Genomic DNA, 143522 nt, shown 5'->3' on the forward strand with positions numbered 1-143522 from the left:
TCTGAGACGCTCACAAGGAGGGAAAAGGACACATGGGCCTATGACACCCCACAATCTCAGATCCCGTATGATGCACGAAAAAAAGATCCTTAGGGAACACAGTATACATGTGCGGAGCATGTGTTGGTTGTAGAAAGTAGGTAGCCAACATTTAGCGACAAAGGTTGTGTACTTAGGTACAACTTTGAGGTCCTTGTACTTGAGTATTGAGTATATATTGAGTTTTTCAATCTTCTTACCTCCACACCACTACGTTCAAGAGAGAGATATTCCAGGCCAGTTTTTAACCCCACAACTATTTATCCAATCGCTGTTCTACTAGTTACTTTTTAGACTATTCCTTTACCAGAAACTGAAACTCCTTGTCATGTTTCAGATGCCTACAAGTTCCAACTAAAAGTGAGTATACTCTGTCACGCTTTTAGATGGTTTTCTTTAAATATTCTTTAAATGTAATCCGATGGATTAACTACACAACAGCATATAAAGTAGTTCCACCTCCACCCGATGTTTACAACAGACGTTTACAACAGTAACACTGCAGATGCACATGCATCCTGTGATAATCCAACACTGAAATAGCATAAAATAAGTCACCCCTGTGCTTTAGATAATTAAAAAAAGACATATTTCCTTTTCCTTTTGAGTATAGGACTTGGGGACCGCTTTGATCCGTGGTCCTCTTATCCCCAGATCACCAGTATAGAAGGTATGTTTTTCATTTTGGACCACTGTCTTCCTCAAATGGCCACTACTAATCATGCTCCAAATCAAGAGGGGATCTCAGACCCCTTGCCATCACTCCTGAAGTGCTCTCATCACCACCATCTTTTAATTTATGGGTCTAATTAGTGATTTTTCCCTTTTTTTGTCCTCTTGGTTTTTCCTCTATCCATCACATGCTAATGAAGGCATTTTCTGCCATCAGACAATAACGGTCATCTCTCTCTCGAATAGGCTGGTAATGATACGCCGATTTTTTTTACTCAGCCCAGATAGCTGTGCTGATTAGCAGGCCGAGGAAAGACATCCACAAAAACGTATGGCTGATGAAATTAGTGCAGACTGAGACTCACCTATAAGTCTATACGTTTTATGGACGCGTGCATAATAATAGGATTTTTGCCTTCATTCTGCAAGCCAAGTGGACATTCGTATATGCACACCAAGCTAAACACGGTTGTCATCATTCCATTCTTTCTGAGAGCCACATTAGAATAAACAATAAAGGAAAGGGGGGCGGGGCATCTGAACAATTAGGTGAACTGTGGTCGGGCGAAGAAGAGTTAACGAGCAGCCGGAGCCACGTGCACCGAGAGGAGCACTGAGGGCCTGCGTGGCGCTCGGGCTGTGCGATGCATGGCATCAGAATAGGCCGCTAATGCCGCGCCACATTCTCCCCCCTCATTTTCATTAGGCGCTGATGACTGCGTAATTGATGCGGCCCGCGAGTTATCAAGAGCCACTAATTTCACATTAACGGCCATTGACTGCGGTTGCTTGATTCGAGGGGGTTCCTGACAATATTCACAATCAGGACTGGAGCCCGGATCGTTTATACACCTTGACTCCGTGATTATTCTCGCACAGTGGCTCAATTGCCCGGCGGTGTCCAAGCCCCCCGCAAATAATGAGGAGACCAGGAGGAGGAGGAGCGGACCCATCTCTTCCTATAACGTGCGCACACGTGCACACAAACCGTGGGCAGTGACTTAAACGCCAGCATGTAAATAGCATCAACTCTCCCTTGTCTTTTGTAATAAACTTTTTTTCATAGATGGATAATAATATGCATAGATAGAAAGATAGAAAGATAGATAGACAGACAGATAGATAGATAGATAGATAGATAGACAGACAGATAGATTGATAGAAAGTTATGGGTCAGTAGATAAGTTAAAGTTATTTTGGATCAAAATGGGTGATTCGAATTTTTGTGTATTTTCCTGTTTTAAATCCAATAAAAAAATAATGAAAATAATTCAAAAGCAGCATATAGACAATTGGAATCATAAAGTAGTAAAGTGTAAATTTGTTTTTACACAATTCATTCAGGATTTTAATTGCCATCATTTCTTTGTGGTTTGTGGACCAATGAAATCAAATCTGATTTAGATGAACCCCATCACCATGATGATGGTACTGATGATGGTGATGATTTTAAAATGCTGTGTTCTTGATGACGGTGCCTTTTAGGCGGTGTAGGCTTACAATCAAAATGAATGGAGAGATAACACAAATATAGGCTTCTTAAGTTTAAGTTAGTGATAAAAGTGTATCTAAAGTACTGTGTTATCAAATCTATATACTTGTTTATACAAAGTAAAGTATCAAACAAGTAAAAACATCAAAAGCTATAGTCCTGCATGTTAAGTGGATGTCATAGTCCTGTAAGTTGTCCTGACTTCCATGGTTCTGACCGCTGATCACGTGAAGCGGTGAGATCTCGCGAGATTTCACGCGGTCACATGATCACGCCGGGACACAACCAGGAAATCGTCGATTGTTTTGGGTGAAAGAAGAGGAAGAGGAGCAGATGAGCTAACTCCCGTTTTCAGCCATGTCTCTCTACCAGAGCTGCTCGTTTTGTGTTTTGCTGGTGACGCACTTGTATCCGCTCGTCGCCACGGACCCGGCGGCGGACGGAGTGAAGAGCGGCTCGCCTGTCTTCGTGGCCGCGGCGGGCCCCTCGTCCTCCGTCCGTCTGCTGTCGTCGTTCCCCGACGACCTGGAGATCAGCGACTACTGCAACGAGCTGCTGCACGTCTTCGGGCAGCGGTACGTGGCCTACGTGAACTGCCTGGTGCCCGCCGCCCGGCCCGTCAGGGTGTGTCAGAACTGCTTCTCCAGCTACGGAAGCCTCGTGGACACCTACACCAACATCTCGTCGGACCAGGTTCGTGATTGGTGAACACGCGAAGGTCACGACGGGCCTCGCTAATGCGCCTCAGGAGTCACGAGTCGCGGGATGTGTGTGACTGACGGGCGGTGGGGACTTTGAGGAAACTCCACTTCCCCTCTCCCGTCTCTCTTCGTGGTCTGACAGACTTCCTGTAAATGGAGCATTGACTGAGAAGTTAGTCAAGTCACCTTTTGTAGACGCAGGTGGACCCTTCTTGGCATTTTCACAAATATTATAAAGTTTCACAAATCTGAAACTATGTTCTTAAAGAGTCTCTGGCCTCTCTGTGACAATCTGGTCCAGATTTGACACGTGGTTTTCTATCTGGACCTGGTCGTTGTAAGTTACGTTGCCCTTAACTTCCCCCTTGACTGTCGAATAGGAAGCTCACTTCGGTGTCTTCCGCCTCAGGGCAAAACTTAGTTGGCTCATGATGTGAAAAGAAGTATGTGGCAAACCGGTATTAAAGTTTTGCCTTTCTTCCAAATTTTAAAAACTTTTTCTTTTAAGAACCTTAAAAGGATCACATCTTAGTGATGTCCAGACCTGAGGGGACTGAGGGCCTTTAAGTAGGACTAACTTATTGATTTCAGTTAGTAGCCCTTGGTGGACTTTTGAAGATCTGCTTTGGGCTTTTTTTTTACCCGTTTCACTTTCTCGGCTGACTGTGTGACTTTTCAGTCAGAATTTGTGGATGATTTGTAGGGATGCACCCGATACCAGTATCGGGTCCGATACCAGTATTTGGTCCGATCCTGCGCTCATGTACTCGTACTTGTACTCATAAAACTACTCAGATACTACAGCAACAGATACCAGTACGGCAACATGGCGTCCTCCAGACAGTTGAGCAATGTCAGCGGTTCATTGCAAGAACAAAAAAGCTCATAAGATCATAATCTTTCATGCTACCAAGTTATACAGCACATGAAAGTCATGACTCCACAAATTCCAATGTTTTTTTTCTTATTTTCAAGCGGAGGCAGAAGTACTCATATTGGCACTTGGTATCAGCAAGTAGCTTAATGTATGTACTTGTACTTGGTCTGTAAAATAGTGGTATCGGTGCATCCCTAATATTTTGTGTATCTAGTCGTGCTTTGCATTCTCTCCCCTTTATCTGTGCAATGTTTTCTGTGCCACCAGTTTTGTGTGCACAATCATTGCTCAGTTGTTTTCTATCTTTTTAAGTTCATCGAATTGCCTTCATGTGGCGTGTCCAGGATGGGGCCAAACGTCTGCGTACAACCGTAGAAGGTAATTGAGTGTGTGACGTGTGGTTGTGTGTCCCGTCCTCAGATGGGCCCCGGCAACGTGAGCTGCAGAGACAGTCTTCTGCGCAGCGATCGGCTGATGCTGGTTTTTCTGCTGTACAGCAACCTGAAAGGCCTGTGGGACAAATCGGGCTGTGACCGTGAGTCTACCCTCTTTTGATTTATGTCTTTGTATTCTTTTTTGTGCTACTCGCACACATATTGGGTAGGTATTTGACCACAGAGGTCAGAGTGCAGGGTCAAGTAGAGGCAGCATTCAGGGAAGGTTTGATCAGAGTGGGCAGTGGACACGCCAGGTGTTGCTGAGACAAAACGTCTGCAGCAGTTTGAGACGCTGGTATATAGTTTTATCAAATCTCTCTTTATACAGTTTTCTGCTAAAGGCAGAATGTGAGAGAATCATTTTTTGTCATGCAACTGTGTTCGGTTTGTTTTTAGGGCTACAAGTAAAGAATTCTAACTTTTTATTATTAACTTGGTGAATGTTTTTTTTTCGTGATTTATTGTTAATTAGTTAAGTCTAAAAATGAAATATGCCCATTAAAACTTATTTTAGTGCACAGTGATGCCACCAAGTAGCTTATTTTCTCTCACCAACACGCCCAAAATATTCTGAATGTATTGTTTAACCTAAATGACTGAAACTTAAATCTTGGATAAAATAGGGGTGAGTCGTTGATCTTACCGAGATGAAATCTTCACAAGATGCAATCATGGATCTGATTTCATTTGCCCACATCAATGGAACGAATAGACTGAACTGATGATTGATTTGATTTCCTGTTGTTTCCTAGACTGTATCACTCAAGGGTTTCTGAGCCTGACCAACGACACGCAGTACTTCATGACAACTCTCAACCAAACTCTCACTTGCTTTGAGAAGTATCAGCTGGTACGTTCTACACATTAGGCGACGATGCCGGTCTTGTCCATCACGAGTTCATGTTCAGAAATTAACCACAAGGGGCTGCTGTACTTTATTCTCAATGTTTCTTCACAGGGGAATCACACGGAGCTCTGCAAAAACTGTAAGGGCACATACTTAGGCCTGAGCGAGCTGTACGGCCGGATGGAGAAGAATCTGACTCTGTGCATTGACATCGAGGATGCGGTACGTAGCAGAGGTTTCCTCCTTCAGATGGTAAGAGAGGAAGCTGCACCACCTAGAGGAATCTGCAACAACTAAAGGGAAATTAGTCAGAGGGGTCTTTATCCACTTTTAGCAGCTGGCAGCACGATGTGATGTTTTTGCAAGTAAGCTGGAACTTAATGGATAATAAGTCTGACAGAAGTGGATATTTTAGCCTTGATTATGAAGCTGGACATTCATTTTCTTGATTTAGTTTGGTTCAACACTTGTCTAAACTGTTTTATGTTGAGTATCAGAGAGTACAGATGAGGAAAGAAAATGATAACGTGTGAAAAAGAGGAAAGATCTTTGATCATTTAATTCAGAAATGTGATCAGTCCTGAAAAAACTAAAAGGAACCTGGTCAGCAAGAGCTGCAGGTTATAAAAAGCCCTGAACACAGTTAACATTGCAGAGCAGAGACCCGAGAGTGTTGAATTAATAGTAACACTGTCCTGTAATTGCAGTCACCGGAGATGATGTGTATGTTGCGTTTGGCACTCTGCCTCGTTTCAGATGAATGCGACGCGCAAACTGTGGAGTAAGAATTTCAATTGTTCCATGCCCCGCGAGGAGACGGTGCCGGTCATCGCCGTGTCCAGCTTCATGCTCTTTCTGCCCATCATCTTCTACTTGAGCAGCTTCCTTCACTCGGAACAAAAGAAACGCAAGCTCATACACCGTGAGTAAACCAGCTTAATTCGCCCATTGTTGCACACGCAGGGATTTTTTGATGGGGTTTTGAAGAGTTTGAGGTCTTTTCCAGTGGGGCGGGGGGGGGGGGGGGGGTTGACTAACTGTGATACTGGAGTTTGGATGAAGGAAGTGGGGTTGTTCTAAAGAACAGTCCTGCTAAACCTCTGGGTGTTCTGAGCTGGTGGACGCCTCGGAGAAGTACACATTGAGCCTCATGCAAGAAACCAACTCGTACGAATAGATTTGTTCTCAAATAGCGAGTGATTTAAGATAATATGTCACATTTTTCATTTTCATTCGAATTTCCCCTGTGGCATGAACAAAATTTACAAACGGCATGTTGAGGCATGTTCACAGAGTTTTCACTAGAGCTGCAACTGTGAATCGGTTCAAGTAATTTTTATGAAAAAAACTATCAAAATTCTCTGATTTCAGCTTCTTAAATATGAATATTTTCTGGTTCCTTTGCTCGACAATGACAGTAAGCTGAATATCTTTGTGTGTGGACAAAACAAAACATCATCTTGGAGTTTTGGGAAACACAAACCTAACTACTAATCAATAAATCAAGAAAATAATCGACAGAATGATCGAAAATAAAGAGAATACAAGAAACGTAACCCAGAATCAATATTACGTTTACCACATTATCATCATCATAACAATATCGGTAACATTTTTTCTGTCAACACTATAGTACCTAGAATATCTCAAAACAAGACGGCCGGAAAATAACTAAACCCTTTTGATCATGTATACTAATATACTAAATTCTTTCTTTGCAGCCAAGCGAGCAAAGTCGTACACCAGCTTGATGAACATTCAGGACAAACTGAGTTCAGCAGCAGAGACGTGATCGGGAAAATAGAGGACAACAAAGTTACAACCTGGGAGTAGATTTGACTTCTCACTGTCTAGTGCCTGAGGCCCGACCGACCTCGACAGCAGCTCTGCTGGTGGTTTTCAGGTGATACCGATCAGTATTCAAGGACTTCAAGGATCTAATTAAATAAAAGTGAAATGCACTGGATTATTTTTATTGCACAAAAAAAACGGACTTTGGTTCACATTAAACATCAGATTTCTTATCATGACGACCGTATTCTGAAAATATAGTAATATAGAACAAAAACAAATAAATTGAGAAATTGTCCGTATACTGATTTATAGTCTGCCTCTTAATGCCGGAATTAAAGATCAGCTTTGTTTGTTTTTTTAAAAAATATGTCAGACTTAGTAAGTACTATTTTGGATTTTCTATGAGATGGGATTTGTGCAGGCAGCATTGTCGCTGTTGCTGCGTGCGTGCGTGCGTGCGTGTGTGCGCACGCGCGCGTTTGTGCAAGTGAGCTAATGTGTGTATGTGCTCTATTTATGGGTTTGGTTGAGAAAAAGGTTTTCAGTCTCTAATATATGTCCAGAAGAGAGAGAGCTGCAAAAAAAAAGGAAGCACTTGATGTCCATTAGTGGTGACATGTATCTGCTGTAAGAAGAGGGGGCGCACATCAGGAAGGGTGGGTTGGGGGGTGGGCAGGTAGATAAAGACATAACACATAATGTAAGAGCACTCTAACATTGTGATATTACCTGTTTTCCAGGCAGCGTGTCTTTCTTGTGGTCTCATAAAGCTTTTAATGTGCTCTGTTGTCATTTCCCTGCTGATGTTTAACTTAATTTGTGAAGGGGGTTTCTGATCGCTCTGGACGGCCCCGAGCCTCCTCCGACAGATATGTTGAGATGTGAGTGTCAAATTTGATGTATATTCCTATTAATTTGCTGTGAAGATGCGTTGATCCCTAATTTCCACATTAGGTCAAAATAAATATTTTTGATGTCACGAACATGAACGAACACGTGATGATGTAATTCAAGCACGAACCAGTTATGTGCGGATTTTACCTTCGAGTGGAAAGTAACTAAGTAAATTTACTCGAGGACCTTGCCTCAGATATGATAAAATAATGCTTTATTAGACCCACTATTGGGAAATCTGCGGTGTTACAGCAGCAGAGGGCTTTGTAAAAATGGAAACGTCAGTAAAAAAAGTAATAAACAAGCAAACATACCTAATATAAACACCAGGAAATATACAAAAATAGACATACTATATTGACTGTAAACTGAAAAAGCACAATATTACATTAGAATTTCCATTTTTTACAACTTTATACTTGAAGCTACTGGTGGAATATCAGATAAAACATGTTCATCCAGAATGTCTGTTGTTTGTTGAGCGACGTGGACTTGGCTCCACATTGACCGGCAATAATTTTAAGATGCTGCTTACGTGAAATTTCCAAGAACCTAGAACCTCACTCAACAAAACATCAATAAACTCCAGCTCATTCAAAATGACCTCACAACCAGGCCAAACAGGACGGAACACACCTCATCGGTTTTGAAAAACCCTTTATTGGCTCCCAGGCCGTATAAGAATAGATTTAATAATTTTTTTAATGATTACTTTTAAGGCTCGTAGCTGACCTCCTGACTCTCTTCTGATCCTGTAATCAACCCGATCCTCGACCTCACCTTAAACTAAAAGGTGAGCAGGCCTTCTCTGTTCAGGGCCCCTCGGGTATGGAATGACCTGCGATCAGAGAAGCAAACACACTGTTGTTCTTTCAAGTCACTTTTAAAACCCGACTATTTAAAACCTGCTTACAGTTTATTTTTTAACTTGTTTTATTGACTGATTTATTTTACCGGTTGTTTTTGTCTTTGTTGCTTCTCTTCGTTTTATGTAGAGCGTTACAAAGGTATCATCATCCTTATTACATGTTATTGCATTTGTCATAATGCTGTGGTATCATATTGCAGTGTGTTTTACTGAGCATCTACTTTTTGATGTTTAAGGATCATTTTGCTGACACCTCTCTTTTATGACAGAATCTTATATTTTTGTAGTGATGGGATCACAAAAGGGCCGGAACTCTTCCTCCATCCCAGACAAACGCTCCCCTTCTCCAGCACCAACACGGGCCCAGCAGCAGTAGATACTGTGGCTGCCGCGGTTACATGGAGACTAATGAGTCCATGTTGCACAGTTTGTTCACACAGGCTCGGCCCTTGTTCTCAAGGTTACGTGGCCTTGTGTTTCTTGCAACGAGGCTTTTTTTTTTCCTCTCTTTTCTTCCCTCCCTCCTCCGTCATTAGCAGCTAATCTAAATGTGGGATAAAGATACTTGGCCGAATAATCGCAGCAACACATCCGTTAAACTCCTTTTGGCTTTTTGGTCTTATGGAGCTCGGCCACCGCTGCAGCCATCAGCAGGTCTAAAGAGCATTTGCGGATATGCCGGGTCATATGATCCGGTTGCGGCCAGCGGAGCGGCTAAAAACACGGGCTTTAGTGTTTAGTCGTTGCGCTCCCCGCACGGTGGTGTGTGTGTGTGTGTGTGTGTGTGTGTGTGTGTGTGTGTGTGTGTGTGTGTGTGTGTGTGTGTGTGTGTGTGTGTGTGTGTGTGTGTGTGTGTGTGTGTGTGTGTGTGTGTGTGTGTGTGTGTGTGTGTGTGTGTGTGTGTGTGTGTGTGTGTGTGTGTGTGTGTGTTGGGGCGGCTCGTGTGCGGCCAGGCCCCGGAGCTCAAGAGTGACAGCTCTGATTCCTGCTAAGCCTCCGTCGCTTTTCTGAGGCACACTGGGTCTTTAAGCGGGGGTGAAAGTCAAGAAGGAAAACAAAAAAAAACCTCCGGCAAAAAAGTGGACTGGAGGCCGCCACGTGACAGAGGAGGCCGGTGGGAAAAAGCTGCGTGCTTCTTATGCTGGATAATTCAGTTAATAATTGAAGATGGATTCAGATCTTGAACTGAGCCACAAATAGTGACGCCACAACCATTTTGAGAAGTAATATTTTGAATATCTTCAAACACCTTTAACTGCTAGGGCACTGTTGGATGGTTTATTCTACAGCATCATGTTTTATGAGTTCAATATATGTTTTATGAGTGCAATATTTTTCTTGTAGACTTGCACTACAAACTGCAATCAGCCACAAAATAAATAAAGTAAAATGTCCTTTCCACCACTGCGTCTGGTCAAGGATCCTCTCACAACTATGGAAGCCCATTTCTGGCACTTTAAAAAGAAAGTTGATGAGTCAAAATTGTGAGATAAATATTCATATTAAAGAGATAAAAAGTCAAAAATAGTGTGGTATTCTTATTACCGCACAACACCGGCAAGGTGTTGGAGAAGAGACTTCAGTACTGCTGTACATGTATTATCTTATTATGTCATAATTGTGACCTTTTTACTCATAATTACGACACTTTATCGCATAATTTTGACTAAGCATTCATCTTTTATTGTCTTTTACTGCCGGCGAATAGGCTTCCACACATAACATTAATGCACATGGCTCACATAAGTGACTTGCAACCATGACATCATTTGAATAAATGCTTTCATATCTCTGAAATGGGAAGGTAGTGTTTTTAGAAATGTGCATGCAGATGGATTTTGATTTAATGCAATGCTGGACACATTATACCACTCGGATGAAAATCTCTAGCACGGAGGCTGCAAAGTGGACTGTGCAGTAAAACTCTGTAGTCTGGAGAAGAAATTGCACTGGGAATTTTAGTGTATGACCTTAAGTTGTTGACCCCACAACTGTAAAAGAAAATAAAATTCCTTCATGCTTCATCTGGGCAAACAGTGGTGGTTATCAGGCTGTGTTGGAGTCTATATTCATAGAAATACTGTACGATAAAAGTATGTCTTAAAAAATGACTTAAAAGGAATCTCTGAGTCAGTCAGGGAGCAGGCCTCTGCATGGCCGAGCATCTCAAGGTACACGAGCTGGTGAGTTGGGTACTAACAGGGTCAGATATACTGTATTAGACGGCGAGAAGCCTTGAAGAGCCGTGAAAGTCCTCCATAAAATCTTAAAAATCAATTCCAAAACATACCGGGAGCCAGTGTGAAGAGGCTAAAACAAGAGTGACGTGATCACGTCTCTTGGTGCTTGTTGAAAGCCTGACAGCTGAGTTTCATACAGTTGTTTTCATTTTTAACAGTTTGCCGAGTGTGCACACTTGAGCCACGGAGCTAAATGTAATCGTATGCGGGCTACATCACAGCCGGCGTGTGTGTTTTGTCACATCAGTTTATGATAAACTGCAGTGATGGAGGCTGATTTTCCTTCTCACTGAACCGACTGCACTGACGCGAAAAATACAATCCACCAGTAATCGTGGCCTAATGCCACGCAAAATTATTGTACACCTAATCCATTTAGAAAGAGCTTTGATTTAAAAAAAAAAAAAAAAAAGGCCTTGAGTTATAAATCTACAGTGACTGTGACAGTTTATGTGGAAGTAATTAATATGATTTTGTAAACAGATCTTGACACGCTTGCTCTAGTTCTCTGCTGGATTAAAGGGATGAAGGAATCCTGACGCCAAAAGACAGAAAAATACCACGAGAATGGACAGTTTATCAACACTAATCATACAAATGATGTTGTTCCTTAATAGTTTACAGTGATAATGGTCAGAAATGTCTCTCCAATTTAGATTCTACAGCACAGAAGTGTCTTAGTTTTTATGTGAAAGTACTCGGGGAACTTTTAACACCAGCCAACTTGTATTAAAATGTTTACTTTTCAGTTTTAGTACAAAACTGGATTCCAGCAGGTTTAATGAATGAGACTTTTTATTCATTCATTTCTAGAAAGAAAGCCGAGTGATTAACAAATTGCCCATCATCTGAAAAACCTCTCACATTCGACCAGATGGATAAAATCCATCAAAAATCAAATAATATCCCTGAATGGACATTTCAAAAATGAATTCAGACCTGAAAATGGTGCAACCATTCATTCCCCTCTCTCTTTGCGCTCTCAGCCTCCATGAAGTGTGAACTTGTTAGTTGACTTCTTTAAAGCTCAGGAGGGAATAAGGCAGGAATGTTGGAGCCTGGCGGCTGAAGCTCGACCGGGGGCTTGTTGATATTCGAGTGGCTTACTGATGACACAAACCTGCCCCTCAGACCTTGTGTGATGGGAAATGGAAGACTTTAAAGACACCGGCAAGTGGCCTCCACTGCACAGACCTTCATCATTTCATGTGCTGCAGTGTTTATCCAGGCAACATATGAAAAGAGCTTTTCTCCCCTCCTGTAGTGAACCTTTGTCCCTCTACATATCTGCATCTGTGTTTGCAGCGCCCCTCATTCTCTCTTGATAGTTAAAGCTACGAAAGAAAAAAATGTGCAGCAGAATATTCAGAGGAACAGGGTTATGGTAGAAAAAAAAACAACTGCTCGTTTCGCAATAGAATCTCCGGCAGATGACGAGAACTCACTTTTATCTGCACAAGTTACCTTGAGTTCAGTACATTTCATATTTGATAGAATAGTCGCTCATCATGTTGTTTCTGAATCCCGCCTTCCGATTCCATTTATCACTCATGTTAAATGGCTGTTTGGCTGTTCTTTGACAAGGTCACGGCCGTCTCCAGGCTGGATGCCTTTGAAATTCACCGCTGTCCTCTACAATCACCCTCCTACCACCGGTGTTCCTCACCGTGCATCCCGTGTTGCACCAAGTAGCTAACATCTCTTCCGTTATGGCAACATTAAGAAACTGTTAGTTCGGACTTAAGTCGTTACGCAACCCCTTTCCCCTTCCAACACCACAGAGACTCTAAGCTGTCAGTTAGTTAACTGGCTGAAGGTCAGGCTTAGATTATGCACCTCTCAACCCCTGAGCAATGAATGTGACGCTTTGTTGAATGAGGAGTAAACATATGCCCCTGGGGGTAGGAATTAGTGAGCACACACACCACGCACACATGCACACACACACACACACACACACACACACACACACACACACACACACACACAAGCGCACACACAAGCGCACACACAAGCACGCACGCACCCTCTTGCATAGAGCATATGCAGAGTGAATGGGGCTTATTATACACCTGTGAGTGGGGTCAAAGTCTGTCAATCCCTAGCTTATGGTATTATAATAGATTATAGAATCACTCTCAAATGGCAGTCATTCAGTTTGTAATCTCGGCAGCTCGATGCGAAAGCACTCAGCGTTCCAGCTATGGGTCTGTTGAAAAATAAGGCCTTCTCCTCATTCACCCCCCCCCCCCCCCCCCCCCCCCCCCCCCCTTCACAAAGGTCTTATGACAAGTCAGCTGTTGGTGACATCACAGATGCCGGATCATATGTCAGGAACCTTCGCTGCCTGACTTACATCCCTCGCAGCTCAACCGCAACCGAGGCCACTTGAGGCCAAAAGAGCGGCGAGGTGCCCTCGGGGGGGTGACAGCCAGCGTCAGGGCAGTAAAGGTGGGGGGGCACTCTTCAGGGCAGGAACATCTGACCCATGTGTCGGGTTTGTTTTATGTCCCCCGTCTTTCCATCAGCTTGAGGAGACATTTATCATTTGTGTGGAGGGCGTGCTTTGAATGAGAAAGTGCAGATTTCTTTGCACTTGCGTCAATAGAATTCAGGGTTTTTTTTACGATCAGCACATTTAAATCACATAAATCCGCGCGTGTTGAAAACATGCACACTTGTCAGATAATGGTGGGTTTCATGAATATTGGTATAGGGACGGGTTTTGATAACAAGGCGGTAGTGCCACCTAAAGTCGGCGTCTGAAAATGACACTAGACACACAGTTCAGACACGACACCATATTTTGGCTCTAAAATACGATGGCCTGATTGTTTAAAGTGAACATTAGGGCCCCTAAATATTGCCATGGTAACTGCTTCATGAGATTTTTTTTTCCTCTAATAAAAAATATTTTTAAAAAAGAAACTAGAATTCAAACTACCCTCTTTGTCCACACGTTTGTTAATAGAATTTATTGCAATTGTAAAATCGGAAAAAAACCCCAAATCAAAACATTCCATCATGATGCAAATGTGATGTCATGCCCGTCGACTCAATGATCAAAGGCTCACAGGCGCACACACACTCGCACACACACTCCTGCGATATGTGATGTCATACAACAGGTAGTGAATCCTCTCAGAAATCCCATTTGAATTATAGCAGACACAAGAGGCGAGACACTGAGTTACTTGACCCACATTTGAAAAAGCATACCGAAACCACCCGCCCAGAAAGAAGAGGTATGTCTGAGGCCGACAACGCGGTGCAGACAACACGGTAAGAAAGGAGCTCGTCCATTGGTTCACCGCTTGCACATGCGCGTTGTCTCGTCTCCTGGATTTCGAAAGATGGAGGTCATCAACGTAAAACCTCATGTATTAAACGTTGATTTGACACTTTTAGGCTTAGGGTAAGAGTCAGGAAAGGTTTGATCGTTGTTGCACACTAAATTTAACATCAAACAAAAACTTTTATCGAACCTATCAAAATGAACAATATATCAGTTTTAAAAACAAATAATCACCTCAATCAAACAAATAATCCCTACATCCACCTCTCTTCCTATATGGATGAGACTTAATAATTAAGTTTATAGTAGAAAGACAGATATATTTACATTACCTTGTCATAATGCTGGCTTTGTCAGACACAAGCACTGGAGCAATGGAGTTCTGATAAAGGCCTTTTGTTATGTATTGTTATTACGAGTATTTAGGATTATCTGACAACTAGCTTATAGCTGGTTACTACCTACTACCTAGAATGCAGTAGTTGGTTGGCACTGTAGTCCTGTAGTGACAGAAGTGTAGGTCTGTTTGCTTTGAGCCACACTGTATGAAAGAGCATAAAAATCTATACGTTTTGAGATAAGAAGGATGTACGAATAGTGAAAAATGTGAGGATGGCAACAAAAAAAATAACCAGACTGAAATGTTTTATAGAATAACATGTTGTGAATACTTCCAGCAAAAGTGTAGATCCTTCTCCTGTAACAGCTACCCAGAGGTTTGGAGGCGCCAAGTGTGTCCACCAGATGGAAGCACCGAGCTATGTAAAATATACTGTCAGTGCCAGAAAAGATGGCAAATAGATAATTCCTCTTAGGTGGAATCAACCCGCATTTGTTCATGCAGAAACATTGTACAAGAAACAAAACAATACCTTGTGCTTCTTGCAGCTACAGATGTTGAATTGTCATTTACATATTAGAATATTCTTCTTCTTATATAAACATTTTAAAAAGGGAGTAGCCTGTGGTGACCTATGTTGTTTGCAAAAAGTGAAAATGACAATGCCCCAGAAAACTGAAAATATGTAGCCACTGATTTTTTTTAATTGTTTTTTTTATTATCACTTTTCATAGCATGTAATTGAATAGATGGGTTGGAGATGAAGAACATAACATGACAAGTGTATTTATATTGGTCCTTTATTTTAGTTTTAAAAACATTTTTTACACGACAAGTCGTGTGGTTTACCGCGATGACGATTGGAATTGCTCGCTTTACGAGCGGTACTTGAAGGCAGCACTCACCACTCCCGGCGGTGGTTGTGTCGCCATAGCAACGTTGAAAGGAAACAAACGGCGGCGTCACAGCGGCACCGCTTTTCTGAAAATCTTCATCACCACAGTATTTAACATTATTATTTTCTGTCGGTATCTTTTTACACAACTTACTCTGAATATGGAAGAAGTTGATAAGGATCCAGAGGAGGGGGCTGAAGCCTCTGTGTTGTCCGAAAACCAGGAAGCGAAGAACGGGTAACTCGGCTAGCGCTAGCGCTAGCTAGCTAGCTAGCTTAACGTCACTGTAGCTAAATATTGAAAAAATATAAGTTGTTAATAGTTTTATTTTCTTGAAGATGTAATATATTATCTCATGTTACCGGCTGAATGAGTTAGCAAAAACAAAAAAAAATACACTGCAGTTTTTATGTTTTTTTTAAATAATAATAATTATAATAATATAATTATAAATAATCATTTTATTTATATAGCACCTTTCAGAAGTAGCTTCATAAAGTGCTTTCACAAAAACATACAAATCACAAACAATTGAATTCAGCAAGTGACTTTAAAGAATGGTACAGTACTTATTTTTAAATGAATAAAACTTTAAATTTAGGGTCTCCACACAAGAGGCTGACGTGGGCCCCGGGGCGGAGCTCAGTGAGGGGGCCATGGGCGGAGAACAAGAAGAGGTTTGTGTAATTCAAAACACGTCCCTGTACATTTCAGTCATTCATCTTATCATTTAGATATTATATGAAGCATTTCGTCATCATTAAAATTATTTGTTTATTATTCGTGAGCCTCTGTTTCAAGTGCAGTTTTATTGATGTGGAGCAGCACTCACACTCATATGGAGTCAGCGGTGCCACAGCTTGTTGAATAGAAACCGTTTTTCTTTTAGCAGGTCCCTCACAGGATAAGCAGCCTGCAGAGGTATCTGACAACACCAGTGACCAACATCCAAACTGCTGCTGATGCCAGAGAGTCGATGCGAAGGAAGGAGCTGGAGCAAGCTCGCAAAGTCAGGTAATTTCTCGCAAAGAAAATGACACCTTCAAAAAATAAATGAAAATCTCTGTCTACCCCTATCCCTTTATATTTACCCCATTCTGTTTGCCACTGTGTTTTGTTCTTCCTGGCCCAGACTGGAGTGGCTGGAAAACGATGTGAGGTCCAGCCAGGAAAAATTCGAGGAGATCACCAAGGGGTGGTCGATGGCCAAGGACAAGGTGACCCCCCGGGAGCTGCAGGAGGCTCTGAGCGGCCAGCAGCAGCTGTGTGCTCTGCTGGTGGAGAACAAGAAGAAACTCATCAATGACCTGCAACAGGTGACTTGTTCACGTGGCTTTACATCTGGTCTTTTGCCTTTGTCCACTGTTGTCTAAAATCTGATCACTTCCCATATTTTGCCTGAAACAGGAACTGAAGGTCGGAGACGATCGCTACGTGAAGGACCTGAGGAAGCAGGTGGAGGAGCTGGACCTGATGATGGAGAGGATGGAGGACCAGGTCAAAACCTTGACCAAAGCCTACAGGGAGGAGCTGGCGCAGCTTGAGGTGGGACCAGTTCTGGCTCTGGTCATCCCCTGAATTTTCCTCCAGCACCACCCAGAAAGTTGACATTTGTAGTTTTTAGAAAAAATTCTCAGCAAGTATTACTGCATTGCCATGAAAGATGGTTCAGGCGTTCAAGTTCCACGTTCCAAGTTTCACTCGCGCACATCAGCTCAAATTGTATTTAATGCTAAAATGCAAATGTTAGTAGACTGACACATTAAAGACTAAGGTCGTGAACATGGTAGAAATTACACATTTAGCTTTTTTAGCCTCACAGAGCTGCTAGCGTTACTTTATACGCGTAGTCTTGTTTAATCCATTGTTGTCATTCTTACTTACTAATGGTTGAGATTTTGTATTGGTTGCAGAGAGTTTATCAGCAGGAAAATAAAGTCTTGCTCATAACAGACAAGAAAGAACGGCACCAACTCTTGAAGAAACTCTGGGACGAAGAGGTCAGGATAAATGAAATAACACACACACACACACACACGCAGAGCCCGCTTTCAATTTTATTCATGTTTTTTATTTAAAACATTTCAACTGTGTATCTAATGATTATCTATATCTATCTCCAGCTGGAGAGGCTGGCTCAGAGGAAGAAGAAAGTAGAGGAGTACGAAGCGAAAATCCACAGTCTGATGTTGGAGACCATCGACAAGCAGAGCGTCATCAAGACTGAAGAGACTTCAAATTTTCAGGTTTGTAGAAACAGCAAATATGCAGCGTATCCGCTGAGGCAAGCGTGGGCTCCAGATGAGCCCGGCACTTTAACTTTAATGCCGATTTAAAATTTTAAATGCCTGACGCTGTCTCAGAAACCAGTAATATAGTCGGTACTGGTGGCGATGTCTCTCCGGCCGACCAGCTCAGTGTTGAGAGGCCACTTGAGTCCTATTCTTGGCTCCGCAGGTGCTGGAGAGAGAACAGCAACAGATGCAGGGCACCAACATGATCATGAGGCTGAAACAAATAAAGGAAAGGGACGATGTAGAAACACACAAGTTCAACCTGGCCAATATGAAGAGCAGGATCATCAGGTAGAAGGGATTTTCTCTCACACATACACGTTATTGAAATAAATCAAATGTAAATTTGATTCACTACAGTGACGGATGGCTTTGTGTTTCAGTCTGCAAGCCGAGAAGAAGAACCTGGTCACCAACTACATGAGTCAGGTGAAGCAGTTCAGGACTAAGAGCCGACATTTGTCCAAAGATCACAAACGTAACATCCAGCAGTATGAACGTATACAGAAGACGAAGAAGTGAGTCATCACTAATTATCCATATCCCAGTTTAAAGTAGCGTGGAAATATCGTGTGATTGTTTGCTTCTTACACCTGAATCCTTTTTTCGTTTCAAAAACTACCTCCAAGGCACTTTGCGGTCGCGGACGCTCGGAGATTTGACGAGATGTGGCTGACGCTCGAAGAGGAGGTGAGGCAGCTGGTTGAGAGGGCTTTAGTGATCGATCAGCGGATTTGCGAGCGGCACCTCGGCTTAGCCTGGGAGCGACCCGCGCTGCCCTCCAGCCCCTTCCAGCCCAAGAAGCCGGCCCGCACGCCGGACCCCCAGCCTGTCTCCCAGCTGATCCACACTGAACAGTCGTCACAGTGCAGCCAGGGGACGACGACGGACGCCTCGGGCGGGCCGGGCTCGCAGGCCGAGGGCGTAGATGCAGACGCGTGCGGGGAGCAGACGGCGGCGCAAAGCGAGAGCGATGCTTGGGAGTCGGAGGAAGCGAGGCTGTCGACTGAGATGAAAGTGATGGAGCTGCTGTGTGACGAAACGGTGAGAAACAAAAGGCCATGCTCATGTTTATGACAGTTAAGGTTTGTTGAGCATTTTTCTTTTTTGAACAGAAAAATTGTAATGTGATGTAAACAATCACAAATATATCTCTTTCTCTGTATGCACACATTGTGCTGAAGGAACAGTTTGACATTTTGGGAAATACACTAATCGACTTTCTTTCTTTTGAGTTAACTGAGAAGATCAGTGATACTCACATGTACTCTGGGGTCCTCTCTGGTTGCCTAGTAACCTCATTATGACAATGAGTGAACTTTAGATGAGTAGACAGACTAATCTTTTTCTATCTCCTGGCTATAGCTTCACACTTAGTTTATGTTCCATAATGTTGAACTATCCCCTCCTTCCTCTCTACGATTTGAGGGTAGTGTGTGTCCAGAGTCAATGTATGGGGGAGTCATTTCGGTTAATCTGTGTATTAAAGTTCCTCTCAAGTCAAAACGGTAGTTTCAAAGTAATTTAAAAAGTTTCCCTCCCTTCTGTCAGGGCTTCCTGATGGAGGATCAGCTGCTAAAGATGCTGGCTCCCCTGGAGAAGCAAGGACCGACATCTGTGAAGCTGGGCTCTCTTCTGAGTGTGAGTTCATGTCCACTTATTTTTATTTAAACACGCCACAGCCATAAGAACACACTGTGGTTTCGCAGCAGCTGTTTCACGTGGACCACCAGCCAGTGAATTGTTGGACAACATGGGGGAAAAATCCTGAACAACCTGACTTGTTGTTTTCTCTTCCAGTCCCTCGGCGTGGAAGAGGAGGATCTGCCCAAGTTGGCTGATTTCCTCTTAACGTACCAGCAGCAGCAGACAAAGGTGAGCAGTGCGGCAGAGAGAGTTTCCATTCGGACGTCCACTTTTGACCAGGCAGCAGCGGTGGAAACCAACTCTGACCTCATCCATCCTAACCATGTCCTGCCTGCTCTGAAAAGTTTCCTCAAGCAGCACATGAAGTCCAGGTTAGATGACCCCTCATTATGTTTGCATCTCCATGTAATCTGGGCTGTGTGTGTGTGTGATTTATAGTGAAGTGAGCCTTTCTTTATCAATATGTGACGCTCATGTGTTTTGCTTGCATTTCCCAAGGGAGAGCTCAGGCCCCCAACAGTCCAGTGTTCCACCAACAGAGGCCCGGGACAGTTCAACGGACGGAGCCTACTGGGAACGTATGGGCAATGTCATCCCTGAGGAAAAAGTCAAACTGTGGGAGGCGGCACGAAACTTGCTAGAGCAGCACCTGTGAGTAACAACTACACACGCACACACACCCAAAAGACAAACCTCGATCAAATTATGTTTTCGTTCCACCAGTGAGGTCCTCCAAGAGATCTCCGAGCTCGTCCCTGAGACTGACCGTCTGGAGCAGCAGAACGCAGAGCTGCGGATGTTGCTGCAACAATCTCTCAACCAATAAGTACGTGTGTGTGTTTGTGTTTTTCAGATATTCAATAATAAATAAATAGCCAGTCTAAAATCTAACGGAAGAAATGAATGTGCCTCTTCTTAAAAATCACCCATCTGACTTTTTATTCTCTTTTAGGTCAGAAGTGGAGATGCAACAATCTAAACAGAATCAGCAGAACAGGAACATGTATGGGCATGATCATGAAGTCATTATTTTGTATTTGTTAAATCATGTTGTGGTAGCAGTAGTAGCATTTTTCAGCCCTTGATCCAAGAAAAACAAGAAATCCAGCACATGAATTGGTACAGAAAAAAATAAATGGCTCAATTTTCTTTGAAGAGAATTAGTGTGTGCACAAGTTGAAATAGTTTGAATGGAAGCACTGACAGAATTTGAAGAGAAAGTGCTGAGAGGACTTGAAAATCATGGATTGAGCCGAAATAAAAGCTAACGTGTTGTAAGTGAACTGTCATTTGAGGAGTCAAATGTGAAACAAACCCACATCCTCACACAATCAGGTTTCGCTAACAACGTCATCGCAGACACGTCGTCCTTGGAATTCCAGTTTATTTCAAATAGTCATGACAGGAAATAAATAAATAACTAAAGCACACATTTCAACAGATTTACCGTATGAAACACAAAAATTCATCGTAAAAACACAGGCAAGGTTTAGTGCAACCGGTAACTCCGTAAATCAGAAAAGAAACACAAATGAGGTCAAGCACAGGCAAAAATTTTGGAAAATGGAATAATGGACACTGCAAACAATGATGTTTTTATATGTGGACGGATCCGGGGTTTTCCAGGATCACTTTGATCATATTTCCATCTTTACATTATCTGTTATTTATGGACAGTAGAAGTTGGTGATTTGGTTTGTCGGGCTGGAAAGACGAGTCATGCCAAACACACGCGACCTCTGGTCAGTTATCACAATGACGCATGCATGTGGACGAACGGTGTGATTCTACATCGAGGTAGAAAACAGAAATAACCTCTAAGTGTTTGTTGCACTTGAGGACTGTTAAATCTGTCAATTGATATTTGCAAATAAATATTCGCTATGAGGCTCCTGTGAGGATTTTATTGTTGTGACACAGGAGAGAGAATTTACACAATTACACAAAAGACCGGCCAAGCAAAGGGCATTTTGGGAGAATAGGCTGAACTGTGTTTTTTGACCAAAGTCTAGCCTGGTTGCTCTGATTGCATTACAGTTCAACTCAACGACATGGAAAGCTTATTCATCATTTTATTATTTGTATAATTTTGAAGTCATCTTGTTCTTTGTCTCATTGAATTTTGATAGGAAAATAGATTAATATCTTTATTTTTTATTTCTTCATTATTATTCTCGAAGTGTGCAAAGACTGCAAGAGCTATAATAGTTTAAAAAAAAGTAGTAACACTTTGCTTCAAGCACCGATATTTATCATTTACAAGCAGATTATGAACGCGTGGGCGTTGGTGTTTAAAGAGATCATGAATGACAACATAGTAAAACAGGTAAAAATATGTCTTTACAGGGAAAGTGGACAAAATCTGTACATTTTTTTTAAACACTTATAAAACCCTTACATGCTTAAAACTACATTAAAGATGTGTTAAACAGTAACCGCTTTATTGAAGGTTCATATAATTCTTATAAAGGCTAAATACAGGGTGTTACAAAGCAAAGTGTTACCAAAGAAACATTTGTCCATGCAAACGTCTGACCACGAACCCTAATAACTCTCTTATTCAGTGAAGAAATAAAGAAATAAATAGATAAATTAAAAAGCTGTATAAACGGATAAAGAAAACATTCATTGTCACGCGACGTTGCTTGGAAACAGGACTTTTTTTTAGGTCAGGTTGGGGTTAAATTTTTTCAGTTCAAGGACGGAGTCTAGATACTGAGCTTTATATCGGTTAGGCGAGAGGATGAGAGTGTTAGTGTTTCTCACGACTCGGTGTGGGGGTGGTGTCCACCTCTCTCTTAACAACCGAGGTGGAAGGTGGCGAGCTGCACAGGAAGACCAGAATGGATGCAGCTGGCCACCCGCCGCCCCCTCCGCACCCCCACTGTCCTCCCCAGCAGCCCTTTTTTCAGGCCCCCAGCAGTTTCTTGACGAGGTAGCCCGGCATGCTGTAGAGGAAGAGGCCCAGCATGATGAGCAGCAGCAGGGCCAGCACGATCTTGATGATCAGCCACTTGTAGCGGTTGCACACCAGGTAGCGGATGGCTTTCAGCGGGCTCAGGAACCACAGGAAGGTGGTGTCTGGGCGGCTAGACGGTGAGGGATGTGGTGGGAGGCGTGCAGGTGGGTGGATGGAGGAAGAGGAGGAGAGAGAAATGGGATGAAAGATGGGAGAAGTAAGAGAGAGAGAGGGAGGAAGTGGACATTAGTGTTTAGCAAGGCATGTTGCATTTGTGAGAATCAATTTTTTAATACAGCATGCTCACGTTTCCATGGATGCACAGATCACATCAAGCTTTACACTGTGACGATGTGCACAACGGGAATGTTGATTGATAAATGGATGGATGATTTGACCAACAGCTCCAAACTGTTTTTTATGCCTTCAGAGAATACAACTTTTGATTGTTGATAATATAAACATATCTTAGTAACACTTTTATTTTATGGCTCTGTAAATTCTAGTTTATTTTCCTATGAAGTAAAACTTGGTGCTCACTGCGGGTAAGAATCTGAATTATCAGCTGGTACACTTGCGGAATATGGCCGGTGAGCTACACATGTAAAATGTCTCCAAACAACAAACATAATTCATCATGAATTAGGAAAAAAGTTTCAAATAATAAATCAATTAGCAGTAAATATTCACTTGGGTTCAAAACAAGTGATTTCTTTCATGGAAATTCACCTGGAAGTTTATAATATACTCCACAGTATACATTATACACTGTATAGCTGTTTCAGACATGAACTCTGGAAGGTCGGGTCTGGACATTTTGCCTTTCACACGTGACGAGAGCAGCAGGAGATTTTTTTAGATGGTCTTCTATAACACTTTTTAAAATATCACAGAGCATTTCGAATGATGTCTGGATATCAGTGAGGATCTCTTGTGTCAGGAAGGTCTGGAGAGTTGGTCACTTATCAGATGTGATGATGGCCCATTGTGGCAAAAGACACAAAAATACAAAAGAGAATATTCTTCTACTAAGACAGACAGACAAGAGGAGAAAAAGACAAATTAAATTGAGAAGAGGAGCAGCAACAGAGAAGAGAGGAGAACTCAGGAGGTGAAAGGGGGTTGAACAGAGAAGCAGAGAGGAAGCGAGGAGGGGGCGAAGGCTACCAGCAGCATCAGGCCCCCAGCATCTTCTTGACCAGGTAGCCGGGGACAGAGTAGAGGAAGAGGCCCAGCATGAGCAGCAGCAGTATCAGCCCCAGGGCCTTGAGGATCAGCCAGCGGTAGTTGTGCCAGATGAAGTAACGAATGGACTTCAGGGGACTCAGAAACCACATTAGACTGGTGTCCGGGCGACTTTTTCGCAACGGAGGGAGGAAAGGAACGCGGAGACGTTGGCGAAAAACAGGGAGAGGGCGAGGAGAAGGAGCCACATGTACAAGGGGACGGGGAAAGGGGACGAGAGACAGAGGGAGACAGTTGAAGAGATGGTTGGAGGACAACAGTGTGAAAGTGTAACAGTGGACTTTTGACAGTGCAGAAAGAAGTGCCACGGTCAAACAAGACCAAATCTCGACCGGGCTGTTTTTTTTTTTGATACGCTGCTTTTTGCACTGTGCGAATGATTTTTTGCCTGAACAGAAGATTCGAGGGGAAACTCGCTCATGTCTTATTCTGACCACCCACACGACCATCCACCACGTTTTTTTAATTTGTGGACGTTAACACATGCAGCTGTATGAGTGTTTGTGAGACATTGATTCTATAAGTGTCATAATGGAATACGACTCGTCAGCATCTTACTTTGGTTTCTCCAGCGGGTCCGGCTCGTTCCGTCCCAGGCCTACGGGACTTTTCTCCGCTTCTTCTGCAGTCACCAGGTGAAGCTCGGCCTCAACTTTGCCCTGGAATGATATCGATAACATTAATCAAAGGCATCTAACACTACTCACGACTCACATACTTATTAGGACTCTTATTCTGTGCACAAGGGATGTTTTCATCATCATCTGTATAGATGAATGCAGATGACTCACTGTGAGCTCCATCTCATCGTTCTCATCGCGGGCGACAAACGGCCACCAGCCTTTCACTCGCTTCTGTTTGAAGATGGAAATGGTGGGAAGCTCGTGCTCATTTCGGATCATGTTGAGGGAGCACTGCTTGGCCGTCTTGGCGCCGCGGGGGAACCGGTTCAGGTCCAGCTCAATCGCACCTGGGAGAGAAGCCGGAGTTGAAGCAGTCAAGACAGTGAAACATTCAAATCCAACCAGCAAATCTCTCCCCATCAGTCCTCTCACCCAGGAAGTCGTCGGCCGAGAAGTGGTCAGCGTCCCACACCTGCAGCGTGAGGCGAGGGGGGATCTTGTACTCGGTCTCGTCCCAGGAGAACATGGACTCTTTCTTAGAGATGACGATTTTCTCCTCGGCCATGAGGTAATCGAAGGGGTAGACGAAGCGCCAGTTGAAGTTGCCCTCGCCGGTCAGCGAGTGATAGTGCACGTCCGTGTCCTGCTTGTCCTCCTGCTGCCCTTTCAGCCACCTGCGGGGCCACAGAGATCAGAGGGTGACCAGTCGGATCGTGGTTTGTTGAACAGAGAGTGAACAGATCTCCGTGTTCGGTCATGCACTTATAAGTAGGAAATTGCACTGCTCTGTCAGTTGCTGTGTATTTATTAATTTGGGTTAATTTAACAAGGAGCATAGGGAATATACCAGTCTGCGAACAAGAGAGATGATGCTAAAAGGTCAAAAATCAAAACACGTCACGTGACTCTCCAATAGCAAATCAGATTGATACGTGTGTCTGCGATATTAAGATGAATGATTCTTGAGCAAAAAAAAAAATCTGATTTGATGCTGGAGCTTCACATGTTTTTCTTCAAAGCCATGCACACACAAAGCTTGCAGAAATGCCATTAGTGAAAATTGTTCAAAAAAACAAAGTTCATCTTTAGTGTCTGGATGCAGAGAGCAGAGGCTCAGCGCCCATGAGGGTAGTCTGTGTCTGCTGGAGCTCTTTCGGAGGCAGGAGGAAAAGCCGCACTCTCAGTTCTCAAAACATGAGAAAGCGTAAGCTGACAGAAAGATCATTTTCAGCCTGAAACATCTCAATAAATAAATACTGAAAAAAAAAGGCGAAATGATTTGGTAACTGAGATGCACTCGCACACACATTGGGCTGCGAGGGCACTGGCAAGTTTTAGTTTCGGCTGCAAAGGACACAATGTCACTCAAACATGCCCCGATCTCATCCGAACAAACGCGATCACCACGACTGTCTCGCTACACTGGATCCATCTGAAACAGCCCCGGTTGTTCTGCCTTAACGCGTCGCGGTGGGTCGTTTGGGATCAGCCACTACAATCTACGAAATCAGAGCAACGGTGGGCTTGATTTCTAAAAATACTTCATCATCCTCCAGGTGTTTAGGGTTGTTGGAAGATGGCACCCTGTTTGCTACAGTAAAGTCCCGAGGCGACACGTCCACGAGTGACACCACGTGAACTGAGGGAGTAGTGAGTTTCGGTTAAGAGGTGCAGGAGTGAAGAGGCTCCACAAAATATACCGACATCAACACCTTCGAGTAATAATCAAGTCACAGTGAAAAACAGTGGAGCTCCGTCTGTCATACAGGCATGCATATTGTTTGCATAAACAGTACACTTCCATCATGCAATACATTTATAATTATTAAAAAACATTTGAAAAAAAATCTTTATTTTAAGTATTGTCTAGTAGCAACTGCAGTAAAGGACCAAACCACAAGGATTATTAAATTGAATTTATTCCGGGTGCTGTGATATCTTTTTTAAATAGTTGTAATGAACCCACTGACTCAGATTCCATCACCTTCATCGAGCTTTGTAGATTTTTTTTTTAAACGAACAAAGCTTTACTGCTTTGTTTCACTCTCATCTCATCGTAATTGCTAAATAAATCTTTAAAAGAGCAAATATTTGCCGAAAGAGTTGAGAGTATATGAAGTAGTGTGAATGTTGGACTTAAATTCATTAGATGGTGACTGAAAATGAAAGCTATATTGCTTCGCAACTACTTGATATGTAGAGAAGCAATTGTTTGCTAACATTTTCACCTTAAACTATGTCAGCGTTGTGTCTAAAGCTTGGCGCCGACTCATAATATTGGCCATGTTGATGATGCCGCTAGATTGTGTCGGTGATATCAATCGATTGGACTTAGTCTAGTTCATGTGGTTTGGTCCTTATTGTATAAGTTTTCCATTCAGCATTAGTTCACAACGTGCTGACAGGAGAGTGTGAGTCAGGCGAGGTTGCGTGCTTACATGAAGAGATAAAACAAGAAGTGGGAAAGATGACAAAGAAATGATTGAAGGGGCTTCAGGGGAGGGAGGTAGTTGTACGAGCCATGCGATGGGATTGTGTGTTTACCCCCTGACATAGATGTCAGACATCTTCTCTCCTGTCATGAAAGCATCGTCCTCTAGAATTACGTCATCAGTGTTCCAAATAACAACACGAAGCTCAAAGCTGGACACCAGCAGAGCATTGACCAGAGAAGAGAGAGAGGACGACAGACAGACAGACAGACACACAGGAGACACACCACAAACACGCACACAGAAAAAAAAATGGAAACAAAAACAAAAAAAATAATGGTTAACGGCCAAAAAAAAAAAATCCACACACAGCTCACACCGGCGGGACGAGGCTTGCCTGCCGCGACCCGCTGTACCTACCCCCTCACAAATATGTCACTGGACTTTTCCCCAGTGAAGTAATCATCGTCCTCCAGTATTACTTCGTCTGTATTCCAAATAATCACCCTGAGCTCATATCTGGTAAGGGGGGGAGGAAGGAACACATACACACAGTTGGACTCGTGTTTGACAGTAAGTCGAGAGCTAACTAGTCAAACTGACTCACCGTAACTCAACCAGGGATAAAACTACAAAATTCTGTTGAAAAAAAACTACAGAAAATTCTCTATTAAAATGCACTGGACTTATGCATTATCAGAAAGCCTCACTGTGATTCATATCTTTTTAATTTCGCTCCAGCCATTTGCCTCAGGTGTACCTCTTTGGTTTCCGTGGTGATATGTCAATCGCAGGTCCGGGGGCGGGCATGTCCATCGGAAACATATCGACCCACATCTCAATACGGCCCTTTGGACGCAAAGAGAAAACGACATTGCGTTTTACGTATCGCTTTTAATCTGTTTCATGACACTGCACAAAGCGCGGCGCCCTCCTACCTGTTCGATGCCGGGCTTGTCGACGTTCAGCAGGGGTCTGGTCTCCACGTGCTCGGGGACAAGCTTGCAGCCGACTCTTGGGATCTCCTCCCAGTGGTTGAGCACATTCAGAGACAGGTGCTCCTCAGTCTGCTTCTTCAAACCTGGGGGCGATCGATAGAAATGGAGGAAGAGAAGGATGGGGAGCAGAAAATCACAATGACTAAACACTTGAATCAGAATAAAACCCTGTCAACAGGTTTATTTTAAAACATTTATAGCCCTTCTAAGACTACTGCCAATATGTGATGACTATTACACTGGCTGCAGGAAGAAGAATGTTAAATCAAAGATAATAACTGACTAAAATGTAATGTTTGCATTTACCAAAAAACAAAACCAGGACACTTTGTTTTTGGGGAATAGAGGCAGTGCAGGAGAATTACATCTCCTTCCTCTTGTAAACTTTTTATGGAAAATGTAATCATACCACACAATAGTGATATTTAAAGTCCTATTGTATATGTAGGACCTTCAAACGACCTCAGAGCCTTGGGAGACAAATGCAACTGTACCATTCTCGTCTTCTATCTCTGTTGGTCCCAGGAAGATTCGACTCGCCACCTTGACTTTGCCTCCAGGTCCGTAGTGAGGTCCATCGATCTTGCCGTCCTTGCAGAGCTTAGTCAGGATCTGGCTGGGCTTCAGCGGGTCCCGCCACACGTTGTATCCATGGCTGACATCAATAAATCAAACAAGGAGGTTACTGAGATTCTGTGGTCAATATGTGTGTTATCATCCAAGGACAATCTCACTAAGCCTTCCTTCCAAAAGACTCGTATAACTCTTCTGAATACCGTGTTGTTTAGTTGACTTTTTTCCCCATCATTTGTTAGAATTTTTGTATCTTTGCATTTGCTGTGTAATAACTTGAGATCTATAAAAGACAAAGACACACAGAGGCTCACACAGAGTAGTTGGATGAAATGCCACAGGTGGCTCTGTATTTGCTGTAGAATCGATTCTCCAGGTCAATTTTTGTCTCCCCGATCAGGTCGTCGGTGCCAACCAAGTCCCAGTCGTACACAGACACTGTGAGCATCGACTCCATGGGGAAAGTGGCCTCAATGTCAAATGATCTGAACACAGAGAAAATAGTGGAAGGAGTGTTGTAATAAACAGCATGATAGGAGAATATCAGGGTATGATGAAAGAACCAGATTCTGGTAACAAAATACTGCTGCACAAACAAAGCAAAAAAAGGGACAACATTTGGGGACAAGGATTAGCGTTCTCTCTCGACTCACTTGCCAAATACAGGATTGAGCTGTTTGGAGATGTAGTTCTCTTTGTCTTTGACCTCCGACTTGCCCAGTTTGATGACAACATATGGATCAGCCTTCCCATTGATATCAGCGGGATGAAGATCAGTAGCCTGAGGTGGATTAAAACAAAACACAACAGAGCAACAGAAAAGAACGAATATTTATCTGATTCTTCTTATTGTAATATGTTGTAAAAAATCCAACTGGTGTGTAGTGAATTCAAATGGTAAGACGGTGACTCACCCTGACCACATATACACGGACAAGGACGTTGATTGGATCGTTATGGGGAATGCTCTGGAACATGCCCATATTAGGATCAAATCCCGCCTCTCTGGTGATCTCCTCAGACAGAGGGAGCTTGTACATACACAGGGATCCCTGTGTGAGAGGAAATCAACAGAGTAAGGTTATAACTTCAGTCAGCTCTTTTTGGTAGGCATGTGATTGATCTGTGTGGGTAGGCATGTTTTTAAAATGTGGTTTCCCACCTTGAATCTACCAACAATCCGGTCGTCGTCCAGCGCGTGTTCGTCATCGTCTCCTGCTTTACCTCTGTACAAGTTGAAAGTGTGAAGCCAGTCTTCAAAGTTGGCATACTCACTCTCCAACTCCTTGTTGTACACCTGTACAGGACATCACACACGCAAAGTGTGTATACTGTAACTGTGTGTGTGTGCGTGTGTGTGTGTGCTGCTTAGATTTTTTCAAAGGTAAGAATGATACTCACCAACAGCTCGTCCACTCTCGCTTTAACCGGCCGTTTCTCCATCCCGTCCGAAGCATGACTCTTCTTCTTGTCCTTGGAGCTCTTCTTGTCTTTGCCCCTTTCTTTCGTCTTGGAGCCTTTCAGAAGAAGGTCATCGGGTTTGATGTCTGATCGGGTGGGTGGGTGGGTGAGTGGAGGTGGAGGTGGACAAAGTAGGGTTGGAGTCATGACGAGGGGCGGCAGGGTTGCACACAGAACCACACACACATCCCATAGCATGAAAGCGGACAGCTTTGTTAAACAGGGGTGTGTGTTTCCCCGGAGATCATGTTGGAAATGCAGGCAAATATTCTTGAACTGAACAAAGGTACCGGCAGAATTAAAAATATCTTTTGTGAAAATATTGTTTACGGTAGTTAGTAGAAACACCTAAAAATGTGAAATAGTATGTTATCAATTAATGATTACTGTATTTTGCAAAGATTTTTACTGAGAAGACCGACAGCCAATCCTGTGGAGTTTAAATCTTACAATGTTACAAACAAATCTCAACATTATTACCAATTTCTTAATTATAGTGAATATAAAAACATGTCAGTGCAGATTCCGATTAATTAAGTGATTCTGTATCAGCCAACTTTCATGTGCACTGCAGAGTCAGGAGGTGATGCTAATGTGAGAAATAGCCATGAATCTGATAATGTTTTGGTCCGTTCAAAGCATGAAAAAAAGGATGGATCGATGGGATGAGGGAGACAAAGAGCAGAAAGCACATACGAAGCCTCTGCATGCTCTGTGCTACAACTCGCATCTCACAAAGAGCCGTGTCCGAAACAATCCTAAGAAACTATGAGAGAATAGCCAGGAATGTGTGTTTACTTGCAGAATCCCAATTTATAAGCCAATGTTGGCAACATATCCCTTTAAAAGAAATCAAAGTAACCGACATAAAATATCTGGAAAATTAGGTCTGGACATTTTTTCTGAGTTTGCCTTTTTTCATATGAAGAACGCAGCAGGAGTTTGTCCGAGTCAGACGCGCTCACAACAGCGGGAACAATTTCTGGGACATTCAGGCGAGGGTTGGCGTCTGGGTGGAGCGACAAACGCTTCCAGATATTATATTGCTGTATTCTAACATGGGCTCACTCTGACATTTTCTGGAAAGAGGGCCGGAAGGAAAAAATTCCAGAAAATGTCCGGAGCAACATTTGTGTTCTTATTTTCCGGAATAAAGTCTTAAAACCAGCTAAAGAGGCACGCTGTCGGACAGCCCGTTTGATTCGGTGGAGTTCGATACCTGCCGCCTCTGCTGCTATCTCCATGTCCTCTCTCTCTTCCGCCTCTGCCTGAGCTGCCTCCTGGGCTCTGAGGGTCTGAAAAAGAGGTAAGCAAAACATTTGCCAGTCTGATAATATCTCACGAGTGAGGACGATCCCGTGAGATTAGAGGGGACCAGACAAACCTCTTTTAGTGTCTCAATTGAGGCAAAATATTTGGACCACCAGTCCAGCACGCTCTCGTCCGTCTCGTCTTCTTCCTCGACTCCTCCCTTCTTTTTCTTCTTCTTCTTCTTTTTCTCTTTATCGCTCTCCTCCTCGTTCTATAAAAAATAAAAAATAAAAGGCCCAGACGCTTAAGTGATTTCTCAGTAGTGTCAGGTCTTATCATACTGAGCCACCAGAAAACACAAATTTCTATAGGATACGATTACTCACCATGTCAACTTTTACAACAGCATCAGACATCTATGATAGGGGGGCGTCACATTAAACAACACAAGGGTTAATACACACTATGGACGCAGGTAGGAGCGGCACATAAAAAGAGGATGGTAAAAGAGACTGGACATAAAGCAGTGCAACTACTCCCACAATTTATATCTATAAACACACACAGTACTATAGAAAGGAGCAGGCAGTTCTTCACTAAACATGATCGAAAGGACAAGCTTACAGCGTCCAACTTGACAACTGTGTCCATCTTTCGGACCAGAGGCTCTGAGTCCATGTTGACGATGAGGTCACCTGCGGGGCGAGAGAAGGTGCGGGGGGAAAGGCTGGGTGAGGAGCGGGGCTGGGAGCCGCCATTTGTGAGGACCATGTAGCCATTCATTAGCTTAGCTGGAGTGAGGTCGGAGGGCAGAGACGGCAGCAGAGGGGGAAGGAGCGGAGAGCACAGCCGAGGACACGCGAGAAAAGGACAACAGATGGAGAGAGGGCAGAAGATGGGAAAAAAGTGGAAAAAGCAAGCAGAGAAATCAGCAAAGTTAATAAAGAATGAAAATCCATTCTTTAGTGAGCAGAGAGCTGGATCAGAGGTATTTAAATGTAATTCTTAAAAGTTTGTTTTAACCTTCCTTGACTTACACGTACAGTATCCTTTGACTGTCTGGTCCTTTCTGGAAGCCCCCTCCAGATGACATTTTGAAAAGGTTAAAACAAAATCTAAAAATTATTAGGCAAACTAATTTTACCCATGTTTGGTAAGAATCTACTAGACTTCTTGTGAATGACAGAAAACCTGAAGATTGCACCCTGCGTGTTTCAAAAAAAATTTGCGGGCCATTATTCACTGTCTGTATTTGTTTGTATTTTCAGATTTAAAAGTCTGACTGAAAAATAAAAGAAGACGATGAATTGCTTGGTGCGTTAGTCACTGTTCTAATATTTCGGCGTTGACCAATGATCAAGAATTCTACAACTCTTTGGTTGATAAAATAAAATACCCCCCAAAAAAGTAGAGGTGCTTTTGTTAAATTCTGTAAATACTGAGGTTTTCAATTTAGCTAGTTTTTCTATCTGGTAGCAAAAAACTAAGTGCTTCTCCAAACACAGTTAATACTTCAGGCAACTGTCATCAACTATTCAACATGTTTATTTCCCAAAAGCAAATTCAGGAAGGAGAAACTCGGGCAATGAGAAAAGAATCAGTATCAGCACCTGCAGTGGCCCAGTTGTTGGATGTCTTGTCTGGGGCGCTGTAGATGAATCGTCTCAGGCTGGTGACAGCGTGGGAGCCCACCAGGATGTAGCGGCCAAACGCTCTGCAGTCCACCACCCGGATGTTGAGAGGGGGATGCAGAAGCTCATTTTCCGGAAGGTCCTGAGGACAAAAGACAGTAACGGCTAAGATGTTAAGTCTTCTAAGTAAAGCAGTAAAGACAACCAATTTTTTTTTAATATTCTAAATATTTGGTTGTACCCACCACCTCGAACCATTTGACCAGCGTGCTGAAGTTGGGGTTTTTCTTGTAGTTTTGGATGAGGGCAGATTGAACACCTCTGCCTGCACACTCTATGTCGACACGGGGTCGATCCACCTGAGCCAAGTTAATCCTCTTCAGGTCCCTTAACCCCCAGAACAAAACCTGCACCAGAGACACGCAGCAGTTCAGCAAGTGAGGAAAGATGGTCAGTAGAGATGAAAACTTAAGAGTCGGTGGGTTAAAAATCTCACCTCAATGCGATAGCGGCTCAAGACGGGCCGGATCCCCAGCGGCACGGGTAAAATGGGCCCGTGCTCAGAGTCGGTTGGCCCCTCGAGGGGAGGAAGGTCAGCTCTGCCTCCTTGACCGATCTATACACAAGTAAGAGGGAAGGTTGCAACAGTTTCTGTATTGTGATATAGCATGTGCACCACCCCAGTTTTCTTTCCCCCCGTCCTGATAATTTGTATCAATTAATTCTTTGCTTAATGTGATCACTTTGAAGAAGTGAAGAGAAAGTACAGGTTGATGTCATGGTGGAAGAGATTAAAGACTGAGTTACTGTAGAGAATTGAGAAGGCAAAGAGTAATGGGATGAAAAGAGAGAATGAAAACAGCACCTTTATCTGAGGTACAGCAAAGTTATGGACGGCGATCAGAGCTCGCCTGATCTCCTCCACATCGAAAGGAATCTGTTGGCAGCAGGAGGAGGCACAGGAAGGAAGAAAAAAAGAAAAAGAAAATAGATATTTCAAAGAAGAAAGGAGGAAAAATGAGTATGTTAGTGGATGGAAGGGGATGATAAGAGGACACAAAGGTAAATGGTCATGGAAAAGGGCAAGTGGAAATGTGTCATCAGAATAAAGAACAAGTAAAGAGGAGTGTGTGATGATGCAGGTAGAGGAACAAAGAAAACTGGAAAAAAAAGGAGCAAGAATTGAGTTATAAATTAAGAGAAAAAAGATTTCAAGACAAAGAGAAAGGAGAGCCCTACTTCTGCTATTTGTTCCATTGCTCTTTTATGCATTCCTTACAATCAATCTCTTCAGAAGACAAGCCCTATTGAGTTGCATGTGTGAATGTGAACACATTCAATTATCTGTGTGTGTTCATTCATGTGTGTTCTTGCATCTTGTACCTGCAGCAGTTCAAAGGCAGCCAGCAGTTCCCCGGCGGTGCAGTTCCCTCTGTAGATCTGGTAGTACTCCAGCTGCGGTGGGAACCTCGGCGGGCCGTAGTGCTCTTCGCACATCTTGATGGTGGGCTTCGCAAATGTCCTGCCAATGAACTCTGCCTTGCCCTGAACACCACATTGTGACAGCGGGCGGTCAGGAAAGCGGGGGGGGGGACAAGGGAGGACAAGGGTGTGAGAGGTGCAGGTCACACGGTGACCACTTGGTGTCAGTGTTGGTCAAAGTGGTGGAGGATAAAAAAATGTGGAGTTTACAAAGGAGAAGTTTGTGAAAAAGAAAAATCTATTCTCACTAATAAACTAACAAATAAAGAACAAAAAAGAGGAGCGCTTCTCAAACAAAAAACGTTCGTAAGCATATTCTGTTCAACTTTCTACACCTTTGTTTTTTCAGGTTATGGAGGAAGTTTTCTCCCCTGCACCACTGTTATGACAACAGCTCTCCGTGCTACTGAGGAGACTACTGTTGTAGATGAAAAAGGAAAAGTGGAGAAGGTAAATGTAAATGTCTTTTCCAAAACTTTTCCAGAGCTCATTAGCAGCTATATGAACCGAACACTTCACGCTACAACAGCCACCAGCTTCTATTAGAGCTTCTAATTCACACAGGCTCTAAAATACTTAAAAGTGTCACACTCTATTTAGCCAGCAGGACGACATGAGCAAGGTCAGAGTTAATGTGAGGGACATGGCGGATGAGTGAGACAGAGGTGGACAGAACACGAGGGATGAAGAAAGCAAAGCACTTATTTAGTTTCATTAGCGCAAATCAGTTTCTCTTTGCTGAATCCATTCATTCATTCATTCATTCACGTGGCTGAGGATCCTACCACAGTGTCCTGGTCATAGAGTTCGACGACGATGATCGGTGGGTCGTCTCTCAGCTCACTGGCCTCTCCGAACAGCTCCACATCGTCAAACACCAGCAGCTGGTCCCACGTAGGACAAAGGGTCTCACTCAGGACCTGAAGAACACGCAGATCATCTCAGTTGACACAAAATCAATACACACACACACTGACTGTTTGTCATACATGTACACAAGATGTAAATATATATATAAACACACACACACTCTCATGTTCTTACCTCAGTAACCTGGCTGTGTGTGGAGAAGAAGACCCGAGCGAAGGGATCTGAAAGGCCACTGCTGTCAGCGGCAAACAGACTGCGGGCCTGGTACATGTGTGCTCGCAGCTGAAACACCTGCTTCACTGTTGGTAAGACACACACACGCATGCATCACATTAACTTACAATCAATCTCACATTGAAGTTAGAAAGAAAAGTGAACCACAAAGTAAAACCGATCAATAGAAGAGTGAGTGTTTGTGTTAAGCCTCTAATTGATCGTAGAGTTTAAAAAAGCAAAATAAAACCTAAAGAAAACAATGCCCAAAAATTAAGGTAAAAGTACATTTTATTGAGCAGGAAACAATGTTTCATCCATTGCACATTTAGCATCAGCGAATGGTAATGTTTGAGCCAGTCACAGATCCGATGTGACTCAGCGGCCCAGATGTGTCGAAAAGTGTCTCATTCAGTCATCTACGTCACTCACTGTTGTAGACGAGGCTGACAGGGGGGACAGAGTTGAGACCAGGGCCCATTTTATCAGCTTTAATCTCTTCAAAGCCATTGGGTAGACCGCTGAGGAAGTCCTTTCTCTGCTTGTTGAGGCCCAGCCACAGATACAGCTCCAGCTTAGCTTGAACGGTCCAGCCTGCATGACCGAAGCCCTTCTTACCGGGCAGCTGTGGACACACAAGAGGAATGGGCTGAGTAATCGTGAAAGAGTTTCTAGCAAAAGACGCAATATACAGTTGGAAAAACACTCACTGAGTCAATTGTACAGCATCACATCCTGTCTTTGGTTTTATTACCACAAGTCAATCCATATATACTAATATTGCCATTGATTTTCAACCTCCTCTGTTGCCAACTGTCATAGTTCTACAAGTTTATGAATATTACATTCTTGTCAATAGTCATATTAACCTTACATGTTTTCATTTTAAACTGGTAATGAGTCTAATGAGTCGTCTCTTTCGGGTGATATTGAAAAGAGTCTTTTAACGTGCAAAGGTTGAGAGAGAGCGGGAGAGAGCAGTAGGAAGAGTTGATGATACCTTGAGGAAGACGGCTTTGACTTTACCACAGTCTTTACCCGATTCCTCATCCACTATGGAGTACAGGATGTCTTTGGAGGGAATCCGGGCATAGGCGATGCGCTTGGTGTTGCTCATCATCCAGATGAAAATGTCTGGAATGCTGTGCTGAGGCTGGAGAAGATAAATATGCAGAGGAACTCTCATCTACCTTCAGAGTGTCATTCCCCAATTATAAGCTGCTTTACTGTAAAATGTTGTCTGGCAGGTTTAAGTTTTGAGCAAAACGTCGCACAGAATTAAATCTGTACCTCATCAGCAAGAAAACGAAGCTTCTGCAGGAAGTTCTGTGCCATCTTGAGTTTGTCTCTGACTGTGTTCTTCTTCACCTGAGTCCGGATCTGTTTGGCCTGCTGGGCCATGCTGTCCTGCAGGTGGGGACATGAAAATTGCTCTGGTTCAGAGCAAACCTTTTAAAACTACACAGAAAGTCATCGGCGCTCCAAACACCTTGCTTGTTTTCTAATCCCTACGCAATTGAGTCCTTAATCATCTGTGACTTTTCCCTCCAGTTCAGTGCAACCCTGTGGCAACCTTCTGAAACAACTTGTGCTTTGTGTTCTTCTGCAATACTTTTATTCTTGATTTCAATAGTTTACCTGCTACAGACATGTATGCAATATCGCTCTTTCTTTACTTTTTCTGTGCGCAAACAAACTTTTCAAGCATCAGTGATGCATTTACTGTACTAGTTAAAACATGGGATGTTTTTCATATCATAACCGTCTCTTTTTCAGTCACCAGCTCACAGTGCTATTTGAATTCTTAATTGAAATAGCATTGCAAATGTAATGCAATGACTTGTGAAAACATCTCCCTCCTGTCAACCCACTGCAAAAGTATTCAGGGACTCTTTTGCTCGCACTACGTCCTCTCTGCTCCGTGTGAGGAAAATAAATCCTACCATCTCTCTCATGCAGGACTTGAGTCGTTCTCGGTCCAGTTTGGTTCTGCCTGCCAGGTTCACATCCTTGTTAGCCAGAGTCACAAAACGACTGGAAATGACCAGAAAATAAAGAGCCTTAATAAAACGAACATCATACACACAGGCAGCAAAAAAAACCATTAAAAGCACATGAAGAGAGAGAGCGAGAGAGAGAGAGAAAAAAAACACAATGAGGACACTGCTGGTTTCTTTCACCATGACAACCAAAATGACTAGGTTTTAGAGATGCCTCAGTGCAGAAAGCTGCTTTCTTCAGTAGTTTCTGGGGGTTGATGAAGATTGCAGAGGGCAGCCCGCAGTCTTAATGTAAGACGTGTCCTTTTGAAAGCGTCCAGTGCATTGCTGGCTATTAAGCCACACTATCTTTGCAATATATCAGCTGTATCAGTATTGAGCACTAAGTCCCAACATTAGTACTGCTACAGGGACCATGACTATTGAATATTGTTATGTCGCTTGCCTGCAGCCAACGCTGAGCTCCTCCAGCACTCCCCGTAGTCGGCGCTCGGGAAAGGCTTTCTCTGTCTTAATGACCTCCTGGACATCATTCAAACCCTCCTCCTGCAGGGGTACAAAAAAATATTGGTGCTTAGTACAGAAGTTGTTGGTGCTCAAAAGATTTACGTCCAAAACATCTTTTACAAAGGCCAAATGTTGTCTGCACAAAGTACCAGTGGTGGGATACTCACATATTCTACAACATCTCGAGTTTATGTGCATATATTTAGATTAAATTACGCAACACTATATGAAGTAGTTAAGTAGTTTCAACTCCACCAGCTACAACATGAATATTGCGAATATATATTATGATATATGCTAATATTGTAATAACATCACAATAATATTCAAGAATATAATACATGGTAATATAACACTGACAATGGACACCCTCAATCATAATGATTAATTTAACTTGTGATACTTACATGGCTTTTACTTGTACTTTTACATTGAAGTACTGCTACTTACTTCAATTACTTCTTCCACCACTAGCACATACAAGTATCTACTATAGTATTCTGAAAGGATACTGACCAGCTTGTCAGCGATCTTATCCATCATGTTGGAGTTGTAGAGTCGTCGTCTTTGGTCCTGCCACCAGCTCTTGATGTAGACACATGGCTTCTTTGCAAAGTAGGGAAGATGGAAGTAATTTCTGTAGAGTACAAACAAAATTAGTTGGCACCACAGTTTTAAACCTGACTCTCTAAATGAATGCTAAGTCTACAACCGAATGCTTAGTTTTTGTAATTGTAAAGAACTTAACAAATCTCTTCAAAAGACTTAGTCTCGGGCTTTTTTTTTGTACTGAAAATAAATGAGCAATACTTTAGGTTCTAAGCACCCTTAATGTTGTTATTGCGACCCTTGACCCCTGACCTGTCGGTGATGACAGGCTTCATGACCGGAGTGGAGGAGACTGAGACCAGGTCCCTGTCCTCATCCGCCTCGTCCTCACTGGAGTTCTGGATGAGCTCGCTCTCCTCCTCTTCGTTCTCCGCATCTTTCTTCTTCTTCTTCGCCGACGAGGGCTTGCTGACACCATCTATCTGGTTTCCGTAGTTACCTGATACACGGCAGAGCATTCCAGGTGGTTTGGGTGTGTGCGTCCCATTTCTCTGGTATACTGTGAACTTGTAGAGTGCAGGTTAATAATAACAAGATGAGGAAAGAGCTTTATTTACCTAGTGTGATTTCAAAACTTATCGGTTTGTCTCCAATCTTCCTGTCGATCATGGTGGCCTCCAGGAAGGAGCCAAAGAGGAAGAACTCTTCTATTTTTCCTGTGGCGCTCTGATGGAGTGAGGAGAACAGCATTAAATAAAAACGTGGAACCTTTTATTGGAGCGAAGTGAATTTATTTTATTGTCTGTGTGTCCATGGAATGATGACTGCACTGTACAAAGAAAGCCCACCTGTCTTTTCTCTGAATTACTGAGCTAGTTATTTTATAGATAAAAGTTTTAGGTAGTGTTTTCCACCACATGTTTATATGGTTGTTATTATAATAAAGGATATTAATCATTACTCTTTTATAATTTAGTTCTATTTGCAGCAGTTTATCAGACAGCCTCCCTTGTGTCAAATTTGTTGAATTTAAGGGGGAGCACAGAATAGGTGAGTTAAAGAACCACACTTGATTTCCATTTGTCACAAATGGCTGAAACCAATGGGAAGATCATATTAAATCTGCATAAATGCGTGACCTTAATCTGTACTACAGTGTCTGAAGTCTGGCATTAACGAATCTGTCTTTGATCGTGGCACTGATTCTTCGCCCAAATTGGGATTTGTTTCCGGTAGTGTCCCAACGCAGGCTAAGTAATCTTACCACCTTTTTAAAGTATCATGTATAAGCATCCTCTCCTGCTTGTAAAAATTGGCACTACAAAATGCACTTTTTGGCACACACATTTCACTAATTAGTGAAACCAATCTCAAGTTAAATATTTATAGAAGAGAAACAATAAATGTGCCAATTTACCACATATCTTTGCTTGGCATTTTTTCAAATTAGTAAACTGTCTCTCCTCCAAAAAAAAATACTATACTTAACAACTGGCACACACTCATGCTGGCATTAATGACTGAGCTCCCAGGGGAGACATTTACACCCTAACAGCCAAGATGTAGCTGGCAGGCATGCCCAGGAGCACCACATGTAATGTTTCTGATTTCCCTGGTGAGCAATCAGCAATACAAGTGTCGATAGATTTTATATTGTTGGGTTAGAAGTCAGAAGAGGACAAAGAACTCTGTGTTCTAATGGATCACAGATCGAAAATTACAGCTATTCTTTGACTTTGCTGTAGTAATTCCAACTCATGAGACAATTACACGCACAAAGAAATGTTGGAAGTTTTTTTGCAGTCGGGTCCTCTCACCTCGGAGATGTTGGAAACACACTCGACCTGAACGTCAGTGGAGCTGATGATCTCGGGCGAAGTGGTGTCCAGGATCTCCACAGCGACGGAGAGCAGAAGGCGGGCTCTGAAGGACACGCCCTCTCCGAGTCCATCATTCAAGTCCTGGTGCTCGTCCATCAACGTGTACTGACGAGTGGAGCCATACATGTTGACCCAGGCTGGGCCCATAGTGGGCAGGAACCCTGGAGAATGCAAACAGAAAAGAAACGTTAAGAGGGGATGTGATATTCATTTTCCTTTTCTATATTTGACTATTCTCTTTGGCTTCACCAGTGTAAAAGTTTGACTTCTGATGAGAGGTAAAGAAGCAATTGTAACATAAATAAATTCCTCTCAATGTATCATGCATTTTATAAATGCTAATATATGCATTGATTAGTAGTCGATTTGAATGTCACCCAATAAATTCATACAGCCATTATCCGAGGGTCAGACAGGTCATGTGGCTTGATCACACAATCTAGCTCTGCTAATCACTACATTGAGTAAAATATTAACTACTTAGGTCTGACTAATTAATGTTCCTGACAACTAATAAATGCTAATAAGACAAACTGCCGACATCCTTCATGGTGTGTTTTCACCTACCTTTATCGCCATCATTCGATATCTTGCGCAGGTCAATAAAGTGGGTTCCTATGGCAACATCGTTGACCTTATCCGAGTCCCGTATCTGGACCTTCAGGCGCTTGCAGAGCGGAGGGAAGAGCTCAGTGAAGATGACCTGCTCGTTCCAGATCGGTTCATAGCTGCTCTTCTGGACTGAAGTCTTCCCCTTGAGACACATGGAGGAAAAACACTGTACTCCCAGTGCTGGAAAGCACAAATACACTAAGTTGGTCAGTTATATGTTTCTAGCCTTAATCCAATAGTTAAGGATACTGTTGCTTTAATAATATTAACAGTACAGAAGGCATTTTACTTCATATGACCTGCAGAAAATGGGGAAATTCAAGATTAAATGTGAATTGCTCAATGAATAAGATTACACCTGTTGTTTTTTTTAATTGGGGGAATTTGTTTGGAGCATTGTTTTGCCATGAATCAGTTAAACTAACAAGATTAGCTCTACTAAAACTTTGGGTACCTAATGTTCCTTAATTATTTAAAACAATGTAGTTTTTTTACTAGTTGAACCATTTGAGTACCGTTTAAGCTTGTAAATCTGCACTTAATCATTATCTCATACTCACACACACACACACACACACACACACACACACACACACACACACACACACACAGTTATCATCCCTAAAGGAGTAATAACAACTAGCAACGAAAAGCAGACAGCAGATTGTTGAGGGAGTTACTTTCTGCCCAGCAAACTGCACTTGAACGTAGGGGTCCACCAGGTCTCTGTTCTCGCCTATGAAGGCCTTTTTCACATTAGCCATGATGCTGGTGTTCATTTTAGGAAGTCCCTCAGCGCGGTAGATCTTCACATAAAACCTGGCCCACTGCCTCTCTGCTGGGATGCCCTCTGGGAGCAGGAGGTTCCTGGAAGACACACAGCAGCACAACCACGAATTATGAGACAGGATTGTCGAGTTATTGATTACGTTGAAGAAAAATACAGTCTCTGGGAAAGTTGCCAGGTGATTCAATTCAAAATATATGATTGAAGTTCTGGAGAATAATTTGAGAAACCAGGTTTCTGATTACACAGTATTAGAATTCAATATATATCATTATATACCACTGTATGCCTGTCAAATTGTAGCATTGTAGTATTTCTGTGCACAAAATAGATTCTCTATAAGAGTCATATTCTATTATTTATATAATTATTTTTTTTAAATCAATCCAATCCAATCATTAGTGGCTCATTACCCCTCCAGGTCGTCTTCATCTGTCTCGTTGGCCTTGTGCGGGGTCTTGATGTTGTCACCCTTTCCCACCACAGCAATGTCACACTTTATATATCCTTTGCATCCAGCCGTGATGTCATCAGGGTCGGACAGGCTGGCCCACTTGTGGTAGAACTGGTGTTCTTGGAGAAATGTCAATCAATCAATCAGTGAAACAGCCAATAATAGTTTTTTTTTAATTTAATCCATTGCCAGTTTAAAGCAAATTGACAGAAAATTTGAAATGGACTTTTACAAGGCAAATCAAAAACTACGCACACAATATTAGCAGCTATTATATTTTTTATCAGAGCCCTATCTTGTGGTTTACCAGGCTGAGAATAAACAGTCCCAACGTCCATTTTGAAGGTTCCCACCAAGGTCCCACTCCGAAGAAGGTTTTTAGAGTGAATGACCTAATTGGATAGAATTGGGAATCAAATATTAACATAAAGTACGAACTCACTGTGTTGAAACACATCATCATAAATCATTCATAAACCTGTGAGTGCTATGGGATGACAGATGGCTATTTACATAATAGTAAACAAGGGGCTGCATAATGTCTTCGACATAATATATTTAACACAAGTGACTCTCTGGGATCATTGTTTAACCTCATTAATGCAATAACCAGCAATATCTTTTTATGGCCTTACATCCCATGGCTGTAATATCTACTCTTCCCTGTACAGCAAAGTGGTCAAGTTAATTTGAAGTTTTCAGTTGTATTTTTTGCCGCAGCCGGCTCTAACATCTAACCTTCATCAACACTTCACTTACTGAAAGCTTGATGATCTTGTCAAACATGACATCAGGAGGGACGTGGAAGTCAAAGACGAAATACTGCAGAGCACAGAGAAAATTTTTGTCCATTAAGATGTCTTCACTTACTCCTTCAATAGAAAGCAGATTCCTCTTTTAGATTTGCTTTGGGAGTAAAACGTGCCAAAACAATCATTTCTAGATAACTTTGAGGTTCAGAAAACATAAATGCAGAGTCTCACTGAGGATCAGAGGCATTGAACAGAACATTTAAGACTCACAGGAGATCAGCTGCCTTTGTAGGGCAGTGAGAGTTTTGGTTGGATGATGGACAGAAAAAAGTCAACTCTGGGAGACCCACAGAGAAGTGAATCTTTAAAAAACACCTTTTTTTTACAGCTTTTAATTCTTCGGTGGCAAAGATTAGAGACTTGAAAGGGCATGGCTAATTAACAGGTCCGAATCAAAGTCTTTTCATTCCTTTGCAGTACGTAAAGCCATATAAAGCAGCTTTTTGTGCACCTTTTGTCAAGATCCAGTCTGGGACATGAATCCTACAAGAACTCTCTTTGGTGCCACAAGAAAAAAAAATGTGAACAACAGATACTGAGGACAGAGAGCTCGAAGGACTATATTGTCTCAATCACTGTGGTTTCCAGTCTTTTCCTGTCAACAGGGGACTTTCAGGCAAACGGAACAAATCGACAGCAGACAAAAAAATCACTTTGCTCCCTGCAGGACAGTCCTGAGGCTGAGTTCTGCCTGATTCTCACCACCACTGACTACCAAGAGGGACTCACTCTCCTGCTGTCCAGGAACTCTTCAGGAGAAGCCAAGAACTCTCTAGTAAAGAGTGTTATGGAAGGTAAATCATTGCTACAAACGGCCCATCAAAGAGAACATCTATGGCATCCATCCTGAATTTTTTACTTTGTGCATGTCATGGTTATATTTCCCAGAAATCTGACTGAATGATGTTGAGAATCATCTGCTGCCACTAACTCTGCCACTGGCATGAGATACATTTACTGTATGATGACACTGATCATCACTCAAGGTTATACAGTGATGACTGAAACAATGAGCTCACAGACACTAAAATGCTCCGTAGAACTGATCGATCAAGGGATAATTCTCTGGAGGGGACCCCTTCCACATATTAGTAGTCATACTGTTATTCAGCCATTCCAATAAGCAGTCAAATGTGTGATTATTTCACAGAGGATAAATAAAGGTGTATTCACCTTTCAGGATTTTTAGGACTGCAAAAAGCAGTAGCAGTAAATTTTATGCGCTGTGGAAAAGATTTTTTTTTCATTATTCTGAATGATCTAACTTCAACCTGCTTCAGCAACTAATCTCAGAAGAACATGAATGTTTGCCAGAATATGATTTAAGGCCATTTGTTTCACTTTAATACCACTATTAGAATATCATGTTGCAGGTGAAAATGGCATCAGCCTTGGAGACATAATGAAACAATATACTGTATTAAAATAACAAATACGAAAGGGGCATTTAGATGTAAAAATATTTTTTTAAAAAGAAGCTTATTATTTCATGTACTATGCATCCATTGTATTCTTGCAAAGTTAATTTTGAAAAGCTTAAAAAGTCTCACGTCGTTGTAGTACGGGCAGTTGGTGGACTCCTTCATGGATGTGTATTTCTTATCGTCTCCGATCTCCACACACACCACAGGGTCCATGTTGAGGCCGATCAGCTGCCGGGCCTCGATCACTGTGATGCTGATCTGATGGGAGACACTGACCCATTAGATTTGACTGAAAGCAAGAACAAGCTAACTTTCCTCCAATTGTGAGTCCAAACTGGCAGATTGTCATAACTAATAATGCAACTACAAACTTACTCTGTTCAGACAAGCAAATTCAAAGGCTAACATTCCAAACTGATCTTTCACGATCTCTAATGATGCTAATTCCAGGCAGCGAGGGCTTTTGCAAGATTACACTACATCAGCCTGTGAGTTTACTCTGACTCGGCGAAAAGGTTTCAGGTTTAACTCAAACTCCCACTGGTTTAATTAGTCTTTGGATGATGAAGAGGAACAGAGAGAAACAAAAAAGAGAGAAAGGAGAGGATGAGTGTGCAACTTACAATTACATCAAGACTGGACTTGGCTGGTGTATAAATATATTCATGCAGGTCATGTAAATAGGCCATGGGCTGGCTGGCACTGCAGGACAGTTACACTGTGTCCACAATTTTTCTATGACTTTTTTCCACTGATGTTGTGGTAAATAAATGTAGTGTGGTAGTCACTCACAGCCTTGATAATAAAGAAAGCAATAGTGCTTATGTGTGGATATATCAAAATGTGACACAACCCTACAACCAATTGTAGATTCAATATGTTAATAAGTGAATTATAGAGGTGCTGGGTGGTGGATTATTTAAACTTAAAAAAAAGAAAAAAGAGCCAGGCTAGCTGTTTCCTCCAGCTCCCAGTGTCTACAATAAGCTAAGTTAATCGCCTCCAGCACACGGCTTTAAACTGATAAATAAGAGCAGCATCCTTCTTCTCTCAGCAAAAAGGAGAATAAGAGAATTACACAAAATCCAAAGGCTATTTCTCTCTGGCCGTTCTTTAAGCATATTTTGCTCTTAAACAAAAGCTACAATTCACCTACTACTTTTTCCTTATATTATACCCGTTATGTATCCTTATGACACACAGCATATCATATTAAAAACATATATACAAACAATGTCACAGTATAATATCACACACACACACACACACACACACACACACCTGATAATCCACTGGTCGTCCAGAGCTCGGTTCCATCTTGATATCTGGCTTTGACCTGAAGAAATGCAAAAAGCACCATTCTAGGTTTGAAGCTTAAAATTGTGAATTCTCTAATCTTGACATCTATAAATGTCAAACCTTTTATTTGACACGTTGGTGGTGACGGCGGTGACGGAGGCCAGAGAGATGGTGTCTGGGTCAAATGTTCCAGCCAGACGCATCGCCTTCCTGTCCAGGTCCTCCATGTCCAGGACTGCTGGCTCATCTGGACAATTGACAATTTAGTTAATCAACTATTAAAACTAACACTTGGTACAGTCAGAGGCCCTGGATAGGATAGGCCCCTTTTTTGTTGTTGTAGCTTGTTTATATAATCATAGCAACTCGGGAAATACCTTTCAGCATATATTTACCCCAAATGCTCACTTGCACAATTTAAAAATTGTTAATTAACAAATCAATAATTTTAGGTTGATTGTGTTTTGTGTTGTTTGTTGTTTTACCTGCTCTCTTGTGATCGTCTTTAGAGCTCTTCATCTTGCCGAGCTTCATGGCGGAGAAAACTCCCTTCCCTGCTCTGGTGCAGGAGAGAGTGACGGAGGAGAGAAGAAGGGGGAACTGATATGATTAAGGTGAACTTGTGTGTCTGATTCACGGTCGATCATTACTCACATCAGACAACTACATATGCATGTAGCTGTCACATTGATTTCACTCTCCATCAATAAGCTCAGAACCCTCAGAGGAGGATCGAGAGATGAACTTGCCCCACTGCCCACTAGGACATAATCAACATGCAACTCAATACCACATATAACGTCCATAAATCATGGACATCTTTGTAACCTGGCTAGACATTTAATTCCAGAGGATTTAATCACCCCCCTGCCCCACCACCACCACCACCAATTCTCCAGACCCTCGCCCACAAGAGTATCCGGTGTCTCCACATTGATATTATCTGGATCACATATCACCACAACAACAAAGAGCTTGTGATGTCATCAGCAGAATGACAAATGAGGGGCCTTAATAATTAAAAATGAGTGCGACAGTCCAATTTGCTGCGGATAGGGATACATGTCAGGGAATTAATGAATAGGAGGGTTTTCCTTTTGTTTTCCTCCAGCATTCACAGTCGAGTGTACCAGAGTTCAGTTTCTGCTTTGATCTTTCCCCCATAATTTAGGCGGCAAACGTCAACTTAATTTCATGGAATATGGAGAAGAGGCTGAAGAAACGTTTGTCAACATCTCATTTGATAGGTTCACAGCAGAGTGCCAAGCATGATTTAAACATAAAAGGCCGTTGCCAATGGGTATAAAAGTTAAGAAAGACTGAAGGAATCACTCAACAGAATGAAGGTGAAAACGTTTCCATTCAAATCAAATCAAGGCCAGGAACAATTATAGATACAGTCTTTGGTTTTCCAGCCTCCATCATGTCATTAAAACTCAGTTGCACTTGTACGCTTACAGGATCTGTAAATACAACTTCTGTCGGTCATAGTGCTGAAAAAGTTAGTCCATCAATACATTTTTCAATTGAAAGCAAGTTGACAGAACAGGTGCACATGACAACTACTCAAATTAGAAGCTTTTTTTTTTTGCTTATTTCCAGGTTTATAGGATAGTAAATTGAATGATTTGACTTTGGATCGGAATTTGAAACCTTGGACTAAGAAAATGTGGAGAGCATTTTCCCAATTTTCTTTTAGTACATGAAAAATTGTATAACTGAAAAAATAATGAATCAACGCTAAAAATAAGTGTGAGTTGCAACCCTATGCAACCTCAAATTGAGATGGTCCAATAATGGAACTCATTTCCTTGTCTCATTAAAATCTAACAACAAGGTCCCAAAATAAAGTTGTTGTTTTTCATACATACCACATAAAAGACCCCCCTGATCCTTCTCAATTCCACAGAGATGTCACCATAAAATCTTCTTCCCTATTTTGAACTATATCCACATTCTTTCCCCGTCAGAAGCAGATGCAGATCAACCAGGCAGTTAACAGTTGGACAGATGAATGGATGACACCGGAGAGAGGAGGGAAGGGAGAGAGAAAGAGGTGGAGGTACATGGTTGAAGATACAATGAGAGGAGGAGGAAGAGGAGAAGAATGGAGTAGGTGGAGCTCTGTACGCCACCACCGACACAACGAAACAGCCTTCAGGGTTCAAAACTGATCCGATAAGAACTTCCTGTAATGTTGTATTATCGACAGCCCAAAGCGCTTTACAGTACAAGTCTCATTCACACATTCACACATTCATTCACTGCCAGCACAGCCATCAGGGGCAATTTAGGGTTAAGTTTCTTGCCCAGGGGCCGGGGATCGAACCATCGAAACTTCCAGTTGATGGACGACCCTCTCTATCTTCTGAGACCCAGCTGCACTTGTGGCAAATAAAATTCCCATACTGTGCCCACTGGTGCTCACCTGGGTCAATATAGAGCGTTCAAGCAAAAGTTTGACTTAAAGCTGAACACATTGGATTGTTTTAGTTGAACATTTCAAGGTGTAAAGCTGAATCAACAAACAATCATCAGCTCGGTCTTGAGATACATCCATCCATCTATCCATTATCTATACCGCTTTATTCTTTGAGGATCACAAACTGACAATCTGCATGTCTTTGGACTGTGGGAGGAAGATGGAGTACCCGGCCGTAGGTGGTTGTTTGGTCTGGCTCACTGCCTTGAGATACATTCTCTTCCAAAATGACCCACACTGAGTTTGGAATAAATATTCATATGGATGTTTTCCATAATCAGACACACACAACTTTCCATCCTTAAAGGCAGAGCAGTTGTAGGAATAAGGCCATTACGTTATAGCAGGTGAAGACAGTGCTATACTGCACATCTGTCATTGGAAAATAGTATACAAATTCATAATTTATGTTTGGAAGTTTACTGGTAAAACATAGAGAATGTCAACCTTTAAGAGAAAACAGAGAGAAGGGGGCAATTTGTTGAGAAGTTGATTATGAAAATTCAAGAGAATGCTGTACCTATTATTTTCTCTCTCCTTCTTTTCCTTTGATCTGAAATAAAAACTCATAAAAGCATCAGTGACTATAATTTGCTCCTTAAACAGTAACAAGCACCGCGCAAACACAAACAAACCCCTTGAATGACAAGTAAAGCTCGTTCAAGCTTTGTAGATAAAGATATTGGTTCCACTCCCGTATTCAGATAACAGCTCCTACTGTACATATCTAAAGCAGAAACTGTACAGTGTGTCTGTGGGTGATTGTGAGTTAATCAATAATACATGAAAGTATGAATAACAAGCTTCATTACATCGATTGCAACAGGGAGGAATGAGCTCGTTCATCTCGATGAACGAGCTCATTCAACTTTGAAGCACATTTATTTCTAGTTTTTTTTGTTTCGGTATCTGCCAGCTGGATTTCCATAAAAGATATAGTGGATTTGCAGTATTACAGTATGACCAGGCTGGGTCTTATATGGTACGCATTAGATTTCCATAGTTGATGAATAAAATGGTGGATGCAATTGTTACAATATGCTCATATTTTACCTAATTTAATTGTTTATTTCTAAACGTGATGTTTTCTTAATTTACTTGACAATGTCTTCATGTTAAACAGTAAAAAAAACTCCCATTCACATAAAAAAAACACCAGCTATCAATGATTCATTGAAATATATTGTGCGTTCTGCTCTAGGTGATCAGCTGAATGCCGCTCTTTCTCTCTCTTTCTCTCTCTCTCTCTCTCCCTCTCTGACATATGGAATGGATACCCCTACTTCGATGCTGACGATCAGCCCTACCCGATAACATTGTTAGGGAATGAAAGCCGTCTCTTAATCAAGAACTCTCTTTCCCGAAATCTTATTGAAGGCTCCGCAGTCCTTTTTCTCTCTCTGTCACACACAATACTTGATTTCTTTCTTTGGCAGACTCGAGGCTCAAGGCATCAAGTAATGTTTTTTTTCTGCCCAACTTTTCACTTTTGACTGTTGCAGATAAAAGACAACATCAGTTTTATTTATGTCTGTGATATCAACATCCCCTCTCGTGCAGCCACGTCATTTGTCTACAAGACGGTTAACTCAATCAGTGATTGATATTCTTTGCTTGTGATCTACTGAGTCTTGCTCATAACTTTACCCTCATTAGCTTCACATGGTTAGAGGCTTATGCAAGTTTAATGCTCCTCAAAAAGTGCTTTGAACCTGCATGGCCTACATACAGAAAACAACAAACAGTTTTTTAACCTTATGGCCATATTAAGTGTTTGTTTTTTTGTGTGTTTTAATACTGTATACAGAATTAATATACTCCCACAACATTAAAAAGAGAAAGACTATCTATATAGTGCAAACAGAAGAACCAATAAAAAAGAAAAGAAGGATGGTGAGGAAAATGAAGAGGAAGAATGAGAATGTAAATTACAAAACAACAAGGTTTCTATGAACATGCATCACTTTTAATATTTTACGTCCACTCCGAGCAACACTCTTACATTTTGTACTCCATTATTGCATCAACCAGACTAAAGAAAAAAATTCCAAGTGATTCCAAGGACATTACCTTTTATGTAATATTATAAAAACAACCATCACCAATGGGAAAAACAGCTCAACTAAATCCTAGTTATTTACAATCTGGGACAAACACTCAGGTGATAGCAGAAATTTGTATTTACCCCAAGAGACATGTCTTCATGTCGTCATCAAGGCTTTGAACAATAATAAAAGCTCACATAAGACACTGTACTATCACATAAACACAGAATAAGAGCCACAGCAAAATACGACACACTGTGAGCAGTCCCTCGAGAGAGAATACATCTACATGAGAAGAAATGATTCAGAGACCACTGCTTCGATTCAGTATCAGTCTCAGAAGAAGCGAACAAGCAGGAGAACAGCTGAAAAGAAAAACATGTAGCCTTCAGGTAATATAAAACTAAACGCGAAGGATTGAAAACGACAAATCACATTTATATGATTGTGGAGATAAACTAGAAGTACTGCCTCTCGGTTATACGCCTCCATCAGTCAAGTACCATTTTACATCCATTTCTGTCCAGACTCATAGACTCCAGTCCTTTTGAAGAAATGAATTAAAGATAAAGTGTATTCTGTCAAAATATCATCGAGTTATGGCCAAAAACATGTTTTGCAAGGTCAGTGACTTTGGCCTTCACACAGGGTTTTCGAGATATTGCACTCACTGGACAGATGGACGCACGGATGGACACCGTGGAAACATTGTGCCTACGGCTGACACTGGCACAGAGGCAATCTAATTTTTGAAGATATATATTTTTTCTTTTTATGGCCCTTATCGCCGAGCTCCAAACCGAAAGGGAATCCATGAAGCCTTATTGCAGTGTGTCAGCAATGTCTCGATTCACTGATCTGAAGATTTTTTCATTTGCTGACAAGGACTTACTGTAAATTTGAGAGCTGACAGCTTGCAACGGTGTACAATAATCGTGTATTGCAATGTGAATCAGGAGACTGACTATTTGACATCAATAACAGCTGAAAACGAAAGCAGCACTAAAGTCTACACACTGTAGTGTTTTAGGGGTTAGAAACACAAAATCTTATTTTCCAGAAATAAAAAAAACTCTCAAAGGCTTTGTACAGCAACACATCCACTGTGTAGAAGCTCTATTTATGCTATCAGAGATTAGGGTTAACATTAGACATGCTGCCCTGCTCTTAATTGGATTTTTGCAAGTTTGCTCTCCTGAAAGCAGAGACACTAGCCAGCATTGTATTTGTCAAACACACTTGGTGAGTCCCGATCGGCAGAGCCTTTTCTTTTGTAACATATAGAGGAAACACGTAAGTGTTTGTGTCTTTATCTATACTTTAAATTAAGGGCATGGTTTCATTATTAGCTGACACATCTATTGTTATTGCTTCCATAGGGAGTTAGTGCTGCAGTGAGCAGACCGACTGGGATCAAGATGAGTGAGATAAAAGACCACACAACACAATATGTCTTTGAAAACCGAGCAGTCTACACCAATTGACAAATGAGTAACACACTCTGATAAATAAATCAACACTTGCTTGAGTAAATACTACTTATACTAAATTGTCTCCTTGGAGTGATTTGACATTTTTTGCAAATACCCATGCATATTTTAATGGTTTGAATAAACACAATGATTACTTACAGCAATACGTTTCACTGGGGCTCTGCCGATTAATTAATGCATTGTTTCAATATTAAAAGATCCCGTGTTGTTGGGCCCCTTGCAACAGTGTAAAAATAGGATCATACAACAATTGCGGATTCGCTTATCACCCCAGTTTTCTCAGCACTCGATGTCCACAGATCAAATGACAACTTGGGCCTTAAATCCATTCTCTTCATGTCTGACACATGCGCTCCTCTGCATGCACTATTCAGCAGATCTGCTTCACTGGCAGTAAAACCACTCAGGAGGTGATTTATTTATTAGGAATAACAAAAAAACCCTGCAAAGTCGACTCACTGTGGTGTCGCAGATGGCACAAAATACCTTGTGGGCTCGGCCATAAATCATCCTGCACGCCCGCCATGCAATGTAGAGGGAGGCAGAGGAGAGGTGGCAGCAGTGGGATGGTTCAATTGTAATTTCACTCAATTAAGGGGATGAGGAGGAACCAATACAGCCCAACAACAAGCCACCTACACTCCATTGCAGTCATATTGTCCAGTTCTAATTAAATTGGATGCCCACTGAAAAAACTCTTCTGTAAGCGGTACACATGACCTTTAGGCTGCAGCTGACACAACAGAACTAGACAAAAGAGGCCGGAGCTCCATGTAGCACATAGAGACACAGTTCCTCTGTTGTTCTTCCACTCTGCGTTCATGTGTAAACCTAAACCTAGAACAATATCTGTATAATTAATGGAGCAGTTTGCATATCTGTCTAAATCTAAAGTGTTTTAGAAATACAATTTTAACAAGTCTCAGAAAAACTTCCAGCACCTGATGATAACCCTTTTGAAGTTCTGAGAGTCTCATTAGAAATGCCTGAGGCTTATTATACCTAGATTTGACTTTTTATTTGAGTGACATTGCTGTGATATAGTGCATTTGCTTGAAAGAGTAGGTAAAGCAGCAAAATCAGGCAAAAGTGTTTATCACATTCTCCTCCTCCTCCTCTTCCTCCTCTCCGAGTGGATTAAAAAACACATCCCAGGTTATCATCTCCTGCACATTCACGCTTTATTACCAGAAGATGGACAATGGCCGAAAGCATCAGAATTATGACATAATGAAACTCTCAACCAAAGATAAACTGAGCAGCGGGTAATTCAGGATATAAAAGGTTTGGATGAAAACTGGTAAAGCTATTAAAAAATCCTGCCACTAGCCTGTTAGTCTAGGCAACATTGGTGTGAGGTGGATTAGAGCTGGATTAGTTGCCTGGAAGTCGTTGGTATTTTTTAACATCTCATTTGTTTTTTCCCCTTTCAATAAAAGCCCTAGGGTTGTCCTCACAAAGTCTGACTGACATATCTGTGCTACCATGGCAACTAGATGCCAGGTGCCCTCATCATGGAGCTAGGAGAGACACATATTCACCTAGAAAAGGATTGGAAAATTTAAATTCACTTGCTAGAAATCCACCAAAATTAATAATCTGATTTACAGAACCTGTATTGCTGAATATCAACATGACTTCAGTGACTCCTTTCATCTCAATTTGACTGAACCCCTTTGGTAGAATTTCCTCACAACGCTTTCTTTTTCTTTGTCGACCAAATCCAAATGCTCTGTTATATAACACCCGTAGGTTTTTCTAAAACTTAACTTAGTCAACTTTTCTTGATTTCCTCCGGCAGCTTTAAGTCTCTTATCCACAGACCTTGAACAGTGTTTTGCTGTATAAGACAGTGAAACATGGGCTTTCAGTATCAACAACAACAACCACAAAAACATGCACACATCCACAAACACACACACGCATACGATTCTTGAGTCTCGCATTCAACATGCAGTATAGTGATGGATTTAGGGCTCTGGCTGTGCAGATAGTCTCGGTGGAAATCGATACAGCCCACAGATTATTTCACATACTATTCAGGAAAAACACCACAAGCAACCATGCAAAGACCCAAGCGCCGATGCAAGGAGGAAGAGAGCATCCTGCAGGGCAAACGGTCTCACAGTATTTCATACTGAATCTATATAACCTTGTACAGCCCGGGACTGCTCGTCTATTTTCACCATATGTAATACACTTCAAACTATGTAAATCACACCATGCGAAGGGCCTTGGCCACAATGGTTTTCAATTGTGAAGGGGGAGGTTTTCATCCACACATTAAACATTTTAACTCCATGAGTGCTGGTCGGAAGGTTCTTTGGGAAAGTTTCAGGTTACAGTCAGTCCCAACGATGTTATCTCTTTCACAGACAACGATTCAATGTTGCAAGGACACTGCATCATGCTAATTGTGAAACTGATAAAGACAACTTTGATACCAGCTAAACTCAATCCCACATTCATATTCACTTATGTACATTCAACTTAAGTAAAACTCTATTGTGACAAAGTCAAATATCTTACGCTCATTGTTCGAGTTTCATTAAATCTTTGCACAAATATTGACCGTATCCACATTATAGACTATAATATGCTGTGTGGTCTGCACCATGATGTCCAAATCCTGTACAGCCGATCAGAGGCGATGAATTTGCAAAACAGTAGTATCCGCTCTGAACTGTGCTTTTCCTGGCATTACGTGAGTGTCTGCCAAGCAGGTAATGGTGGGTTCTTTGCATTCCCCCTCCATAATAATGACAGATGTTACAACAACATGAGGCCTCATAAGTGTTGTGAAAGTTGGATCCCTCTGTCATTCTCAAACCCATTCAAGTTATTTTCCCTCCCAGGTGTTCCTGGGTAGTACGATTACTGTTAATGGTCTCTTAGAAAAACTTTTACAATTAAAACAACATAAAAATGAACATGCAGAGGCAACTCAATAGCATTCCACAGTCTGATTCACTGTATTGTAATATTAGGTTGTCATGTTTCCATGGAGGCAATCCGTGTGTCTGACTCACTTTCTGAAGGTCGGTATGGATCCCTGTAAGGTCCGTCCAGGGGACGTCGCTGACCCATGGCTACGTCCAGAGAGCAAGCTGTCAGTTTCGAATGTAAACATCCCATCACGGTCGTCGGGCACATCCAGGAACTCCCCGTCGCTCCACACTCCCACTGTGCCATCCATCGCCTGGTATCTGATCTCTATGGTAACACTGGTCTGAAATGAAGAGAAAGTTGATGAAAAGGAGCTTTATATTACCAGGTGACATAAAAAAAAACTTCACTCCTAAAGATGTCATAGTGCAGATATCAAAATTAAAAGAATTTCAATGCAAAGCATTTTCAATAATAATAGAAGTTCCCATATTATCCACCTCTACCTGTTGATTATGATACACATAATATAACTCCACACCCACTGTCAAACTAAATTTGTGGTGAAAGAGTCCAGGGAAATTACAGGACAACCTTAACGCTTAATCTTGTCTCTATGAGTCGATTTAATTGAGTTTGGAAAACAACTCAATATACACACCAAACATTAACATGCCAGTTTATCATCTCCTCCATGCAGCTTTTGCTGTGGGAATTTAGATTGACAGTAAACTTTTAGTTTAATGTGGGCCAGAAACATTGGGTGACGACACAGTTTGTCTTTGGTATTTTACGGACAAATATTATCCTCCTGACAACGACCTCATCTTTATTGTGAAAAAGGCCAATTTATTCCACTGACAAAGACGGATGAGGAGAAAACATATACAGGGCTCTTCGTTCCCCCCTCGCTCCCTCAGTGTCGCTCTCCTTTCACCCTCGCAAGGCAATCGCTGTAGTCCGCGCGGAGTTAGATTTGTTACCATGGCAACCATACCAGTGCGGAGTTGTAAGTAAAAGTGTTGCTCTGAGGTTTTAGTTACCAGCATCTTGCTGTAGGGATTTACAGTACGTAAATGTGTGTGTGCGCATGTGTCTCCTTTGATCTGTGTTCATGAGAAAGCACTATGCCAGTGTCTGTCTGAGTGCCTGCATATGTGTGTGTGTGTGTGTGTGTGTGTGTGTGTGTGTGTGTGTGTGTGTGTGTGTGTGTGTTGGAAACGACTAAAGCACTCCCATGCTGTGTGCCATCATCTCAGAAACATCACATCAGCACCAACACAGCTCTGCACCCTGTGGTGCTCTAAAACCTCATACCGTTAATTTCTCCAGCACACATGATCTTATTGTCCCGCTCTCATTTCCACATACATATTCACTCTCAGATTATGTATTCACCAGCAAAATCATCCTCACACTGAGCCGCTCTCTGTTTAGCTCTTCTAAACACAATTTCCGAATAAATAGGGAATCTCTGGATTTAATGTTAATGGTGATATCTCGATATGCTGATGTATTTCCATCAGGTCCTTGACTTAAATGGCGGTGCCTTTATAGCCTTGAGGACGGATTTTACCTCTCTCTCTATTGCCACCACTGCTGGGTGGTAATGAAAGATTGATTTCTCCATTTTTTTATGTTCCTGTACTTGCTTGTGACTGCATTGTGCAGGCTAACAAGATTAATTTCAATCCTACTCGAGTGAGGTAATGTCATCTAATTTTACATCAATACACTATATTTTGGACTCCCCTCTGCTCTCTTTGAGTAAGGTTATGGTTGGAAAAATCCTTTTAATCCACTCGGCCTGCGTCAGCTTGAACCGATCTTCTTCTTTGAAACTATTTGACATTTGCATGGAGTGAAAAATTGCAAAAAAAAGTTAAAATGCCATGTCTTCATGGCTGCTCTATTGCATCAAATATTCAAAATGTGCATTATTCATACCAAATTCATCCTGAAATATTTGGTAGTGTTGAAAAACGTGGGCTCTCCATTTGAATTAAAAATGTAAGTTATCCAGATTAATTTGTACTCTCTGGTTCATTAGGATTGGAAATGGAACCCACACACGGCTGCTGATAATTCTGTGAATTCTACATTTTACTTTTTGTTTTCTTATTTCATATGTGACGGTCTTTACACGGATTCAACAAACACAAATTCTAACTGCAAATTCCTGTGCACGCATCGTCCACTGAGCGATGCAATATGAACAAGCTTTAACTCTCTCATTGCCAATCGCTCTGGCGGCGTTTCGCCTTACCTTTATTGACGCGTTGTTATCATCAAGTAGTGTTTCGGTCAACTCTAGGTGTCCCTCTTCTGCCACCTTCTGAAGCACCATACAGAAAGTCCCCACCAGTCTGCAGGAACACATCACACAGGGGACCGCATATCGTTAACAGAAATCAATCGGATCAATACGTGGCATTATGCCTTTTTTGTTCTTTGCTCCTCCTCCATTTGCCCATCTGTTTACCTCTGTGTGAATCTAAAGAGTCATTGTCAAAATCAGTTATACTACTGGATATTGACAAATTGTACTTTTTTTTGGTTTACCAAAAAGCATCTGCTCTCCCCCACTCTGTCTCGCAGTGAGCAGGGATTGAGTCGTGAACAGACTGCGGGTGGGTGCTGATGGATATGTGCTGTGACATGGAGAGAGTGACGAACTGCCTTTGTCTCTACACTCTCACTACATTATCTCACACCTCAAAGCAATTTAAAGAAAGGAGATAGTGGCTGAATACACAAACACAATACAGATCAATCCCCCTTTTTTTATCACCTACAGCTTCTACTCCGACCTGTTTTTTTCACATTGACTGTAGTTAAATCAACCCACATCCACTCATGATTACATAGTACTAATATAAACAATAGATGTGAAGAATCCTCATGTGATACTCAAGCTCATCATATACAGTATATTGAATATTAAGAAAATGATAGTTGATAGGTACTGACCATGCTGTGAGCAAAAGCAATATGGTGGTATTGTTAATTTTATTTGTGTTGTTTGAGCTGATTTGTCAGTGACAAAAGCAACGGCGGTCATTTTAAGCAAATATGTGAATTCAGTGCTTTCACATGAAATGATAAATGCCGAATGGCTTACAAGCTGGTATTGTATTTCTTATTTAATTCTCACATGCTAAAATTGGACTTTCTCACAATTGTATAAGCTTAATGAGCTGGTGTCTTTTATCTGTAGAGCTGCGTTTTGTTTTCTCTTCTGCTGATTCATTTCTCTCTTGCAGACTGCGCACCGCATGGTTAAGTGTACTGCTGTCCTCCATCGTAAAAAGACAATAAGAGCGCTGTGTTGTTTCTCGATTAGAACAGGGGCGACTGCTCCCATCACAAGAGCTAAGACCCACTGATTAAAGAACTTCCTGCCCTGCGTCTGCAGTGGTATTCTGTGGTGTTTGCCTCATTAGTACTACTAGCACCATAAAGAATGCATTTTTTTTTTAAAGGTGTGAAAATGAGCAGAGTGTGTTACACATATAGTAATTAGGAAATGCCCCCAGCCTGGGAGTACATCAAAGAAAATGCAAACAAATTAAATGAAATAAAAAAGTACAATATTCTAAATAACAAAGCTTTCCACACATTTCAGCACCAGGTAGAAACTCTCAGCCACTTAAGCTCTTATCAACACCTCCAAGGACAGTTACCAAGTAACTAATTAAAATAAGACTCAGGCACCATTCATTCACCAGCATACTGAATAAATAAGGCAATTCTTTGCTTTTGTTTTGGCTGCAGAGGCTCAGTGTTCACCCATGAGCAGAACAGCAGAATCCTTTGACACATCAACAAGAGTCGATGATTGACAAAACACAACAGGATATGACACATATATGATGCTACATATACTGTATAAAAATCATTAAACGCAAGGTTCATTGCTATACTGCGCAGGGATCCCTCATAGAACTTAGCAGCGGGAAGAAACCCAGTACAGTCCCCATTCAGTGAGGCAATTAGAGCTGGTGAATAATTTAAAGAGTTTCCCCCAAAACAGCGTGTTGTTCTCGGAGCAATCTGTCACACACAAGACACATGTAGGCCAGCCCACACACTGAAACACAGCCACATGTAATTTATACTATCATGGTCACACACACACACACACACACACACACACACACACACACACACACACACACACACACACACACACACACACACACACACACACACACACACACACACACACACACACACACACACACACACACACACACACACACAGTGTAAATACAGCTGTGTTTTAGATTTCAGTGCATATGTGACAACACAGTGAAAGATAATACATACGGCAGAACAAGGGCAACATTAGAAAAGAGCAGAAGCACAACCACCAGCCTGGATATGAGTCCACAGGGAGAAATAATATGATAAACAAAGGGCACACAATCAATATCTTACACACACAAATAAACGCACGCACGCACACACACACACACACACACACAGGAAATATGCAGGGGTCGCAGCTAATGATGTGAGTGTCCCAACAGGACTATAGAATAGGACAACCAGACAAGAGTGAATGAGCACGGTACACACAGATATTACCTGTACACACACACACTGTACACAAGCACACCTGCACCTTTTGTGTGAAAAACAAAACAAATACCCTCTTATTAAATTTAAAAACCAAAGAATTACAACAAATGAGGCGAGTGGCATCTTATCACTGAGCAAATGAAGAGAGGGCACTGTTTAGCTGCCGCTATTATTCTCCCCATCCCCGTGGATTTATCTCCTTCTTATCTCCGTCCCCATCTCGTCTCTCTTCCTCTGAGTTAGTGGTGATGGATTCGAGCTACAGCAGAAAGTGAGGCTGCGTTTGCCTGCAGAGCTTCAAAACTTAATAATGAGGTGAATTTTAGACTTCCAGAACCCAACTTCACTTTGAATCCGTTTATTTAAAAAACGATTTTAAAAAACAGCTCTCTCACAGATGGCGTCTCTTGTGAAGGTGCATATCTGCCACGTTCCCCCGCTGAATAACTCCCCAGCTCAACTCTAAGTCTGTAGAGTTATGAGTGGTTATGTGCAAAAAAAAACGTTTTCTCTTTGGAGATGAATAAAGACTGAAAGTATTAAACCCCCCGCAGAATTATTTCTCTGTCCTTCACCAGACTGTGGTGATCAATGTGTCCAGCCCTGCTTAGAAAAAGCAAAGGGTCCGTCATTTCCCTTCAGCCATTGTAAGGTGTGTACAAGTGTTGAATAATTGAACTGAGCGGGGCCTATCATGTTCCTGGTCACTTTTTAGCACTTCAAAAGGTGCCATTCATAATTGATTGTAGTTCTGCAAACAATTGACTTTCATCTGCTCCATAATTCAGAGCTCCCTTCCCTTTCAATTGGTGCTGTTTGTGAGCTTCGGGTTTCTGTTGAAAATCAAGATGTGACTGAGGAATTTGCTGGCTCAGGTAAAACTGAAGAAGAGCACAGCGGAAATGTAAAGGTCAAACAGAGTTGATGTCAAGGTTGCACAGCTGCTCAGCTGGATGGACAGTGTGAAACGGAAATGTTACAGCTGACAGGTGTAGGTGTGTGTGTGTGTGTGTGTGTGTGTGTGTGTGTGTGTGTGTGTGTGTGTGTGTGTGTGTGTGTGTGTGTGTGTGTGTGTGTGTGTTTGGCATTTGATTAGCAGGGGAAAAACCTCTGCCAAGCAGTTTTTCAAAACCACAAACAATGTAGAAAGCAATTAAGCATAGTTCTTCGCTGTCAGTGAGTGTCCATCAGCAAACAAAAAAGGGACGTAGCCATCAGGTCAGGAAAGTGAAGCCAATGTGTGAATGCCAGAAACCGGTGTTCTCTGGAATGACCAGCAGAGGGCGACTCCACTGGTTAGTTTCAACCAGTGGAGTCGCTCTATAAATGGAGTGCTCTATAAATAGAATTTATTATTAATATTATTATTATTATTAGTAGTAGAAATAGAAGTTAGTTTATATAGAAGTCTATGAAAAAATGACTGTACTTTTCAACTTGATTGATAATGTCAGTAAACATTTTGCTGAAGAGTTCATGGACTCAGTCTCTAGTATCAAGTCTTCGTCAACACAGAACGATGTTCATTTTGTAAATTATGGTCCCATTTACAGTAAAATAGACGATAAAGCACTGTACGCGTTGGGCCGTGGATACTGTGCGATTAACAGTTTGTGGCTCATGAAGCAGTAAGACAAATGAGATAAATCTGTGATGACTGGGGCGGAAGCAGTGACACAAAAACAACACTCACGTTGTGACAATCCATCATGAATGGAACATGAATGTGTCAAATTTCATGGCGGTCCATCCAACATCCAAAAACTTTAATGTGAACCTGCTCGTGATTCTATGTAAATGAAAAGTCAGATTATGACCAAAGTTAAGTATGGATTCATCCTATCGGGCCGTGAATGTCTGCACCAAATGTTATGCCATTTCTCAGAAGAAGCTGTTGGACCAAAAGTGGTGGGATTGAAAAAACAGAACTCGAAATAATCAAAGAAATGTGTTTTTGTGCTTTTGGTGAAATAAAAAAATAAAAAGGCAGAACACCAAAATGTCCATTCTTGTGCTTCAGGCAGAGAGACACAATATGAAAGAAAGCTAAACTCAGGAAGGAAGTGGAAAAAAAACAGCAAGGGGATGACTTGATTTAGTGCTGAAATCGGGAGAAGACAAAGACAGAGGAGAAGATTCATTTGAGCCAAAATGGTTATGTGAATTATAAACAGTTCTGTCTCACTTCAGGGGAAGCTGGTGGCATCTAAACTCAAAACCAATTTTAAGGAGGAAAAAAAAAAAACATTTAAAAAAATCTAACAAGCTGAAATTGTATATTCACTTTCAAAACAAAAGAGACAGTAGTTCAAAAGTGTGTTAAGTATTTCAAAGGGGTTCACTGGGGCTATATACTACAGAATTTTGAAATGCATATTGTTCTTTGTAATCGGTCGATATTGCTTCTTCCTGCAGAGCAGCAGCAGAACAGATATTTTTCAACGCTGATGTCAAGACAGCACCACTGACAGTCAGACTTAAATTCACTCACATCATATTTAATGACAATATCCGAGTGCCCATGAATACCAGCTGATAGTCAAATGATTAGCCTTGCCACAATTGGCTGTTTCTTTAGTGAACAAAATAAAATTACAGACTAATATTGCTAATGAGTTGCTATGATGCCTTAGCATAATGAAATTATTGCAGTCAGGGTGTACAATATGAAATAACACTTCTACAACACTAAGTGATCCAAGCTTTGTATTGGGAAGCTGCTTTTATCCACTCTTTGGAGTATTATTCTCTGATTCTTGCTTCAATAAGAAGGATGTGAAGGCCTGCAACTCCTCCCTAAATCAGTCTGTCTGGTCGAAACTAATAGCGCAGGCGGAATTTTCATAATTTTCAATCGTCATAATTGCCTGATCAACCAGTTATGATTTACTTCAGAGGATTCAGCCCGCACATTGGGACACGATATCAAGCTGATGATCAATATGTCTAGAAAAAAAAATACTATTAATACTGATTCTTATATTGCTCCATGGACACCCCTGGAGCTACCGACCTCAGGGTTCAAGACCTTAAATAAACAAACATACAATCTAATAACCTCCCCCTGTCTCTAGAACCTCAGGGGAAAACTGATAACAAAACACGATGTATATGCCACAACAGCACGGTTACCATCATGCATCACCGCCTTCTCTTTTTGTTAGGGTAATGTAATCGCACTTGAGGTTGCAGGGAATGAGACACTGACCTTACAGTGTGTTGGCGCCTAAAGTGATGAAGCAGATCAGTAACCGTGGTAATGATGCAGCCTCCGGACATATGGAGCAGGTGTGAGAGCAACACAAGCTATGACTCAGCCTGAATTATTTACCACTTATATGTGCGTGGCTGTTAAAGTGTCTTTGTATGCAAGAGTACTTGTGTGGTCTGTACACATTAGCCTGACTATATTATATATATTGTACATATACATGAATGCATCTGCAATTACGCCTGTGTTGCAAAGCAGTTAGTAGATTAAAGAAGTTTCTTAATTACATATGATTTAGAATTGATTTAGAACAGCTTCTTTTTTTTAAACTATATTTTATGTATGTTTAATATATGTTGCTGTGTAAGCATGGAGGACTTTGATGTAACTGTAAAAGTGGCTGTAAGTCAACTTACAGGAAAAAAACAACAGTTAAATCAGCACATTTCTTCATTTGATGTGAACAAGAGTAAGTAAGAGTCTACAACTAGCACAGTTGTTTTCGAGGTGAATGCTAACAGGCGGGTCAGAATTGCGATATGATGATCACACAAGGTAACGACTGGGACTTGTCTGTACAACGTTTTCAGTTTTGTTGGAACATATTGATTGGCTTAGAGAAATATTTGACACAAAACATGTCAACTTCAGGACAGCATTACAGGAAAAGTCAGGGGTCACTAAATTCACTCCAGTCATCCTCTGGAGACCATGATTTTCACTACAAAATCACATCTTCACTCCAATAATTTTTTTGAGCCATTCTAGCTGCACGAACACAAAGAACTGAACGATGAAAAAAGGGAACTGGTTTGGTCTGATTATCAGACTAACTGAACTGGCAACTGACTTTAAGATATTTCTCCGATAACTTCTTAAACTCTCTGACCTACTAATTTGTCGTGATCGGCTGTGAAATTGTCATGCTGCTGCTTCTGTTTTCCTTTTCCACACAACTTCTCCAGAAATAATCGCGATGACAGTTGGACGCTGCCTTGATGCAGAGCTGATACAACATCTGTCTGCACAGCTGCCACCTGCTTTAGCTCAGAGATGTCTTTGTATGTGGATGACAAATGTGCCCCCACCCACGTTACACACATCAACACACAACAACTACATTCACATGTGGCAGACATGATAAGATCACGTAGACAAAGCAATTTCTGAAGACCTGCATTGTAATTTGTCCTAAGTTTGGACACATCAACGGAATGATTGGATTTGTTACAGACACAGGAGACGGAAACGCTTCCTTTCTAAGGATTTGTCATTTTTTTAAAAACAATTATGGCACCAAACAGTTAGTAAAAGTGTATTTGTGTGAATTCTGTTCTGTTTAGATTTGTGAAGCTAGGATTATATCTCACACACACACACACACACACACACACACACACACACACACACACACACACACACACACACACACACACACACACACACACACACACACACACACACACACACACACACACACACACACACACACACACAACGTACAGTTCCACACTCACACACACTGCAGATAATTGAAGCATGAGACATGTTATACAAGAGATTCCAGATGCCTCGTCCTGAACAACACGATGTGTTTTTCATGATCTGATGAGCCTGCTGAGTGTGAAGTGACAAATGTTCCCATTACTGAGGATCTAAAGCGGTTTCATTATCTCCACTCTCCTCCCGATGCGAAAGTCATTCATGGCCATAGTGCTGTGGTTTGCAGTCGGTTACACACACAATTGAGTCAATTTAGAACATGCTGTCGGGGGAATTAGGGGGATTATTCTGCTTTCGCTGGGAAACACGTGCTGTGTGTCGCGCTGGGTTGGTCAGAGGCTGTGACAGGTCGGGCCCTGAAACAGCAAACAGTCCACCCTGAAATCCTGTTTGTTGTGTTGAATGTGGTTTCAGGACAGGTTGGAGGCAGCAGCATGCCTTACTGTACCTGTTGGAGAAGACTTTGCTGTAGTTGTACACTTGGATCTCCAGCATCTCGTTTCCGTCCAGCCTGCTGGCAATGGGCCATCGGAATGTCTGGGAAAAGAAAGAACACGTATACTATTACATTAATGAGTCCAGGGAGCTATTCCTTTTTAAACTATTCATTGTTTACTTATTACTTTTTACAGTAATGAGCTGCACTCACCACTGTTGATTGCTCACTGGATGTTATGTGTTTTTTGTGGTATGTTGTTGCGATACACGTGTACGATCTGCACTGATGCTTTTACACAAATTAAGATCCTTATGAATTAATAAAGTTAGTATTTTTTTTTATCAAACAACAATCTAAACCTCAAATATATTTAATTTAAAATGTTAAAAATATTAATACATGTTCATGACGATTAAAACCACTTTCTTTTCTGAAAAATTTAATAAATTACCACTGCTAGGATCGAACAATTGACAGTAAAAGTAATATATAAAAGTAATAGTTACATTACTTTCATTACAGTCGAGCTCTGAATTTCAAACATGTACAGACTTTGTGGCAAGTGATATTCACTGACCACCTATAGCTGGCTTAATGTTATGTCAATATTAATGTCATTCCAATGCATCACTATAGAAAGCAGTGCACACAGTGAAGCTTTGGATTTACCCTATAACGTTTCTCACACCGCCAGCCCCTGTACCAACCAAACTAACATGTACTGAACCAGTCTGTGCATTGAACTAATACCAATCCTAACTCTCGAACTCTTATTAAGAAAGCGAATAAGGCTATTTTCCAGGGAACAAATCCTCATAATATTTTATTTATTACAATAAACATCTCCAGGTTGTATATCACCAACTTAAAATATTGATAAGCTTATTTGCTTTGGGGGTTAAACAAGAAGAAACAGCAAGCAATGCAAAACTTGGAAATGGAAATGAAAGTGTCTTGGATATCCTTGAGAAAAAAAAGTCTAGGTTGTGAGAAGTGTGAAAACGACTCTGACAGATAAACTCCTTTGGCATTTTCATTTTAATCAGCTTTGAAATAATAAAAGATTTCAGTTGGCTCATTTCATATAGCTTTGACGGGAAAAGGAAAAAATATTAAAGCTTTAATTTCAGTATAAAGTTTTTGGTACTTTCCTGTCACTCAGTACAGTTACAGTAAGAATTTGTATTTGTAGGTGACATTATTTTATTATTACTACATAATTCACTGATTATAGTATTTATGTATATAAAAACAGATATTAAAAAGAAAAAAAGACACGTCATCAAGAATGAAACACCACTTACAGCTAAGAGGGTTAACAGTAAAAACAAGAGAATGGTCATACACCTTTTTGGCATTTTTCTTTTGTTTCACCCATAGTTGTTATGCAATTATTCATAGACCAAACTAAGTTCATAAATATCAAATATTATACACTTAAATATGAAAAGTAGTATCAACCACACCTTTTTGCCCCCCTCATCAAACTCAAATTAGCAAGGAAATATATCTATGACTCCCTTTTGGTTTGTTGCTGCTGACTTGGCATTGGCAGAGAGAATTATTCATTCAACATTAATCAGTTTAATTTAGATGAAAAGCACTGCCTTGAAGGACTGCCTCTGGAATATTACTGCACATAAATTCTGAAATATCAGGTTGTTAATATCTATGAGAAGAGTATTTTAAGTTTGATGAGCTGAAAGCATCTGTGCAGTTCATATTCACGAGTCTTATTACAGACATTAACATGTACATTAGTAAAAACCTGACACCAGATTGTGATTCGATTCTCTCATGCTGATTGACTATGGCAAGGCTGCAAAATGAAGAAATGAAAAAACATTTCATGGTAGAGGTTACCCAACTCATTCACCCCCTGCTGATATTGGCATCTCATTCAGGAAAATAATCCATCACTACTGTCCTATTAAAGAATCCTGGGGTTCCCACCTGCTACTGGTAGGCTTGCTGCCAAAGATCTGTGGACACGTTTGTTTTGGATTGCACCATCAGTCTTTGCACTCTGCCCTGAGGCCCTACAATCTTTGGTTACCTCTTTCCCAACTTCATCCAGGCATGATCGGTGCTGCTACCTCCTTCTTAGCTATTTTTCACACAACGTTCAGTGCGCAAACCGCCCTCAGAGTGACATGCGTCAGATGGGATTATGGCTAATACAGCGGCGCTGCATTTCATTTTAGGACTAAATCTACTCCAAGTGTGTTTGAGGAGCCAAGAGGGAAGGAAGAAATAGGCCCCAGCGTGGTGTTAATGTTGCACGGATGACAGCACACACACAGCTAATGGAGGAAACGGCTTCTAATATACACATGCCAGTGAATGACACACACCGGGAGATTGGTCCAGGCCCAAAACTGCAAACGTGATTATATTTTATTGATCTAACACCAGGGACACTAGGTGACCACATTCGTTTCCCCAGAGCTCATTTTAAATTTGCGCCTGCAAACATGTGCAGTGCTTGTTGATGCAGATACATAATTCCCCTCTTATTTCCTCTTTTCTACACACACAAACACATCAACTTTAAGCTTCGGCTTGCAGCCTCCGCTGCATGTGTCTCCACACTTTGTCTTCATTCTCTGCTCTTATGCCCAAAACAACTTATCTCTTGTGTAACACACATGCAGGAATCCGCAGCCTTGAAGGAGTAAGCTGCTAATGTTGCCTTATGCTTTCACAGTCACCATGACGGACGCAGGAGTACTTACAGCCGTTTAAATTTCCGCTCAGTGCAGACAAATAAAATGAGAGCAGAAAATCCATTAAGGTGAGAAATTGGAAAGGTGTTGTGTGCTTCAGCTGTAAACAAGTTCTAATAGATAAACAATCGAATGGAGTTTGGTTAAAGGGGTACAAAAAAAAAAACAATATTGCAATATTGACCAATGCATATTAAAAAAAAGGTGCCATTTTTCTCAGAAGAGAGCAATTTCAGATAGTGTTATGCAACGTTAAGCTGCGGAATATTTACATTTGTCAAGCTAAGCAGTTCTCCAATACTCATATTTCTTATTTTCTGAAATAAATAGGGAGGCAAGATCTCCTACTCTTTGTTATTCAAAAGAAAGGGATAATTGTTATTTTTATTCTGGTAGTTTGCCTGCACACTCGCCCCGAAATTGCCTTCACTCAGCTCTGTTTATTCATTTATTTCAGGAACAACATAAAGAATTAATAACACGATTACATGATGAGACTGATTTAGACAAATGTTTATTTTTATCCTGCCGTCCCTGCGCAGCATAAAGTTAAAAATTCAAACACATTTTCAGAAGCACATTGCCTAAGCCATGTCGGCCGCTGGGATACAGGCACTGGATTGCTGAATGACATTTATTGGGATTTACTATGTATGTGTTGTCATGTGACCCAAATGAAACCTTTATGGGATGACTAAATTGCCAGTCAGTTTCCAATCATCGACAGACAAATAGATTTTACGGGAGGATATACGGCTGCTTGTGACATAATAATAATTTTTTTCAGGTGAGATTTACTGAACTGCCAATAGGAAAAAGATCCCAGAGATGGTTTCCCATTTCCATGAGTATGCTATGACCTTTAGACAACAGATGAAAGTGGATGAAGCCGATATAGATTCGATTATAGAAGGGTTTCTTTTGACGAACATTACAGAGTGGACACGTATCCGGGGAGTAAAACCGTTTCAGCAGCAGGTTGCAATATTGTAGTCAACTGTTGTAATCAACATAAGTGTTGCATGGTTTTTTGCTTTCAAATCAGTCTGCTGTCTGTTTTGTAGTGTGCAGCTCTTCACAGCTCGGACTTGAAGCTGTCAAGTAGTCATTGCGCCTCAAACATTGACTGATGTAAACCTGCTGCAATGCGCCCACTCTCACATTAAGTCTTACTCTGTTTATGAAAATGTATCACAGATTATGTGACTAAAGAAATGTGAGCTAGTAATCTGAAAGGCAATAACTGCTGCACTGATATACTGGATAAAAGAATCTGAACACATATTACTTCTCCCAGATCCCCCCCTATAACCCTCTGTGCTGGATGATACACAGCCTAATTGGCGGAGTGAGGCCTCTCATTAAAAGTGACAGGTATAATCTCTCTAACCGAAGCTTTGGGGCCACAGTGGCCTATCAGGGGAGCTAAATGCTCAACTGAAGAGCAGCTATTACTGCCGTGATCCCACGCCGTAGCATTGCGGTGAGCAGATGCATGACCGGGTAGCCCTCACTTCCCCCCCTGCACAATGTCCTTTGATATCTCATAACTGTTGCCATGGACACAGAGGATGGAGTCACGTGTATGATTAATTATGAAGAGTATGTTCTATCTTTACAAAGCTTGGGAGCAACATGTTATATTTACATCCTATATGCAGCCTGTAGTCCTGTCTGCTAAGTTTACGGGCTTCTTGTGATCTTATGATAATGCAGACCACTGCAGATGGACTCTGAAGGTTCAGACGTATTCCGAAAAGATAAAGGAGATAAGGGTAGACTGCGGAAAGACAGGCAGTATGGGCAGCGTTCTCATTACAGCAGGCTTCACCAGTCAACTTCACATGCTATATAATATTTAGGATAGTGAGAAAAGGCTTTCTCTGTATTCTTTGAGGTTGATGTAAAACACAAGACATGGACCAACCCCCACAACGGTAAATTATTAAATGCTGGAACAATACTTGCCTACATACAGTAACCTGACTTTACTTTTCATCATTCTGTGTCTGTCAATGACATTCTCCTTCTCTTTGTATGAAGGTCTTTTAGATAACCGTCAGTCTTGTCATTGTGAAATGCTTCTCATTTTAGTGAGAACTCTTCACACCTCTGATGCTTTAGGAGCAACATTTGAGCAAATCAATGATTAAAACAGTCACCATTCTGTGCGTCTTAACGTTTGCATGTACATCATTATTGAGTAAATGCAGTATTTTTGCACAAGATATACTGTAGAATGCATTCCTATAGATTACCTAGTAATCCATATTATCCTAAATCTACAGTAATGAATTGAAAAAGGACCACTGACCCAGTCTCAATTTACTTTTTCTATTTGATCCCTGTTTTAATTTCCATCTCTGATCTATTCCTCATGTCAATCTCTCTGCATGCTATGCCTTTCAGTCTAATTTACTGTATAGTAAACAAAAAAATAAGATGCCATGGGTGTCAACATACTGGCATTAATCCAGCCAGAATATTTCACACACCCACAATGTAAATCCAGTATGTTAATACGTGATTGTGGCAGCCACAAACATGTGGTGGCAGCTATTATTACTGCATTTATGCCTACGATCATTTAGGCATTAATGATTATCAAAGAGGGTTTGATTTTTTTTTCAATTCAAAATATCTCCGTCCTCTCTTGAAATAGAACGGTGGGACAAACAGTGCAAGAGAATCTTTATCCAATTAATTCAACGGAATCTAATTTTCTCTCAAGCTGGACGCTAATAAAACTGCGATTGGCTCCTAAGTTCCTGCAGTGGACGTCCAGATGGTGTAGAGATAATGACCAAAGCACTTGTCAAGTTAGGTGCTAACAGTCCTTGAAAGTAGCACTCAACTTTCAATTAAAAACTTTTTCTGCTGAGACAGATCACTTCTTCTTCTTTCCACTATTAAGACATTCAAGCTTCTGTTCATTTATCCAAATATGTTATATAACAAGTGGTGAACCAGCACTCCAAACTGGGTTGGACTTTGTCCTAGTTCTCTTCCTGTGCACCTGTTTTTGTTCTTACAGTACCAGATATTATATTAAAGTTAAATGACTTTGTCTTCTTGATTTTTGTTTACCGACCACTGTGTCACCCCTGAGAGAGACGCCTTAAAGCAGAGGCGTTACAAGCTGATGCACATGGGCACACACAGGCACAGCCAAAGAGAAATGGAAACAAATATAGTTTGCTTTTCCTCAGGGCTCACAAAAACAAAGTAAAAATTCAGCATGATGGTCCATGTGCCTGTGCAAATAAGTATACTTGTTTTAACTCTCTATATACATAATGCTAGTATCTAAACCACACAAAAATAGCCATAAAATCATATTCTATACAGAAAGCCTGGCAACTGTAATTTCTGGCATCTCAAGTTTCGGCTTTCAGTGTGCGTCCAACTCTAAGCGGAGAAAATACTCTGCTCAAATCATCTTTTATTCAGTATACTCAGAGATGGGAAAGCACCTCCCAGGAGCAGCCCTGAATCGTAACAACTGATAAAGTTCATAAAATTTTTTAGCACCAGCAGCATATTCCAGTAAGTTTCTAGACCAGAGGCAGCTGCTAGTCCCCTTCTTCTTACCGGTGGTCAAGTGATTAGTAAGGCAGTGGATCACGCTATAATGCATTAAGAGTCTTTTACTCTCGAGAGCATATGATATGAATCCTGCAGGGGTGTATATTAATTTAAAAACCTCACTTTGACAGTGATATGTTACATTTACCGGATAACCAAGGCAGTCTGGGAAGGTGATCAGACTGTGATCTGTTCTACTCTCTTTGGTGTGTCTCAGCAAGCCCTCGAGTTCAGAGTCCCATTAAGGTTGGTGAGGTTTTCAGTGGTGAAACGCTACAAGGACATTAGCATATTTGGAAAGTAGCTTAAATGTAGATAGTAAAATGTTCACTCACAATATATTTGATATGTTTTCAGTTTTGCACTACGACATTATTTTTGCTTTTTTAACTATTTAGCATTTTTACACATACACACAGCACTTGGTTAAGGTTATGGACAGAAAATGTTCATTATTAACAGTGGAACAAAACCATGTTCTTTCCCTAATCTTAACAATGGGCCTTTGTTTTCTAAACCTAACAACAGACAGGAGTCAGGATGCAAACTCCAGGCTCCGGTGTCACCATTGTAAATTTTGAAGATCTGCCATTCACCTGGATATCCTCCCAGAGACTGTGTTAGAGGGTTTCATTAAAAAAATATGCTGCCTCATAACATAATCCAGCCAGCCATAGCATGAGTCCTCACAAGATAACTGGGAAAGTCATATATAAATGTAATTTCCAGGAGACAGGGTTGCCCAAGAAAATAATGTCTGACTCTATTGGGGCAAAAGAGGAAGTAATATGATGTTGCAGAGCCACCAAGTCCATAGGTCAGAGTGGATGGATGGGTTAACCAAATGTTGGACTGGTTTCTTTTAAGTACAACTGTGGTTGTTACTTTACCTTAACCAAGTTGCAATTTCGAACCAATCTTTTTTGTTTAGTGGAATAGTAGATGTTGGGAGAAAAAAAGAGCTTGACACTCATCGTGAACCATAACACTGCCACCATTTGTGGCACCAACACAGAACGAAAAAGTCATGGGATTCACAATTCTGTTGCATAATCACAACACTCTCACTGTAGGGCCTGCAGCGGCCGCAGAAGGAATATTCTTTTGCTCGTTATGTTTGAATAATAATTCCCTTTGCCTCGTTCTGCATAGTTCAAATCCCTTGACATCTTGTTGGTAAACCAAACAAATGCATATTCACACTCAACTCTTGCATGTGCTCGCTCTCTCCCGACCATTTTGACAAGGACACGTACACATGTACAGTTGCCATAAAATATCTACAGGCCCATACTCAGTGAACCCGTTGGCTGCCGGGCTTCCTGTTCCTTGCTCCAGTTATGTCTAACTATTGAGGGGGAAGCCCTGGTGTACTGCAGCTAAAAGCAAAGTTGCACCACGGCATGAATAATGAATACAGATCCTCCACCCAGCCTATCCGCATAGTAGTTCAAAGGCGTCCTGCTAGTCCATGCATAAAGCAACAAGACACACAACTCTATGCTAATGGCCCTCGATTCCAGGGGCTAGACTGAGTTCACCGAGCCATGCAAAATGTTCCAGTGCTGAGGATGAAGTTGTCAGATGAGGAGGTTGCGATGAAGAATTGCCCCAGAGTTTGGGGTGGTGGTGGGGGGCGGCGGCAAGGAAAACAGTACATGTACGCTTGGGCACCGGCAGCATGCGACACACCCACACAAAACATGCACAGTCTCTGGAAGCACAAGTCATCCCAAAGGAAGCCTGGACATCTTATTGATGCTGAGTGATGCTAACGACCTCCCCAGCACTACAGGAGCATCGGGTGAGGCTGTCACAAGGCATCACTTGTCAGTGCCCGCCACTCAGCTCTATACCAGTCACTGTGGTCAGGCCTCAGGGATGAAATGATGCACCATTACTAATATTTCTGACACATTTATCCCTTTTGTCCAATTTTCTGTCTTACATTCCACTAATCTGTAGTGACTGTGAATGAGTGTGTTTTTCTCTGTTGGTCTGTGTGTGTGTGTGTGTGTGTGTGTGTGTGTGTGTGTGTGTGTGTGTGTGTGTGTGTGTGTGTGTGTGTGTGTGTGTGTAGCCTAATGTGTACAGTCATTTAGCTATTTTTTCAGATTAAACTGAAAACAAAAGCACTTGTTATCAGTAAAGGAAGCAGCTCTCTGCTTGTGAATCCATCAAAGGAAAAATGTTTTCTCTTTAAAAGCAAGTAGCTAAGAGAAAGAAAAAGAAACTTCAGTCAAGCAGCTTCCCCTGGGAATGTATGTGTGTGTGTGTGTGTGTGTGTTTGAGGCGCTGTCTCTTTTGTTTTTTCTATTTCATTCCTTGACTGTATCCCCTTCCTCTGTTCTGTGTCTTTGCTTGGGCTCTGTGAGGATTTCTTCCAGCACTTTTCTCTTGATCCCTCGGCCCCTCATCTCTATCCACCACCCCCTCTCTCTCTGTTGCCTTATATGACTCTTTGCATTTTAATCTGTCATAATGCTGGTTTTCTCAGTGTGACAGGACACTGCGGGAATCGTATTGGGAGCATTTCCCAGACTCTCACTGCAGCCACAGTGAAAAGAGTATGACCATGCGGCACCAGTCCTTTCAGGTTTTGAAAAGAAAACTGTGTCTGCGCTGTTGCTCAGAATAATTCATTTACTGGACTTTAATTGGATTGGTAAAGAGTTCATCTCCACCAAGTTAAAGGGAGTTAAAAAGACTATATAAGGGACCAGGGGCTCATTTACAAAATAATTGCAACCGACTCCTGCCACATCCTATGGCATCATCCTATAGCATTTGTACAACTGCTCATACAGTCTGCACATACTGTACAGTCTACCCTTCTCCTTTATTCTCTGGGAATGTGAGGCAGTGATGATGAAATATTGAGCAGATATCCATATGAGGTTTGAGTTAGCCTATATCTTTTAAATGCAAGGTACTTGGAATAGTTTAGGCTCAGTTAGGCTCATAAAACCCAAAAAAACACAGCTGGTTTGAATGATGAAGTTTAAGTGGATCTCTAAGTAACATATAGTAATATAAAGTGATGTTAAATGTGTATATGGTGGTGGTGGGGACAGTCTCTTCTTTTCTGTTCTGATCCAAAAATCCAATAGTTCTCAATTGCAAATAGCTGATGCCCTGCTGTTCACCGAAGCGTTTTCCCGTCTCTAAAATGTTAATTTGCATGGGTCAGAGTTTTGACGTACATCTTTTTCTGGCCCAGTTTTGTGCGTACACAGTGGCTATAAATGACGTCTCAGCTCTTTCTCTCTCTCTCACTACAGCAGTAGAGAGTAATGTGTCTTGTTTAATTACAACAGAGCAAGTGTTCGGGGTCATGCATGGGTTACTACGTCTGCCTCGCCTCTCAGACCCTGACGGGACATCGGGGACAGCAGAGCGCCATTAGAAGACACTGGGCTGGACATCTCGAGAGATTCACCATGAGATCTGGATCAGGACAGTAATGAGAAGATACTTGCAGAGGCCACATGTTCCCTTTTTCCATTACCTATTTTATGTCCAGTTATCACTAACTTTGCACCTCAGCTCACTAACAAAATCTGCAGCCTGTCAAACCTGTGTGTTTGTTGATTGCAGCGGAGACAGGAAGGTTGTTGTCTATTTCTTCAAGTTAAGAGATAACTGCTGATTGCTCATTATTAAGTGGGTTACGGTACGGAGGAAATGAAGATACTCACCTCATTAAAGTGGGCCACCTCATCACAGTTCTCTGCCACACGGCTGAGGAAGGACAGACCTGGAATATGAGGAGGAATTTACTGGTTAAAAACAGTTACACATTTGCATCACTGCAGAACTTAATTACAATTTCTTTTAAATGCTTTACCTCAAACAGATAAATTATGTATTATTATTTTAAAATCTATTTAGGCCATTTGTTATCAGTCACAAAGACCATTTTTCCTTTTCTTTATTTGTCTTGCCTCCTGTTCCTCATTTGTCTCCCGCAGGGACAATGTGCATTTAAGTTTTTTTGGTAGTCACTGTCTCCTCTGTTTTAAAGATGACAATTAAAGAAAAAAAAAACTAAAAACATTGTAAAGTATGATTATTAGTGAATTGGATTGTATGTACTTTCTAGCTGATTAAAAGATGTGAGTATTCTACCACTGTCATGATACAGGTTTAATACACAAATGTATGAATTATCTGAGACATTGATCAACGCCTGACGTCAATTTACATTTGTCACGTTAATGACAAGTGAAATGACAAATTAAATACCTGAAAAACACACAACGAGACAGGCTGTGTGGAGCCACAGGAGACATAATATTAGACATTTACATGGCTACAACATGACTCACTATGCGACAGAGCAGAAACTACAGAAACAAACAGAGAGGGAGGACTACAGCAGAGTCAAAAGAACATAAAAGAAATTAGATGGCTGCCGATTTACAGACAACATATTTTGCAGATTTCCACATGGTTTCCTTGAATGTCTGTTTAAAATATCATGTGTTGGTGGAGTGTGTACTCCAGTAGGTTATACACAGGCCAGAGGGACGTTGGCTGCACAGTAACCTGACTCACTCATGCGTGCTGCAGCCTGTCATCCTCACCTGGTCGCTTTGTGATGCTCGTGAATGGTGCCGGACCGCCGTGTGCATTTGCTCATTGTATCCGAGGCTTTGTGTGGGTGATGGTGTCTGTTTGGGTGCATGTGTACTTACACACACGGACAAAGACCTAAAGTTAATTGCAGCTGATGTCCATTAGGATAGAAATAAACAGATTCTGTCTGAGGAAGATATTATTATAATTCTTATTTTCTGTGCAGAAAGTGACTTATCACACATTCACAGAACAAACGGAAATGGAAAGACATACACACATGCGAAAGAAAAACTGAAAATACAGTTTAGGTTCTCATGTCCTCATCAGTACAATTTTACCAATATCAGGTGCTTATTTTGACTCTAGGTCATAATCTCTGTCGCATCCTGCCCCACCCTCGGAAAAACCTATCCCAAATCCTTTGAAATAATTTTTTTTAGAAATAAACACCACTTACATGTCAGAGAGGAAGAGATAGAATATTCCTCCTACATTATTCAAAACTGAGGCGACGCTGTCAGTGTTTTTTTTTATCTAAGCAGAGATGTGGGTTTAGGAAAGTAGATTACGTGATCTTATATAAGATGCTCCACACCAAACTAAAACAACATCACCCTGCTAATCAGGGTGGCTTTTGTCCTTGGTGGAATCAGTGAAAAATAAAGTGAAAGAGGGCAGAGTGACGAGAGTCAACCCGTGGTGTTACAAAAAGTAAAAAGTACTATTTTTTTCAAAACATATAGACTTGAGATGAAAGGAGTGACAGAAAAGGACCTAGAAGACTGTGGAGGACTCAAACTAACACAAAGGAAAAGAGCACAGAGTGGCCTTCAGCTTTTCTCCAGCATTCCCTGGAGCTAGAAAGAAACAAAATAAAGAATGTAATGACGACAAATGTGGATTGCATTATTTTATTCGGCCTTAATGTTCAGGCTATAATCAGAGTCTCCCTTCCTGCCTCGTTCTTCCATTGCTGCAATTTCATTTTACTTTATTTCCACCAAATCATGAGCCGAACAATGAAATGGCTTACATCCCAAATAGGTGCAATGATTTAAACTAAGGCACAGTAAATGTCTGTTCCAGCAGAAAACATGGGGGGGAAGCACCTCGGGGAGGGAAAATAATTTAAATAATGTCTGCAGGGTACAGTAGATTGCACAAAGCTCTATTTCTTTCTTAAGAAATAGGGGTAATTCAGAGCTTAAAAGATGACAAACAAGCTGCCCATGCGGCACTGTGGACGTCAAGTGTGTGAAAGATATAGGAAGAGGGTTGGACAGAGAGAGGAAGGGCTGATTTAGCAAGCTGAGACTGAATATCCTGAAAAGTGATTCTGACACAGTCACCAAAGTGAAAGTAATGCCTTAATTTCTCATTTAATTCTGACGTATAGCGTGTCTTATAAATTCCTGCAGGCTACTGTGCAGAAGCCTACGAACAGAAGAAGCCTAAGAGCTAGAGTGAGCTACAGATAACAACAGCGAGGATTCATCAAAGACTCGTCATGAAATCAATGCTCCAACGCCTCGCCTTTGAAGATAACCTCAGTGTTTATGGTATCAGATAATAATGAACCAAGATGACTGGGCAGGCAAAATTCACAGTCTGTATTGCTTTTTTTAAATCACATCTTGAATGCACTCAATCCACTGATTTATAGCTTTTATTTCCTCAAAATATTGGATGTTTTACCCCTGGATTATGTGCACTGTTAGACACCATTAGGTCTCTTTTTCCTGTCAGAAATAACTTGTGGAGTTTACGTTACATAACATTTCCGACAGGTCTAGGGGTCATTTATGGTTTGGCATGCAAGTGGTGGTGGTGGTATTGAGGGGGGGCTTCCTGGCAGACCTCTTCCTCCACAGACAGGAAGTTGTTTAAGCTGAAAGCACTCAGGAAGCTTACTGACAGCAGGGAAATGTCTGGCTCAACCCACAACAGTAGAGGAGACGAATTGTGTACAATATGTATTCAAATGTTATGTACAATAAATGGCATTTGTCAAATACAACTGAGGAGAGGTAATAGATGAAAGATTTGGAGAGAAAAGAAAAGGATGTTGGAAAGGGTAATAAAGTTCCTCCCTCATCTGTTGCAAAGTGATTTGTCACTGGTGTAATTTTAGTCATCTGTCTATTTTAACCACTTAAAATGAACCTAATTCATTTTTATGTAATGTAGTAAACAATGAGCTATTACAGAAAACAGTATTTTTTTCTAAATTAAACTAATAAGGTGGGTTTCCTGGTGAATCAGTGTACGACAGGTTTAATCCACGTTCAGTTCTCTCACTCGCCCACCTTTCCTATGACTCTCTGCTCTGTTAAATAATAACCCATAAATATCTGAATGTATAGCACAAACTTTACACCTAACCACTCACCCAAAGTGATTCATTTTTTATTTAACCTCATGCCTACACCTTTTTACCTACAATCTCCCAGAGAGAAAAAAAAGCTTTTAAAATGCTTTCATATTTGATGCAAACTAGATATTAAAGGTTGGATGTGAAACATATTGCCCTTACTTTCCACACATCAAAGACAAAAGAAATTTGCTGATGTATCGAGAAGTACTCATGGGGAGACGATGGAGATAAAATATAGTTACATTGTGTGGGGTTTTCTGGACCTAAAGTACGTGAAGACAAGGCAGGTAAGTGAAAATGAAGACACTGAAGAATCCAAATTCAGACACGGGCAGCAAAACACAGGTAAAACTCAGGACCATTTCAGGGAATACAACTCAAACTGACAAGGATGACTGGGAGCACAGAGGCTAAATACATAAGGGAGGCAGGAATAATTGAACACAGCTAAAACACAGCAGGGCGGGGCAGACAATCAGATGAGCTGGAGACAGGACAAAGACAGGACGTAAAAAAGGAAGGGACACAACAGTAAGCAATTTAAAAGTAAAACTGGAAATAAAAAGATCCATGTTCAAACAACATAACCAAGTTCAAAGTCCATATAGCTGAAATACAAATCCGAACCACCGTGACAAATAACATGTTATCATAACATGTTTCATAGTCTTAATTTCTGTGTACATGAATAACAGCATGTAGCTTGAAAAACGAAGAACCTGCCAGGTATTTAAAATGCCCACACATTATTTAATATCAATAAAACTGAAAACGCTTTATAACTTATATTGTAGGGGTGTATTGTAAGAAAATTGTATGCAAATGTTTGGAGTTGTGCACCTGTATCTCAATGAATGGGGATGTGTACAAAAATCTGTAAACATGTATTCTGACGTGTAAAGGGTATCTGTAAATGTGTACTCAGATTTGCATATATGCCAAAAAATGTGTACTAAGATTTAAAAACGTGTACAATAATATCCTCATGTAATATTTCTTCTACATTGGACGTATCGAAGATGGCGGATCACTGGTGACCTTTGTTTACGTTTCAGCCTGTCGGCGGCTACCTGGAGGCGAGTTGCAACTAGGGAAACAGGTACAACAAAACTTTTTGTTGTCATGTATTTGACAGAATATTGTTGGTTAGATGGTAAGGAGTAACAGTAACGTCAGTACGTGTTTTTTAAACGGACATCTTTGTTATTCAGGACGGGTATCGAAGGTTAGCTAACTCCGTTGCTAGCCTAGCACCAAATAGAGCGCAATGCGCAACAGTGAGATTCCGGAAGTGAAAGTCCCATTCATAGTCGCCATTAACATTTTTATTATTAGCCATTATGTCGCAACCATCCAATGTAGACTTACCACGAGCGACGAGGTTGTGAAACGATGGTATATTCACACGTAGAAGCCACGAGTCCGGATGAAATCAACGTTGTTTTAAGAAATACGTTTTATTCGCGCTGTCATTGAGAAGTACTACACTACCCACAATCCTTAAGTGTAAACATCGACGTCTCTGATTGGTCACTGACTGCACCCGCGAATTTCATGTCGGCTAGTGATGCTGCGTTCCATTACACCTCGGAACTCAGCGCTCGGGCGTCGGGGTTGTTGTTCCATTACACCTCAGAACTCGAAATTACAGCCCTCCGAGTCGGATGTTGCAACCCGAACGCCTTCCCGCGTAGTAATTTCGACTCAGAGGGTCGAAGGAGCCCCACCAACCCCGATTTCCGATCCGCGAACTCAGAATACCCCGATGTAATGGAACGCAGCACGAGTTAGTGGTACCCGCTGAACTCTCCGATCATTATGATGATGAGGAGGAGGAGGAGGATGAAGGTTAAATTCAAGAAGAAGCGTGCTAAAATGTCGGTTGGTTCATGGACAAGTAGTTCCTTCACTGTTAAAATAATGATGTACACAGTCTTGTACCTTTGCCTTTTCTCCCTGTTTTCCATTTTTTGGTCGCCGAATAAATGGTTTTATTCAGTGAAATTGTGACGATTCATCTCGTAGTTTGTTGGTTTGGTTCCATAAGGATGTTATGGAATATCAATGAAGTAAATGAATGGGAAATTTACCTCCGTTAAATTTGCAAACCTTTTAAATCTGTTTGCAAATGTTGTTTATTGTTTTGGTTTTTTAAGATTTATAATGTGACATACAAAACATTACATTGCACACTTGTGAAAAGGCACATGTGTTGAGTTGGGCAGGGTTTGCAATATAACTCTGAATATAGCTATATAACTGACTGAATCTGGATAGTGCAGGGCAGAAATTGGGGTTGAAACCCCAAAAAAAGGCACCACGTGGACACCGGCCATTACTTTGGCTGTTTGAAATCACGGGCAGCTGAACTGCAGCAAGTGTGCTGACAGTTGGACCGTGGGGAGACAATCGAAGCCTCGACATTGGATGATACGGCTCGTGTGAGATCAAGACCCTTGTGATTTCACTGCGGCACAGAGCTCAACACTGAAACCCATTCTTCACCCGGTGCACACTCACAGAGCAGAGGAAAGAGGAAGAGGGGGGAGGGAGGGCGTAGTGATCTTGTAACATCCTACGACTACACAACCCTGATGTCTGACAACCAGAGTCCAGCTGGGTCTGAACACCTGTCATCACCATCATCGCTGTCCAAGGTGCTGAAGCACACACACACACACACGCACACACACACACACACACACACACACACACACACCCTCTCTTCCTTTCTTCCTCTCCCAATCTCTCTCTCTCTGACACACACACACGATGAAACATTGGATGTCGATGAATGAATGCTCTGAACTCCTTCCAACTGTCTCCCCCTGTTCCACAAAGATTATCCTGTTGCCTCTGATCAGCGGGACAGACGCTGTGATAATGATGACCCATGTGGGAGCTGTAAAACACCAAAGAGCATAGTAGATTCGCAGTCGCACTGAGGGAATAACAAAAGAAGACCCCCCCCCCCCCCCCCCCCCCCCCCCCACACACACACACACACCCCCACCTCCAACACACTCTTTAGTAATCAATGCCATCAGTGCATGGGTTATTATTGTAACCTATTGGCCTCTTGCCCCAATTGCTTTATGAGTTAAAAGTGACCAGGTGGACTAGAGATGTCAAACGAAAAGAGTAATGAGAAATCCCTTTAATGTCATGGTTATCCCCCATACCAGAGAGTTACACTTACTGCCTTTTTAGTCTATGATAATATTCATTTAATTTCCCTATAAAGGCTGAGAGTGTCCTCTTGCGATTAAGACATCAAGTCAAAATAGAAATCACTGTATACTATAAAAAGCTGTGTTTATATATATATATATATAATGTGTAAACGTCCTGTTTTTTATGTATCTTAGTATCATTTTAAAACAGATTAATGTAGCCATTATGCATTTAAGGATTTCTAGTGTGTCCCATAGAGATGAAAAGGCACAGAGAGATTTGACTTCTCCCTTGGATTATAAAAAACAAAACAGCGTTTTGTTTTTCACAAACAGCGTTTTGTGAAGTGCGTATCCGACGACGGGTGGATGGATGAGGGGGTTTCCCCAACTTTTTACGCAGCCAGGTCCGCCGATCACCTCCCACCAACCTGCCCGACGTGGATTCAATCGGGACACGCCACACCACCTGCTTCCCTCTCAGGACAATACTGAAGTCCTGCAGGCAGAGAGATGTCCTACCTCTGAACGTAACTTTGGCGATCCTGTCCCCCTTCCCCCGAAGGTGAGCGACCGTCTTCAGGTGAACCACCAGAGCCATCATTAGTCCACAGGGGGCCGGAGCGCAGTCTTCACTCGCCGCGGACGAAACTTGTACCGCGCAATCTCAGTGCTCACTGGTGCTCTTTGAGGTGAGCCTCTCCTTGCGTCTGGATTCGTCGCACCCAGGAATCGTTTTCCATACGCACGGCGCGTAAAGTGACTTTTACGCGCGTTATCCAACCGCAGCGAAACTAATTATTATTTCGGGAGTGAATTAATTACAGCCTCCGGTTAACATCCCCCCCCCCCCGTGCTCCGTGGCCGCTGGGTCTCTCGCGCATCTCCGAGGCGGCACAGGGTTTTACTCGGCTCGTGGCGCAGGAAGGGCGGGGGAGGGGAGGGGAGGGGAGGGGGTGAGCTTCGTCCACAGTGAGGGGATGCTCATGCTCCACCTCTGAGTCCAGCACGGAGATTTGAGGGAAATCCACGGGCTCCTTTTTTGTGAGTGTAGGTTTTACAGTAACAAATGCCGTACCTGCTTCACACATATCCACAATCTGGTCTTCAGCTTTTTATTATCCAGTAGATGTAGACTAGTCCAAAGAGAAAGGATATTTCAATCTTTAAAACAAAGGATTACTAAATGCAGATTTTGAATGGATTTTATTTATTTTGTCGCGTTCTCCCTGAATATTCCTATTGCAGACTTGATATTTATAGGTGCAGAGGGCGACTCCTTTCTTTCCTCGTGCTCCTTTGTAAAGATGGTTGAGGTCAGGGGTCAGATGAGATGCGCTTTGCCATGTGGTCCCTGTCTGGTGCTGGGTAGTGGTAACATCTTTCTGCTCTGACATCAGAAACCACAGTATGTTTTCGCCTTGGTTCCTCGAAGAGAGAAGAAAATTAAGAATACGTAATTGATTCATCAACCAGATTGTTTGTACTGTATTTCCAGGAGTATTCCACTGATGGCGGCAGGACTCCCTCTGACAGCACTGCGATGTTTCTGGTTCCTCAATGTACCAGCGGTGAAACTAAGACTAACCCTCTGCTCAGAATATTCCCGTTGCACTTTGGGACTAACACTTCAACATGTACTGTACACAGCCTGACACTAACATGTGTCGTCACTAACTGTGTCTCTGTCGTTCGGGTCACATTTTTATAGGAAAAATCTTCTAGAGTTAAATTAACATAGAGCATTTGGACTACTCTTCGTTTTGTGTACTGGACTTGCCCTATTTTTTAGTCTAAGACAGTTAATTTCTGATTTTTTTTTCTTTTCCTCAACTCGCCCTGATTAACCGCCATCTTTGACTATGAGAGCTGCAGATAGCCACAACTGACAGAAAAAAGGGTAGCTGATGAATTGTGTTCCTATATGTATGTGTGTGAGTGACTGACAGCAGGTTTACAGGTTATGCAGAGAGAGTGAGAGACAAAACTATCTGCTTCGATAAGATTTTTCTAGTTGAAAAAGCTTTCGTTTTTTTTGCTGACTCACGCACTCTCAGGAGATGCAGCAGTTTTGTGTGTGAGTGTGTGTGTGTGTGTGCGTGCGTGTGTGCGCGCACGTGTGTGTGGGTGTGTGCGTGTGTGGCTGGGTGTGTGTGTGTGTGTGTGTGGGTGTGTGCGTGTGTGCGTGTGTGCGCGTCAGCACCAGTCTCACCTGACTCAATCAGCACCAGTAATGGATTTATGGAGTTAAGGTTTATGGACAGAGACCACATAAAAGACATAAACTTTACGTTACCTTATTGGCCCCTGAAGGGCCATGAAGTTGACCACTTACACATTTATTGATTTTGTAGCAAGTTTGGCTTGGACATATAATGACTGAACAAAGACTAAGCAGCGTTACAGTAATCCAGGGTGATTCTTAAATAATTTATAAATAATTAGGAATCGTTATCCCTGATGTATATTATCTGGTGCATATCTATAATTACTTGTTACTGATACTTTTATAAAGTGATGTGAATCCTGGTTATATCTTACCCTCTAACCCTTCATTTCTGAAAGTCTCAGTCATTCATGAATTCAGTCATGAACAAGTGATGAAATCTGAAATCTGAAATCTTTTTTTCTGCTGCAGATAAAGGGCGAAGCCAACAGAGGGAGACGTTGGTCTGAAGTAAAACCACCTTCAGTCAAGCAAATGCAGAAGGTCGTCTCTCCTGGAGCCCACACAGGCACAAGTGGATGAATGATATGAATAATGAATTAATATATGATAGGCCAAATTCTTACAATTTTTTTTTTCAGATCTATAAACGCTCCAATTCTGCCAGTTTGAATGAGAATATTACTCATGATTTTTTTTGAATCATACATCTTATTTATTATCTACACAGTGTGTGAACTGTTCTTAGCCTTATTGGAGCACACGATCACACAACATACTATATGATAATAATATACAGCCCAATAGACAATAATATGCATACACCAAGCATACACTATGCAAACGACTTACAATAACCAGTTTCACTATTATAAAAAATTATTAAGTACATAATTCAAGTACACACCAGCCATTTTACACGAATATGCAACTCCATGTATTATTTCTTCTACTGAAAACATCATCCTAATTTATTGAACACATCTCGGCTCTACTTATAAATGTGGTTAATTGCTCCACCTAGTGGTCAAATTACCAATTTGGAAAATAGACGTAATTGTGAATTTTATATCTCCACAGATTGGATCATTTGTTGGAGTCTTGGCCCACAGTCCCGTTCTCTCACACCTGGTGCAGCGATGGTGTCATGGAAAGCTTTAGTCATGGGCTGCGTGAAAAAGAGTGGAACGGGACAGGACAGGTGGGTCTGAGCTGATCACACATTCCGGCTTTTACAGAGGCTCAATATCTGCCATGGAAATAACAATGAGGTATTAAAAAGAAAAAATATCACTGAATACTTAAATAAATTGCCAGATTTGTAAAGAAACTAAGGAGGGAGCATCCAAGGACAGTATCTGAACCAATGTGTGACTGATCGGTCGTTGACAGCCTGCCATTTTTTATTTTTTATTTTTTATTTTCTCAGTCTCCACCTGCTGCCAGGCTGCATTTGAAAATGAAACCAGTGTCCCTCCCTGAAGAGGGAGACATTTTGTCTTTTATTTTTTACTAAACGCAAAATCAAGGAGGAACACTACCAGCACGTTTAAATGTAAAGTCATCTATATAAGTCAGCTATAGGAATAAAACATATTACTCGATCAATTGAGGTATAAACTGTGACAACCTCTTCCCCTGCACTTTGCGTGAACTCCGTTTAAACACCCACCTTTACATTTTTGAAAAAGCATCCCTTATTGGATATGTCTGAGGATATAGCATTATAGGGTGCCGGGGGCTTAAAAGTTCTCTGCGCACACGGGAGAAGCAAACGCGGCTACGGTGAGAGCAGTTATTCCATCGGGATCGAGAGGAAGGGAGGGGAGGGCCGGTGTGTCCGGTCCCAGCCCCTCTGCATCCAGCTGATGCGTCGCTCCGCAGCAGAGGCGCGCCAGACCCACTATGGCTTTAGCCGCAAGCAGGACGCTCTTGGCACTATTCGTTACGTTTTGCGCACCGGGATGCGGATGGACAGGTAAAGGGAGTTATTTGCCGCTTTTCTCGAGCAGGTGCACTTTTTGCGCTTTTTTTTGTTTGTTTGTTGTTGTTGTTGTTGTTGTTGTATTTGCTGGGTCGCTGTTGCTTCATGAACTCTCGTGGTCCAATGGATCCCATTTGATTGAGGAGCCCGTTGCAGCGTTTGGCTGCAGCCTGTGCATTTTTAGTAAGGCATTAAAAATGTTTTAGCCGTAATGTCCTCATTTGGAAAGGGACGATTACGCATGCGCGCGTGCGTGTGCAGCCCTGTGCGCGCGAGACTTGAACATTTCTCCAAATCCCCAGTTGCTGCAGATGCAGAAACCTCTTGCGTTATCACTTGCAGATATGAAAGAGTTTGCATAGTGAGCATATAGAGAAAATACGGGCTGCGACACTTTCTTTTCTGTGTGTGTTACTTTATGGGAGGAAAATATGATGCTGGACTGTTGGTAGCAGGCCTTACCTCATACAGTAGACACATCCTAGAGTTAACTGTGATAAAAGATGAGGATAAATGTCAGGCAGGAGAAACTGAATAAAACGAGCCTCTTCTTGAGTGTTTTTTTATTCCAAGTTGGCAACAAATCTGGCTCACGCGGTGGTGATAAATGAGCTGCCTCTAAAAATTCTGTTTCACGGGAGAAAAGAGGTGGAGGAGGTTCAAGTTTTCTGTCTGTCAAACTTCCTCTGGGCTGCGTTATACTCGGCTGCATGCTTCGAATGCCAGATCATACCTTCAGCCAATAGTCAGCAATGTGTTAGACATACATGCCTCATAAATTAATCAAAGTGTGACTCAAAATGCCCACAGGAAAATTCAGCCTGCTTCAGGGTTTTGGATTTAGTTTATCAAAGAAAAAACTGCACGTCAGCTTGGGGATAAATCAAATGTACATAGCTTCTTTTTGACAAGCAGACAGTCTGCGAATAACAGTAGCACACATGCTTTTTAAATTCCTCAAGTAATGTTTGTGAAATCAATTTTCGCCTGCATCCTCCAGACAGCAAAAAATATCCAGAATAACAAAAGTGACATAAAACCTGTGGAGTCTGGGAGTCTCGGTAGTAAGTTCACCCAGACCTGCTCCGTTCACTTATTGTGTCAGTTGGTCCGCAAGTTTCTATACGACTCTCCCTCTCAACTGTAAGCACTTAGTGTGTGAGGTCATTGCTTTCTCTGAATAGAGGCGGCTGCTATTTTCTGTGGTCTTTTCCTTCGGGTCTTTTAGGAAGTATTTTCATGCACTTTTTCCTGCAACTCCCAGCTTCACATTCATTCCCTTCTTTACATTTTACACCTGGGAGCGACTGAGCGCGACCACAGTCCACTTCTGCTGAGCCACCGAGCAGTTTGGAATCAGACGCCTTCCTTTCAGGCACTCTGACAGTAGTCGTTATGGGAGAGGAGTGTTACTCATTAACTTCCTCCGCTCGCATGTCATCAGCCTGTCAGTCTAAAATTCTTCAGTGCAGAGGGTGAAATTGGGCTCGTGGGAGTGTCTGGACACCTTGGTGAGAGCAGCGCAAAAAGAGGGAACAGACACATACTGTATTTGGCATCATAAACAAAGGCAACTGCTGCCAAATGCGGCCACAGTCCGTCAACTCCTGGAAAGTGAAGAGTAATTGGGTTAGAGACTGAGGGGAGAGAGGGAGTCGTGTCCTTGCAGGCCAGTGGAATTTAATTATTCCTGCTCCAGTTCACAAGCTGGAATTCTGCAGGAACGACTCACGGCAGATCTCGCCGAAAGCTCCCGGAATCAGGAATTCCATATCTTCAGCTTTTGGCGCAAGCATGAGATTTACAGAGAGACAGAGGCGGCGTACGTCTTAAAATTTCCAATATATTCCACAACACTTGGTATGCTTGATCACCTGGCATAGCTTGACCCAGTACCCCCCGCCCACCTGCAACTTGGCTGCCTGTCAAACCTGCCAGCGATGGCACGTCTCGTGTCATGATGTCATTTTTTAGATGCCGCTCCAGTTGTTCAAACAAGTACCACCTGGGCTATGAACACACTTGTCACAGCACTACGGGTGTTGCGGGAGGATACAGCATACACTGACACGGGAACATGTCAGTCGTCGTGAGTGAGAGGATTGTCGGGATCATTTGTGAAACGAGCTTGTGGCCACAGACACTGAAATGCAACAATATGTTTGTAGGTTAAGACAATGAAGGAGTCGGTAAGACAATGAGAGCAACTCTTAGTCTGACAGTCTGGTGATTGATGTGCTGGTGTGAGGAGGGCAGACGTGCCATCAACGGTCATGGCCTTAGTCTGGTGGGTCGACTTCATGTAAAAGTTGATTACTGGAGAGAGGTCACCGAAGGTCAGAGAGAGAGAGAGGAGTTTAAGGCTGACAGAGGCGCTATACCAAGATTTCTGTAGCCCCCGGCAAGATCTGACACTAACCCCCCCACCTAGAGGAGTCTGTGGCCCTGTTCAGACCTGGCACTGAAGTCTGTCTCGGGTGAATCTGATCACAAGTGCACACCTGTGAGTACATGTGTGAATGCAGGTTAGCTTAGCTTAGCATAATGACTGCAAACAGGGGGAAACAGCTAGCCACCCCAGGCCAGGTAAAGACCAACACCTCTAATGCTAAGCAAACAAAGATATAATGTGTTAATTGGGGAGACTTTCCCATGTGTTTCCAGTCTATTGCAAAGCTAAATGTCTCCTTGGTCTAGTTTGACGTCAATGAAAATAGAAAAATCTGAGGGTGGGATTTATTGAGCTCCTCATCTAACTCTCTGAAAGAAAGAAAAAATGCCACTCGTCGGGGTGTCTAGCCATGCCGATAGGTTTGGTTTTATTTTCCCAGGTTTTCAGATACAGCGTCTTTTTAGGTGTTTGCCTCCATCCAATGCATGAACTGGAAATTTGTTTATGGAGCTCACAATATCACAAAAATCTCATCTCCATAAATGTCAACCCAAAATGATCTGATAATTCCCAGATGATCATAACAACAGTTCAAATAGGGACTATTTACTATTTACTACAAGTAGAAAGTAGTTCCAATTTAAAAAGTTGACTTTATATAGAATATATAATAGTATTCTTCCTTGGATTATCCAGACTAACCGGAACATTGTTTCTGGACACATACACTTGCTGTAGTCTTAGTGTTGTGAGGCTGCACAAAAAAATCTATTTTCTGTTCCAGTTTATTTCGGTATTTGGGCAGCAGGAATTCCAGATCGAAGATTCAAAACCTCAACAAGTAAAACCAAAACTATCTGCATTGCTGACTAGTGGTGACTGAGAAAAAATGTTTTATGGTTTGAATTCTGAAATCTGAAAATCAGCTCAGTCTCCCTGATTATACGTTTGAAGAGGGAAAAATAGAGTTTTAGGGAAAAAAAAGGTTTTAGAGGCCCATCACAGAAACTCTGCACAGACATCCCTCATACTTAATCCCTTTTGAAGGCTTGTTATGCTGCAACAAGTTAAAAATATATCAAAAAATAGGAAAGTGGAAACTTTCCCATCACTTGCAGTTACTTGAATTATAGAAGACGCCTCAGTCAAGGACTTTGATCTTGTTTCTAAGAACGCACAGAATTTATTTTTCTGAGTTCAACATTGCGTCATCTCCCACATGCACAAACACACACACACACACACAATGGTGATCCAGGTTATTGATGGAAGAAGACAGTTATTAGGGGTTAAAGGCAAAGTCATTAGGGGTGAGCGGGGGGTCAGCGTGATTTTTGTGGCGAGAGGGTGCGCTTGTAAAAATGGAGCACATTGCAGGTGCATGAGTGCAAGTATTTTCTCGAACAGTTTTACAGGAGTCCTTTGACCCCGGGGGCTTACCTGCATATGCTTTTTATACCAAACCACACATGCACAAACACGTGTGCGTCTGTCTGTGGGTCTTTGCTATATATGCTTCAAACAAGGTGTATGGCTCACAAAAGTATCTGGATTGTTTACCGGTGTCATTACTTCAAAAAGACCCTCAGGCCTTGCCCCTAATTCTTCACATACTTAATACTCTCCAATGTCTAACTCAATCATACACTGTCTGTCTGTCTTTCACATTCACAAAACAAAAATGTGGTATTATTGCTCCGGTTTCCCCTGGCGACGCCCTTAAAACCAAGCCTCCCTCCGTAAGATTATGATGTTACATCCACTCCGATGCTTAACTGCTTCCCGAACTGTTTATTCTTGGATGGTAATCATGCATCTGCTGCGCCCGACGGAGTCTTGACTTAATCAGAAATATCTGGTTCGCTTTTGGATCATAAATTTCCAAACAGGCCAAATTGCCGAATGATATCTGGACAGTGGAGCGGATCCCTTCCTACGTAATACACAGACTTATTGGAAACAGGGTGCAAGGGATTGAAGTGTTTCCAGACTTGTGTCAATGAACTTTGCCACAGACGGCAGATAAAACTGGCTCCACGGGAACCCTGAATTAATGAGGAAATAATGAGGAGAGATCGTGTCTTGTTGGGGAAAACACTCTCACACTCCCTCACGCAGCCAGGCAAAATGTTATACGAGTCCGAATCCCGAGGCCTGCTGCCAGAGTGGTGCTCTCCACAGTCAGCTGAAACAATGATCGAGGCCATCTTTCAGCACACACTAAAACTGCGAGATAAGCAGAGACAACACTGTGCGCCTCAGACGGGCTGTCACCATCTCTACACTGCAGCAAGAGAGGCCTGAGCACCTGGAGACGCGAAGAATTCAAAGTGATAAAGTGATTTTGCACTGATGCCAACACCACATCGCTGCGGTAAACCTGCGGGGAGCGCAGACGGTCATGAGAAGCAGCTGTTTGTGAGGTGGACGGACAATACTGACAGCACTGGATGATTACCATGATTATAGACCCTGCGCAACTTTTGTTGAAGTACTGCATGTTGTGGCTTACTCACTGTTTTAATCTTCAGATCTAAACACAGTTTGCTTAAAAGTTGCAGTGAAGCATGCACTGCGTGCTTTCCTCCTCCTCAGTCTCAGTGGGAAAAGTAAGCTACGTCCAGTTTACATTTTCAATAATACCTAAGAAAAACGAATGTGCATATACGGATCAAGAATTGCATGTGTCGTTTATACGATTTTAAATAGGGCTGTAAACAAGATCTATTGCACATTTCCTTTCAGGGGGATAACTAGGGCTAAAGAAACATTGAATGTGAATATTTTGCAATTACAACCTATGTTGTATTAGAATTTCAAAGGGCTCCTTACAAAATGTTAATCCAAACACTGAGTAAGTTATACTCAGGTGTTACGCGGGTCAAATCATGTCGTGAACCTTTCTGACTTTACTAAAAGATGACAATCAACCCGGTGGACTCTTTACACACCTCATTCTTCCCCCATTAAGGAGCATGGGACACACATAAACTTTGATGGACGTGCTCTCGTTCCGATGGCACTCGTGGGATTAAGCACTTCAGACTTCCCCACTGATGTCACTTTGCTTTTGTTGATTCAGCTGAGGTTGCATCCATGCAAGCTCTCAGACGTGAAGCCATTCTTTTGTGCTTGATGAATCAAGTCTGCTATACGGTAAATATCTCACGTGGCTGTTTATCATTTCCCGTGCGTTCACCCATTTAGCTGCTTTCCCCCTTCATGCAAGCTGAATTCACATTTCACGTCGATGTGTTAATGTCACCCTCAACGCTCTATTTCATTGTGTGGTTCTAATGTAGGCCTTTTTTTGGATAGTTGTCCCGTCACAGCTATGTTTCATTATGCTTGCATGCGAACAAGGAGAATGACAAAGAGACGTTTGCTATCCAAAAGAAAAGTGGTGGTTACTATTTTCTTCTTCTTCTTTTTTTCTGACCAGAAGGGCAAATTAAGGATTTCTTATTGTACTGAGATTTTAGAATGTAACCAAATACTCATTTATTTATCTAACCGTCAAATTAGTTTCAGTTTTTCGGGGCCGCCTTATACATTGGTTTGAATCGAAGTTACTGTCAATGCCAAGTATAATAACTACAGAGGAAATTGTCCTGGTGGCACAGAAGTAGAGTTGTAGTAACCGCTTGCAGAGCCCTAACAGTGGGGCTACATACTGGCACAACGAGCCTCCACATTAACTGTAAGGGACAGTGCAAAATTATGACTGTTTAAATCAACGTAATGCAGACTAGTTTTATACAGCTGTCATTTGCTTTGCAGCAGAGAAGCCCCTGCGGCCACACAATGGGAAACAGACCTCCGTGGACAAGGGCCTGCGGGAGAGCTGGGAGCCCTCTATCCACCTCGACGGAAGACCCGTGGACCGCTTCGTGATCAGCTCCAGCAAACCCACGAGGTCTCACCGCTTCACTAAAGCGGGCAAGGACATTCGCTCTCATCTACTGGAGGATGTAGGTAAGACGGAAAGCGGAGAGAACGTTCAAAAGAACGAGCGAGAACCACGTTGGGGTGTTCCGATTCAGATTCTTTGACAAATGAACAAACCGAAGTGAATTAGGGACTATTGGTGGTGTGTCATGCCGGACCTGGGGGATGCTGGTAGGAAAATAAATGGACAAACAGCGAGAAAAAGAGGTCTGGCTTAAAATCGTGGTCCTGGAGTTCTGCACTTTCTCAAAACGAGTGCCAGAAATGAGGAGGGGTTGAGCAAAGCTGTTTGCAAAACAAAGATGCCTGGAGGTGAGGTGCATGGACACACATCATGTGCATGCCTGTTATCAATGGATTAGTTCCTCATCATCCAAGTTTGCCAGGACGAAAGAAAGATAGAAAGACAGCAAGAGAGCGCCGTGTGTGTGTCTGTGTGTGTGTGTGTGTGTGTGTGTGTGTGTGTGTGTGTGTGTGTGTGTGTGTGTGTGTGTGTACAGGGATTTTTTTTTATTTTTTAGCCTTGAGAGGAGAACATTATTTTTAGATCTTAACAGCTTCTATGGTAATCACTAATCCCGCCTTGTAAAATATAAGACAGGTCCTTATGTTTCTACAGTATACACATGACACAGTCAAGCCTGCTTTTGTCATCATTCCATTTTCCCCTGTCCGCCTGGCATATGCATCAACGGCTCAGAGTCTGAAGCCAACCCCCCTTTTCCACATCCAGACCCAGCCCAGCTCCTATAACCCAACGTCTTGTGTTGTGGTCACTTGTCATTATGTGTGTGTGTGTGTGTGTGTGTGTGTGTGTGTGTGTGTGTGTGTGTGTGTGTGTGTGTGTGTGTGTGTAAAGTATGTATTTGGTGGTGGTTGTGGCAGAGGGCAGGGTGATGCCAAGTGATGAGGTCATGCATTGTCTTGTATTGTGTTCAAAAATATGTACATGTTTCTGTGTTAATGGGAGTGTGAGTATGCATATGTGTGTGTGTGTGTGTGTGTGTGTGTGAGTATGCATATGTGTGTGTGTGTGTGTGTGTGTGTGTGTGTGTGTGTGTGTGTGTGTTTTTGCTGCCCAGTGTGCATTGTGGCGGCCTTGTGGTCTCCTCCAGTTCCTCCAATCCCTGGCAATGGAGCTGCATCTCAGCGTTGCCTTTCCAGAAAATTCCTTGCAGATCGTTTGTTGTTCCCTCCGCAGCATGAGAGCAGCATCAGTCGCCATAAATAACGTCATGCTGTTTGCCTCCACGTCATTAATGTGTCTGGCCAGTTGCTGTTAGAGCAACAAAGACTGGGACACGACTTGTTTCGGAAGAAACAGGGAGTAAGATGTGGAGTGAAGGTAAAGGCGCGATGACCTGCTCCACAAAAAATAGGGGAAAATGCAGGAATACACATGTATAGGTTAGATATCATTAATTCAATATGTGTGTTCCTGTCTCAATTTATATAATTTTGTGATTCTTAGTAGTTTCCACCCGCAATACCATTTAACAAGAAATCCTGTGTCTTTTTTCAGACCCTGAATGGGTTAACCTGGATGGCTTTGCTGTGCTGGGCGGTGCACCTGTCAGCAACTCATCAGCAGGTAAACCTGAACTCAAGGCATCTTTACCAACAACACACGGGAGAGGGTGTGTCTCAGTTCACACCCATGCATGTAAAACTATCTGGTTAAATCCAGCAAAATGATCTCCTGTCATTGTGGATCTAAAAGGAACCGCAGAATCTAATGCGATGATGATTAACGGTGCTGTGTCTTGGGGCGACAGTCTCCTTTCACTTCATTCCCTCACTGGTTCTGTCACTATAGGATCAGTGGGGGGGGAACATTCACATGTCTGTGACTCATTTTTCCCCCTCTATTTAGCCAGGTATGTTTTTCTTGTGGTGGATCCAAATTTCGGATCTATTTTTTGCTTTGAATGGCGTCCATACCATTTATTATCACTTATTTGCCTGTCACTGTTTTCAGCAGACTATAAAATTAAAGGAAATGATCTGTAGACAGATGTGCAGAATGGCTTATAACCTGATTGGCAAATCATCCATACCTCAAGTAACTTTGTACAAAAATAGAAGAATAATTGTTATAGTTATTCTTAGTTTTTCAGACACAATGCTCAACATTTGCTGTTTTTCAAATCCTCAAGTATGCAGATATTTGGATTTTTGTCAGGTTTAACTGTTGTCTCCCTGCAAGAAGGTTTGGAGTTTGAACCTGTCAACCATAGTTTTCACAATATCCTGTTTTCTCCTACAGTCCAAAAACATGCAGTAGGTTAATTGGTGACTTCAAATTGCCCCGAGGTGTGAATGCAAGCGTGACTGCTTGTCTGTACTCACATGTCTGCCCTGTGATTGACTGGTGACCCGTCCGAGTTGTTCCAACTTCTCAACCAATGTCTTGCTGGGATAGACTTCAGCAACCTCATGACCCTCAAGGAAAGGCTTGTCTACTGTACGAAATAGATAGATGACCAAAACAAGCAATTAAAGTATGTCACCTTGGTCTCTCAACTTGTGATGGGTCTTTGGGACATTTATAGACTAAGTGATGAATCAATCAAACAATAAATACTGAAAACAATCATGCTGCCCAAATATTTATCTAACCATACCCAACTGTAGAGATGCACACGCTTGTGTTCGTACTGTTCCTGTGGACAGTTGAGCCTCTCCAAATCACTTGACTTGTCTTCGGAAAGCTCAGCCCCCGAGAATTGTTTGTGTAGCTGTTGAAGGAAACTGTGGCTAAACTGAGCGACGTAATCCACCGTGAGACACAAAATCCAACCAAATTCTATTTGCAAAGTAGAGATTTGCTTTTGTAGCTGGCGGAAGGCGGAGGATTAAAGCCTGGCTTTCGTCAGCTAAGTATGAGGAAGGAGGACGGAAGGCAACAGTGACATTACACAGCATCTTAGCCTGAACACACTGAGGTGGTCTCTGCTGTAGCAGTGGTATCTCCGTCTGGAGGCCCGACAGCCTCACAGCACTTTGGACCACTGAGCCTCCAGGAAAAGACAGACAGGATCTGGCAGTGGGAGCATTGTGGAGTCAACGGTTTAGCGGTCCGCGGCATGGCGACCTGGGCCAAACTATGCACTGTGACAGTTTTCCAGAGAGGGAGACGAAAATAAGGGAAAGGAGAAGTCGGCTGATTGAAACCAAATGGCGCTATTTACGTGTCAAGTTATAGCCAGCACGAGAAGAGACATTCAGTCAACCAGGTGTGGATCCAGCAGGGATGAGCGTGGAATGACAGAGTCACATTATTGGATCATTGGATCACACAAAAACTATGACTACGACTAAGAATGCTGTAAAATGAATAAATGACAGAGGATAGCGCGCCGTCAAGACTTAAAGGGGCAGTAAGCGATTTTAATACAATACGCTTTTGGAAAAAATCTTCGAATATTTCCTCACAGTCCAAACCAAAAAGTTTTTAAAGTGCACTCAAATACCTGGGCAAATACCAGTAGTAATGCATGACAAATGCATTTCCTCTCATTACACTCTTAACAAACATAAAGACGGGTTTGATGTCATGCTGGCAGACAGACAAGGGCAAGAGTGGAGAAGAGAACAAACAGAATGGAAAAAGCCTTGAAATGCTACAGGTGCAGATGCAAAGCAAGAGTAAAAAGATATGGGAACAGGAAGAGGTGTGGGGAAGGGCACGTTTCCAAAAGACCCAGTTGTGCTGACAGGACAGAGGGGAGGATAGAAACGGCAAGATGTAAAGACACGACTAAAGCGCTCCAAGTCTTACTAAATGGTCCCCTCCACATCCTTTGTGCCTTTTCTTTGTTTTCCACCACACACTGTGGCCCAAAAGAATCAAAGCAAGGAAGCAAAGAAGATATTTTGTGTGTGGTGGCTTTTTTCGTCAACAACTATTCTCAGTTGGCCCACTCCACCTGTTGGAAGGGGAAACCCTACATTACCACGTTGCTTTGAATTTTGTCAAATCCACTTGGAGCTCTCCTGATGGGAAACAGGGCAAATCTTTTCCATCTGACAGTGATTATGAGAAATGGCTAGAGGAGGAAGAGGAAAGAAGGAGGACAAAAGAGTGGGAGACACAGGAGTTTTTTGTTATGTTGCCAGTGCTATCGCTCAGCACTGCAACCAGATGAGGGGGATTGAGTCAGTGTCTGACATGTTGTCAAATGGAGTCACCACTAGTGTGGGAGTAAGGCAGGAAGCAGGACACCAGAAGCCGAATCAAATGACAAGGGACGGTGCGTTTTTTAACAATCATTTATGTTCATAGTCACTTCCTAGTTTCTATTAGGCCCCAAAGGCAAAATCCAGTTCAGAACACAGATTATGAGAGAATTATAGGTCGTGAAGGTGACTTCATTGCACTCTTGACTTTTTCCTCTCCGTTATCGTCCAGCAACAGGTCCAGTCAGGTTTTCACAAACTGCAGGCAGAAATCAGCCGTCTGTAAAGCGAGCCGCCAGGGTGAACAGGACGGCTCGCCCGTCCGGCGTATCTAATACCCGGACACACAGGAGGGCACCTCAGTCCTCATCGGGTCCCAGGCAGCCTGAGGGAGCGTCGGTCGGGACCCCCCTGCTGGCACGGAGACATCAACACCACACCAAGCCTCAATCAGACCAGAGGAACCGCAAACTAAGTAAGAGGACCCACATGTTACTCTCAGAAAGCTGCTTTCAGACATGCACTGAAGTCCGGGCATTTTTTCTGAAATTTTCTGGAGGGGCTGTATGTGAGAACGCAAATGTTGCGGAGTTCATGTCTGAAAGCAGCTTTAATCACCAGACTAAAAAGACAAAGCTTTAGGTTCCATTTAAATATGACATATTGAGAAGACTGACCTACTTTTCTTCAATGAAAAATTAAGATAAATGCACATTATAAATATTGTTTGTACCATCTTTAGTGTCCATGGTGTAAACCCTGGCCGTGCCTGGTATCCCTTTTTATTCATAGCATCTGAGTCCGTTCATGTGGTGTCACTGCAGGCACAGAAACCCCCTGGCCAGAGTGCATACGGCAAAAGAGGAGTCGCAACCAAAACAACCACACCAGGTACTTGCAGGTTTACATTTAATGTCTTTTTTTAAACTGGAAATACCACAGAATAGCTGATCACTATCTATGTAGGCTAAATAAATTGCATTAATCTTTGGGTATCATGGTGCCGGAATATCAACAAGTTACTAAATTCTCTGATCGTAATATTAGTTTTTTATCTTAAGAATACACGGGCTCAACAATATTTGATTGTTTTTGTTTTTTTGTCTCTGGGCCTTTGTGTGTGTTTTTTTCTTTATGTGTGTTGATCAGAGCCACCGGAGTACGAGGCTCGGGACATAAGTGTCAGGGTCATGTCTCCTCAGTCCGTCCTCATCACCTGGCTTGACCCTGCAGTCGAGATGGGGAAGGTCACCAACGAGGCATCCAGGTGGGATCCGTTAAAGTGTGTGTTATTGCATGTTTACTGGTAAGAGAAGAGAGAACCCTATCCCTTCCCACTGAAATCAAACATTTTCCATCCTCTCAACTCAGATCCTACACAGTCAGGTACAGGGAGAAGGGTGAGTCAGCACGCTGGGAGTACAAGGACAGCACCCAGAGGAGAATGATGATAGAGACGCTGTCTGCAGATGGCATGTACGAGTTCTCGGTCAGAATCTCCCAGGGAGAAAATCATAGCAAGTGGAGCGTCTCTGTCTTTCAGAGGACCCCTGAGTCAGGTATGTATTGCCACTTACTGTAATAATTGCTTATACAGTAGTTTTGTACGCTGTGATGCAGCTGATGGAAAGTCATTTCCTTTTTGTATAGAAATATCCATAGAGAACCAAAGCCCTGCATTGAAAAGAGCAATTATTCTTGCACAATAGAATTTATTCTTGCACAATAGAATTTATTCTTGCGAAGCAGTGTCTGTTTGCTCTTTTCAAATTATTTCCTCACGCGACACTTCATCACATTCCCTGCGTACTGCTCCCATGTTATATAGCTTTGGTTGCTGATCTGTCATGGTTGCAGGTTTTATACTATACAACCTGAGCTGCGGTTCCGTGGAAATTAAGAATGTACTGTCTGTTTCAAAGCTCAGCTCTCCGTCTGCGCTTCTATATATGACCTCAAGGGGAGGTTCCCTGACATTGTGTGGCTGTATATCCCTCAGCTGAAGCCTCCTGGCACAAATGGCCTTGTTGTTTTTATGTGCTTTAAGCAGCAATTTCCTCATGCTGCTCCGTCTGAGCTGCTTCTGGTTTCTGTCCTGCTGCTCCTCCTCTAACGGCTGTCTTTCCGTTCACTTGTGTCCTCCTCTCTCACTAGCACCATCTGGACCACCAGAGAACTTTGAAGTCAAGCCACTACGAGGGAAAGGAACTGCTGTCATAGCAACATGGGATCCACCTGAGGAACCCAATGGCAGGATAAGAGGTCAGACCCAAAGGATTTAAGTCAAATTAAAATCAATGTATTTTTCGTAACAAAACGTATGTACCTGGTGTTTGACCTGTGGACTTATTTAGGCATTTATGCACTCTCTGCTGTGATAGCGTCCCCTACATTAGTGTTTGCCAGAGTCCATGAACATTTGGTTTTGACGGATTGTAATTTGCTTGGTGCAATACTTACGTGGCTTGAAACAAAAATAGTTCATAATATGCTTTGTCCCATCTCTAATTTGATGTAAATGTACTTTTGTATTCAAGGGCCATTGAGGTTTTCTCCTGAATGGTCTCAGCACATCTCTTGACACCAGTTGTTCATTCTCTGCCTCCAAACAGAGTACATCCTGTCTTATGCTCCTGCGATGAAGCCGTTTGGAATGAAAAGTTTAACGTACCGTGGCAGCAGCACCACAGCCACGGTAGATGGCCTCACACCGGGAGATCGGTACATCTTCAAGATTAGAGCCACCAACAGGAGAGGACAGGGACCACAGAGCAAGGTCTTCAGTGTTGCTATGCCAGGATGTAAGATTTTTTTTCTGTATTCTCAGGCATGTGTATTTAGAAAATTAGTTTCATCCTAAATTAATGACACTTTTTTTCCACTACCAGCCAGCAGCACTGCCTCAGCATTTTCAAAAACCAAGGACACCCAGAGGACTAGCCACACTCCTTCCAAACAGGACTCTGACCATGACAAATCAGACCTCTCGGCAACAGAGGAACCAGAGGAGCCAATCACAACCCCTCAGCCACGCCCTGCTGCACCTGTTAACAGGCGTCAACGCCCGCTTTCCCAGACACGCTCCTATCACAGCATCTTCTCCTCTGTAAGGGGTTCGGCCAGGAACAGAGGCAGGGTTCAAGATCGGGAAGATGAAGAGGAAGTAGAAGAGAAAATTCCCACAACACCACCTCCAGTAGAAGAGACAACAACCATGGAGGTTGTACCAGAGACAAAAGAGCCAGACAATGATGTTTCCCCTAAATCTGAGGATGAAGTGGGATATGATGACGAGCCTCTGACTACTGAGACCCCCAGCCTCAAAGTTTTCATACCCTCACCAACTAAACCAGCTTCTGCGCGCCCCAAACCACTACCCAGAAAGCCAATTAAGATAAGGGTCCACAGCAAAGCAGTATCCAAGACAGCTTCCTCCTCCTCTTCTGATGCTTCCTCAAATTCGTTTCCCTCTACTTCCTCTTTATCCACCTCATCCTCGCCTTCTTCCACCTCATCATCATCTTCCTCGCATATTCATGAGTCAGCAGCCAGTAGAAAGGACTATATAGCTTCTACTTACCCAGAGACTAAAGACAGCTTGGATAAGGCTGCAGTAACATACAGCAAACCTTCCATTCCAGTCGTAAAAGAGGACAGTTCACAGCAGTCAGAGGCTGCAGCTGTAGGTAGAGGTTCGACCTCAGGAGGGCGCCTCAGCGGCTCTGGTTTTGGGTCTAGATATGGTTACAGCCGAAGACATCCTGGAATTGCGTTCAGAGGGAATTCAACCCGAATGCTGAATGGTTACAAACCTGCCATCACTTCACAGTCTAATTTACCAAGTAGAACTCAAAGCCAAGCAACATCAGACACACGTGCTTCATCACAATCCACTGTACCAGAAAGGACTCATAACCATGAAACATTACATACTCTCAATCCTACAGCATCAAAGGCAACTTCAGGAAGGGCTTCCAACAGTCAAGCAACATCTGATACATACAATTTTGACAAATCGCAGACCAGGTCCCAGTCCGGGTCAAATGGCTTTACAACGTCAAATAGACAGAGCTTGAGCACTCATACATCCACTTCACAAAGCAGCTCGCAACTCCCATCCACTGCAGCCACTTCAGGCTCCTCTCAGTCAACGACTTCACACACATCACCTGAGCGAGATACAACATACAGTGATGGGAATGATGACAGTGAAAATAAAAACACAGATACAGAAGTAACCAAAGTTGAGGTGCCTGCTTCAAGCTCTAACGCACAACCCACAGAGGAGGAGAACATGGAGGCAGAGGGAAAGAAAGAGAGTATTGAAAAAAAACCTATAGTTTCTCGTACCAGAATTAGCCCCTCATTAGCCGAAAGATTCCCTTGGCTAACTAGTCGTTATCCAGGCAGATTCCATTCAGGGACAAGGACGTCCTCATCCAGGCAGGATGGTAGGACCCCCTGGACTAGGACTTCATCTTCTGTAGGGGCTGGCAGACCAATCTTGAGGGGGACACCCACCAGGGTTTCAGGGGCCACGGGTGCTGCTGGAGTGTCCACAATACAGGAAACCAGTGAGGATCTGAGGACTCCATCCACTCATGACTCACTAAAGAATGTGGTTGGTGCGGGCTCAGTAAAGCCGTCTTCGACTGATAAAAATGTAGCATCTAGTGACACTATAAACCCAACTACCTCATCCTCCTCGTCTTCAGCTTCCTCATCTTCCTCCCATCCCTCTTCAGGTGGAAACAGAGACTCAATTGAGACTGTCCGTAAAGGAACATCTAATGACAATGATAACAGTCCCGATAAGGACTTTGTCGACGAAGGAAGTAGAGAAGTTAGTGCGGGTAGTGATAAAGTTACAGACTCCACAGTTGCCCAAAAGAATCCTGCTATTACATCAGCTGACCCTCACAGAAACACAGAGGACAACGAGAGTGTGGATACAAGGGAAACTTCTTCTAGGACCAGGACCGGTACATCCTCTGGAGTCATACCAACTCACCGTCGTCCTAGTGTAGGGGCTAATGGGAGGGTACGCTCCCCTCTATTGGCTAACAGGCAGTTTGGTGGGTCTAGGCTTCCCATCAGAACACAACCAGCACAGAACTCACGGCTTGATTCTTCAACATCTGAATCATCCTCATCCTCATCTGATTCTTCTTCTTCATCCAACCTACCCCAACCAATGACCCCAGATCGTGAAGCTAGCACTGGCACTACTGTGGCAAAGCCTGGGGTTATAATTGGAGGAAACTCCGAGTCCACATCCTCATCATCTTCATTGTCTCCAAGAGATAGCTTAAGGGGACATGGGGGTAGGTCTCGGTATCCTATCACCAGAGGGAAACCAATCAATGGAGGAGTAATAAAGCCTGCCAATGGAAATGGTAAAGTCAGTCTACATTATTCTGAAGATGTATTGATTTTCATGAGCAAAATTTTCAATGATAAATAAAATAACTGAGATACCGTTCTGTACTTTTCTTTAATAATACAATTGTTTAGGCAGAAATGGACGACCCAACCTGACAGCAACAAACGATAAAGATTCCTCTGACTCTCATGGAACCAATAAGGCTGTTGGTCAAAGGTTTATCACAGGTCCTGATGGAAGCAAATGGGTAATGGTCTTTAAATACCTTCTTTTGTTATGGGCCTTCTCTAGCATGCCCATAACTCTAGATTGTATCTAGATTGTTTAGGTTGTATTTTAATAATCACTTTTCAGGAAAGGTACATTTTCTGTGTATAGATTACTGTATAGATTTGATAAATATTTCTGTCTATCTAGGTGGTAGACTTGGAGCTGGGGGTTCTTATGAACCAGGATGGACAAGTTCTCCAGGACTCCCATGGCAAACCCAAGAGGGTAGTGCTTGGCGAGGATGGACGGACAATTTTTGGTGATTTAGCACAGTCAATCTTACATTACACTGTGAAAATTGTTTTTGTGCTGTGAAAATGAATTTAGTTTTCCAATTCTCATATAATATTCTGTTTCAACTCCTTCTCACTTGACCTGTCCACTGCCTACCAGACCACATGGGCAGTCCCCTGCTAAACCAGGAAGGTATGGCTCTGTTCGGCCACGGCAGGGAAAGCAGACCAGTGGTCAACCCCAAGGAGAAGATGCTCATGGTTGGAGGGAAACCTGTACTTGGCTTGGACCGACCTCGCCTCAGGCCCAAAACTACAACCACCACCACCATGGCTCCTACCACCACCACACCTGAACCCACCACCGCTGAATGGACCACAGAGGAATCCACCACTGCACTGCCATACCCAACCTGTCCACCGGGGACCTTCCCTAAAACAGATGAAGATGGGTATCCACTGCTGGATATTGAAGGAATATTGGACTGTTTTCCAGAAGGTGAGTCTTTCTGTTGAAATCATAATACAGTGCAGATGGAATAATACAAGATTAGTCTAAATAGAGATTTGTGATAGAGTAAGGAAATTCCCAACCCCTACTGCCCCTACTTATATTATTGCATAGGCCAATACCCATAGTACATATAAGGTCCTATAACTGTGTGTGTGTGCATGCATGCAAGTGTTTGTGTGAAAAAGCTACTGTCATGTGTTTGAGACCTGGTTTTAACATCTGTCTTGAGTGATCCAATCACAAGTGGACAGCTCAAAGTAAAGGTGTGAATGCACCCAAGACACATTTAGGTCGCATTTGAGAGGCAATCACTCAGGCCAAAAAATTTTTTGCACATCTCATTGGTCCCCATACATTGATTTATTTGCATGCAGGATGTTGATTCACTCAGCTTCTCATTGGCCTGCTCCCTCTCTCTTTCTCTCTCACTCACATGCACACACACACAAACCACAAACACATTGACAACTGTCATACTCAGGCTGGCGAATTACAAGCTCATTTGATCTTTGCGGACAGAAACGATGTACGTGTTTATTTGTATTTGAGTGGAGAAGTGAGATCCAATCACGAGTGGTCACTGGAGACACATGTACATTCTAAAGCCAGATGTGAACCGGCGTACTAAGAGCTGCCCACTTGTAACTGGATCCCCACAGACGGATGCAAGGTCTGAGCAGGGCCGTTGTGGGACCACACGAAAGTGTCCACATCTGGGGCCTGGTTGTGGTCAGAGTGCTGGAGTACTGCTGCTGCTTTAGAGACGCTGTGTGCTGTCTGCTGCACACTACTGTTAGTGATATCGCAGACAAAAATTAATGAAAGCATTTATACACAGACACATGCATGAACACACACAGCAGGGTAATAGAAAGCTGGAAAGATGTTACCTTGTGAAATAGAAAATTGAGAAAGCAGCATCAGTATGGATTTTACAACATGTCCACTCAAACACATGAAATCTAGACAGGGTTATATGTCTTAGTTCTTGTACGTATATGGTCAATGTATGTTTGTCTTTTTGGGTGCGTGGGTGTACATGTCTATGTGTGTATGCCAGTTGAGAAATGTGTTTATGGCCATGCGAGATTGATGCTGCAGCTTGTTCTACTTCTCTGACAGAGGAATCCTCAGGATTGGAAATGGACTACATGGTTACAGTGACCATGGTGCCTGATGCTTTAGCTCTTGAGAAAGGTATTGGCTGAGTTTGGATGAAGTGGGCTGGATGGACTCAACTGCACTGTACGCTCATTGTTTGAGGAGCGTTTACTGCATCGTTTACTTGTCAGTAGATCTGTTCACTATTGCTCTTCCCGTGTCTTCCTCTTTGCCCTGCCTATGGTCTTCACTTCGTTTCTCTTCATGTATGCTTGCTTGGGCTTGGTCCTGGTTATTTTCCATTCTGACTGTTTTTAATCACTCTTTTTCCAAAAAAAACTGGAGCCAGACTGCACGTCCATTACTAAGTGGAAGAGAATGCCCTGGCCTATAATTGATTTGTTGTTCTCAACATTGCATTGTAATGTAATAGGTGAACCAAGGCTTCAGACGAATACTATCCAAATAGAAAACTGCAGTTTGGTTGTTAGCTTTTGCACTTTATAATTTCCCTATAGATTTTTGGATGCCTGAATAAATCTGTAGCATGTTAGCAGCATGTGATGTGATTATTTTTCTTTCTTTTTGGGGGGTTTTGCAGGGAAAGTCAAATTGAGCATTGTGATGTTTTTCTTTGCATTTCCCTGCCACGGCTAAAAGCTGGTTGCATGTGTGTGGACCATGATGTAATGCCAAGGTCCACTAATGCAGCACAGGGAAAAACAGTGATGAAAGAGGAAGGAACAAATTGAATTTCACCCACTGAATCCTTTCACATTTGTCAGCCTTGGAGACTTGTGAAATGGCCGTTGTCTTCAAGCCCCCCCTCACTTGGAAAGTATGGGTAGCAAAACATTACATAAGAACACAGCCTTGGGTGTTGGTGTCTTTCCAAAGTGAGCTCACATTATCTGCCAAAGATTAATTTAATCATTTTAACACTCTTATTACACAGATCACGGGGACAGTTACAAGGGATTAATGAAACACAGCAGCATGCTATTGAGTGAGGATGTAAATGACAGAAATGTTGATGTTTCTTTAATCAAAAATCTCACTGACTGAGTGTTGTTGTTAGATGGGGTTTTAGTCCAGACCACCCTGCCGCCGCCGCCGCCGCCCACCACCACCATTTCCAGCACCACAGTAGAGATGTCGACTGCGGTGGTATTCACAGGACCCAACAACAAAGGCCCTTCCTCTGAGTTTGACCTCAGTGGGAAGAAACGATTCACAGGTACTCAAAGACACAGATAAGTGTGTGTGTGTGTGTTCATCAGTGAGTCATATATCTTTACTTCTGCACAAATGCCTTCTCAACTACCTGTTTGTTGTACAATGTAATGTAATCACTTCCACAGTTTACCTTGGTTTCCTCTGCAAATCTAGCCTCAGATTTCCAGATTCAATTTCACATTCCCATTATGCACGATGGAGCTCTTTTTAAATGGAACGTAATCCCGGCCAATAGACATACAGCAGGGATCTTAACCTCCTCAGGTGTACAATAAGTTATACTTTCTCCTTATGCATGAAAAAACATCCTTCACTCAACATTACTCTACTGCTAACGTCAGAGAGACTAACAAGAATGACACATATTATCTTTACATGACGAAAAGATAAATAACATATGTCTTAAATAAAGAAAATAAAGGATCACGACTGACAATGCATCCTCGCATATTTCAGTTTCCCCATTCATGTGTGTGTGTGTGTGTGTGTGTGTGTGTGTGTGTGTGTGTGTGTGTGTGTGTGTGTGTGTGTGTGTGTGTGTGTGTGTGTGTGTGTGTGTGTGTGTGTGTGTGTGTGTGTGTGTGTGTTGTGTCTGATGGTCTCCCGGTGCTGTGAATAATGATGGGGCTCTTGGAAGTTCTGTTTTGTTTTGCAGAGGAGTAATAAATTTGGTACCGATATCTTGGCTCTCTCAGCAATATCTCTTAAAAAAATGACCGTCAGACTTCCAGATTCAATTTCACATTCCCATTATGCATGATGGGAATGTGATAACGGCCAAGAAGAAAAACATCTTCAAGCATTTTCCCTCCACTACATGTCATTTCTTTCTGCTCATCCATCTTAAAATATCAGCAACAGTCTGGTGCCCCGTGTGAAATAGGTGTAATTCAGCAGAACATTGAAATGCTGGTTTTAGACATTTCTTCCAACAACCCAAATTGTATCATAGTATAAAGGTTCACTGAGGACACATTGTTAAAGGTCTCTAGACTTGATCATAGTAAACCTTTCCCCCCTACGTTTTCTTTTTACTGTTCCTGTGTGCTTACTTTGGCCTCTCATACTTTATCACCCCATCTGGTTGCACAAACAGACCAAAATATTTTCTTTACAGAAACAAAAACAGAATCCAACCTCCTAAAAAAACCTACATAAAGTCAGAGGTCCTTTTAATATTGCTTTGTTTAATGGCGGTGATTTCAGTGCTTAAAATAGCAAATGTGATTTTGTATACTCTGGCCGAGCGCCTCGATAATGAATTATTTCTCATGCATGTACAGAACATGAACTTTAAATGCTTTCAGCTTTGGAAGTTTCTGTCATGAAAATAGTCGAAACATAGATATGCATCAGCAGCAGTAGTGGAGAAGCTTTATAGGCGAGCTACAGCTGAGATGAGCAGACTGTCATAAATTAGTTTTAAAGCAGTGATTTAATATTGCACTTTTCACAATGTTGGAGGACTTGTGATGATCCCAATCAATATGTGAAATCGGATGTATTCGGACATTTTGACCCTTGGCAATCCTCAAAAACACCTGGTCCTACACTTCCCATAAAGCCAGTCAGCAGTTCAGTTGTCCTGCCCCTCCATTAAAATTGTATTGTAACAGTAATCTGTGAACACATTGTAAAATAGTTTTCACAGGCAGTACAGTAAGTACTCCCAATGGCAAATAAATTGACTTTAGCATATAAAATTGTTGGCAAGCCCCTTTAATTTAGTAAAGTTATGAGGGCAGAACCATTTGGATATTGTAAAAATAATGCACATATTCTGGCCTGTCAGAATCTATCGTTCTGAACGTGCCATTAGCTTCAGTGTGGGCCTGTCGCCAATCTAACAATGTGGGTAAAATGTTGAGTTATGGCTCAGACATGATTTATTGACGGATTAAATGCAACTTGTTTTATTGATCTCTGCCAAAAAACGTTGTTAGAAAAAAAAAGTGATGTTTATGGTTTTGTGATTAACACTACAGTGTTCGCATTATCAGTATGATCTGCTCCAGGAGCAACAGTGGAACAATAACATGGCTCACTCGGGACGCCATCCATCTCGATAAACAACAGCTCTCTCTCTGATCGCACACCTCTCATGGAGCCATCTGAAACTGATTTACTCCCGCAAGTTCCAAGACGAAAAAAAGGCAAGAGCAGAAAGGCAGTGGAAATCATAAAAAGTTAATGCAGCTGACCTCAGCACTGACAGAAGAGGCTGCTGGCTCCATGCGGACACGTCCTCTTTCCTAAGGATTAGTTCATTCTATTTTAAGGTCGTCTTCAGCAAGTCTGCCTGTACAATGGCATGCTTTGCATGAACTGTCTAGCGGAGGCCTTATCTCTGCCTCCTCATTTGTCCAAGTTTGGTTTGGTTTGAAGGAATCTAGCCCGAGGCAGTTGTACAACAAAAAGTATTATCTAATAATTATTAGCAGTCGCATGAATCTTATTTGCGGCGAGCTCCAGATGGACGGAGTTTGCAATATTCGGACAATCAAATGAGTACCAGGATGTTTGGACCGCTGGAAAATGCTTATTTATGCCTTACGAGACAGATATTAGGACTGACATTGTGTGAGCTGTCCTGATACTGTTTCCAAGTGACATTTCATCCACTTCGGGCTCACACCTTCCAGCAAGACAGAAGATAGTGTGTCTCTGTTGGGAGGTGCTTTCAGCATTCAAAAATGCACTCATGAACAAAGCAAAACATCTGGATTTTGCGCGTGCACGAGCCTGCACAGATTCTGGAAATATGGATGCTGTACAGAAATACGTCCTTACAAGCACCTTGTGTATAGGCGTGACACGTAAATTCTTCTCACCACGATTGCAGATCATGTATTTCAGTGTATGAATGCGTAATACATAAGCCATATGACTGCGTACACACGTACAATAGGAGTCTGTGACGGCCTGAACCCACTCGGCCTCACAGACTGCGTGTTGATGTGTGGATCATGACACGTGTTAGACTCTTGGCCTGCGCAGAGGGCCAATCATCTGGGGAGGTGGGAGCGACTCCAGGCTCCAGCGGTTCCCTCCAAATCCCAGTCAGTCTAGGAATTGCGGGATATCTGAAGTATTCACAGCTGTAGGTCCACCTGGTATTTACAGAGTCACTGAAAACAAATGAGAACGCAGTTCCAATGACTCTGACACTGAAAAGTTTTAATAATTACTAGTATTATTTGAATTATCTGTTACATAGCCAGGCTTGTCCTGTGTAAGTAATGCAAGAAAAGAACATTTTAAATCAAAATAAGTTATTCAATTGATTTCCATGACTTCTCCCCTGCCTTCAGCTCCCTACGTGACCTACATCCAGAAGGACCCCGGTGCTCCTTGCTCCCTGACGGAGGCTCTGGAGTATCTGCAGGTCGACGTCCTGGAAGACCTGATGAAGCAGGACACCCCTGAGGCCAATCAGAACCAGCCTCCCAAAAGAAAGCCGCAGAACTTCACCGTGGTCGCCATGGAGGGCTGCCATTCGTTCATCATTCTGGACTGGGGCCGCCCGCTGAAAGATGATATGGTGTCAGGTGAGAAATGAAGTTACTTATTATGCTATTGCGGTAGTTCTCCCTATACATTTGTGTTCCCCATGCATGCTGCTTGAATTATTGCTTTCAACTGACAATTTTGGGAAATTTATAGGCGTAATATCTGCGAGAGCGGACACTTGAAAATAGTTTGTAAGGCACATCAACTCTGATGGCCAAAACCTAATCACTCTTATATAGAGCTGCCACTTTACGTGAGTGTCCCAAAACCTGTGTAGATGAATGTTTCCACTTTATTCACCACACTACGGAACTATCTGCCTACTGACCTTAGACAGACTAAGTCTTTTGCTTCTTTTTAATCACTTCTCAAATCTATTCTTTTTGTGAAAGTTTTTATTCATATTTTATCGTTTTTATTTCTCAGTGCTCATTTTATTTTGAAAATCCCTTGATAAGATTGCAAAGAAGTGATATGTAAATAAAAATGTATTATTTTGATAATACAATGCCTTCAAAAATTCATACATATTTTACAAATGTTATGTAATAGTCAAGTTTTGCCCGCAAAAGACCTATTTTTTATTTTTTCTAAATCCGTCCATAACTTTTTGATTAATTAAAAAAAGAAAAATTCCTCTGACCTGAAAAAAGCGACTGAAGATAGCAGCCCACCGAGACGTGACTGACTACCAGCCGGCGTGTTTTCTTTGGCAGGAAATCACAAGCTCCTGCTCCTGCTGTGGGCAGGTCCTTGCTCTGATGTGTAAAACAGATAGATGGCCTGTACTGCCGCTGGCGTTTTTCTTCCTCCGTTTCTTTCCATTCGGTCTCTTTGGTGTTTTCTGCTCGCGCAGGATCATGACACTTTTCGAAATATATAGCGACACTGGCAGCCGATCACTATTTTCTCCCATTTGAAACACTGTATATTTTACCCGACGCATCGCGGTGCACACACTTTTTAAGTGTTGTCGTGCAGATGGGGATTTTATTGAAAGATGTAAAGCTTCATCCAGCATGTTTGGCCCAAGATGTGCTGTAAATAAAGTCGATATTTTCTGACACGCACACATGCGGGTACAGTTCACACATGGGTATCCAATCACGAGGCAGTGTTTCAGTTGCTGGGGAATGCACAACCATGTCTTACAAGTTATGGGTCACAGCTTTCCAAACAAGTGGATGGAAACAGCTGTTGGCATGCGGAAGATTTTGCGAGGTTTCACCTTAAAGAAACTTCTGGCTCCGTTTTACAGTAATGCATTGTGGACCTTTTTTTTGCTTTGAGGGGTTTGGGTGAGTGGTCCAAGTGTTGCATTTGGCTCGAAGCCCCAACTTCCACGGAAGCTATGTTATGGATTTCGACCTGAAGAAGGGAAAAGCAGATGGCAAAAGAAACCTCAAACCTCCACTTCACAATGTAAAATGAGAGGATGGGTGAAAAACTAAAAGAAGAAAAAACAAAGAGGCTAGTATTTCCAGTATTGCCCTCCTCTCCCGTCGTCGGCCAGCTGTGTTGGTGTGGCTCCAGTGAAAATAGAAACTTGAAAGTCCAGCAGAAACACTCGGTAGCTCGATGTGCAGTAGAGCCGGGCCTCTGGAGTTTAATGGTGAATGATCGCGGGCTGCGTGACCTCAGGTTGCTCAGGAAGAGTCTGCGCGACTGAGGAGAGGAGGAAAACAGGCGGACGGACGGACAGAAAGGAGGACGTCCGCCATGAGCTGCAGAGAATGCCAGGACTGCACATTTTAATGTCAAGGCCGCGGTCGCAAATAATTAAAACCCTAAAATAAAGGTCAGTGTTTTATGAATAGTCTTAGGGGTGCGAGTCTAAGGGTGAAAAAAAGCAAAGAAAAAATACCAGATTGTAGAAGTACTGTATTTAAAGGACAAGTTCAGCATGGACATAATAAATATGAAGCTGAAAACCACAACATGATAAAAGAGTGTGTCCGTGAGCTTTATACTGTAGGCGTCATATGTACTGTACAAACATGGGAGAGGTATTGATTCTCTCAACAGAACCAAGTGTATTCCCTGAAAAACGTTGGGGTCTTGTTGTGTTTGGTTCAAGAAGATCTCCTCATTTCTGATTTGGCTTCTCCTGCTGTGAATTTGATTTTTTTTTTCTTTTTGTCCAACTGCTAATGAGCTGTGTGTTGTTCCCTGCAGGCTACATGGTTCACAGTGCTTCGTATGACGATGTCCTCAGCAATAGATGGTCCTCCAGACCCTCCAGCGGGACGCACCTGGCCGTGGAGAACCTCAAACCCAACTCGAGGTAACGCCAACCACATGGTGCTGGGCTCATATCGGCGCGTGGATGTACACAGCGCGCGCTTGGGGGGGAGGGGTTTAATGCGTGCACACGCACATGACTTTCATAAAACAAGAATCTTCTTTTTGAAACAAAGATTTGCTTTGCTCCGACCTGCGTGACACGTTAACGATCAGGTTTCTGCCGCCGGTGCAGGTGCTTGGCCGTGGAGTCTCGAGAGTGTTTATTTTCGGCCGGGGGAGTGTTTATACCAGTGTCCTGTCACCACATAATGCGAAGGATATACAGCTTGTCTACAAGTGAGTGTGTCTGTTGATGCTGCGCCATGTTTATGCGGGGATATGCTGCCGTCCGTGATATCAAAACAGACTGACACTAATCAGAGCAGGGGTCCGTGATGCTGTAACCGCTGCATGTGATGATCAGAAAACAATCAGCTCGATGAACGGAGGCAGGTTGAGAAAGAGAGCTGAATCCTCTGCACCCCGAAATTTGGCATGTTGAAAAACACTGAAAGTTCCGTGGGTCATTCTGTGTTAATGCAGCACACATTGTCTGAATCTTCATCTTCGGTCGTATGAGACACCGGCGGCGGTTTTGAAAACGTAAACAGCTCTTAGCGTGTGGTACCTAGAGAGAAGGGAAGACCGACTTCTTTTTCAATGACCTCTGCATTTAGGTTATTACATTATTCATTTATTCCAATTTTTTTTTAAACTTATTGAAAGAGTTGATCAAGGTCCGCAGTAGGAACATGCATTGTGTTGTGTTTTGACACATATTTTTTATACCTTTTCAAACCTATAACCCGACCTATAGTCCTCAAAAAAAAAACAACTTTATACATTCTCTTTAGCAAATAACCCGAGCACTAATTGCTGGTGTTGTACACGTGTGAGATGATCAGGAACAGAAGTATCCTCTCACCTGGGGGAGGGGGGGGGGGGGGCGTCCGTCTGTTGATGTGTTATGACAGGTGTACCGTACTACCAGACACCTGCTGCCGAACACAAACAGTAGAGCCGTGTGTGTGTGTGTGTGTGTGTGTGTGTGTGTGTGTGTGTGTGTGTGTGTGCGCGTGTGTGTGTGCAAGAGTAAACGGGCTGCAACGAGGGCTTCCCTCCCTGACGACCAGCTTGTGTTCATGATGGTGTGTCTCCCGTGGTTTGCGGGTTGATCTCGGGACGGTTTATGGGAGAGTGTTGGCGTTTTCCCCGAGCTGCAGGCTCCGTTGGGCTGCCAGAGCTACTGAGCCACTATAGCACTAAACACACTCGACGGCAAGAGACGAATTGAGAAACGAATGAGAAAAAAGAGGATTAGAAATAAAGTTAGATTTACTGTGAGCAGGAGGAACAGACTTTGGCGCGTAGACCCCGGCAGGAAGTGGAACACCATGGAAGCGGTCCAATGAATGAGGGGGTTCTAATAACAAGGAGACTTCCCCGTGGTGATGAGGAATGGAGCACGGAGTTGGGACGTCCCATGACGGGGGCTTCTGGTTGGACGGTTTAACGGGACATGCCCCGGCGTCCGGAGGCGAGGTGGCGGTCATTTTCTAAGCAAAAGAATAGCAAACATTTGATGGTTCCAGCTTCTCATCTTACTTTGTCGTAAATTGACTCTCTTCTGACTTTGGTCTGACAAAACAAGACATTCGATGACAATCGACTTGGACTCGAGGTAGTCGTGGTAACCATTTTAACTACTCTTGTTTTTGTTTTGCAGACCAAACAAATAATCCCCCCCCCCCAAAAAAATGTAAAAAATACATCTTTTTTCTCTTCTTTCGAGCAGTTTAGAATCGACTTCTATGAGTTCGCTGTGGCTGAGCTGCCGTGTACACTGATGAGCATGTAATGTGACCAGGCTGGATTTGACTCAATGTTATGAGCAAATACCAGAAATATACTTTTTACAGTCTGATGAAAAGCCCCCAGAGCGACGCTCCGAATGGCGCCGAGAGATCTCCGAAAATATTGAAGGTTCTCAAACGGTTATTTTGTCATTTTGCCGTCTAATTCAATGTTTTTTTTAATATTCTGGCTCGCATTGCTTTTTTCTCTACCTTCTCCGATCGCTTTCATTACATCATCTCTCTGCAGCTGTGGTGCCCCCCCCCCCCCATTTGGTCAGTGTTGTCACGTGGCTGTGGTGATTGGATCCAGGCCTCGTGGCCGTGCCTGGTGAAAGGTTTTGGCTCGAAGCTGACGGACCATGAACTCGCTGAGTGCGACCTTGCGAGAGTGAAGGAAAAAAAAAAAAACGAAAGGAGAAAAAACACAATGCGCACACAGAGCCGCGAGACGCACGCGGGAGCAGCCGTCAGACGTGTACCTAGTGGGACAGTTTGCAAACTCTCAAAGCTTCGTCACTGGAGCTTTTGGGTTTTTTAATCTGACGGGACTTTATAATCCACCACTTGAAGACAAAGTGAGAAATGTCCTTTTCTTCAGAACTCTCTCTCTCTCTCCCTCTCTCTCTCTTTCAGCGTATGCATTTATCCCCGTGCTTTACCTTTTTCTCATATCTCTTTGTTCTTCTGTCTTTCATCTTCATCCTCTGCTGTCTGTCAATCTCCACATCTCTTTCTCCGCTCACCACCCGTTCCACCAAACCTCCCCCCTTCCACACGGGCCAAATAGGCATTTTATTGCGCTGCGCTCACTTTGGATTCAGGCAGATCTGAGGCACGCCACTCCTGAATCAGCCCTGGCGAGGAGCGGGCCCGGTCCCCTGCTATGGTCATTGACACTGTCCACACCTTCACCCCCCGGTCGCAACTGAAACCGGCAGAGTGACACGTTGACTGCTGAATCCCTCGTGACACTTCTCCCCGTGTGTTGTGCTCTGTTTCTCCTTCAGGTACTACTTCAAAGTGCAGGCCAAGAATGTGTTTGGTTTGGGACCAGTCAGCGAAACACTCACCTACGTCACCGAATCAGGTGCGTGTCCTGTCGGCGTCTGCGGAGAAAGACTTTGCCGCACCGTAGATGGACTTTCTTTTCTTGTACAAAAACCCCTCAAAATGAAATTTTGAAAATGAAAAATGTCACCAGGATGTCAATTTTATCGCGATGCAAGATGTTCACATTCGAAAGAAGCGTCCTTGTGGCAGCAGGAGACGTCCAGATGAACGCTGCATTTGTTATGTGTATTATGGGTTTTTGTCAGCCCTATCATCAGGGGAATACATTAAACTTCAGCAGTGCTGTCTGTGTGCTTTTCATCCCTGGTAAAGTGATCGCATTCTTTCTTTCAGACGATCCTCTTCTCATTGAAAGGCCACCTGGTAAGTCGGACCGAAGCTGCCCCGCCATTTTCAAAGAGAGAGAGAGAGAGAGAGAGAGAGAGAGAGAGAGAGAGAGAGAGAGACGTCATTCTGTTAAACAACCCGTCTGGATCTAATTCTGTGTCAACGTTCCTCCTTTATCACCCCCCCCCCCCCCCCCCCCCCCAGTAACACTCCTTTGAAAGAATTTAGACGTCACTCCCAATAACCGAAGTTAGCAGCGGAGTCTGAGCGATGAGTCGGCCAGGACCATTTATATCTGCCAATATCATCTTATGCAGACATTTTAATCCCGTTTAGATTTTGGCCTTTCACAAAAAAATAGTACAGAGATGCCAGATATATGTTTAAGGTCGTCCATTCTGTAGAAGGCAGGATTGTGCTAAAACCTCAGCCTAGGGAATAAAAATCTACACCTTTCATTAATAAAGGCAATTCAAAGTGCTTTATGTAATACTGCACATAAAAAGGATAAGGAGAATTTAGGCAAAGTAGAAAAGACACACAAGACAGTGTGAAATGACACAAACAGAGAGATCTAAACATGAAAAGAGAAGATAGAAATTAGGGAAAGAAATAATAAAACTATAATTGTAATTAACACAGGATGAGGAAAATTGGAACAAACCCCCCCGACCTCAGGGTTTTGTGCGAGTTTGTTCCGGATATGTGGGGAAGCACAAAGTGAACGCTCTCGCCTGTTTTCGTGTTTTGTTTTGACTCTGGGAACAGTAAGCAGACCAGTCCCAGTTGACCTGAGTTGTCTGGATGAGTCACAGCGGCTCGAAAATGCGAATTTGGCCTTCAAACATTGAGATGCTTTGTTAAACTGTGGCAGGATAAATCATCATAACATCAAGGTCACAAGATATAAATTGAATTCGGCTGCATGTATAAAACGCACCATCGGAACCAGACCATTCCATACTCAACCATAAGAGTTGCAACTGTTTTAAACAGTATGCATGATATATAGGTCAGAGGATGCATATTTGACTGCGGCAACATGATGCATCTCCCCCTCCCCTGTTCCTCTGTGCTCCTCAGGCGGAGAACCGATCTGGATCCCCTTCACGTTCAAATACAACTCGGCCCACAGCAGCTGCAAGGGCAGCCAGTACGTCAAGCGGACATGGTACAGGAAGTTTGTGGGCGTGGTTCTGTGTAACTCCCTGCGATACAAGATCTTCATGGGAGACGGCCTGAGAGGTAACGTATCACGGGGCCGCTATGAGATCGATACTGCTTACAGCGGTGTCCGCCGAGATGACTGACATTGACCTAATCTTGCCTCTGCAGAGCCCTTTTACAGTGTAGGAGACACATTTGGGCAGGGAGAGGACCACTGCCAGTTTGTGGACTCGTACAGGGACGGAAGGACAGGCCCGGCCTACCTCTCAAACAATCTGCCCTCGGCACAAGGTAAACAACAACAACAACAGGTTGAACACACATATCACATTTTTGCCTGTGATATTTAGCATTGGATCTTATCTATGCAGAATACACATGCAAAATGAAAGTATAAATGAATTCCAGTTAGATGATCAACCAGGTTTTTGAATGTTTTAGTCTCAATCTCAGACCATTTTTTCCAATAATGCCGTTACTTCCTGGCAATTATTGGTTTTATGGTCCTATTGGTGCATGTGGAGAATATGCGATGGTTGTTGTTGGCTTTACTTTTTTGTCGGCGATATAGTAACCTCTTATTTTACTAGTTAGTTGTAACTTAAGTAAGTTATATTATGAGGACCTTTTCTTGTTGGTGTGTTCAAGGACAGTTTGAAATCAAACGCACCCTCAACGCACCCCGACGTGACCCAACGTGACCCAACTTCTAAAAATTGCCATTACAACAGTCAATGGAAAGATTTTGGGGGAAAATTAGATTCAAACTTGCACCACCTTTGCAATGGAAACCTGTGTAATGGCTACAGTACGAACAGCATTTGTCATTTGTTTCCATCGCAGGTTTTTATCGAGCATACCGACAGGAGCCGGTTACATTCGGAGTTATTGGCAGACGTACACCCCACCCGTTCGTGGGCTGGTACGAATGTGGCGTGCCCATCCCTGGGAAGTGGTAACACCGGAGGAGGAGGAGGAGGAGTAGAAGAAGACGAAGACGATGCCTGTAAACACAGACTTTTGCGCCTGCCACAACAACAAGACACCACTACAAGTTTATTACAGCTTCACAGAAAGAGAATATAGTACTTTTAAACAACTCAATGTATATCGTTACAATGCACTTTTTTTTATATAAAGCAGTATGTATATTATGAGGGGAAAAGAAGCATGTGTGCTCTTGCTTAGTTTAACTTTTGTCTTAAAGTGTCCTTGTACTATTCCCAACCATCCCAGAGACAGGTCCTCCTCACCCAGTGTTATTTATCTCATCAATAATGCACACAAGGTCAAACCAGTGACATTGGACCAAAGCACAAGCTGCAAAGAAAGCGGAGGGAACGGGCACTTGAGGTGTGTATAGGTCTGTTAATTTTCAACCGTGAGATTTATCTTTCATAATGTAACAGCCTCTGACAGCTACTTTTTTGTCTGTTTGTTTGTGTGTTGTGTTCTTAAATCATCCTACAGTATTTTTTACACCCTTTTGGTATCCACCAGAATTCATTAAGAGTTACTGTGCAAGTTTTGTATGTATACAGACGACAAATAAAAGACCAAATATTTGCTCAGGAACCTTGGGAGATTGAATAAAGGTGCTAAGGAAACCACGACAATCCAAAAATGTGAATCATAACGTAGTCTCTCGCTGCCACATTCTTTTCTAGCAAAAACAGGCCGCACGAGATCCAGGTTTACTCAATTGGCCTAATGGAAGATGTGGTTAACAGAGAGTTTGGTTGAGCCAGTTGGAACAGCAACTGTTAAGAATCTGATGAAATGTGAAGAACAACAGCACAGTGTGGACAGAAGCGGATGAGATGGAAAAGAAGAAAATACCAGTTCATTGGCATTAGACAGAACCATCATCCATGTGTAGAGTATTAACGCACTACCCAATAAATATCACAGCTCCATTTTTAATGCATACAATCATTTAAGTTAACTTTGGTAGAAGGAACTACTGTTCTTTAGTATACTGTACTTAAAGCAAAGTTAGAAAACTAAGCAAAATGTGGAGGTACTTGAACTTGATTTGAGTATTTCCCTTTTGTGCTACTTCATACATTTTACTCCATCATTTAACTGGTAGCTATAGGTATGATTTTTTTTCAAATAAAGTAAAAATAATTATGTGTATATACTCATAATAATGTCTTTCAGGGAGCCACTTATCTACCTCAATGGTAGTTTTTAGGTTTTTTTACTCAAGTAAAATCAACCAAATTAAAAAAAAAAAAAACATTACATGTGTAAGTCCTGCATTAAGATTAAAGCAACAATAGGTAAGTACTTTTCACAAAATGCATTTAAAGAATCAAAAGTAAACAATACTCATACTCAACTACTGGCTTAGAATTGGTCCCAACATCATATTGATTATTATTACATTACTGAGGCGAAATCAATAATAAATACATCTTTCTTTCCCCTTAAGTATACTTTTGAATATAAGACTTTAACTAGTTTGACATTGCTGCATTGATACTTTTACTATTCGTATGCAAGTTAAAGTTCTGAATACTTCTCCCAGCACTGCTCGTAACAGAACCCAGATCTATTGTGTTGAATTTGGAAAGGCCGACAGTACAAACGTGTTGAACCAATTGTGATTGTTGCGTTCTGGATAACTTGAAACAAACTATGAATCTGATAACCTAATGGATTTGTTAGAATTTGCTGTTTATGTCCCTGAAGTCGGATCAAATCTCTCACGGGGGATTAGACTTTCATTTTCATGGTCAAAGCCAATTGCGGTGTTCAGATTTTTACTGTGTTGTTTGAACACGAGTTTCAGTTCAACAGCTAGAAATGGGTTACCAAAAAAAGGGTACATTCAAAAGTGGGTCAGCACCACAGAAATCCAGGTGGAAAATATGTCACGGATATGACCGAATGAATGGAAAGGTCCCTTTTGCGTTCATGGCCGATTATTGATTACTCTCTCCTGAAAGTCCAGCACTGCCTCCCTCAGCGCTTTTCAGTCTCGCTGAGTAAAAGTGATGATATCCATGTAGCAGCCAGGATATTAAATTTCAACACATACTGCACAACTCTGCCTCATAGCAAAGTCTAACGTATCACTGTCATAAAATCCCATCATTATTCGGTGAATGGAAACCGAAGCTTTGTGACCCGAGAGAGTCGAAAAAAACTTTATTCCATCCTCCATCGCGTTGGAACACCTAATCCGGTCTACTTTGCTGATATTTCAAGTAATGGATGTGATTCAAATTTCACCCGAGCTACTGCAGAAACTTCTACGGGTAGAAGAGCAGGTAGTTTTATTCCACTACATTAAGCAGAGCTGATGCAGTGACCCCCTTGCCTTCCTCGAACCCTGCTCACTATCAAAAGCCCAACGTCCAGTCCCTTATCTGAGGCACACAGAGAGTTTGCACGGTTTTGTTGAGGTTGGCTGTGATGTGCTGCGGCCGTCGGGATTCATAACACATTAAAATGCAGAGGGAGTTCTGAGAGGGCATAGATTACTTCCCCTGAGCGGGAACGGAGAGTCACATGTTGTTTTTGGAATTGATAGCGGACCAATTTGTCAACACCGCGGCGGACGGCTGTCAGATGTCAAACATATTTTCCAGGTATGCCGCTGCGTGTGGACGAGAGCATCTCCCTCCGTGTGTTTTCAGCGAGTGAGTGCTGAGCCTTGTCTTTGCCACAAAATATTTCCGTTGGCCGCAGACTGAATCGCCATTTGACCCGAGGCCGAGACTAATGATAGCCTACGCTTGGGTCTATTTCTAAGCGCTGTGGGGCACGAAGACCAGAGATGGACACGGAGAAAGAGCATTACAAAATAAATATATACATCTAAGCGAGTGTTTGCACATGTATAAATACCAGAGAAACAGCAGAGGAGAGAAACGAGAAAAGACGAAAGAGGGGAACAGAAGCGACAGGACAAACGAACACGTGCACGTGACAGCTGTAGCCCCTCTGCTACAGATGTTAGAGGACACAGTCATTGTGTGTGGGAGTGTGTGTGTGTGTGTGTGTGTGTGTGTGTGTGTGTGTCCTGGTCAGATATGACAGTCGGAGAGATGCGAGCCGGAAAACTACAGACTGATGTTCAAGAAATACCACTGCTCCTAATTGAGGCATTTTAACAGGCTTTTCATAATACATGAATTGCAGTTTATAAAAAAAACAAACAATGCTTCTCCAAGAACTTTGACCTTGTAAAACTTAAATCCTCCATCACACTAATGACTTGTAGAATTCTGTCGAAAGGCCCATCAATCTGTACCTTAAAGTGCCAATCGAAGCTTCACTAGCGTCCCAGCATCAATGTATACTGTGACCCGGTGCCAGTTGAGCAGAATAATCTGCAGGAGAACCACAGGAAGCCTGAGGAAACACTTGACTCGATGCCTTGTTTGAAGCAAGAACGATTTGAATCCTTCTGCAGTTGTGTGTAACTGTTTTCCTGCAGATCAACGCTGCAGAGAGGGGATGCGGTTTAAAGAGGAGCAAACTGATTAAACTGATCCAACTCCTTCTGGGAACCAGAAAAAGAGGAAACACCAATGTTATACTTGAAATCTGTACAAGCGTAAACGAGACCAAAGTCATCCCCACGAATGTTTCCCCACACGCAGCTCAGGAAAGCACAGTCCAACCGTAAGAATGGTTTGAGCCACATTCTTGTAGGCTGTATTCTTATTATGTTTGGGGTTTTTTTCTTTGAATGATTACTGCTGCAAATGAAGGTAACATGAATATGGAATGGTTGAATAGCAGAGCGCTCAGTTTGGACACGTCTACTCCCCAGTGAAGTCAACGCCGATAAAGCCTGTTTACTTCGCGCGCATCCCCTCTTGGGTGGAGCTCCCGACAGGGCGGCCCTGTTTGGCTCCTGGAGGTAAAAATGTGCCGCGCATATGAATGAAATATAAGGCTAGAATCACTGGCGTTGTTGTTGTCGTCGCCGTCTTCTCTTCTCATTACAATGTTGATTCATCATCGTTCCTAAATGTTTGAATTTGGACGAGGATACTGTGGATTGTGATTCATTTAATCTGCTCTGAAGTGCGAACCAAAAGCTGACGTCAGGATGACAGGAGGATGAAATGGTGACTGCCATCAATATCAACTGCATGGGCTCATATACCACACACACACACACACACACACACACACTAACGGTCTTTTAAATGTGTCCAAGGATGTTGAAACGTTTCATATTTTCAGCCAACGGAACGAAATCCATCCGTGACATGACACAGCACTGAGACATCATAGTGTATGTCAGCTATTTCATTTTCCAGCGTGTCAGGTCCTCTGTATTTTTCAGTCAAGGTCTGCGCACAGAGCAAACTGCGGATCCTTGATATAAAACAAAAGGGCAGAAGGCCACGCTCGCTTGATTGAGACCAGGCCCAGCTGACTTTTCCCACACGTGGATCTTACATTATGAATTCAGCTGCTTCTCAAACCAGTTTCTCTTGGTTATTCTTATGGTATTGATTTGTAGAAAGAAGCTCATTTCAATACGTCCAAATGTAGAACTGAAAAATTGCTTGATTACAGGAACAAACTTGTGGTCGTGAAAGAATTCAGTCAGTGTAACTGTTTTCCACATGCTGCCTTTTTGTTTCTCTCTGATAGAAATGGGTCACATGTTATTTTGGAATGGAAAAAGTTAGACTTCATTCTACAGTGCTGAAATCACCGCATGAATCAGTTGACGGCTGAGGGGGGGGGGGGGGGGGGAGTGAAAGAGAAGAAAAAGTGTGAGAATCGGATTACTTGTGTACGGAAATATTTGTTTGCAAAACTTGATCGGTTGTCTTTTTGTTGTTTCAAATTTCCTTCAGCGTGATCAATCAAACATGTGATATTTGTGCTTTCCAACTAAGCACACGAAGAATTCATACACCGATCAAGGCTAAGAATCGGCATCTATCTGTTTCTCCCTTTATCAAATTGAACATCACAAGGTCTCGAGAGCAGCACCTGCTCTTTGGTCTGACACCATAAACGGTTCACTAATCATATTTTACATTTCCTAAAGCTGCATTAGTTGATATTTGGCCACCTGGGGGTAGCGCAGCAAGTTGTTAACTGGAAATATTATCACCTTTAAATCCAACTTATTATCCCCTTGTAAAGCTGACATGTTGAGTAAATATGTCAAAAGTGTTTGAAAAAACAATAGCATTCACTCGGAGTCATGCTTTTGGCCACCCGATGAACGTAAGCCCAGTGTTTACTTTCCTTTTAGCTCTGTTTTGTTCTCCGCCAGCTCCTGAGGGAAATATCTGTCTCTTTAGCGGAGCTGAAACACATCGCAACATTCCGTGGAGAAGAGCAGAATGGGGTTTGTTATGCTTTCTAACAGCATGCTTGTTCATTTGATCCAATGTTAATATACAGTTCTTTTGATTAGAGTATCTTTTGAAATACCATCTTCTCTTCAAGTGTTCTAGTCCTCTGTCCTAAAATTCAGGGTTGCTCTTCCCTTCATGTGAAGCGTATTTAAGAATTGTTCAAGATATCTGATATCTGATCAGGAGCCATGTCTGCCCGGGCCAACTGGAGACTCTCCAGCTCAAAGGAGTTGACTCTGAGAATATACAAAAGAATCTTCCGTGGTCTGTTTGATTGCCTCTAACAATAATACGCCCTTGAGTTTTTCTCCTCCTTTTGTGTTGCAGAGTTCAGTCTCTGGGAGGATATTTCTCTGGCAGATGTTCGCTTCGGCTGGTTGGTTCATCCTCACACCGTTTGTGCAACTACACTCATGAACATGGACAAGCAACTGAAAAGGCCCTTAGAAAAATTCCGATCTAAGGTTTCAGCTCTGTATAAAAACAAAAAAAACCTTACATGTATTGGAGGAGGAGCTGTGGGGCAGCAGAGTGGACATCTAGAGAATCTGTGAGAGTATCATATGTCCTTGAGTGAAAAGGTCCAGTCTGCACAAAACAGGAGTCATCAACAACAGAGATGGAGAAAATGGCCTGTCCCCCTGAACAAGCTTTTCATGAAATAAAGAAAATAATGAAAACTCAAAAGAAATCTGGGGATTCTCAATTGCTCAGAGACATAATATTTACTGAACTCCACGATGACATAACGCTGCCGTGATTGAGACTGAGCTGGTTCGCTCCCGGCTCACTGTTTTTCTAATGGCAGCTCTTTTTTTGCGCGGGGGGGGTTAACTCGTCTGAGCTCACTGTAAAAAAGCCAGTTTTGAACCCAGCCTTGGAATTATATCATTCTTTTGGCACACGCGCGGGTCACGCATAAACCAAGAAAGCCCTGCGGGGGGGAAATCCAGAGGTCACTGTAGAGGAGTCGAGTCATTGCCTTCTCCGATTATCAGTGGTTAGACTTCAGTTTTCTCCATTTAAGTGCTCCGGTTACACGAGAAGACGTGGAAGTCTAAAATGTGAAATACGAGCCCCGGTATTGTCAGAGACGCAGGAGGGTGGAGACACAATACGGCGACAGGGAGCTTTAGAAATTACAGACATACTATTGATGTCATGAAATACTGCGGAAGTCTTTAAACTCAGCTCCTGTTGCCCAGAGAATATAGCCAACATTTCTTTTCCTTTAAAAAGTAAATACGCCCTCACAGTAAAGATGTTTCCATGTTTAAGCGAATCCCAAATAAGACAAACTATGGTCAAACTGATTTCCAGGTATTCGGGTCAGGCCGGGGAGGAAGACGTTGCCCTGCATTCCCAATTCTGTCGCCGCGCCAAACTCATTTAATGACACGGGAGGACGGAAATGACTTTCACGTGATGGAAAAGAAACCTGGAAAAACACAGGACGTTAGACGCTGTTGGCCCCCGGTGGAGGGGGGAGTTGACGGTGATTGCTACTTTCCCCTGTGGCTGTGTGTGAGGTCTGAGGGGGCATTTAAACGTCTGCCCCGAGTCATTACATGCAACAGCAACCCCACACACACACACACACACACACAGACACACACACACACACACACACACACACACACCGGTGCATGCTTTTCATAAACAACTGCACACGTGTCATCACATTGAACACATGCACACCTTTGTGTCACTGCTCTATTATACAGCATGAGCATATCTTCCCTAATCCAGCAGTTTCAAGATAATATTCTGTTTTATTGGCCCATCAAGCCACAAAGGGAGGATTTAGGATTACGGTTGCTTCCTCCCAGGGTCTTTGTTTGTCGGCTGACTAAACCACTGCGTCATCCTATCTAAGCCTGTTGGCTCATATAGATCTGATAAAGAGGCAGTGACAGAGCTTCAACCATGTTGTGGTGTTTGTACGGCTTTAATTAAGTCCATTTTTAGACGCTGCCATTGATTAATGGGTCTCCAAAACCTCCAGACCTCCAGGACAGCGAGGCTTTTCATCTGCCGTGTTTCCTCTGTCGGGACGTCCTTGAACATCCAGTTCTATCACACGCAGCCACAGAATGAGAACGGATCTCTCCTGAAGAGGAAACATTCTTTTTAGTTTCAGGACTGAGCATGCAAGTCATTCAAAGAAGGGGGAATGTAAAGAATGGAAATTAAGCCAGCAGATTGGGAAATTAAGCTCTAATTCTTCGAGACAAGGGCACATTACATATAATCTATGCTTTACTGATGACAATTTAAGCTGTTGTCTTGGTATAAAAGATGATGACTACTACTCTAGTGACACCAGTTAAATACCAACGAATACAGAGCAATAAGTAAGTTAAAGAATATAAAGTAATAGGCAACATTTTAAAAGGCTAAAGGCTTACAAACTAAACTAGCTAAACTCATCTTATATCCCAGCTTTCAGAGAGCTTGTTATGGCCACTGGCTAAATTGCATAGTTTCATCTTGTCTAAGAAAAATTTAATATCGTTATGAAACTGTGGCTGGACAAATATAGAATATATAATGTATAAATTAGCCTATATAATGAGCGCACAGGGTATGCAATGCCTCTTAATAATCATAATTTTAAATATATATATATATATATATAAGCTAAGATAACCTTCACCCCATCGATCAACTGATCTCATGATTGGCAAAAAAGAAGAAGAATAATATTAATTCCTTATGTTGATTGATCCTTATGTGAGTTGAAGAGAGATTAGGAAATAGTGATGGATTTTGGCGCATGTGTAACAGGCAACTTAAACAGCTGGGTCTAAAAGTGGAAGCCCACGTGAAGGTGTGAGAACAAGATGTAGAGGCTAAAAGCAAAGACAAACAACATGAATGTTATTTGTGTCCTGAGCGATAGCCGAGCTATCATGAGAACATTATCCGACTATCTGTACGCTGAGCTCATCCGACACTGTTTCCCAGACCTCGGGCATAGCAACAAACCTTTGGATCCATTAAATCACCTCCACTGCTCTTGTCACATGCCAAGTTGCTCAAATTTTCTATTACTTCATTATTATCCTCAACCTCTGCGGCAGATACGAAGACGTCATCGGAAAAGTCCATGCCAGTGGAAAGCCAAGGCCAGGAGCAGCTTTTCTTGATAATCAAAACACAACGTTGGCAGCGGAGTCTACCTTTGACAAGTTTATTGTTTTGAATGTCATTTTTTTTTCTTCTCCATGTTAACTTGCCAACATGACGGCCCCTATTGTTGAGTGCAGAGACGATGATTTCACCACAATCAGTTGGGGAACTATAATATTTACACTGCTCTGATATGACACTTTTGCTCCAAAACACTTTCATACATATTCCATAATCACTGTGCGCAAATAGTGCTATAGATGCCAGCTCACATATTCCAGTAAAATCAGTTGTAGCTGAATTCAATTTGTTATACTTCATGTGCCTCTTAAAATTCTCAGCAACGGTTCACATGTACATTCACATTGGGGGGATGTTCAGCATTGAAATATACTTATTTGCTCTATTGCCAAGAGTCAGATGCAAAGATTGTTACAAATCTGCAAAGCCACATAGCTTCAGCTCTGTACAACACACAAAGACATGCGATTCATTTTGATCTTCTAATCTAACTCTTGGCAAGAAAACCAATTAGCATATATGTAAAAAAAAAAATTCAAACTATTACATGTGGTTAAAAGCATTCACCATTTTTTCCATTGCAAGGCTTGGGAACATACAGTATTAAAGAAAAATGCTCATCTGTCCAAGATCCATGGTGCAACGTTGGTAGAGAAGAGTTCTCCGCTCTCTCTCCGCTTGGTCATCAGCATTTTAGATTTTTCGCCTGACCGAATTTAAGGCATCAAAAAAAAAAACATTAGAGAAACATGATAAAACAAAAAACAGGAAAGTGTGTCTGAAGGCTTATCAGATGCCGAGACTATTTGCGTCGGCGCATTCTCCTTTGAGATCGGATTTGAGCCGTCGGGGAATGTTATCAAGGAAGCAATAATTTTCTCCTCCACTTGGAGACAACAGAGGCGCCAGTGTACTGTGACATGTCGGTGGGTCAAAAAAGCATCTGATATATCCCACATCCCCCACAACCAATAATCCAGCATTCAGACCCAGCACCCATTTACTTCTGTTGCTTTTCAATAGCGGGACTGAGTACAACAGGTGAGCCTTTGGGCGACACATTGGCCAACACTAGTTGCTTTTTTTTTTAGGATACTCTGGCCTGCAGCACAATGCTTCACTGTGAAGACCAATCCAAAAGGGCGTTGAACCTGGAGAGACTGGACTGGACTGGTAAAGACCAAGGCAGTGCATCGGCCAGATAATAATAAAAAAAAAAAAATGCTCTTTTTGCCTGTGCACGAACACCCTCTGCACCAATACAGTGGTTCCATTGAAATGAACGAGGAGGAGCAGTTAAATGGCAGTTGACTCATGTCTAAGCCAAAGACTGTAATTCACTGTTTAACTGGTGATAAAACTTTTATCACGTTCGGTAATTTGTTGGGATGTCACACCAAACATTGTGTCTACAGTAAGACAGAGTGAAGTCACCAGAATAGATCAAACCGTAAACAATAAACTACAGTAAGTCAGGGCAAGCGGTTGTAAAACATAACGCAGACGGTATGGAAACTGCTCTGGGTCATTGTGTCGCCCCCTCAGCTCATTTATAGACCCGAGAAAGAGCCGACAAGCCAACTTATTCCTCTTTGCCATGTGTTAGATCAAGGTGGAATATGTGCGTTACTCTGTTGGAATTCATCCCCACGTGTCTCCGGCCTCGTGAGTGGTGTTTCTCGGCTGCTGCAATCCTTCAAAGTCGACCACCCCTTGGCCTGAAACGGGGCAGAAAACAGTTGTGGCAAATAATTATTCGCGTTTGTCCGAACCTGCCCGAGCGACGCGCACGGGTAGCGCGGGACAGCCGAGATGCTGTCGGGTGAGCCAATCGAAAGACGCGCCAATCCGACTCACTCGTGGCAATCTGCATTGTTCCTCATGTCAAAACTCCTCTGGTGAAGCTAAAGCCAATGTGAAGAGCTGTTCCTTACAACACTTGCCTTGGGCGTGGCGAAATTTTTTACACTTCGCTCTCCGTTTACTCCGACACGTTTGTGCCCGCCCACACCCTGTCTGACTTTTTGGGGCTTGTAAATGTTAACAGCCATTTTGCCAGTGGCTGAGGAAACAAACAGACAGACGCAGCAGAACAACAATCCGGATTTTATGGCTGGTAGATTCGCTCAAGTACATAATCAGCTTGGTCCTTGTGCGACATGATAGACGTTGTTACTTATCATTTAACTGCCATCGGAAAAGCACTTCGGGGACGGGATTTATTTACGCGCAGAGGGACACTAACAGATGTGGGATAAACAGAGAGACAAGTGCTCCCTTGTGTGCAGGCATCCGCTGGCCGCGCGCCTGCAAAAAGATCACACGCAAACAATATGGACACGAGCGACAATGCATAAGCAGACACAAAGCCAACTACACCCATCGACTCAAAGGAAGTGATGCTCGGTCCAGACATCAGAGTTGTCCAATGTCTCCGAAGTCTTGAAACTGGGGACTGAAGATATGTGTGTGGTTCTCTTCCTTTCTTGGCAACAAACATCGGCACTAAATCTGGACTCTAAAGAAGGAGAAAAAACATCGCATCTTGAAAAGCCATCTCACACTGAAGGGAAGTCATAAATGGAAAAATTAGAATGCATTTTTCCCAAGGAGGCGTCCAAAGCAATATTTTTACTTAATGTCTTGTTGATCACTCTGCACTAAAACAAAACATGCTCAATTGTGGAACCAGGAGATGCTGTGAAAGCGTGGGCCCCTCCTGGCAGAGTCCCACAGCTCTGGATTGGAAAAAGTCACATCACAACAGGAGCCGTCTGAACGAGCTGACTGAGGCAAGACGAGTCGCCAACGGACGGAAGCGCGCGGGAGGGACAAAAAAAAATGAGTGCATGTTTATAACTTTTGTTGGTGCAACTTTATAGGGACACGGTGAATCTATGCATCCAAAAGCTATGTGACTACGAGTCAATATTTGTATGTGTACAATGGATGAGAAGTGTAATGTGACAGGGGGTCACTTTGTCATGACAAACCCACAAAAGAATTATCACAAGTCCCTGCAGTTTGCAGCAGAGTTTGGTTTATGGCATTAATGAGGCGTTCAAAAAGCTGATGTAATGTTGACTGCATGTTCTTCCATAGTTACATTCGCGGTGGCTCTCTGTTAGCCTGACTGTTTATTCGAAGCCTCGGTGGAATTCCAGCAAGTATGAAAGTAATTACTTATGTGTTAATGTGAGTGTGTCCGTGCACATATGAAAAATACATTTTTACAATGTGCAATGTGTGTGTGTGTGTGTGTGTGTTTGTTGATCTAACCCCTGCATAGCGCTGAGGTCCTTCACGGTGCCCTGTTTGTGTGAGGATGAGGTCACTCACGTGCTGCCAGTAAGAGTTCCACTGATGCTGATTCACCTCACATGGACGGAGAGCAGGAGAGGGAGTGTGTGTGTGTGGGGGGGGGGGGGGGCAAGGAAGGTGAGAGAATGAATTACTTATTAGTTGAATCAAAGTTTTCAGAAAAGGGAATAATATGCACGAAATGTGTCTCTCAAACACTGACGTGAATGAGGAAGTTAGTTTTAAACTGAGCTCGAGACTAAGCCGGAGCCAGAAAATCCTTGAAGAAAAGGAGAAGGAAAAGAGAGAAAAGAAACAGGAGCCGAAACAGTGCTGTGGGACTAGAAGAATTGCACAACAAAGAGTCGGTTTCGGCCGATGAGGTCGTATCGAGAGGAGGAGAGTCAGTGAGAAAGTGGGTGAGTGTGAAATTAGCTGGGACAGCAGGGGGAATGCTTTGAGGTGCCGATTTTTCTACCCGACTACTGGTTCGACTGCCAATCTTGCATCTGGTTCTGAACACAGCAGTGACTATGGAAAATCCCCTGGCAGAGAGAATCTCACACGCCAACACACACACACACACACACACACACACACACACCAACAGAGTGAATATTTATCTCTTATATAACCGAGTCTAACCTTGACCTTTGCCCACTCCAGACTTGACCCTTCACGCTATCCAGATCTCATCTCGCTCCACATCTTCTCTGGTCACACACACACACACACACACACACATTCACACACACGCACACGCACGCGCACGCGCGCACACACACACACACACCTTCCTTCCCCCACAAGCAACCAGCACTGCCACATTCAAGGGTTTTATTAAATTGATCGACAAATCAAATGCCGGGTCTTGTCACGGAGCTGCGGTCTAGACTTTCTTCGTCATTCTGGACACTGTTAGTTGCTCACCATTTCAAAAAGCACTGAAGGTTCGTGAGGGCCCACAGCAGGTGAATCCGGACAAGGAAGGGAAATTGAAAACAAATTGAAAAGGACCTAAAAGTCTCTCCTCAGACTGAAAACTGCTGTTTCTTCATGGGAAACGTATCTTTTTCAATTATTCTTTCAGACTCAGTGGAGATGAGGTGAAAAAAGCTACCACTGTGACATTTGAAGTAGCTTTTGACCTCAAGTCTTTTTCTTTTTTTCCCCTCTTCTCTTTGCAAAAATACCTTCTGCTGTGACTCAGTCATTTTTTCCAGGCCGGTCTCTGCTCCTAGTTTTTCCATGTGGAGATGTGTTTAAGGCTGACAATGAAATATAACAGAGCAGAATGATGAATGGATTCTGATGGATTCTTGCAAAAAAAAGAAAGAAAAGTACAGACAACCATCTCGGCCGTCCAGCATGATCTCATTACGTATGACATATGAGGTCAGTTAAGTTAAGAGCGGCTTTTTTCAGATTCAAATGGTTGGTTGGTTGCTGTGATTATTGAATTCCACTATATACATCAGGGTTTCAGATGATAAGTTGATAGTTTTCTGTGAAGATTCTCAGTTGTCAGTTATTGTTCTTAAAATGAAAAGGTTGTCTGTCCACGTTTACTGGCTGAAGTCTTCACCGGGCAAATGTTGACAAATGGCAAATGGCACTGCCACTTGTTGGTTCAGATTAAAATTCAAAAAAAGAGAAATGTTTACCATCAAATTTGGTGAAAACATTCATGTCCACCTCGGGACAAATATTAATCAGAAAGGTGATCCTCCGACTCTTCGTCTAGTGCCTTCATCCTTTGATGATATCCCTTTTAGTCAGGAGACATGTAAGTACTCACAGTAAACGTCAACTCATTTTGTGTTTTCTTATTTCTCCTGCCTGCACATCTGTCAAAGGGCCTGATTTTTTTTTTCAGTCGATACGTTATGAGGAGATTCTTCTTCATTCCACCTCCCCGGAGAAAAGCTCCTGCCGCCGCCGCTGACACCGCCAGGTTTCCACCGTGAATTGGTAAAGGTTAAGAGGGAAAATGTACAGCCATCATAGCTCAGCGTGTTGGCATGTGCGGAACTGCTAATAGAATTTATGTCTTGTTCCATCTCATGTGCACTCATGAACATTCAACTTTGCTCTGGATACCGCTGGTCAGGCTCAAAGCTGAAACATCTTGACTCTCCTGTCCTGTTCCAGACTGGAATCCGTTGCTTGGGTGTGTTGCTCCGTGTTATTACCTATAGCATGTGCATATTTTAACATAAGTTTTAATATAAATGTCAGACATCCGATCACATCATTTGTTTGAGATTTATCTCTTTTCTGAGAGTATTCTTTTATGTTGACAGTGGAATCAAATAATAAAATAATCCCATGTATTGATATCATATAACAAGAGCAATACTGATAAATCAGATTGTACGCTGATGTTAGTGTATTATGGATACTTTGGCGTAGGAGTGTACACCAATAAATTAAGAAATTAGTACAGAGAGATATTTCCCATGTAATTTAGAAAGAGTTTCTTCGGCTCAGTACACATTTTGGTAACAGTTCTCTTATGAACAAATTTAAGGTATCCTCATAAAAATCATATCATCCTATAGTTCATCAGATATCTATAAATTCTCAAACATTGAAATCTGCAATGGTTTCAAGAAATCTACACCTAGTTGGGCAATGACCTCATCAGCCACTGCCAGCAGAGACCAACGTCCACCACTACTTTTGCACATATCCCCGAAAATAATGACTAGATAAATAAAAAGGGCGCCTTTTCTTCAACCATGTTGATTATAGTCACAACCCTGCTCTGGATTAAGGCCCATGGCTAAAGTTGCCTGGGCAATTGCACCAATTTCCCCTTTGGATGAGCTGCACGTCTGAAGAAAATAGGGCAAATACAATAATAGTTTTATATTTTCAGTTGTGGCTGCATAAATACGAATAACCCATAATTACCAAATTTAGACCATAAAGAAATCGCAATTTCATCCAAACCTTAGTTACTTTTTGATAGGCATGCCTCCACGTGGCACACTGAGATGGTGCCGCCCAGAGAAAGTGCCGCCCTACGCCCTGTCGTGTGACACTGTAGTATCCAAACTCGGTATTCCTGATGTTGTGGACGTATTTAATGATCAATGATATAAACCATGGGATTCCGTGAGAGTCATAAAAATCTCCACACGTGCTCTCCGAAAAAATTAGCAGCTTGTCGCGCGCGCGTCCCCCGTCTGTTGCTCAATCACTTTGTGGAAAACAGAGAAACTGGTGATGAGGTCTTCGATTCTTTGATCTTTCCCCGCTTGCGGTCTTTTCCTCGCTCATACTCTGAACTGGTACCAAACATTCCGTAGACATCAGACAAGTTTTCAGAGGCCAAAGTGTGTATGTAAGTGATATATATATATACTAATGGAGCCAAAACTACATCGAGATCGCTTCAGACATAATCACCCAGAAACCGTACTGTACTGTAAGCAGTGCACGGAGCGGAAGAAGAGGCTCGTGAAAGAATTAACTCAAATCTTAAATGTAGTCTTTTCTATGGCTGACTAGCTTAGTTAATATAGATAGAAATTAGATTTTCCCTCTCAAATGCATCTCTCATTCAGAGCCTGCATTGAAAAACCTACCGTTTAACAATAATCTCCAGCTAAATTTGTGTTTATGTTTGAGTAAATCAGCAGTAAATCCTCGAGTCAAGGGGTGATTCAACGGCAACTTTGGCTCTTCCCTCGCTGGAGAAACCAAAGAAGTTCCCTCTCCGGCTACTGTCTACCATCTACACTTAACTGAGGATACCTGGAAAGGGGAAGGAGGGAGGGGTTGATCTTTTGTGTTTATGGAAATCGGTTGTTGTAACAAGCCACCTAGAGAGGCTGATATGATTTTAAACATGACCACTAGTGTTGTCTGTTACACCCTTTGGGAATACTAGTGGACATCTCAAGGAAACCAAGTCTGTTGCACGCAAAGGCACCTTATTGCACGACAGTACTATAGTCTTTGGGTATCCTCCAGTTTCTCTCCACGTCTTTTTCCCCCTCTGACATCCCGAGTGCCCGGCCAAAGGAGATCGCCGGAGTGCTGACTCTCAGCAAAGGATGCGAGAGAAGACGGGCCAGATTTTGACAGAAAAACATATCCGCTCTCTTGATTAAATCCAATGGGATTATTGAGCCCAAATCCAACAGGGCTTCATCGCCAAGATGAACAGTGCAGAAGTGGAGGAGGCCCGCTACAGACATTGTGGATATGGAAAGAGAATATACAGGCAACATCCTGACAACTTTTCCAGAACAAGGTGCAGGGATTATAAAGCTTTTAAGCTGCTCCAGTATAACAAATTCACAAGTCTGTAAAAATTATTTATAGACCCATGCAATCATTTTATGAATACAGGCCTCTTAGTTCTCACTTTGTATTCAAGTATGAACCATGTTTGGCTGTGAGCGGAGATTTCAAAAAAAAAAAATTTCAAAAAGAAAAGTCTGTGATCTCCGTGTGGATTTGTCAAGCTTGGATCAATCCCACACAAACCCCAATGACCCCGGGGCCTGCGGTGATTTATCACACTCTGCTGCCTGAACGATGTCCACAAGCCTTTCGACCGACTAGTCCAAGTGACTTGTTACATAACGGAGAAGGATTATCCAGACGCAGTCACGCCCTCTTGCTTAAACAATCTTCTCCTCTCTTCTCTTTTAAGCACACAAGTCTGTCTTCAGAGAGAGAGAGAGATATTCAGGTGTAGACATTTTAACATATGCACCTACACTTTATTCGAGCCCTTGGAGGATGCTTTTCTGTCTCTCTGGTCTTTTCAGCAGGGCCAGACCAATCAATCACCCTGTCAGCCTGCGGTGTCAAACCAGACCACAAAACCCAGCTGCCTCAGACCCATTGAAATGTCTGGTTCCTGGCAAAGCAGCGCCTAGTCTCAGGGCTCAGGCCCAAACGGGTGCCCTTAATTCAGCTCCGTCACCCTCTCCGCCAGGAACAACGGACGACGAACGCTGGAAAAACTTTTACCTCCTTACTGTTGACACTGCAGTTTTTTTTTTGATTTCTAATGGCTTTTCAGTCCAAATGGGACAATGACAGCTTGTGCATAGGGGCAAACGGCAGCACTGGCGGATTCACACCAGGAAACAATGCAGGACGGCTTTGCAGGGCCGAGGATTGTATGGTGGGTGTGTGGAAATGTGATGACGAAGCTGCAAGGGATGGGGAGGCAGGGGAGAGACTGAAGATGATGACCTCCATCAACATGACGAGTATTGATCTTTCACTGTAGGTGTGAATGAGTTTCAAGCTTTTCCCTTTTTTTCATGATGTGCCACATAAGTGCTCTGATTTTAACTCATCCAGTTTCACATTTGAAGTGATCTGAAACCAACAGCAGAGCTCGAATTACCAATGAAGTGTTTGTGTCTGTATTTGAAGAAATCTAAAAGGAAAAAGGTTAAAAAGGTTTCTCTTAAAACTGATCAACATATTAAAAACACGTCATATGTCCCATATTAAATTGGATGGACATTCCTCAGGTGCCTGATGGAAACTGAAATAAATAAAAAAATAGATAAACAGTTCGACGCGTGTGTGTGTATGGAAATTTCATATTTTTTTGCATCGAAAGAGGTTTCTGTCCCAGTTTTTTTTTGGACAGAGCGTGACGGAGTGTGAAAGAAAGAGAAAGAAGAAAGACGGATTTCAGAGAGGAATTAAACTCAATGACTGAGACATTTCCCCCCCAATATTTTCCCTTTTTCCCTTCCAGAGGTTATAGAAACTCTATCCTGAGTGAGTTCCATAATTTTTACGAGTTGTGGAAGAGGAAAAATAATTTTTGGCACACCCAAACTTTTACACATGCAGAAAGTAGGCCACATTTATACGGACCATCATCTTATAAACGGGGAGACTAAAGGTTGGCAATGTCTCTCCAAATTAAAACTACCTCAACTTTGTGTGCTCATATTTATGGCTGTGATAAATTTGAACCGAGTTTTTAGCTGTCAATACTTTTGTCTGTTCCCACAGCCTTTCTGCCACATCAGAAGTGTCGAGTCCCGAAAGGCCAGATATAACGGTCAAAATATCCATGTAACAACAGTCAGGCGACGCCACTATGTAATAATTCACTGTTCCCTTTACAAAGTGTTTAAATCCACATTTTCATTTTTATCGATTCATTCAGTAACTCTGCTGAGCTGGCCAGTCCATCAAACATGACACATGATTCAATAGAATCAAAAATCTGGCTACCATGTGCTTGAACTCACAGAGTCCACTGAAGACGAGTTCACCTCTCCTCATGACACCACCTCCAGGAAGGGGGAAAGATCTCTGGAATGTGACATTCCCACTGGCAAACTATAGTCTTCCCTGATCACTGACTAGAAGAGAGGAGCCTTGGATTTCATGACATGGACCGAATGGAAGCCATTCGTGTGAATACAGTTAACTTGTCTTTGATATTACTTTAAAGGTAAACTCCTTTATTGAATATAAACAAATTCAAACATCACACGATGCACTGGTTAATTTAAAACCTGCTCAGAGCATGAAGAAGTTGATTAAGTAACTTTTCTAAGTGCATGTCTGTGGCATTTATATTCAACCCCTATGTTTGTCATTTAAATTAGCTTGGTAGTAAATTTCTACTACAAAGTAAAATGTGTACAAACAACTCAAGGAGCGTCCCTAGAAGTAAACCTTAGGAAACACTGCCCTCTTTTGGAAATACTGTAAAGTAGTGCACAGATCATACAGCAGTCGTACTAATAAAGTCGGATCCAGTTCATGAAGTTTAAGTCAGCAAGTATACATAGATGAGCATACTGTGTACACCTCACATAGCATTTAATTGCCTCCATACTCAACTGTTTGCGCATCTTGTTGACGCTGCAAGTGCTGTTTTCATTGCTGAGATTGAAATCTACTGATTGGACCAAGCCCAAATTGGCTGTGGTTTAGAAAAGAAATAAAGAAATAAATCTCTTTAAAATAGCGATAATGTAGTGGAGATGAAAGCTGGGAATCAAAGCCAGGGAAAACTTTCAAGTGCTTGTTTCTCAAATTCTGATTACTTTTACATGCCTCACCAAATTTGGTAAGACAAAAATGCATTTTACACGCTCTTACCTTTTAACAACAGTTTAGGAAGCACCTTAGAGGATTGGAATTTACATATCATAAACAGTGTGAAGTGAAAAATGAAGTAATCAAGCTTTTACCACTGAAATCCTATAACTTTATTATAATACATCAATAACATGGGACTGCAATAACATTGCTTTCAGTGTGGATTATTCTGACAGTGAATATGCCCTCTGGTTATGTGCCAACGAATATGTCAGCAGTTATTTCAGTGAGATAAATAAAAGCCAGCCTTTCACTTGGAACTTGGCTATTTTTTGTGCGCTTCGAAATAAGTCTGGTTGTTGAGGGAAGATCTGAGATTAAAGGGCACTTGCAAATGATTTTTAATTTTGCTTCAACTTGTGCATTTTTTCCCCATAAGGACAATGTAATCTGCAACAATAAAGAGAGTATTTTCAAAGTCAGTGGAAGCAACTTGAATGCAAGTGAACCATCTCGAATTCCAAAAACATTATCATTATCATTATCATTGACATGACATGCAATGTAAAACTAAGAATTTTTTGCAACTTCTCTTTGATCGGGGATGGGACGGGTTGTTGGGGATGTCTGAGGGTAGGGTTCTACTTTTTGGCTGATTGAAGACGCTCAGTCACATTCTCCCAGTTGATCACATTCCAGATAGCTTTAACATAGTCCGGCCGCACATTTTTGTACTGAAGGTAGTAGGCGTGCTCCCATACATCAATACCAAGGAGAGGGATGAGACCTGAGTATCAGAAAAGATCATTTTTCAGACAACTCTATTTCAGACGGGAAAGGGGGGGGGGTATAAATGCATGTTGACAGGTCTGTTTTCTGTTTTCCTCTGCAGCTCATAGTTTGTTTTTCACTGACCTGTTGTCCCCTGCAGAGGATCCTGGTTTGAACAAGCAGCAACGCGGAGTCGTCCACTCTCCTTGTCATAGCCCAGCCAGCCCCAGCCTGAGCCCTGCACCGCCACGGTGGCGGCGGACATCTTCTCTTTCATTGTCTGGAAGGAGCCAAAGTCCCGCTTGATGGCTTCCATTAGCTCCCCTATGAGGCAAAGAAAACCAGACAGGTGCTATCCATACTAGACATTACAATCAAGAGGCAAAATCAGAAAGCATTTTGGGAAAACTTGACGTATTCAAGGCATTTACATTTTCTAAATAACCTGGAAGAGAGCTGCCTTACAGTTGTGAAGGACCAGCTCAGTTTCAGATGAGCTTCAACCTTACCCTGTGGCTCGCCTCCGCCGTTTGGAGAAAGATTGGTCCAGAAGATAGTGTGATTAACGTGGCCTCCCCCGTTAAACCTCAGAGCCGGCTGGAGGGCAACCTGTGCCGTCACGTCACCTGAAATACAACACAAATTAACACCCGGGTGAATTAGACGACATCGGATCTATAACAGTAGCCATCGGCCGATCTGTTTCCCTACAACTCTTTGCGTTTTTACCCTTTGCCAGCGCCTCTTGATATTTCTCCTCGGTCACGTTGAGGTTGTTGACATATGTGGCGTGGTGTTTGCTGTGGTGCAGCTGCATAATCTCCGCGTTGATGCTGGGCTCCAGGGCTCCATAGTCGTAGGTCAGGTCGGGGAGCGTGTGCTTGTGCCTCGCTGCTGCTGCTGCTGCCTGGTTTATAGATTGGCTGAGGGTGGCTGCACACCTGAGAAGAAAAAAAGACAAGAAAGACAGGGGAATGACTTCAAACTATCACATTACCATATAGGTTTTCGTCAGGTTTGAAGTAGCCAACGCGCAGGAGCAGGTCTTCCAAAACTAACGAAGGTTACCTGCGATGTCGGTGACATTGAAAATACTAAATATCAAATATTAGAGACAGTCTGGAACAGGTAGATCTGGCAATTAACGTTACAACAGTTTGTTGAGCTTATGTTTGTGGAAATGACCTTAAATGTCCAGAGTTGTCTAGTGCTGAATGAGCTGGTCGTAGCCATGTATGTGTCCGTATATTCCCACGGCCAGTAAACATACCACACAGTCAATCGTATTATTATCTGGTGCGCCACAGGCTAACGCACCTAGCCGAGCTGCTAACACACGTTAGCACCCTGCCTAAGCTAACTGTTAGCTCAGCGGTCTCAAGTTCATGAACAACGACTCGCTAGGCAGATGTCAGCTGCCCTTGCTCATTGTGTACACTTTGCACAGAGGTAATGTCGCTAGTTGTGGTCGTTGTCAGTGTTACCTGCGCATTTGAACAACTCTGCAAAGCATGTTCACGACAGTGGCCGCGGGACCGGAGAGACGTGCTGATGATGATGATAACTGCCCTTGAAGTGAGCATTTTCAACTTGACGGCGCGGCCGACCGTACCATTGTCGTCTAGTGGGGAGGGGTGTTGACGAGAGTGTGCCGGAATTAGATAAACCTTCAGCTGCGACAACTGAAGCAACGACTCATCTCAGGGGAAACCAATAGATTAATATATAATTATGTGTGTGATTAAAACGTCAAAAAAATATATGTACACATATTGGAATACGCATATTACCCTTCCCACACCCCTCTCTATGGTTTTCCGAGGCCTCAGCAAAGAGTGCGTCTGGTCGAGTGACCGATGCACTCTGGGAAATGTTGTTTTTCACGTAATGATGCCGTAAAAGTTGTTTTTCAACCTTTATTGTATGTACTTTCATCTTAGTGAGGGCAACAATTGGCCCCTTCTCTCTCTACAAATAAGAAAAATACATTAAAATCTAACATGCTTGTTTGTTTGTTATACACATGTTAAGGTGACAGCTGCAACCCGGAGCCATCTTACTAACATGATACTCAACCACAGGTATTTTGTTTAAAAGTGTTGGTGAGTGTAAAAATCTCAATTAAAAAGTATTTACATATGTGAATCCAAGTCAAAAAAAATTGTGGTCGGTGATGAACAAGTGTAGTTGATCAGCATGCAGCAGCTTCTGCAGGTCAGTGGCAGCGAGCCTCTATAAACAGCTGCAATTGCAGAGGCTGTTCGGTGGCTGCTGCTGTGGCAGGTAGCTGGCTATGAACAGCTGCCACCACAAACAGCGGCAGCTTGCAGCTTGCAGCTGCCACCGGAAAAGCCACAGCTAGCTGCTGCAGCCACTGTTTGAGCCAGTCCCTGCTGGAGCTGTGAGTGCAGCAGAGGGTATTGTGGGGGTAAAAGAGAGCAATCGGGGTAAAATAAGCACTTTAGCCATAATAATTGTAATACCCACAAGTATTTGTTAGTTTAGACTAGCAGCAAAGTAAAGAATCACGTGGACGTCTCTTCGTCCATATCAGAGGCAATGCCAAAGATCGTCTATATTAAGACAAATGAATCACTCTAGACTTGAAAAAAAAATGAGACCAATAACAGTCCAAAATCGGTACTTATCAGTTTATTATGATAGATTAATGGTGGAAAGAATTGTTAATTGTCTATTATATATTGAAACTATTGACCAAATACCAAAATTATGAATGATTGTTTTTTTTCCTAGCCAGCAATTGACTAATTGTTCCATTAAACTACACAGCTTTCTAATATGTTTATACAGACAAGCTGTGGTGGAGGAAGCCCTCAGATCCTTTACTCAGGTAAATGTACCTATCTAGGGGTTGGGCCCCTACAAAATGTCACAAATAAATTGGAGGGTCTGCAAGGTGATTCATGGGAGAGAGAGAAAATAAAATATTTATAAAATATAATATATAATGAATCCAGTGTCTAAGTTTGGATTCATTTTTTTTAATTTGTGAGAGTTTATAGCCACTATTATTTATATTTTTATAAATCTATCTGGGTAGTTTGGAGGGGGAATATCTTTGTTAAAACTAAAAACAAACAAACAAAAAATAAAAACCTCTATTCATTAGAAATAACCCTGCCTGAGGAGATAAGGCTGGCAGAGTCTGTGCCTTCTTTAAAGTCACTTTTAAAAACCCATTTCTATTAATTGCTTTTTATGTGATGTCGTCTTTTTATGTAGTGTTTTTATACCTTTTTTTATACAGATGTGTGACCTGAAAACCGCATTATTTTTGGAATGCTGATTTTAAATGTCTGTGATTTGTATGTTTTTGTGGAAGCACTTTGTGAAGATAATTCCTGAAAGGTGCTATATAAATAAAATTATTATTATTATTATTGACCACGATGAGCATTTCCCCTGGTTACTCTTGTACATTCTCAGCCACGCTTTTTTTTTTTTTTTTTTAGGATACGGAAATCACCGCGGAGTGAGAGCTCTGCTCCCCGTCGCTGTCTCTGCGGTTGCACTCTGCAGCAGCAGCCGGAGCCATTCTGTCCTGCCGACGGTGAGGACGATGATGGTGCCTACGCCGAAGCGAGTCAGCAGCCGCATATAATTTCACAGCCACATTTCTGTCCGACGAAGTTGCCATTTTGCGCCGCGCCACGGGACCAACTGCCGCCGAGGGGGTCGAAGAAAACGCCAAAGAGAGTCGGGCCTGGTGAGTGCTTTCCCACGAGTCGAAGGCCCGACATGTTCCGTCGAGAGCCCGCTACTTTCAGGAAAAGGAGCGCAAGAGGGAGGGAGTCGTTTCCTCCACCGCCATTTTGTGATAACAAGGAGGCGACAACAGAGCCAAGAATCGCACGCTGCCCGGGGGGGGGGGACGACATTGGGCGAAACACTCTGAGGCGCAGCATCTCGATCTCGTAGCCCTTTTGTCCATGTGTTGTGAAAGGAAACGTTGGTTAGCACATTTTATATCCCGGCGGTCCCTCAGCGCCGCCCGCCCCCCACACCGGACCCGACAGCCCCGAGGTAACCGTCCGTGTGAGCGACTGCGAGTCGCGCGCTCGGCCGGTTAACTCGGCGCTCGCGCACCGGGCCACCCCCCGCTCCCGCCGAGGCAGGTCGTTGTTGTTCCCCCCGCGCATCGCCGCCGGAGGAGATGCAGTCGCCGGCGGAGCTGCGATTAATGCCCGACTCTCCCCTGTCACGTTTCTCTCCCGCAGATTTCGCCATGACGAACGAGGAGCCTCTTCCCAAGAAGGTGGGAGTCTTTTTCTTCTCCCTGCACCACGAGCCTCAATATGAGCTTGGTCGACGGATGGGCTTCCATGTGTTAACCAGGGCCCCTGTTTTCTCTCCCCCCCCCCCCATTCAGGTTCGCCTCAGTGAATCTGACATGAAGACCCTGACCAGAGAGGAGCTGTGCACGAGGTAAAGATCACAGCTGTGTAACTGGGGGAGTCACTATTACGTGGTAGGTCTCTTGAGCAGCTGATGTATACAAATCTTCTGCCCCCCCCCCCCCCCCCCCCCCCCTTTTTAGATGGAAACAGCACGAAGCATACGTCCAGGTCCTGGAGGCGAAATACACCGAGCTATGTTGTAAGTATATCTGCCCGCTGTGAACCCCCCCCTGCGGCACGATCACAGTGCTTCTGCACACACCGCTGTGCTGGATGGAGACATTCGGCCGTTTGTGTTCATGCGGGGGATTGCTCCTCTGACGCGTTTTGCTCTTCTGCTCCTCTCCGGACGGCTCAGCCAACGATGTGACGGGGCTCAAGGAGTCGGAGGAGAAGCTCAAGCAGCAGCAGCAGGAGTCTGCGCGCAGGGAGAACATCTTGGTCATGCGACTTGCCACCAAGGAGCAGGAGATGCAAGAATGCACCGTATGTATCCATTCCTCCGCTAAATAGAGCACACGTAATGGGGTCCTTTTGATTGTGTCAGCTGTTCTTGCAGACTTGTTTGTGCACCGACGACCACCACAGCACTGAACTCGTGCTCTCCACATTCACAGATTCTCCCGCCTTTGTAACCCCGATGAGTTAGTAGTAGTGTACCAGACTCAACCACTCTTATTTCATTCTAAGCGAAGTCCAGTTGCTCTGGGGCTTGATCTTACCTCTACTGTCATTACTCATTAGTGAGTCTTGTTATTTATTTTAATTGATTACAGGTTTAGTGCTCCAGTTGACAAATGTACATTACAATTTGTCAGAATCGTTAAGTGTGTGTTGTCAGTCTGATTAATCACAAAAAGTCTACAAAGTAGATGTAACAGCAAAAAGAAAACAGCCGTTTCATTCATTGATTAACTTAAAATGGCAGTCATGTATCTAAAAAATTTAAATTCTCTCCTGCCGTACAACTAATCAATATCTCGACATGGTGTGAGCATCCTTTGCTCTTATCAGAGTGACAGCTCAGTGGATCACCCTGTGGCTTTATGGCAGCACGTGTCATCCCTGTAGGGCAGCGGAGGTGAGCTCGTGAGCTGCCAGATAGAGGTCGGAAAGATTTTAACCTTGGAACCTAGTAGTCGTTTGTGGAAGGAGACCATATATATCTGAGCTGCCTTAATGCCGAACAGGTTGTTGTGTTTTGAGGCGTATTAGTTGCACCTTTTATCTCTAAATGTAAATATAATCAAATCAGTTTGAGCTTTGCATAACTGACTTTGACAGGTGAGTTTTTGGTTGTTGCACTGAACTTGAACTATGCTTTTTCTTAAGTTCAAATTATTTTCTGGATGTGTCCAGGAAAGCTACTCGTGTCTAACACTTGCTGTCATTACACATTTTAAATGGGTTTGATTTGATCCAAGACGAATCGTTATAGTTATGACAAACTATGGAATCAGGTATTTAATTTTTAAACCATTTAAATATAAATCCAGGTACTAGCCAGACTGTGGCCTCTCGGTTAATTTTCGATTTTCAAGAGGTGTTACCAACGGACGCAGGTCAAAATGCCTCCGGACGCAATTGGATTGACCTACAACCAGTGAGAGCAACGAATCGCGTGACGTCTGTTGAGCAACGCCAAAATGTAAACAGACTAGAGCAGAGAGGAGAGGCCTGTGATGATGACTCCGCAATGTCTGTGAACGAGTGTTGCCGTTTTTGTGGGGCAAATTAAAAAAAATATCAGATACTTTTAGTCAAATGCCTGATCATCAGCGGCAGCCATCTTGGTTATTTACAAAAGTCACATGATTTGTGCCGGTTGGAAATCACTTTCCAATGGCGGGGCCCAGACTGAGTCAGACAGAGCAAATGAAATGAGCTCCCAGAATTCATCTGGGTCCCAGGCTAGTTCATAACTGATTATAATATTGAACGGCCTCCTGATTACCTTAAATACATATAGCTGAATTTGGTCATCTGATTTTGGGAACATTGCTAATGTTGCTTCAGACTGGGGATAGCTCAAGCTAAATGACTAGTTTTCAAAACAATAAAAGTTCTTAATAAGTAGAAAAATTACTACACCTTTCTAGTCACTAACACCCGTTTGTTTTATCCTGCAGACCCAGATCCAGTACCTCAAGCAAGTCCAACAGCCGAGTGCGGCCCAACTGCGGTCGTCCATGGTGGACCCAGCCATCAACTTGTTTTTCCTCAAAATGAAGGCTGAACTGGAACAGACTAAAGACAAACTGGAGCAGGCCCAAAATGAACTGAGTGCCTGGAAATTTACACCTGATAGGTAAAGACAATCAAAATAACTCCCCCCCTCAAAAAAAGTCAAGACTTCCTCACGCCCCCCACCCTCACGCTCACTGCAGGCATGCAGGAACAATGGTGGGGGGGAAGGCTGACACATGCTGTACTCACCACGAGACTCAGACTTTACAGAAAGCCATTCACTGCAAAACAAAACTCTTTTTTGTACTCTTGCACTGTGCCAGCTACATATCACATAACCTAACGTGAAAAAGACAGTATGGTCAGGTGACACTTGTGTTTCAGCTCTCTCCCCTCGTATCCCCTCGCCGTCCAAGGGCCCGAAGGAGTCCGGACTGTTCCTGAAGAGGTGGTCACTCACTTCCCGACACGGATATACGCCCTCCCCACCCCCTCAGCTCAAACCAGACAGTTCACATATTAAGTACGGGGGTTATGGTGGAGGGTCGAGGCAGGCAGGGACCATCCCTAGCCTAAAACAGGAATTGAACTTTTTAAAGACAATTTCTATACTCGGTTTATAAAGACATTTAACTGTGGATTTACACCACACACATACCCGCTAATCTGCCTGAGAAACGTAAAGACTTTGTGGACAGTCTAGACACATTGAAGTAACGTGAGGAAAGTTCTAGGAGTTAAAAAGTAAGACTTTGGAGGGAGGAAGAGCCACTAGAAATGATGTTGAGACCGTGGTGGAGCCAGATCCTCGGTCCACATGGGGACTGTGGTTCAGACACGAGGGTCCAGTCGCCTGTGTCTGCGGACATGGGCCCGCTCACGGTAGAGTGTATTTACATGTTTTATTTTGTGACTTGTTTCTTTTCATTGCCTTTTCATTTCTTTTTCCTGTTTCTCTGAAACAAACACTTACTGCAGTGTGTGTGCGTCTGTGTGTGTGTGTGTGAGAGAGAGTGAGAGAGAACCAAGAAGCCTGCTTGGCTTTGATTTTTTAAAATATTTGATCTAAAATTACACTGTAATTATCACAGTTTAAGCTATGCGTAATTCTTTGGGTGCACATTGAAACACTGCTGTAGGTGAACTGAGTCCTGTTTGAAGTTGTGAATGCAAATGTCTTTAACAAGTCATGTTATGAGTTGATGTATTTATTGTATTTCTGTGTATTTTTGTGATTGACCTCACAATCTCTCCCTCAGCCATTATCACTTACAGTCGGTTAAGGATTATTATCACTTACAGTCGGTTTTCTTTCTCGCCAGTGTGGCACAGAACTTAAGCCACTGTTTTCACAATAAGAGCACACGGTGGATTCTGTCATATTTTCCCTGTTTTTAAAACAATAATGATTTACACTCCGATGTTTTGTAATTGAGGCAGTGAGATTTGAGATGGCAGTGTGTGTAGGGCCTGTTGACAGTTCTACACAGCATCTTGGATAAATTAACGGTTTTGATTACTACCGATTGAAAAGAGGAGCCTGACATTGCTTTTTTTTATTTTTTAGAGTAACGTACATACATGGAGTCCTGCTTTCAGATGGTACAGCTGCTGAATAGTTCATTATTGTTAATATTTCATTATCCTCTGGCCAGATGACTTCCATAGGCATTTACAGATTGCAGATACGGTTTTGAAATTGTTTGTATCTCTCAGCATATTGATTAGGGCTCCCTTTAAAAGCTTCATCACAATAATTGCGTAATTAACATCAAAAGAACAGGCGTGCTGGACCGTCACAGGATTCCCTGATCTGTTGTAAAGTTGAGAAAGCAGCACCCTCAGCAAATTGATTTGAATGTTTCGAACACCTGCTCTCATGTATTCAAAGTGATGATCGCAAAAAACTTGTGGGGCAGTGTACATTTCCTCTTTTCTTTTTCTTTTCTTTTTACAGCATAGTCAAGGGTTTTGTAGTGTGTCATTCTGATATTACTCTGCTGTGTTCCATTTGTTATTCTGCTTGTTCTTTACAATCAGGCATCGAGTGAGTTCATTTGGATTTTGAAAATTTGGTAGTAACTGTTCTTTTTTTACGAGTGCACTTTTATATAATATGCAGCATGGTGAGTTATAGTCTAACAACAGGTGCTTAAGCTCCACTAAAGTGTGCATCTGGGTTACTTGTTTTGGTTGTGGGC

General features: G+C 42.5%; 6 protein-coding genes across 16 annotated transcripts in view; 4 read left to right on the top strand and 2 right to left on the bottom strand.

Annotated features, from left to right (window-relative positions):
* The first annotated feature begins 2468 nt into the window (after positions 1-2468).
* On the top strand, positions 2469-7848 carry ostm1 (osteoclastogenesis associated transmembrane protein 1). Its single transcript, XM_035617518.2, has 6 exons — positions 2469-2896; positions 4202-4316; positions 4971-5068; positions 5177-5287; positions 5822-5987; positions 6787-7848. Exons 1-6 carry the CDS (start codon positions 2561-2563, stop codon positions 6855-6857), a joined length of 897 nt encoding a protein of 298 aa, XP_035473411.1. The 5' UTR covers positions 2469-2560; the 3' UTR covers positions 6858-7848.
* Positions 7849-13987: 6139 nt separating this feature from the next.
* Positions 13988-20616, top strand: drc1 (dynein regulatory complex subunit 1 homolog (Chlamydomonas)). 5 transcript variants are annotated; one of them, XM_035617513.1, is made up of 15 exons: positions 13988-14143; positions 15994-16069; positions 16282-16406; positions 16525-16708; positions 16800-16937; positions 17306-17392; positions 17516-17638; positions 17850-17977; positions 18070-18204; positions 18316-18730; positions 19238-19327; positions 19487-19704; positions 19832-19984; positions 20057-20159; positions 20286-20616. In XM_035617513.1, the coding sequence occupies exons 1-14, from the start codon at positions 14109-14111 to the stop codon at positions 20157-20159; spliced, it is 2010 nt and encodes a 669-aa protein (XP_035473406.1). In that variant the 5' UTR covers positions 13988-14108; the 3' UTR covers positions 20286-20616. The 5 variants fall into 5 exon arrangements, 4 of the variants coding, with proteins under 4 accessions (XP_035473406.1, XP_035473407.1, XP_035473405.1 ...); XM_035617514.1 differs by having other exon boundaries at positions 16285-16406; XR_004786345.1 differs by lacking the exons at positions 13988-14143; positions 20286-20616 and adding an exon at positions 15405-15629 and having other exon boundaries at positions 19487-19561; positions 19678-19704.
* Positions 20617-20700: 84 nt separating this feature from the next.
* On the bottom strand, positions 20701-81339 carry otofa (otoferlin a). Of its 5 annotated transcripts, none has more exons than XM_047328533.1 (47): positions 81000-81339; positions 74048-74106; positions 64048-64136; positions 56568-56667; positions 54445-54644; positions 45881-45954; positions 45516-45642; positions 45378-45432; positions 44223-44354; positions 42620-42682; positions 42168-42252; positions 41820-41979; positions 41300-41486; positions 40575-40761; positions 39945-40168; positions 38745-38853; positions 38440-38626; positions 38095-38215; positions 37517-37617; positions 37015-37105; positions 36362-36478; positions 36072-36224; positions 35504-35696; positions 35033-35157; positions 34774-34908; positions 33890-34051; positions 33372-33443; positions 33003-33122; positions 32752-32913; positions 32486-32648; positions 31500-31666; positions 31262-31291; positions 31009-31146; positions 30844-30919; positions 29565-29710; positions 29326-29460; positions 29078-29215; positions 28817-28944; positions 28478-28648; positions 28085-28245; positions 27531-27673; positions 27353-27441; positions 26705-26803; positions 24593-24834; positions 24329-24507; positions 24096-24196; positions 22499-23648 (listed from the first exon to the last, which is right to left on the bottom strand). In XM_047328533.1, exons 1-47 carry the CDS (start codon positions 81079-81081, stop codon positions 23468-23470), a joined length of 6159 nt encoding a protein of 2052 aa, XP_047184489.1. In that variant the 5' UTR covers positions 81082-81339; the 3' UTR covers positions 22499-23467. The 5 variants fall into 5 exon arrangements, with proteins under 5 accessions (XP_035473402.2, XP_047184489.1, XP_047184488.1 ...); XM_047328532.1 differs by lacking the exon at positions 26705-26803 and adding an exon at positions 27013-27111; XM_035617509.2 differs by lacking the exons at positions 22499-23648; positions 26705-26803; positions 33372-33443 and adding exons at positions 20701-22422; positions 27013-27111 and having other exon boundaries at positions 81000-81338.
* A 3134-nt stretch (positions 81340-84473) lies between these two features.
* Positions 84474-115708, top strand: fndc1 (fibronectin type III domain containing 1). Of its 3 annotated transcripts, none has more exons than XM_047328534.1 (22): positions 84474-84622; positions 90801-90995; positions 92491-92559; positions 95386-95622; positions 95940-96038; positions 96297-96414; positions 96519-96706; positions 97302-97409; positions 97760-97948; positions 98036-100543; positions 100662-100777; positions 100948-101059; positions 101194-101532; positions 102670-102744; positions 103727-103885; positions 107196-107432; positions 109570-109678; positions 112541-112620; positions 112938-112967; positions 114015-114176; positions 114267-114389; positions 114942-115708. In XM_047328534.1, the coding sequence occupies exons 1-22, from the start codon at positions 84550-84552 to the stop codon at positions 115055-115057; spliced, it is 5442 nt and encodes a 1813-aa protein (XP_047184490.1). In that variant the 5' UTR covers positions 84474-84549; the 3' UTR covers positions 115058-115708. The 3 variants fall into 3 exon arrangements, with proteins under 3 accessions (XP_047184490.1, XP_035473403.2, XP_047184491.1); XM_035617510.2 differs by having other exon boundaries at positions 84475-84622; positions 95380-95622; XM_047328535.1 differs by lacking the exon at positions 102670-102744 and having other exon boundaries at positions 84476-84622; positions 95380-95622.
* An 18383-nt stretch (positions 115709-134091) lies between these two features.
* Positions 134092-136354, bottom strand: sod2 (superoxide dismutase 2, mitochondrial). Its single transcript, XM_035617519.2, has 5 exons — positions 136201-136354; positions 135446-135657; positions 135226-135342; positions 134861-135040; positions 134092-134732 (listed from the first exon to the last, which is right to left on the bottom strand). The coding sequence occupies exons 1-5, from the start codon at positions 136227-136229 to the stop codon at positions 134587-134589; spliced, it is 684 nt and encodes a 227-aa protein (XP_035473412.1). The 5' UTR covers positions 136230-136354; the 3' UTR covers positions 134092-134586.
* A 1871-nt stretch (positions 136355-138225) lies between these two features.
* LOC118290117 (WT1 associated protein) overlaps positions 138226-143522 on the top strand; it is a 7087-nt gene continuing 1790 nt past the window's right edge. The window contains exons 1-6 of the mRNA XM_035617516.2: positions 138226-138443; positions 138955-138992; positions 139107-139162; positions 139275-139333; positions 139493-139620; positions 141264-141442. Coding sequence (XP_035473409.1) covers positions 138963-138992; positions 139107-139162; positions 139275-139333; positions 139493-139620; positions 141264-141442 — 452 coding nt within the window. The 5' untranslated portion in view covers positions 138226-138443; positions 138955-138962. The remainder of the gene's footprint in view (positions 138444-138954; positions 138993-139106; positions 139163-139274; positions 139334-139492; positions 139621-141263; positions 141443-143522) is intronic.

This window comes from Scophthalmus maximus, chromosome 18, assembly GCF_022379125.1.
Source record: "Scophthalmus maximus strain ysfricsl-2021 chromosome 18, ASM2237912v1, whole genome shotgun sequence".
In the NCBI taxonomy this organism is placed as follows: Eukaryota; Metazoa; Chordata; class Actinopteri; order Pleuronectiformes; family Scophthalmidae; genus Scophthalmus; species Scophthalmus maximus.

What these genes read in the sequence shown, in the direction of transcription:
- ostm1 (XM_035617518.2), top strand. Translation starts at nt 2,561, where the DNA reads ATGTCTCTCTACCAGAGCTGCTCGTTTTGTGTTTTGCTGGTGACGCAC. An exon ending in CCAACATCTCGTCGGACCAG is followed by an intron (nt 2,897 to 4,201) that starts GTTCGTGATTGG and finishes TCCCGTCCTCAG; the next exon opens with ATGGGCCCCGGCAACGTGAG. An exon ending in GAAACGCAAGCTCATACACC is followed by an intron (nt 5,988 to 6,786) that starts GTGAGTAAACCA and finishes CTTTCTTTGCAG; the next exon opens with CCAAGCGAGCAAAGTCGTAC.
- drc1 (XM_035617511.2), top strand. Translation starts at nt 15,553, where the DNA reads ATGGAAGAAGTTGATAAGGATCCAGAGGAGGGGGCTGAAGCCTCTGTG. An exon ending in AGGAGCTGGCGCAGCTTGAG is followed by an intron (nt 16,938 to 17,305) that starts GTGGGACCAGTT and finishes TATTGGTTGCAG; the next exon opens with AGAGTTTATCAGCAGGAAAA. An exon ending in ATGAAGAGCAGGATCATCAG is followed by an intron (nt 17,978 to 18,069) that starts GTAGAAGGGATT and finishes TTTGTGTTTCAG; the next exon opens with TCTGCAAGCCGAGAAGAAGA.
- otofa (XM_047328533.1), bottom strand. Translation starts at nt 81,081, where the DNA reads ATGATGGCTCTGGTGGTTCACCTGAAGACGGTCGCTCACCTTCGGGGG. An exon ending in TTCGTTTTCTTGCTGATGAG is followed by an intron (nt 36,225 to 36,361) that starts GTACAGATTTAA and finishes TATCTTCTCCAG; the next exon opens with CCTCAGCACAGCATTCCAGA. An exon ending in TCACCACGGAAACCAAAGAG is followed by an intron (nt 26,804 to 27,352) that starts GTACACCTGAGG and finishes GCTGGTGTCCAG; the next exon opens with CTTTGAGCTTCGTGTTGTTA.
- fndc1 (XM_035617510.2), top strand. Translation starts at nt 84,550, where the DNA reads ATGGCTTTAGCCGCAAGCAGGACGCTCTTGGCACTATTCGTTACGTTT. An exon ending in AACCTCAAACCCAACTCGAG is followed by an intron (nt 109,679 to 112,540) that starts GTAACGCCAACC and finishes TTTCTCCTTCAG; the next exon opens with GTACTACTTCAAAGTGCAGG. An exon ending in CATGGGAGACGGCCTGAGAG is followed by an intron (nt 114,177 to 114,266) that starts GTAACGTATCAC and finishes TTGCCTCTGCAG; the next exon opens with AGCCCTTTTACAGTGTAGGA.
- sod2 (XM_035617519.2), bottom strand. Translation starts at nt 136,229, where the DNA reads ATGCTTTGCAGAGTTGTTCAAATGCGCAG. An exon ending in AGAGTTGTTCAAATGCGCAG is followed by an intron (nt 135,658 to 136,200) that starts GTAACACTGACA and finishes TTTTCTTCTCAG; the next exon opens with GTGTGCAGCCACCCTCAGCC. An exon ending in TCAAGAGGCGCTGGCAAAGG is followed by an intron (nt 135,343 to 135,445) that starts GTAAAAACGCAA and finishes GTTGTATTTCAG; the next exon opens with GTGACGTGACGGCACAGGTT.